At 44.6% G+C, this 127,431-nt stretch overlaps 6 protein-coding genes and 2 pseudogenes across 7 annotated transcripts; all 8 read left to right on the forward strand.

The window, feature by feature from the left end:
- The first annotated feature begins 958 nt into the window (after positions 1-958).
- Positions 959-6,007, forward strand: LOC112849565 (5-hydroxytryptamine receptor 3C-like). Its single transcript, XM_086676337.1, is given in 10 exon segments — positions 959-989; positions 1,832-1,998; positions 3,478-3,587; positions 4,012-4,181; positions 4,503-4,678; positions 4,838-5,133; positions 5,135-5,257; positions 5,350-5,504; positions 5,507-5,626; positions 5,743-6,007. Coding segments are annotated over 10 exon segments (1,551 nt in total). The 3' UTR covers positions 5,946-6,007.
- A 14,907-nt stretch (positions 6,008-20,914) lies between these two features.
- Positions 20,915-21,012, forward strand: LOC147577327 (U6 spliceosomal RNA; annotated as a pseudogene).
- A 7,231-nt stretch (positions 21,013-28,243) lies between these two features.
- On the forward strand, positions 28,244-35,423 carry LOC112849560 (5-hydroxytryptamine receptor 3E-like). Its single transcript, XM_025913218.2, has 8 exons — positions 28,244-28,310; positions 30,249-30,415; positions 33,054-33,163; positions 33,332-33,501; positions 33,826-33,986; positions 34,332-34,536; positions 34,708-34,923; positions 35,052-35,423. The coding sequence occupies exons 1-8, from the start codon at positions 28,244-28,246 to the stop codon at positions 35,279-35,281; spliced, it is 1,326 nt and encodes a 441-aa protein (XP_025769003.2). The 3' UTR covers positions 35,282-35,423.
- Positions 35,424-55,189: 19,766 nt separating this feature from the next.
- EIF2B5 (eukaryotic translation initiation factor 2B subunit epsilon) lies at positions 55,190-69,011 on the forward strand. The gene is made up of 17 exons (XM_086674858.1): positions 55,190-55,443; positions 56,446-56,570; positions 57,417-57,602; positions 57,696-57,873; positions 57,961-58,041; positions 58,319-58,396; positions 58,679-58,991; positions 60,243-60,388; positions 60,992-61,133; positions 61,255-61,356; positions 61,557-61,664; positions 62,090-62,180; positions 62,489-62,612; positions 63,118-63,243; positions 63,657-63,767; positions 63,943-68,034; positions 68,296-69,011. The coding sequence occupies exons 1-16, from the start codon at positions 55,249-55,251 to the stop codon at positions 64,000-64,002; spliced, it is 2,166 nt and encodes a 721-aa protein (XP_086530984.1). The 5' UTR covers positions 55,190-55,248; the 3' UTR covers positions 64,003-68,034; positions 68,296-69,011.
- On the forward strand, positions 60,757-60,835 carry LOC112850647 (U4 spliceosomal RNA; annotated as a pseudogene).
- Positions 69,012-69,660: 649 nt separating the features above from the next.
- On the forward strand, positions 69,661-86,166 carry DVL3 (dishevelled segment polarity protein 3). Of its 2 annotated transcripts, XM_086674859.1 has the most exons (16): positions 69,662-70,092; positions 75,353-75,422; positions 75,934-76,055; positions 76,177-76,286; positions 76,455-76,590; positions 76,772-76,865; positions 77,080-77,149; positions 77,764-77,903; positions 78,087-78,163; positions 78,279-78,346; positions 78,504-78,653; positions 79,470-79,601; positions 79,787-79,954; positions 82,944-83,159; positions 83,258-83,668; positions 84,524-86,166. In XM_086674859.1, the coding sequence occupies exons 1-16, from the start codon at positions 69,932-69,934 to the stop codon at positions 84,553-84,555; spliced, it is 2,157 nt and encodes a 718-aa protein (XP_086530985.1). In that variant the 5' UTR covers positions 69,662-69,931; the 3' UTR covers positions 84,556-86,166. The 2 variants fall into 2 exon arrangements, with proteins under 2 accessions (XP_086530986.1, XP_086530985.1); XM_086674860.1 differs by lacking the exon at positions 82,944-83,159 and having other exon boundaries at positions 69,661-70,092.
- A 1,180-nt stretch (positions 86,167-87,346) lies between these two features.
- On the forward strand, positions 87,347-96,456 carry AP2M1 (adaptor related protein complex 2 subunit mu 1). Its single transcript, XM_025913438.2, has 11 exons — positions 87,347-87,483; positions 89,505-89,621; positions 91,486-91,751; positions 92,451-92,533; positions 93,140-93,275; positions 93,365-93,506; positions 93,979-94,098; positions 94,201-94,336; positions 94,437-94,534; positions 95,073-95,184; positions 95,845-96,456. The coding sequence occupies exons 2-11, from the start codon at positions 89,548-89,550 to the stop codon at positions 95,977-95,979; spliced, it is 1,302 nt and encodes a 433-aa protein (XP_025769223.1). The 5' UTR covers positions 87,347-87,483; positions 89,505-89,547; the 3' UTR covers positions 95,980-96,456.
- A 2,056-nt stretch (positions 96,457-98,512) lies between these two features.
- Positions 98,513-106,030, forward strand: ABCF3 (ATP binding cassette subfamily F member 3). The gene is made up of 21 exons (XM_025913086.2): positions 98,513-98,702; positions 98,933-99,080; positions 99,240-99,319; positions 99,830-99,876; positions 100,059-100,156; positions 100,258-100,380; positions 100,545-100,811; positions 101,130-101,210; positions 101,300-101,359; positions 101,458-101,514; positions 101,628-101,650; positions 101,753-101,808; positions 101,935-102,135; positions 102,227-102,303; positions 103,380-103,424; positions 103,503-103,635; positions 104,170-104,258; positions 104,357-104,448; positions 104,636-104,768; positions 104,934-105,021; positions 105,111-106,030. Exons 1-21 carry the CDS (start codon positions 98,630-98,632, stop codon positions 105,267-105,269), a joined length of 2,130 nt encoding a protein of 709 aa, XP_025768871.1. The 5' UTR covers positions 98,513-98,629; the 3' UTR covers positions 105,270-106,030.
- Positions 106,031-127,431: the final 21,401 nt, after the last annotated feature.

The raw sequence follows: 127,431 nt of genomic DNA on the forward strand, positions 1-127,431 counted from the left end.
ATTACATGTTCTTGCCCCCCAAGATTAGCAGGTGTCTCTACCACACCCCTTCTATGTAGTCCATGCACTTTCCCTGAGGCACAAGTTAGTTCCAGGAGGACCTGATGAGACCTTTATCCATGGCCTTACCTGCCCGATCTCCCAAGTCCCCAATTTTTTCTGAAGGGTACTTGGAACTCAGATTTCAAACTCATCCTGCTAAACATGTGCTTTTCCCCTGGTTTAGGCCTTACTTCCCCTTGCCTGGGGCCCGGAAGGCATACTTACACAGGGGCAAAGCAGGACACTCTGCTGTGACCTCTCTGGCCACAGCCTCTCACCAGGGAGTGGTCACCTGTCATGCACACTATTCAAAACCAGGAACCAAGGTGTGGTCTGAGCTCCTTTAAGCTCAAGGGTTTGGGGGCTCCTGGTGAGTCCCCAGAGAAGAGTCCAGAAGAGGAGGATGGAAGGGGGGTGGCCTTCTGGGGGGGCATTCCTCCTCTGCCTCACTGTCAACCTTCTGCTTCCAGGTAAGATGGGGCAAGAACAGGACAAGATGGGAATGCTGTTCTGGGCAAAATCCAGAAATCCTCTCATTCTCCAGAACTAGGAGCATCTAAAATAACTGGGTTAAACATTTCCTTTCTCTGTAACATCTATGTTTTGACTTCCTTGGAAACAGATGAAAAACCCATTTCACTGATCAGTACACACAACCCCCCTTTCATTTGCCTGCCTAGGCATCTACTAAACTGTTTGTCCTTCCATTTACCACCTCTCCAATCCCACCCCTTTATAGTGTCTAACTTTTCCTTTCTACCAAGATATAGTAACTATGAACAGGGTGATATGGGTCCTGTTGGCAATAACATAGCTCCTTTCCCATCTCACTCAGGAAGATATTGCAGAGGAGGTGATGTGGAGGGGAAAGGGAAATGTTTTCGTCCTCTAGGATAAGTTTCTCCTTAGTTTGGCGATGTACCTTATGAGTCAGCTGATATGGGGAGGTAATGGATGAGGTACGAGAAAGAACTTGCTGGGCCGCAGTTACAGGAATAACCACAGTCATCTGGGGCTGGGATGTGGGTGAAGGGGGCCAACGGGCTTTTACATTTCATTGTACATCTCCACCAAGCACATGGTAGATGATCAATGAAATAGTCTCAAAATGGTGATAACGAAAATGGCTCCCACAGATCTTTGAGGAAGTCACTGAATTTGAGAAGGCACAGAGCACAGCACATAGTAGGTAGTTGATAAATTCACATTAGTGCAACATTAAGTTCCCACATATTTTACATCACACTTACGATGTACTCATGATTTACTGCTTTCTAAACTTTTCCTTCCAGGACATGGGGAAATGTAAAAGTGGGAAGAGGAAATTAAGAAACAAAATTTTAGGGAAATTTTGTTCAGTGACTATAAGAATGAATCATAACAGAGCTAGAAAGAAAAATGTATGGTCAGACAAAAGCCAAAACTTCAGGGTTGGGACTACAGAAGAAATAGGACTCCCCCCCCCCCCCCCCCCCCGCAGAGGTTGTTTGCATATGAATTTGAATAGGCTTTATATGGGAGCAAAGCACAGGAAGAAAGGGCTGAGCCCAGGTTCAGCTTACCACATCAACTTCCACCATTTGCCTACCAGACCAGCCCATCCTCTCCAGCCTGGCAGGAAGGAGTTGGCCTTCAGAAGTCTTGGCCCAGAAGGAGGGGCTCACGTGCCTCAACCCATGTCCACATTTTCTTTCTCTGCAGAGGTTCTCAGGCCTCAACCCTGGTACTCCTCTCGCTTAGGAAACATGAAAGCCCTATTCCCACCTCACGGGGCCTCTGCACTCTACAGGAAGGTCAAACACTTTCACCATCAATTGCTCAGGCTTTGACCAACATGGGGTGGACCCTGCTGTCTTCCAGACTATATTTAACCAGAAGGACTTCCGTCCAGTCATCAACTACAGCATCCCCACTCAGGTCAACATCTCCTTCACTTTGTCTGCCATCCTGGATGTGGTGAGTTCTACATTCTTTCCACAGGCTGCCAGTAGGGAACAAGGAGTCTTCACCCTGATAACCAAACCTTGCACTGGTCTAGTGGCGAGCAATCAGTCCTCAAATGCCCTACAGGTTAGATGTCCATCCTATGAGCTGGAGAGACACGAAGGAGAACACTACCATGATGTTTCTAAAGGGAACATTTGTCCTGAGTTCTGCCCCTGTAGGCAGATAAAAAAAACATATTTCCAGTGGGTCCCATGCTGGTTTTTTCCCCTACGTTTGCCATACAACCTACATTTTTTGGACCTACCTTTCTTTTGAGACCAGTGACTGAAAGCTGACACACAGGACCACGTAGGAAACAAAGGCAAGAAATAGACTGGGACCTGATCTCAAGGCATTAATCATCCTAAATGGGGACTTTTTTTGTCAGGATGCACAACTTCAGCTGCTGACATCATTTCTGTGGTTAAAGATGGTATGTAGGTCCAGTTTTGTTTTCTTTCCTTTTTTTTCTGGTCTTGTTTGCAAAAAGCACATTTGTTGACATTGGCAGTGCCAGAGCGAATAGACAAATCCAACCAAAATAGGGCCCATACTGATGACAAATGGCTTTTTGAGCTGCCAAAGAACTTTGAAAGACATCAATGGAAAATATAGGAAGAAGGGGGGGGTGCAGTTGGGAACCCCTAACTAAAATCCAGGGCCCAAAGGTATCCAGCACCCAGCTTAAGATTTCTCTTGAATGTGTGTGTGGGGGGAGGGGGTGGAGGGGGGAGGTGCGCTTGGGTGGTTCAGTCGTTAAGCATCTGCCTTAGGCTCAAGTCATGATCTCACAGTTTGGTTCATGAGCTCGAGCCCCACTCCAGGCTCTGCCCTCTCTCTCCCTCTGTCTATTCACCTAGTGGGATTCTCTCTCTCCACCCCCCCTCTGCCCCTCGCTCTCTCACGCTCTCTCTCAAAAATAAATTAAAAAAAACAAAGATTTCCCTTGAGTGGGAAGTGTAAGGCCAATAAGACTTTGTTAGCTAGAGAAGGGGGAACTTATCGCCAGGAAGAGAAGAGGAATCAGAGTTTAAAAGGAATGAAGTTTTTTAAAAAAGCTACATGCATAACAATGTGCAAAGTATGAGTTTATCTGTGTAAATAAAAATGAATGCTGGAATATGTATTAATTTATTTTCTGGAAAGATACCAAGAAGCTGTTAAAAAGGAGATTGAGATGGGGCTATGAACTGAGTTGGAGTGACTTGAGAAAGGAGAAGCTTGTTTTTTATATTATACTTTCTGGAATGGTTAAAGTTTTATCCTATGCCTGTAGTACATACATTTAGGAAAAAATACATACATATGTATATATATATATATATATATATATATATATATATATATATATGTGTGTGTGTGTGTATGTAAGGGAACAGAAGGGTAGATGCTGACATAAACTAGCTCCAGGTATCAGCCATAACCAACCTTCTGTGCTCTGTGCTCTAGATCTGGACTAACCCATTCATCAGCTGGGATCCAGAAAAATGTGGTGCTGTCAGTAAACTCACTGTGACAACTGAGAACCTGTGGCTCCCAGACATCTTCATCGTGGAATCGTGGGTACCAGGACTAAGGAATACCGGAGTGGAGATCCTTTTGCAAGGAGCAGGCCAGGGCAGTGTAGGGCAAACCCATTCAGTTGGGGCCACCAAAACTTATTTCAGAGAGGAGCACAATCACGGCTCACCAACTTCTCCCACAGAAATGAAAAAGTGGTGGGCAGGAAGGATGGCGGAGTGGCCACAATGAGCAACATTGGGAAGCCCCACCTTAAGAAAGACACTTAAGCTGGGGCACTTGGGTGGCTCAATCTGTTAAGCATTCCACTCTTGATTTCAGCTCAGGTAATGATCCCGGGGTCATGGGATCGAGCCCTACATTGGGCTCCATGCTGAGCATGGAACCTGCTTTAAAAAAAGAGAGAAACTTAAGCTGATGTGAAACCCAGAGCACCTGCCTCTCTCCCCTTCTGCCACTTAGCATGGATGTGGATCAGACCCCAGAAGGCCTCTCTGCATATGTGACTAATGACGGTCACATAGTGTATAACAAACCAATGCGGGTGACCAGCATCTGTAGCCTGGACATCTTCTACTTCTCCTTTGACCAGCAGAACTGCACACTCACCTTTAGCTCTTTCCTCTATACAGGTGAGTTGCAGTGGGGGTTCTGGGATGGGGTAAAATGAGATCAACCAATGGGACAACAAAACAGCACACACAGGCAAATTTATTCTTTCTAATGCCTAAAAAGGAGAGTGTGAGGGTGGTGGGGTGGGGGAGTTGAACTTAGGAGGAGATAAGACTTCTGAGAAAGCCCAAAATTGAAAAGAGGCAACTGAGGAGCAAGGAAGCTGTGTTATGGGGCAACCAGAAAGAGGTCGCTAAAGCAGTTTGCTAGTTCATCTCTCTGAGCCCTGCACAGAGCAGGTGCTAAACAGAGTGTTGAATGAATGTTTGTCTCCCCTGCAGTGGAAAACATGTTGCTGGGCATGGAAAAGGAGGTGTGGGAGATAGCGGACACGTCACGTGACATCGTCCACACACAAGGGGAATGGGAGCTCCTGGGCATCAACAAGGCCACCCCAGAGATGTCTGTGGGCTCCAGTCTTTTTGACCAGATCATGTTCTATGTAAGCCCAGAGACTGTGAGATGTCTGTCCCCCTTACCTCCCTCATCAGAACTTCCTAAGTCACAGAGCTTCTCACTTCTTGTCCTGTGACCAGAAAACCGCTGGGTGCCACAACCTTTAGTCCTTCCTCTCTCCCAAGTCCCCAAAATCAACCCCCCTTTCTGAGCCTGCTAGCACTGGCACAGGTTTTCTTTTGTGAAAGCTGCTTCTTCATCCAGCCCCAGAAAGAGCCCCTGCTGGGTTGAGAACATCAAGGAAGGAAGGGGCTGGAATCATCCCTATTTCCCCTCAGTCCTAGCTTCACCTGGTTCTCTGCTCTCTCCTCCCCACCCCCCCCAGGTGGCCATCAGGCACAGGCCCAGCCTCTACGTCATAAACCTTCTGGTACCCAGCAGCTTTCTGATTTCCATTGATGCCCTCAGCTTCTACCTGCCAGCAGAAAGCGAGAATCGTGCCCCATTCAAGATAACTTTTGCTGGGCTACAACGTCTTCCTGCTCATGATGAATAAACTACTTCCTGCTAGTGGCACCCCGCTCATCAGTATGCCCACCTCCTCACTGTTGGAAAGTAGGGGACAGGGAAAGGAGGCAGGGTAGACAGGTGCACTGGCTCGACCTGCCAAGGCAGCTAAGGCAGAAAGGAAAAAGCAGTCATCTCAGAAAGGGCTTTCTGTGTGAGACACAGAAAAGGGGGGATTGGTGGTTCTTCTGGGCCTCAATCACACATGTTCCTTACCCCTATCCCAGGTGTCTACTTTGCCCTGTGTCTGTCCCTGATGGTGGTCAGCCTGCTGGAGACCATCTTCATCACCTACCTGCTGCACATGGCCACCACCAGCCCCCACCCATGCCTCCGTGGCTCTACTCTCTGCTCTTCCTTTGCACCAGCCCAGGGAAGTGCTGCCCTGTTGCACTCTGGAATGAGAATACAGGTCCAGGCCTCATGTCCACTCACCTGCCTGGTAAGGAAAGTCTGTACTGCCCCTATTCTCTACACTGGGTGTAGAGTCCCCAGTCTCCCACTTCCCCAAACCTGTCTCCTTCCCACTTCATAGCTGAGTCTCTGTCTTCTCCACAGGACTGAAGGAGCCAGGACAGTTGGTAGGGAAGGAGCTGGGATCCAGAGAGGCAGAGCTGAATGGGGGCTCAGGATTGACAAGCACCCAGCTAGCTGACCTGTGGGTGCAGTTCAGCCACATGATGGACACCTTCCTCTTCCGCCTCTATCTGATCTTCTTGGCTTCCTCCATTATCACAGTCATCATTCTATGGAACACCTAGGAGCTGAATTCTAATGGTGCAAGAGCAACCCAGTGTTCAAGTTCTCTCAGCGTCAACTGACCATCCCAGACCCCATTCCTCTGCTCCAATTTGCATACACAGTCCCAAATATGCCAGAATCCCTGCTCCGGGGCTTAAATAGAACCTCTGCAGACTCTCTCAGAAATAGGACTATATTTCTAAAACATAATGAATTCAGAATATACATGTTTATGTTAGAAATATAATTTTCACTGGAAAAGGAATACTTTATAATAACTCATCGACTGGTATAGAAGAAAGGGGTTAAAACTCTTTTTAAATATAGGCTAACATAGTTACTTATTCTTTTAATAAATATTTATTGAGCACCTACCATGTGCTAGGCACTGTTTTGAGTGCTGAGGATACAGCAGTGAGCCAAACTGACAAAAATCTCTGCACTCACAGAGCTTACATTGAGGGTAGGTGGAGACTGACAATAAAGTAGATAAATATGCGAAACATGGAGTATGTGCTAAGTGCCAAGGGGGAAAATCAAATTAGGGAAGGAAGAATGGGAAATGGGGGAGGAGATTGAAAGTTTAGGTGGGTGGCCAGGGGAGGCTTCATGATAACTTCCTGCCTGGCTGGCTCCTATGCTGTTATTCCACAAAAGAACCAGGTGGGGCACAGGTGGTGCTATAAACAAATGTCCCTTAACAAATGGAGACTTGAGGATGACTCAAACAGAGCTCTGTCCTCCAAGGGCTTATGGCCCAGCTGGAGAAATAAAATGTATATGTGAAATAATTTCAATTAAATATAGAATGTGTTTTGAAAGTTTTGGTGAGTGCTATTAAAAAGAAAGTGCTGTAGGGGAGCCTGGGTGGCTCAGCCAGTTAAGCATCTGACTCTTGGTATCAACTCAAAAGTAATGACCTTGCAGTTCATGAGATCAAGCCCCACATCGGGCTCTGAGCTGACAGTGCAGAGTCTGCTTGGGATTCTCTCTCTCTCCCTCTCTCTGCCCCTCCCCTGCTTGCACACATGCTCTCTTTCTCTCTCAAAATAAATAAATAAATGAGATAAAGATTAAAAAAAAAGAAATAAAGAAACTGCTGTACAGTTCAGAGGAGAAAAGATTCTTCTAGCCGGAGCAATGGTTCTCGATCCTGTCTGCGCATTGGAATCATCTGAAGAGACTTTTAAATAATCCTAGCCCCCAGGGCTTATCCCAGACCAATGAAATCAGAACCTTTGGTGTGGACCCTGGATTTGGTATACTTGGAAGCTGCCCGTGAGATTCTAATGTGCAGCCAGCATTGAAACCACTGAGCTAGTGGAGGAGGCAGTGTTGACTTGGACTCTGAAGGATGACTAATATATGAACAGATGGAGGACTTGCTGGGTCTAATTACAATGCACCTCTGGAGTTACATTTGGGCAGAATCAAAGCAGGTTGGGCCTCAGGGGCCCAGGTGTTTGTGCAGCAGTAGTTGAACGGTGGGATCCAGGCAGAATCACGACACACTCGTTCTCATGGTACTCAGAAGGCTCAAGTGTCCAGAACAAACTCATAAAATCGTCTACCAGAAATAGCCCCACATTAGAATGCAAAATAGTTCAGGCATTTCAGAAAACAATTCAGCAGGTCCTCCAAGTATTGAACATAGAATTACCCTATAACCCAGCAATTCCACTCCTAGATACATGCCCAAGAGAAATGAAAACATATGTCCACACAAAAACTTGTATACAATGTTCATAGCAACATTATTCAAAATGGTTAAAACAACCCAAATGTCTATTAACGAACGAATAGATAAGTAAATTTTGTATATCCACACAATGGAATACTATTGTTATTTGGTTATAAAAAGGAATGAAACACTCAGACATGCTACAACATGGATAAACCTTGAAAACATTATGCTAAGTAAGAGAAAAGTCAGTCACAAAAGACCACATATTATATAATCCCACTTAAGTGAAATGTCCAGAATATGCTAATCTATAGAGACAAGAAATAGATTAGTGGTTGCCTAGGACTTGGTGGAGAAAGGGACAGGTGAACAAAGAATGACAATAATGGGTACAGTATTTCTTTGGGGGATGATAAAAATGTCCTAAGAGTAGACTGGTGATGACTGCCTAACTCCATAAATATACTAAAAAAACCATTGAACTGTACACTTTAAATAGGTGAATTTGATGGTATGTAAATTATATCTCAATAAAATTGCTAAACAATAACAAAAAACAAATAACCCCACCACAAAATTATCTGTGCCCATCACTTCTCTCCTGCTTACTCTCTCATTCCCCTGCTCCCTGCTGTCATCTCCCTGACTCTCTGACTCCTGACTCCATATGTTCAGTTTTCATCAATGTCTGTCCCTGATCCTCCTCCACCATCATATGACTCACCAGGGGCCCACGGACTGCAGCTCCCCACTCACCTGTCAGCTTTGCATGCTTCCTTGAGTTGGAAATCACCCACAACTTCAAGTCAGACACAGTTTCCACCATCTCTAACGATATGAAACATTTACCAGTCAGATAAACTCAGAGATCCTTGATAGGAGATGGGAAATGAGACATTATACCTAAGATAAATAGTTCCCAGAACCTCGGACTATTACCCATGGAGGATTCTTGCAATGAAGAATATAGCAGCCCTGATTCATTTTCTGCAATTAAAGATGAAAACACAAGGCTGGGTAGCTGATAACCCCTGTTGGTCACCTGGCAGGTGGAGCTCCTGTACATGGGGCATGCTATCAGGCTCAAATGAGAGCTTGTACCTCTATGGACCATCTAGTCATCTGGTCCCCAGAAGAGTAACATGGAATGAATGAAGTGAGTAAAGCATTCAATCATTCATTCATTCATTCATTTATTCAATCTTTACTAAGTGCTTATTTATGTAATAGATACTTTATCTAAGTTCTTGGGATAAACAAGTAAAACAGACAAGAGGAGGCTAATCTTCTAAAGTAACAAACTGATGATTTCATATACTGATAATTGCTCTGAAGAAAATAAAGAGTGTAACAGGACAGAGAGTGACACACAGATTAACAGGATGTTCCAGGAAGGCCTCTCTGAGAAAGTGACATCTGTGTTAGCTGAGAAATAGATGATCATATAATGATGAGATGTGTCCTGGGATTCATACTGATCTAGTCCTAAGGGGAGGTTGGGATGAAACATGATAGGCACAGCATTTATAGAAGTAAATCTGGGTAGCCAGGATCTTTGGATGAGCAAGGTGAGAAATTGGAAAGAGAGTCCCATATTGATTATTTTGATGCTATTGTATAGTGTTTAGGAATTGTAAGGGTAAACATTTACAATCCACTCAAAGGGTTTAGAACAGAATTTTTCAAATGGTTTTGATCACAGAAACTATTTCACTCACCCATGCATACTGCCTTCCTCAAAAAAAAGGGGGGTGATAATATAGAATTAAAAAAGAACAAAATTAGAAGCTGCATTAAAGTTATTGCTAGAATTACTTACTATATATGTACTATGAGTTTACCCATTTAATTATAAAACAATGCCCTGTAAACTTTAAAATAGGTTTTACAACATTTGTCTTGATATTATATTACAAGTTATTTAACAAACTACTAGTCTCTGAAAGAAGATCACCAATGCAATGTCACTACAAAGGCAGATTTGTATATGTCCATAGATACCTGAAACACAAAGTGAAATGACTTAATGCAAATGCATCACAACACCCTGAAAGGGGTAATGGAACAAACCAAGTGATGTTGAATAGACGAGGAAACAAAGCTAGCAGTTTATTAAAGAGCATGAATAGCAACTCGACCACCTCAGATCAATGCTGCTGATGTACTGATAACAAAAAGCCCTGCATCTTGAAAGAACTCCAACAGTCCGCATGTTTGCCTTCAGGAGGGAGCTTTGCCATCCTGCAGCGTGCAGGATCTCAGTAGAATGGCAAATCCGAATCTTGAAGATATCGAGCAATGTGAGATTTTTAGATTACAAATGCCTAATTTTTCTCAATCCTGAATTAGCAGATCCTTGGAGAAGGGCAAAGCTCAAAGGAAGACGCAAAGAAAAGAATTGGTGTCTGCCGGCCCTTCGGGAGGTCTATACCGCCCTCCAGTGGGGACCCTACCCAAACCTTGTCTGAGATCGTTGGTAACCTTAGGTATGCAAAAGAGCATAACATGCAGAGTGTACCTACATTATCCATATTTTCCCGACTAAAATTTGGACAAACGTGTAAGATGACTTAATGAATTGCCTTTATTAAAAAGGTTACACGAAAAGAAATATGAAATCTGCAAAAAAACAAAACAAAGCAAAAATAACAAAGAAGGCATATCAACATGCACCTGTGGTTTTCATCATTGACTTACTGTTGAAGTTGACAAGTAGATGAACTATTATTCCACCTGCCTTTGTTGAGCAAGCACTCTGCTTGTTTGAATATTAATGAGTCTGAAGTAAAATAGAGACATGGTGGCTTGTACAGTTTTCATGGAAGGGGGGTGATAATATAGAATTATCTATAATTTCCCTTATGTTCATCTGTTTTGCATCTTAAATTCCACATGAGTAAAGATACATATTTGTCTTTGTCTAATTTTGCTTTGCATAATACACTCTAGTTCCATCCACGTTGTTGCAAAAGGCAAGATTTCATTCTTTTTGATTGCCAAGTAATACTCCATTGTGTATATATACCACATCTTCTTTATCTATTCATCCATCGATGGACATTTGGGCTCTTTCCATACTTTGGCTATTGTTGATAGGGCTGCTATAAACATTGGGGTGCGTGTGCCCCTTCAAAACAACACACCTGCATCCTTTGGCTAAATACCTAGTAGTACAATCGCTGGATAGTCATTGGATAGTTCTATTTTAAGTTTTTTGAGGAACCTTCAGATTGTTTTCCAGAGTGGCTGCACCAGTTTGCATTCCCACCAGCAGTGCAAAAGTGTTCCTCTTTCTCTGCAACCTCGCCAACGTCAGTTGTTGCCTGAGTTGTTAATGTTAGCCATTCTGATGGGCATAAGGTGGTATCTCATTGTGGTTTTGATTTGTATTTCCCTGATGATGAGTGATGTGGAGCATTTTTTCATGTGTCTGTTAGCCATCTCTATGTCTTCTTTGGAAAAGTGTCTATTCATGTCTTTTAAGCACCCTACTCTTGATTTCAGTTCAGGTCATGATCTCACGGTTCGTAAGATCAAATCCTGTGTCGGTCTCCGCACTGACAGCGCAAAGCCTGCTTGGGATTCTCTCCCTCTCCCTTTCTCTCTGTCCCTCCCCTCCTCACACTCAGTCTCTCTCTGTCTCTCTCTCAAAATAAATAAAAAAACATTTTTTAAAAGTCTTTAAAAAATGATAGCCATCACTTACTGAGTACTTTCTATATGCAAAGTCTATCACATCCATTATCTTGTTTTATCCTCACAACACTTCTATAAGGTAGGTGTTAACATTATTCCCAGTTTTCAGATAAGGACGCCAAGGTAGAAGGAAGTTAGAATCCTTCCCCAGGGTCACACAGCAAGTAAATGATAGAACCATTTTGAACCCAATTATGTATAACTCTTAATCCTATGTTTTAACACATGTAGGTCATTGCCAAGGAATGCAGAAATAATAATTCTTGAATATGAAAAACTAAGCCTTAGACTCTGAATCCAGAATGATCTCTACCAAAGGATTTATCCCACCTCACTCTATTTGATAACTCTTAGTCTCTGGGTGTCAGTCTTCACTGTAGCCACCATTGGCCTTTGGGCTTTCCACAGCTGTTACGATTCCCTGGCCTCTTACTGGGACCCTTAGAAACTGGCTTGTTCACACACACACACACACACACACACACACACACACACACACAAATGAATGCATGCATAACTGGTGATATCTGAATAAGCTATACGGATTATACCATTTAAAGACAATTTTCAGGAAAAGGCAAAATCATGACTCTCGTATAAAAGGGAATACATATTGAAGAATGGATTGAACTCATATAATATGAGAGAAGCAGACAGGTGTTATAACTGGTTCAAAGGAAAAGTCAAGAAGCACAAATTTATACAGAGTAAAGATACTGAATTGCAAATAGAGGTAATTTTTCCACAGGAGGAGGGAAGTCCACTGGAACTCCATAGGACAAGACAGAGTTTGCATATTGATAATGTTGAATTTTACTTTACCTGAGCCCTATGTTCCCAGAAAACATCAATGGCTAAGAAATTTTCCCAATTCTTTGCTTTCTGAAATCCCTTCACCCTTTTTTGTTTCAGAAAAGAACCACCTTTCCCCAAATGATTCACTCACTGTCCATTCTCTCATGACTCCTGTAGGATTCACAGGTGCCTCCCTTGTTTACCTGTGACAAGACCAAACACAGGTAAACCAAACACAAGACCAAACACAAGACCAAAATCCCCTTTTGCCTGAATTCACTGGCAAGGCAAGACACAGATCTTCTAACTCCCGTCTCTTTGTCATATGAATGATTAACTGAGATTAGAGCTGTTTATCTCCAAAAACTGGATAGAAACAAAGGTAAACATTTCCTATTTAACTGACTGAGACTTCCCCTGATTGGGAAACAAGCCCAGTTGTAAATCATTCCACCTATAACCTGCTTACTTTTCCCTATAAAAAGTCTAGGGCAAAACCACCCTGCTTACATACGCTGATCTACGGATATGGGTGATCTCCCTACTGCAACAGCCTTAAGTAAAATCCGTCTTCTTAATTGTTTGGTTTTTGTCATTGACAATATTCACCAGTTACCTGCAATTTAAAGAGTTGACATATAGCACAGAGATAATGAAAGGATTGTTATACAAAAGCTGGGAACCATTACTATAGACAAGGCATAATTTCTCATTGAATTACCAATTTTTTTCTATAATTTCCACCCTTTTGATCAAAAATAATCTCAAAGGAAGATTATTTTTTATCACAAATAAGGCTGGTCTCTAACTTCACTAGTTACACAGGTGCAACAAGAGTGATAATTTGCCACTTAGGCCTTCTTAAACTTGCTTTGCTGAAAGTTTTCCCCCAAAACCTCAAATTTGACTTTTAAAAGCCTCTCGGGGCGCCTGGGTGGCGCAGTCGGTTAAGCGTCCGACTTCAGCCAGGTCACGATCTCGCGGTCCGTGAGTTCGAGCCCCGCGTCAGGCTCTGGGCTGATGGCTCAGAGCCTGGAGCCTGTTTCCGATTCTGTGTCTCCCTCTCTCTCTGCCCCTCCCCCGTTCATGCTCTGTCTCTCTCTGTCCCAAAAATAAATAAACGTTGAAAAAAAAAATTAAAAAAAAAAAAAGCCTCTCGATGGGTGCCTGGGTGGCTCAGCTGGTTAAGCATCTGACTCTTGATCTCAACTCAGGTCTTGATCTCAGCTTAGGTCTTGATCTCAGGGTCATGAGTTCACGCCCCACCGTGGGTTGTGTTGGGTGTGAAATAAGTAAATAAATAAATAAACCAAAACATAAAATAAAATAATTAAATAAAAGCCTCTTGAATCTAGGTACACCAAGAACTCAACACCAGATTTTAGCTACAGTACCCATTGGGTAAATTTGTCTCTTCTTAAATCTCCCCAAATATCCTAAGATTCCTGGGTCTGGCAAGAAAGTGACCTTACCCACCCAGAAGCTGGGAACCTTGTAAGCTAAGTACCAACCAATTTTCCTGGAAGGGTTTGTAAGCATTGGCTCCATAAAGTTAACCTAGCTCCTTAGATGTATCTGGTCATATTTGATTAAAGGAGTGTTATTCCCAAATATAACACTCCAGGCGAGGCCTTGGTTGCATAAGCAGTGTTTCCAATTATGTCCTGGTAAAAAGGAGGACAGATTCTTACTGAATCTATGCCAATAACTATATTGTTATGAAAATGTGATAATTATATTGTCATGAAATTAAGATTATTTAATAAGAGTTTACAAATTCTAGAGGGCTCAGGGAAGGAGAAAAAGCTATCATTCACAAATGTTTCATTTTGGTGTACAAAAGCAGAGTCTAAAAAAAAGCAGAGTTATAATTATTAAATTGCTATGAGTTATAGACAGCTTAAGAGTTTAGAGTTTAAGATAGTTTAAGATAAGTTTAGATAACTTAAATATCCACAAAATAGAACATTACAAAAATATCAACAATAGTTTAAACAAAAACAGTATATCATCCCTCAACAATTCATCAGTCCTATGTAACTAATTCTTGCTTCAGTGAATCTTGGACTAGTGGTGTCATGAACTCATTGGCTTCTCTAGAGTTCTAGAAATCCTGACTGAGTCCACTAGTATGGTTTCAAAATTGTTTAAGCAATGCCATCAGAAACCTGTACTCCAAAGTATATGGAATAGTCCTTTTCCATAGAATTCTGAAACATTCCTTTGTTGAATATAAAGTACACTGGCCTGTAGTTGATTGAAAAACTTTCAGGGAAGCATCAAAGAAAAAAAAATATCTGTATATGACAGAAGATTTAAATGGTTTTAGTTAGCTTACTAGTTTATTATTGATAATTTTCAAAACTGAAAGAGCTTATAAGAATTCATTATAAGAATTATGTAAAATGATAAGGAAATTTGGTTGTTTCTACAGTATGCAAAACAATAAAGTCAATCAAAAAAAAACCTTAGAAAAAACAATTATAAACATGATTAACTCTATTTTCAAAGAAGACAGTGAACATTCCATCTAATTTATAAAAATGGATGAACATGCTTTCAACAAAGAAAAAATAGTGAGACCTACCATATAATAATCCTAACTTTATATATCATGCATAGACCAAGCTTATTGTAAGAATATACCAAGAACATATCAAGGATGTCAAGTAAAGAGATTCAGTAAGTCTTCAGTAAGTCCTAAACATCTGTATATTAATTAAACTATCAGTGATCAGTGATCCCCAGTTGAAGCCCAGAAGATGCTAGATTCAAATTTAAGAAGTAAAAATGTGATGTCAATATTAAAAAGAAATAGTAACTGAAATTATGACCAAAGGCTCCAGCCACATGACCAAGAGATCTGCTGCCCTCTCCTGGAGGCCAATACCCCATGACTCAGTTCTGGCTCAAAGGAAAACGGACACATGCAAAACTACTAGACTTACTTTTGCTTTTTTCTTCCTTTCTTCCTCTTAAATAATGATCCTAAATTCACATAAAATTTCTAAAAATACTACAAAGAGTGCCCGTGTACCCTTCACCAGGATTCCTCAATCATGGATATTTCCAAACCATTGAGAAACAGTTGCAGAACTGATGACTCCTTAGCCCTGAATATTTCAGTGCATATTTCCTAAAAACTAGGACACTCTCCCATACAACCACAGTATAACCATCATAATCAGAAAATTAACATCAATCCAAGATTATCATCTAATCTATAAGCCCTATTTGAATTTTGCCTCTTGTTCCAATAATGTCTTATAAGGTGCAGTATTCAGCCCAGAAATAAACACTGCATTTAGCTTCAGTCTCCTTCAGTCTCCCTCAATCTAGAACAGTTTCTCAGTCTCTTTGTCTTTCATGATCTTGACATTTGTGAAAAGTACTGCCAGTTATTTTCTAGATTGCTCCTCAATTGTATTTGTCTAACATTTACTTACAATTTATGCATTTTTTGCAGGAATACCCCAGAAGTGATGCTGGGTTCTTCTCAGTGCATCAAGGGAAATACACAATGTCAATTTGTCCCTTTAGTGATGATATTAACTGTTAACTAGTAGTTAAACGAATCAGTTGACTAGTAGTTAATTAAATTAGTAGTTAATTAGTAACTAAAGATAATTATCAAGTATGGTATGTTTACTAATAAGTAATTAATAAGAGTTTTTCAGAAAGATGTTTTTAGACTATATAGTTATCCCATTCCTCACCATAGTGATTCTTGTACGAATTACTTACTCAAGGATCTTTACCAAATCGTTATTTTCTATTTCCATCATTTCTTCTACATTTATTCACTGGCACTCTAATGTAAAGTAGAGCTTTATCTTTTATTTTACTCATTTATATCAGTACATATTCATGGGGGTGCCTGGGTGGCTCAGTCTGTTGAGCATCCAACTCCGTTTTGGCTTAGGTCATGATCTCATGGTCATGGGATCTAGTCCTGCCACCAGCTCCGTGCTGGGTATGGAGCCTGCTTGGGATTCTCTCTCTCCTGCTCCGTCTGCCCCTCCTCCCCCAAAATAAAAATAAATAAAAACTTTAAAAATACATACTCATGGATCATGTTATTCAAAAAATTAAATCCACTATTATTGATATTTATTTTGATGCTCAATTGCTTGAACTTACTCTAGACCAACAAAGAAGAAAGCAGTAGTTGACAATATGGCAGTGACAGGAATGTAGGGGAAATGTCCACTTCATTTGTCAATGCCCTTCTGCCAAAGACCACCAGAAACATACGTGTAGTTAAACAAGTTGGCCTTACTGCTCATTGCGACAAGGGAGAACACAAACCATAGATAACCATGGGGTATGTCAGTACAAGAGTATTAGAAGAACCTGTTCTAGGATTTGGTCTTCCCTTTGGGTGATTTAGGGAGAGCATAAAGAAGGAAGGATTTGGGGGCACCTGGATGGCTCAGTCGGTTGAGCGGCTGACTTTGGCTCAGGTCATGATCTCACGGTCCATGGGTTCGAGCCCCGGGTTGGGCTCTGTGCTGACAGCTCAGAGCCTGGAGCCTGCTTCGGATTCTGCGTCTCCCTCTCTCTCTGACCCTCCCCCGTTCATGCTCTGTCTCTCTCTGTCTCAAAAATAAATAAACATTTAAAAAAATTTAAAAAAAGAAGGAAGGATTTGTTCAAAATTGAATGCTGTCAGAAATCAGGGGTATGATTGCATAAAAAGTAATAGTCATTCATTTAGCAAGAGGGGAAATATTTGGTATTTTGTGGTTTTACATAGTTATTTTTGTATGTGAATAGACAAAATTATGAAGTAGCCTTGTTTTGTCTCATTCTGTCACGGTCTCAGGATAATCACATCTGAGGTTGGTATTCTGTAAGATTGTTTACAAGTGAACAAATGGCCTGTGAGTGTCAGATCACTTCTGGACATCAGAGGCTGCTTATTTCTTTCTCACAATGTGAAGAGTGGGGAGTGGGTGATTGTGCAGTGTCACACTCCAGCATTGTATTGGATTACCACAGTTCTTAATACAGCTTTCTACAGCCATATGCATCACTAACTTTATACCTTCTCTAAGTGGCAAAAATGAACATGTTTATATTGCCTCTTTATAGCATATAAAATAAGAAGAGAGGATGAAATGGATGAAGGGGGTCAAAAGGCAAAAACTTCCAGTTATAAAATAAATAAATCATGGGGATGTAATGTACAGCATGGTCACTACAGTTAGTAGTGAGTTCCTAAGAGAGTAGATCTTAAAAGTTCCCAAGAGAGTAGATCTTAAAAGTTCCCATCACAAGAAAAAAATTTGTAACTATATTTGGTAACGTGTTTTGTTTTATTTTATTATTTTTTTAAAGTTTATTTAAAACTCGCTCAGCAGACTGAGTCACCCAGGCACCCCTGTATGGTGACATGTTAACTAGACTTATGATGGTGATGATTTTGCAATATATCAAATATCAAATCATTTTGTTGTGCACCTGCAACTAATATAATATGTCAATTATATCTCAATAAAAGCAAAACAAACAAACAAACAGAAACAAATATATGGCTTACCTTAACAAATCAGGAGAGGAACTTACGAAGGGGTTTCAAGAGCCTAACCAGTAGCAGTACTGCCCAAACAGAGAAAGTATAGCTTTGTGATGAAGATCACATTCTTTGGAGCCAGACTACCCGGGTTCACCTTGCACCTCTGGGCTTCCTACTGGCTATGTGACCATGGGCAAGTTTCTTAGCAACCCTGAGCCTCTGTTTCCTGGAAGAGGAAACAGTTGGAAGACTAACTAAACAGTGGAAGACTAACAGTTGCAGTTTCATAAGGCTGTTTTGTGGATTAAATTAAATAATTCTCATAAATGATATGGAACCATGCACTCAATAAATGTTAGATATTATTACAAAACAAAAATGAAGAAGCAAAAATATGTAAACTCAAAATTATGTTTAGTAATCAGTGCTTGAGTTTAGAAATGATCTAAACATCCAATAAATATCCACTATCTCAATTTAGTGTCAGTCCAAAGCTTTAGGTTACCTAACTACCTTACAAATCCTCTTCAAGCTGACATACTACAAAACACAGTTACTATTGAAATACAATTTTCAATAAACAAAATAATAAAATAATTACTGTCAGAATAATGAATCAATTTGGTTAAACACAAATCTATACTTTTCATAACCTTAAAAATTAAGTAGAAGTAATGCAACCTATTTGATGAGTAAATCTGCATGCATTTAGGAAGAACTTATCTAAATAGAATAAAAACATAAACTTATACTATACTTAAGATTGATAAATCAAAGGAAACATTGCTATTTTTATTTTTTTTTTTTAAGTTTATTTATTTTGAGAGAGAAAGAGATAGAGAGTGAGCAGGGGAGGGGCAGAGTAAGAGGAGAGAGAAAATCCCAAGCGGGTTCCACACTGTTAGCACAGAGCCTGATGCAAAGCTTGAACCCACAAAACGTGAGATCATGACCCTAGCCGAAACCCAGAGACTGCTTAACCAACTGAGCCACCCAGGGACCCTACATTGCTCTTTTTATTAAGCCAAAGTTACTAAATCAGTCTCATTTGCCAAAAAACTACCTAAATCACGTGAACTTGAATTCCTAACAATTCTGTGTCAGAATTTCTGTAAGAATACTCTTTAAGTATAGCACATTGAAAGTATTACCAATTCAACTCCCTGATTTTTTTAAGTAGGGAATATTCAGTTTATAATAAATGTTTATTTATTTCTACAAGCCAATCAGGAGAGAGATCCTTAAAGAAACCTTATAATCAATTTAGTAATGCCATCTGGAGGTAGAAAATATTTCACTTTCACACAATGAGAAAACCTTCTGAACTACAGATGTAACAACAGACAAACAAGTGCAAATAGAACTTCGAGTTTAAATTTTAAAATTTCATCCATAGGTTAAGAGTAGACACAAAATTACAAAACTTCATGGTCCATATAAAAGACCTGTTCTATCCACAGCAGATATAAATTCTTCATTGATTTGAACTCAAAATAGGCAAACACAGGGGCGCCTGGGTGGCTCAGTCGGTTGGGCGGCCAACTTCGGCTCAGGTCATGATCTCGCAGTCCGTGAGTTCGAGCCCCGTGTCGCGCTCTGTGCTGACAGCTCAGAGCCTGGAGCCTGTTTCGGATTCTGTGTCTCCCTCTCTCTGACCCTCCCCCATTCATGCTCTGTCTCTCTCTCTATCTCAAAAATAAATAAACGTTAAAAAAAATTTTTTAAAAAAATAGGCAAACACACAAACAGAAAAGATTAACAAACCAGTCTCTGACATTTTTCACCCAACAGGAACAAGATATCTATAAACCATTAATCCATTTACAGAAATCATCAAATGGTCAGACCATAAAACCAAATTTCCAATTGGGAATAATTTAGCAGCTAAAACAAATTGAAAACAAAATTAAAATTTGGAAAAACAGAGAGTCACAAAAATACTATTGACTCTTTGGATTTACTTCTGGAAGCCAAGAAAAGATGTGCCCAGATTTATGCCACCCGTGAGACTGATGAATGTTACCTGGCTCTGTAAGGTGAATCCCCTGGGCATCTTGGTGGAACTTCCAAAACTGATAAAAGATAACTTTGGAAAAAAGGAAAATCATGAATTTCATACAGATATAAAAATGAACATGTGCTAAGATTTTTATTTTCCTTATATGAGGGAACCAAGCGGATGTTATAACTAGTTCAAAGGAAAAATCAAAAGAACACAAATTTATATGGAATAAAGTGGTGGTGAGATGAGTTGTAAGGAGAGACAAAATTAATTTTTCCACAAGGAGGAAAGAAGTTAGTTGCATTTTTACCAGACAGGACAAAATTCACCTATGTTTCAGCAATCTACAACTTTCAAGAGTGATAAAATTGCTGAAAGTCAAGAAACACAGCTAGAATCAGAGAGCCCTGAAGGGTGTGCTATATGTGATGCATAATTTTCCATTAAAACACAAAACTTTTTCGGTGTGCTTGGGTGGCTCAGTTGGTTAAATGGCCGACTTCACCTCAGGTCATGATCTCGCGGTTCAAGAGGTTGAGCCCCATGTCGGGCTCTGCACTGACAGCTCAGAGCCTGAAACCTGCTTCGGATTCTGTGTCTCCTTCTCTCTCTGCCCCTTCCCCACTCATGCTCTGTCTCTCAAAAATAAATAAATAAATAAATAAATAAATAAATAAATAAATAACATTAAAAAAATTTTAAAAAACACAAAACTTTTTCAACAGCTAATCTTTATTGCTTACTTTGTGCCAGGAATTGTGCTAAATGCATCACAAGCTTATCTCATTTAATCATCACACTAACTTGGAGAGGTAGGTACTATTTTTTTTTTTAATTTTTTGATGTTTATTTTTGAGAGAGCGTGTGAGAAGAAGAAAAGGAGGAGAGAGAGGGAGACACAGAATCCAAAGCAGGCTCCAGGCTCTGAGCTGTCAGCCCAGAGCCCAATGTGGGGCTTGAACTCATGAACTGTGAGGTCATGACCTGAGCCAAAGTCAGACGCTTAGCCGACTGAGCCACGCAGGTGCCCCGAGGTAGGTACTATTATTAAGAATATTTTGTACTTGCTCTGCCGGCATATATATTAAAACCGGAGGGGCACCTGGGTGTCTCAGTTGGTTGAACATCTGACTTTGGCTCAAGTCATAATCTCACAGTTTGTGGGTTCGAACCCTGCGTCAGGCTCTGTGCTGACAACCTGGAGCCTGCTTCAGATTCTGTGTCTCCCTCTCTCTCTGCCCCTCCCCCTGCTCACACGCTCTCTCTCTCTCTCTCTCTCTCTCTCTCAAAAATGAATAAACATTAAAATTTTTTAAAAAAACTGGAATTATACAGAGAAGATTAGCCTGGCCCCTGAGCAAGAATATTTTGCAGACTGGGGGGCACCTATGTGGCTCACTCACTTATGTGTCCGACTCCTGATTTCAGCTCAGGTCTTGATCTCAGGATCTTGAGTTCAAGCCCTACACTGGTCTCCGGGTTGGAAATGAAGCCTACTTTTAAAAAAAAAAAATTTTTTTTTTTTTGAAAGAGAATATTTTGCAGATTAGGAAACTGAGGCTAGAGGGTTTAAGGAAAGACCTTGTAGCTTTTAATTGCTTATATCTCTTTGGCTAAGAGCCACTTAAAAAAAAAACACTTTATTGAGGTATTTTATATACCATAAAATTCACCTATTTCAAATGTACAATTCAGTGATTGTTAGTAAACTTCACCATAGTATAACCATTACTGTAAGTCCGCTTTAGAACATTTTCATCCAATAAAATGCCTCACATCCATTTACAGCTAATCCATGTTCCACACCCAGACCCAGAAAACCAATCTACTTTATGCATGTATAGATTTCCTAAACATTTCACATAAATGGAATGATACAGTATATAGTCTATTGTGTTTGGCTTCTTGAACTAAACACCGTGTTTTTGAGATTCATTCATGACGTAGCATGTGTCCATAGTTTATCTCCTTTGACTGTGAATAGTAGTTCATCATATGGATACCACATTTATCTATCCATTTACTGTTGATGTAAATTTAGGCTGTTTCCAAATTTTGGCTATTATGAATAATCTTTCTATGAACATCCATGTGCAAGTCTTTCTGTGGATATGCTTTAATCTCTCTTGGGCAACTGCCTAGGAATGGAATTGCTAGGTAGTCTAATAATTTTATCTTTAGCTTTTTGGGGAAATTTTAAACTGTTTTTCAAAGTAATTTTACCATTTTACATTCTCACTGTGTGTAAGGTTCTCAGCTTCTCCATGTCCTCACACACATTGGTTATATGCCTTATTTATTGTAACCATTCTAGAAGATACAAAATGCTTTCTCATTGTGGTCTCAATTTGCATTTCTCTGATGACTATGGATGTTGAGCATCTTTTTTTATTTTTTTAAGCTTATTTATTTATTTTGAAAGAGAGAGAAAGTGTGAGTCAGGGAGGGGGAGAGAAAGAGAATCCCAAGCAGGCTCTGCACTGACAGTGTGGAGCCCAATGCGGGGCTCAACCTACAAACCTTGAGATCATTACCTGAGCAGAAGTTGGACGCTTAACTGACTGAGCCACCCAGGAGCCCCTTATGTACTTATTAGTCAGAAGTCCTTTTAAAAGAATGTGATTTTCTTAAGGGTACTGGCCATGCTTGCTCATGCTCCTGCTGGTTCTCTTGCCTTTTCCCTCACCCTCCACTGTGAGATACTTATAGCATCTCACTTAATGTTAGAATCACACACACACACACACACACACACACACACAGGCACACACACATTATAGTAAACATATGAAAACTCACTCCTATCTCACATGTTATTTACATGAGAATGAAATCCTTGATCTAATTCTCTTGGGCAGATATGCTGTTGGAATTCAGAACTTCTCAGATTTTAGAATGAGAATACATTGCATATACCATATATTACATAATTCTTCCACAGGGGCTTGGGACAGCATTCATAATCAAACACATCTCTATTTTTGCAGAAAAAAATGTATGAATATTCACACTAAGAGGAATAAACATAGATCATAAACAGCTTCATATTAGTTCAGGTTATGTTGTGGTGCCAAATCAGTTCACCCCAAACTAACAAAAAAAAATTTATTTTATTTTCAGAACTTTCTGCATTCTAGAATTGTGGGTAAACACTTGGGGGCCTACTTATAACAACGTAAGAGTTCAATAGGCTACCAACAATGTTCATATTATTTGACATTTAACTAAATATTTATTAATTTTTATTTTTTCAATTTTCTTTTTATATTTTGGAGCCAATAACCTTTCCCCAAACCTCAACCATTTAATTTTTTTTTTTTCAACGTTTATTTATTTTTGGGACAGAGAGAGACAGAGCATGAACGGGAGAGGGGCAGAGAGAGAGAGGGAGACACAGAATCGGAAACAGGCTCCAGGCTCTGAGCCATCAGCCCAGAGCCCGACGCGGGGCTCGAACCCACGGACCGCGAGATCGTGACCTGGCTGAAGTCGGACGCTTAACCGACTGCGCCACCCAGGCGCCCCCAAACCTCAACCATTTAATAGGCTGCTCGGAATCTCTTGGACTCTGTGCACTGTGCCCCCAGTGCTTTACAGATAAAATACTCCTGTACATTAATGCAAACAAGAGAAGAAGGAACTCAGAAACAAGAACACAAACAAAAGAGTAGCATGAACTTGTAAGAACAGTAAAGGAAAGCTAATGGCCAGAATAAGTGAGTGCTTGAGAATAATGCCAAAATGAGGATGGAGAACATCTACTCAGTACCTATGAAATGCCCAGCACTGAACTAACTTTTTTCAAACGCCATCTCTTTAAATCACCATCCAAAACCTATAAAGTGGATATTATTATCCCCACTTTGGAGATGAGATCAAATACTCAGAAATTAAACTTCTCCCAGAATGAAATAGTTGGCGTGTGATGGAGCCAGGATTTGAATCCATGTCTTCCAATTCTAAAGTCAATACTCTTCCCACCATAATGTCCTGATATATTCAGAATAGAATACATATAAAGAGAAAGAGTCATCCTTGGGGAAGAGATTTTTATCTTTTCCATTAGGTAGGAAAATTAAGCCAATTGGAGATAAACATAAATGACCAAAAGAGTTGAATACCAACAAATGTAAGGAAGGAGAAGAGGCGCCTGGGTGGCTCAGTTGAGCATCTGACTCTTGACTTCAGCTTGTGTCATGATCTCACAGTCTGTAGGATTGAGCCCCAAGTTGGGCTCTGTGCTGATGGTGTGGAGCCTGCTTGGGATTCTCTCTCTCCCTCTCTGCCCTTCCCCTCCTCACACACACACACACTCTCTCTCTCTCTCTCTCTCTCTCTCTCTCTCTCTCTCTCCCTCATTCTCTCAAAATAATTAAATAAACATTTTTAAAAAATTTAAGACACAGAGCACCTGGGTGGCTCAGTCAGTTAAGCCTCTAACTTTGGCTCAGGTCATGATCTCGTAGTTTGTGGGTTCAAGCCCCACATCAGGATCTGTGCTGACATCTCAGAGCCTGAAGCCTACTTCAGATTCTGTGTCTCCTTCTCTCTCTGCTCCTCCCCTGCTTGTGCTCTGTCTCTTTCTGTCTCTCAAAAATAAATAAGCATTTAAAAAATATTTTTAAGGGGCGCCTGGGTGGCGCAGTCGGTTAAGCGTCCGACTTGAGCCAGGTCACGATCTCGCGCTCTGTGAGTTCGAGCCCCGCGCCGGGCTCTGGGCTGATGGCCCAGAGCCTGGAGCCTGTTTCCGATTCTGTGTCTCCCTCTCTCTCTGCCCCTCCCCCATTCATGCTCTGTCTCTCTCTGTCCCAAAAATAAATAAACGTTGAAAAAAAATTAAAAAAAAAAAAGAAATAAAAAAAATATTTTTAATAAAAAAAATTTAAGACACATTTAAAATTTAATTCTTACCTTTTTTTCCCCCAAATGAGATTTTTATCATTTGTCTTCTGACATCATTAGCAAGTAGACTGCAGACTGACATGTCTCTGAGCTGGCCAGCCACTATTCCCTCTATCTCAGAGTACAAAATGTAGCCAAAGACTTGAGGCCAGGAAGGAATTGAAACACTAAGCCTGTGTCACATACTGGTATTGAGTCTGAATTTACACCATCCATACATATGATGTAAGGTTTTTAAAAATTCAAACACACACACACACACACACACACACACACACACACACACAGTGACTAGACTTGGTTAAAATCTAAAGGCTATGGCAGAGGCAAATGACAATTTTCTTTGTAGGGAAAATTTGCGACCCAAGCACATGAAGCTCCCACTGAAGTAACCTCCTACTAAAGATGAGTTTCCAATCAAAAGAGTTAACAAATCATATAAGGAAATAAACCTCATGAGACAAAGTCAGCAAAATTGTTAGCATACCAAGAACTAGATGTAATAAAACAATCTGAAAGGAAACGTAAAATAAATATATTCTGTCAAAAGAAATTCAGAGAGCTCTAGTTGATATACATATTATACTGAGCAAGGAACAAACTGAACAAACCACCAAAGTGGTTAAGAAACTCAACTCTCAGCAATTACAGCTCAGTTTATAAAGCATAAATGCAGAAGTGCATTTTCTATTATGGATTGGTTACTAGAAACTTACATTCTCTTTTATTGCAAGTTTACTTTGTAGCTGATTAGCTATGAAGCTTCTTATTTTTTTTAAGTAAGCTCTATGCCCCAATGTGGGGCTTGAACTCACCACCCCAAGATCAAGAGTTCCATGCTCCACCAACTGAGCCATCCGGCACCCCATGGCTAAGAGGCTTTAAGGTCATGCTGACATGAAGAAATCTTAACTTTTGTTTAAGGTCAGAGTAAGCATCTGGGGGAAGCAGGACAGTTTCAGGTTTTGGTTGCATGATTGTGAGTTTTTGGTCTAGGAGTATATTCAAATTGTGGTCTCCATTTTGGTTTTGCTTTAGCAGTTCCAAATAATAAAAGATTAAAGAAATATCAGAAGCCACAATGAAGAACAGTATAAAGAAAGAAAAGAAAGGAAGGAAGGAAGGAAGGAAGGAAGGAAGGAAGGAAGGAAGGAAGGAAGGAAGGAAGGAAGGGGGGTGCCTGGGTAGCTCAGTTGGCTCAGATCATGATCTCGCAATTCGTGGGTTCAAGTCCCGCATTGGGATCTGTGCTGACATCTCAGAGCCTGGAGCCTGCCTCAGATTCTGTGTCTCCCTCTCTACCCCTCCCCCGCTCATGCTCTGTCTCTCAAAAATAAATAAAAATGTTTAAAAAAATTTTTTTAGGGGCGCCTGGGTGGCTCAGTCAGTTGAGTGTCCGACTTCGGCTCAGGTCATGATCTCACGGTCCGTGAGTTCGAGCCCCGCGTCGGGCTCTGTGCTGACAGCTCAGAGCCTGGAGCCTGTTTCAGATTCTGTGTCTCCCTCTCTCTCTGCCCCTCCCCCGCTCATGCTCTGTCTCTCTCTCTCTCTCTCTCTCTCTCTCTCTCTGTCAAAAATAAACATTAAGGGGCGCCTGGGTGGCGCAGTCAGTTAAGCGTCCGACTTCAGCCAGGTCACGATCTCGCGGTCCGTGAGTTCGAGCCCTGCATCAGACTCTGGGCTGACAGCTCGGAGCCTGGAGCCTGTTTCCGATTCTGTGTCTCCCTCCCTCTCTGCCCCTCCCCCGTTCATGCTCTGTCTCTCTCTGTCCCAAAAATAAACGTTGAAAAAAAAGAAATAAAAAATTAAAAAAAAATAAACATTAAAAAAAATTTTTTTTAAAAGAAAGAAAGGGAGGAAGGGAGGGAGGGAAGAAGGAAAGGGGAGAGAGAAAGGAAGGAAGGAAGAAGGAGGCAGGGAAAGAGAGAAAAGAACCAAATAGATTGGTTTCTTAAAAGAACCAGAAACAACTTACAGAAACAAAAAATATGTCACTGAAATTGAAAACTCAGTGGAAAATTAGAGGATAGTTTAAATACAATAGAGAAGGATGCCTGGGCGTCTCTCGGCTAAGTGTCCGACTTCAGCTCAGGTCATGATCTCTGGTTCATGAGTACAAGCCCACGTCCGGCTCTGTGCCAACAGCTCGGAGCCTGGGGCCTGCTTCGGATTCTGTGTCACCCCCTCTCTCTGCCCCTCCCCTGCTCATGCTCTCTTTCTCTCTCTCAAAAATAAATAAACATTTAAAAAAATAAAATTAAAAAACAAATACAATAGAGAAGGAAATCTGTTACCTGGAAAGTAGTGTGAAAGAATTACTAGGGACACAGATAAAGGGGTGCAAAATATGAAAGAGGGATATGTTAGGCAGAAAAATCATCCTCCAAGGATGGCCACATCCTAATCGCTAGCACCTGTGAATATGTTATACAGAAAAGGGGGAATTAAGGTCACAGATGGAATTAAATTGGCTAATTGGCTAACCCTGAGATAGGGAGCATGTCCTGGATTATCCAGGTGGGCCCACTGTAATCACAGGGGTTCTTTTTTTTTTATAATTATTTTTTTTTTTAACGTTTATTTATTTTTGAGACAGAGAGAGACAGAGCATGAACGGGTAGGGGCAGAGAGAGAGGGAGACACAGAATCGGAAGCAGGCTCCAGGCTCTGAGCCATCAGCCCAGAGCCCGACGCGGGGCTCGAACTCAGGGACCGGGAAGTCGTGACCTGAGCTGACGTGGGACGCTTAACCGACTTAGCTACCCGGGCGCCACTCACAGGGGTTCCTAAAAGTGGAAGAGGAGAGAAGAGCATGAGAAGCAGAGATGGTAGTGTGAGAAAGACTTGCCAATGTTGCTGGCTTCAAAGATGGAAAAATGGGACCATGAACCACGAAATGCAGGCAGCCTCTAAAACTGGAAAAGATAATGAATTTGCTCATAGAGACTCCAGAAGGGATGCAGCCCTAGCAAAACATTGATTTTAGCCCAGTGAGACTCATTTCAGACTTCTGGCCTACAGAACTGTAAAATAATAAGTTTGTGCTTCTTAAATTTTTAAAAAATGTCTTATTTATTTTTGAGAGAGAGACAGAATGCGAGCAAGGGAGGGGCAGAGAGCAGGGGAGACACAGAATCTAAAGCAGGTCCCAGGCTCTGAACTGTCAGCACAGAGCCTGACACGGGGCTTGAACCCACAAACCATGAGATCATGACCTGAGCCAAAGTGGGACGCTCAAACAACTGAGCCACTCAGGTGCCCCTGTAAATCTGTGATTTTTTAAAGCCAACTAAGTTTATGATTTGTTACAACAGCAGTAGGAAACTAATATGAGAGGTTAAGAAAGGAAACAATCCAACATAAGTCTAATAAGAGAAAAGGTAGAATATAATATTTTTAAATGGCTGAGAATTTTCCAGAATTGAAGAGATGACTCTTCAGACTGAGAGATCACACAAAGGTCTTAATGTAATACATATCAACTAATCCACAACCATACACATTGTAGTGAAATATATGAGAAAGTCTTAAGAGCAAATGGAACCTCCAGCATGGGCAAGAACAAGACAACCAGAACTCTCTTTCCAGGAAGGTAACAAATGTCAGTGGTCAACTAATGCCATCAGTATTCAAAATCAGACTCTAGGTGTGGCCTGTGCTCCTTTAATCTAGGGATTCCTCGGTGCTGGTACACTCCTGGAGGAGAATTTAGACAAAGAAGATGGAAGGAAGCTGGTTCCACAAAGAGAGATTCCTCTTATTCCTTGCTCTCAGTCTTCTACTTCAAGGTAAGAAAAGGGCAACAACAGGGAAAGAGGCAGAGACTCTCTCTAGTTGAACACCTAGAAACTTCTTTCAAATTTCCAACTCCCAGAGATGATCTAAAATGGGTATTATTATTTCATAACTTTGTTATAATAATGCCTGAATAGACTTTCCTTCTCTGGAAGACAGAAAATATCCTTCCAGGGGCACCTGGGTGGCTCAGTCAGTTAATGACTCTTGATTTTGGCTCAGGTCATGATCTCAAAGTTCATGAGTTCGAGCCCCGCATTGGGCTTTGTGCTGTCCGTGCAGAGCCTGCTTGCAATTCTCTCTCTCCCTCTTTCTCTGCCATCTTCTGCCCCCCCTTCCCCTCTCTCTCCCTCTTCTCTCTCTCTCAAAAATAAACTAAAAAAAATATATCTTTCCAGTGATGTATCATACAGGAACTATTTTTCTTCCCAGGACCCATCCCTAATTGTCTTCTCTTCTATTTAGACTTAATGTCTACCCATCTTTCTACACACAGGTATAATTCTTTTTCTCTGCAGCTATGAAACCCACTCCATTGTAGCAAAGTGCTCACTTTTAGCCATAACTTCCCCATCCACCTTCAGGATCCAAGTGCTTTAGGTTAGGTAAGATGCCAGAGGGTAGCAAATGGAGAGTGAAAATAGAGTATGCTTCTCTTTCAGGAAGTTAATATAGTATAGTGGAAAGAACATGGGATTTGGAGACAGACAGACCTGGGTTTGAATCTTGGTCCCTCACTTTGCACCTTATGCAACCTTGGGCAAATTGCTTGACTTCCCTGAGCTCCAGTTTCTTCATCTGTAAAATAGGGCATGCCTTGCAGAGTTGTGAGGATTCAATGAGAGAAAGTTAGTAGCATAGTGCCTGCCTGGCATATGATAGGTATCAATAAATGTCGTCTCTCCCCCTTAGGTTGTCATATAACTTCTGGATAAGAGAGCATAGGTAGGGCTAAACCAGAGTCAGCTTTAGATGTCAGTATAAGGAAGAGGAACAAATTGTACTAACTACTCAGTAGAGAACACTAGAGATGCTCCTCTGGCCACTCACTGGCCATGATCAACAAATGAATATTCATTGTTCATAGAATGATCCAAGGATTTGTCTGGACAGCACTGTGACTTTGGGAATGGATAAGGCTTGATGTCCTTAGCATACAACAATCTCTCTCATTCCAGGCTGTTGTTCCTCTAACAAATTGCTACAATTAGAGAGGGTAGAAAAAAGGGGAAGACAACACTTCAAAATCCTCAAACTGGAAAAGTGATAGAGGTTGAGCAGCAAAATAGGGAGAAGGAAGTTTGGGGCAGTGAAGGTGAAATTGGTGTGTTCTCTTTGGGGTCCTGGGAATGGAATCCTATCTGATGGCTATCACTGTCCCAGGGGCAGTTTGCATATAGATTTGGGCATGCTTTGCATGGAAACAGAAACATTAAAAGGGCAGCCAGAGCCCTAACTCAGCTTACCACATTAGCTTCCATCATTTGCCTTCCAGCCCAACCCATCCTCCCTGGCCTTGGAGGGAGGCACCCAGCATCTGGTGATCCTCTTGGTGATCCTCCTTTCCCAGTCTCCATCTCATCATTGGGGGAATATACTACAGCAGCATCAAACAAACCAGGGTTCAGAGCAAGTCCAGTTTTTGCCTCTTATATATTTGACCTCAGGGATTTAATTCCTCTTACTGGATCTCAGTTGACTCATTTATTACATAAGGACAAAAATAATTTCTCCTTGATAGGGGCTTGGGAGGATTAAGTGAGGGACTTACTCTGAAGGGCTTAGGGTATACCTGGCACATAATCAATGCTCAATAAATCTTAGCTATCGTTATTATCACAGACTACCCCCAAGATCCTATCATAGGGCCCTCTCACATAGGCAACAGGAGAGTTCTCTCCCTCTCCTCACACATTCTATGTCCTCTACAGGAAGGGGCAGTACTTTCATCATCAACTGCTCAGGGTTCGGCCAGCATGGAGGGTATCCCACTGTTCTGGATTCAGTGTTTGAGCGGAAGGCCTTCCGTCCAGTCACGAACTTCAGCATCCCCACCCTAGTCAACATCTCCTTTACTATGTCTGCCATCCTAGATGTGGTGAGTGCTGACCCCTAGCCCTTAATTTTTTCCCAACCTGGCAAGGGAACCCCAAAAGCTCTTGTCCACATTGCACCTTCCTCCATCACTGCTAAATGTCATTTACCCAGTGGGGATCTCAAAGAAGCTCTGTCTGGTTTAACAGGATGTGGTACAACAGCACATAGAAGAGAATTTCTTTTCTTTCTCACCCAGTGATTCTCTACCCTGGCCATATACCACTGTTCAGTCTCCACTCCCAGAGATTCCGATTGGATGGAACCTAGACTTCAGTAGTTTTAAGCTCCTCAAGTGATTCTAAGATACAGCCAGGATTGAGAAGCACTACTCTAATCCAGCCCTGTTGTGAATTCTCCCACACATGGGAGAATTAAGCTTTTCAATTAAGCTGTTTCAATTAAGCTTTTGTCCTTGACCTACATGTTGACCTTGATCACAGCACCACTTTTACATACATTGGGAGTTGGTAGACAAAAATGAGGAGTAGGAGGGGCACCTGGGTGGCTCAGTTGGTTAGGCTGCGGACTTTTGATTTTGGCTCAGGTCATGATCTCACGGTTTGTGGGTTCAAGGCTGGTGTCTGGTTCTGTACTATCAGTGCAGAGCCTTCTTGGAATCCTCTCTCTCCCACTTTCTCTGTCCCTCCCCACCCCCCCCCCACCCCCGCTCGCAGGCACTCACTCTTTTTCTATCTCCAAAATAAATAAACTTAAAAAAAAATGGGGAGTGGGAGGGATGGACAGACTTCTTACCCACATCATACTAGAAACCGGAAATTCTTTTGGCAGGATGAACATCTACAGCTCTTGTCATCATTCCTGTGGCTGGAAATGGTATGGCTAATACCCTTTATTCTCTCCCTTCATTTACATTCAGAAAGGATTTTAAACAAAGATATAATTATGACCTTTACGTATCTAACAACGTATCTTTGAAACACATGAGGGAGAAATGGAAAAATCTACAATCATGGTGAGAGGCTTCAATATACTGGTTTCAAAAATCAAGTAGAAAAAGAATAAAAAACATTGTGATTTTTAACAGCACAATTAGGAAACTTGATTTAATAAACATCAAACTTTGTACCAACGAAAATGCATAATCTTTTCTGATACAAATGCAATATTTTCCCACACTGACGAAGATCTCAACAAACTCAAAAAAGCAGAAATTATCTAGACCACAATCTGATCACGATACAAGAAAATGAAACTAACTGGGAAAAGACAGCCCTCCCCCCAGAAAGCCTTATTTCTTGGGAATTTAAAACTAAACTTCCCCCAAAAATTAAGCTTCCAAATACTTTGGGCTAAAGTAAAAATAAAACAATTAAATAGAAATTGCAAAATAATTAGAAACAAAGAGCCTACACATGAAAATCTATGAATATAGCCAAAGTATAACTCAGTGGAAATTTTGTATCTTAAGTGTATTAATAAGAAAACAAGAGGGGAAAAAATGAAAGTAAATGAATTAAGTTTCCAATTTGAAAAGCTTGGTTAAAGAGAAGGAGAGAGGAGGGGAATAATACTAATAATCACCTAATCTTGCTCTCAAAGTGCAGTTCCCAGATGGGCAGCACCAGTTGATTGCACCACCTGGAAACCTAGAAATGCACATAATCTTGGGTCCCACCCAGTGTAACCAACCATCCCAGCATACCCAAGACTGAGGAATTCTCAGGACATGGAATTTTCAATGCTAAAACCAGCAAAATGCTGGGCAAATCAGGATGAGTTAGTCACATCACCTATTGAATCAGAATCTATATAGTTCAATATGATCCCCAGATGTTTTATATGCAAAGCAAGACTTGGGAAGCACTGATCTAGTACAAAGTTTTATTTAATGTGCATAGAGCCTCCCTTCCATTCTGGCTGTGGTTCTACAAACTGCAGTTGCTGTTGAAAGTACACTGAGACTAGACAAGCCCACCCAGAATTGGACAATCCTTGAAAACGGTTCCCAAAGAAGGTTGCCAGACTTGGAAAAGAGGGTTTGGAAAGGTCATCCCAAAGACAAGAGAGGGTGGTACCTGGCACCTGCCAACAAAAGGAAGACCATGAAGTCTCTTGCTTCAAAGAACCCAAGAGCTTGTCCAAGGTCTCCTTGCAATAAAGACTGGTGAAAGGGGTCTGGGAGACAGTTGAAGGCATGCTAGATACTAATACATAATACCTATGAACATTACAGTTTCAAAATTCATTGATATGTTTTATTTCATTTGATACCTACTAATCCCCTTATTTTACACTAAGGAAATTCTAGCTCAGAGAGGCTAAGTTACTGATCTTTCAGCTCTAAATCTCATTCCTACTGAAGAAAAAATAGTGTTTCTCTAATCACCAGTAATTTCTCACAGAAATGGAAAAAGAGAGGAATCAAAGTTTATGAAGAAATGAACACAGAGAGCTTCAAGTCTATTTGTAATTCTTATTTCTTAAAAAAAGAAAGCCAAAGTAAATTTATCAAAATATTGACTCCACAAAGTTGAGTGATAGAAACCTGTTTATTATTTTATATACTTTTTTATGTGCTTGAAATATTTCATAACTTTTTTTAAGAAAAATCAAAGGACAGAAAAAAATAGCCTTAATTTCTATCAGGCTCTCTCACCTCTCCTCCACCTGGGCTCTAGGTCTGGGATAACCCATTTATCAGATGGAACCCAGAGGAGTGTGAGGGCATCACGAAGATCAGTGTGGCAACCAAGAACCTATGGCTCCCAGACATTTTCATCGTTGAGTTGTACGTATTAAGGGCTGGGAATAGCCAGAGGGAAGCCCCATTTTCTGGAATCAGTAGAATTTACAATCTGCCATTGGAGACACTAAAAGTGGTATTAGATGGATGAGAAATAACCAGAAAGGTAAAAGAAAAACAAAGCACCTGCATCCCACTTCATCTCTCTTACAGCATGAATGTGGATAAGACCCCAAAAGGCCTCACAGCATATGTGAGTAATGAAGGTCGCATCAGATATAAGAAACCCATGAAGGTGACCAGCATCTGTAACCTGGACATCTTCTACTTCCCTTTTGACCAGCAGAACTGCACCCTCACCTTTAGTTCATTCCTTTACACAGGTGAGTTGCTGTGGGGGCTCAGGGATGTGGGTGAATGAGAGCAACCGATTAAACAACAGAAAATAAAATATAAAGAAATTATGAATAAATGGTGACTAAGGTGTATGGGTAGAGCAAAAATTAGGGCTCTTATGGATGTTTAAATATTTTCCATAAAGGGAAAATCCAAGCCTGTCTTGTTGATTACCATTCCTAGCTCTTGCAAACTTTCTGCCATAATAGTAGGTACTCAAAAATACATGTTGAATGAAGATGAAAAAAGAGAATGTAGTTGAATCAACAGGAAACTGTATCCTTGGGAAATGATCTGGACCTCCCTTTCAGTGGAGAATATGTTGCTGGGCATGGAGAAAGAAGTGTGGGAAATAGCAGACACATCCCGGGATATCGTTCAAACCCATGGAGAGTGGGAGCTCCTAGGCATCAACAAGGCCACCCCAAAGATGTCCGTGGGCACCAGCCTATACGATCAGATCATGTTCTACGTGAGTTCAGAGGTCCTTGATTTTTCCTTTCTTTCTTGCTTCTACCCTTGCCTAGAATCTCCACCAAATGGGTATTTCTCAAGTTTCAGGGTTTCTCAGTTTTACTTCTGCCAGATTCAAACCTTTCCTCTTGGCTGCCCAGCCACATTCTTTTTCCTAAAGCTCACTGCTCTGGCCTAACTTGTCACTGGCAGTCTCTATACTTATTTATGATGCTGCATTCTACACAGCTATATATCTCAGGGTGATATCAGACCAAAAAGGAAGGCAGAGACATAAACAATCACTACTATTCCTGGCAGCTTCCAAATCCCTTATCCACTTCCCTTTCTTTCCTCCCCCAAGGTGGCCATCAGGCGCAGGCCCAGACTCTACATCATAAACCTTCTGGTGCCCAGTGGCTTTCTGGTTGCCATCGATGCCCTCAGCTTCTACCTGCCAGCAGAAAGTGGAAATCGTGCCCCATTCAAGATAACCCTTCTGCTGGGCTACAATGTCTTCCTGCTCATGATGAATGAGTTACTACCCACCAATGGCACCCCCCTCATCAGTATGGCATCTCCAGCCTTAGAGAAAATAAGGGTGGGGAGGATTGACTGAACTAGCTCAAGGGAGAGAGATATACTGGGAAAATGAGGCCCTAAGCCTGCCAGGGTGGGATTGGAAGAGAGAAGCCCTAGGTGGTGCCTCTGACCCACATGTAGGCCTACCTTCCCTGCAGGTGTCTACTTTGCCCTGTGTCTGTCCCTGATGGTGGTCAGCCTGCTGGAGACCATTTTCATCACCTACTTGCTGCACCTGGCTACCAGCCAGCCCCCACCCATGCCTCAGTGGCTCCATTCTCTGATCCTCTACTGCACCAGCCCAACAAAGTGCTGCCCCACTGCACTCCAGAAGAGAAATAAAGCCATGGGCCTCCCCCCTGCCCACCTGCCTGGTAAGGAGATTCAGCACTGCCCACATTTCCTCTTCCCACATAGCCATTTATCTGCTCCTATCTCCTTCCCTATTCCTTCCACCCCAGGTGAACTTCATGGCCTATGCTGAGTCTCTATCTCTCTGTAGGTGTGAAGGAGCCAGTGGAGTTAGTGGGGAAGATGCCAGGTTCCAGAGAGACAGAGTTAAATGGGTGTCCTGGGTCAACAAAGGCCCAGCAGGAAGATGAGACTCAGAAGCAGCACTTGGTCGACCTGTGGGTGCAGTTCAGCCACATGATGGACACCCTGCTCTTCCGCCTCTACCTGCTCTTCATGACCACCTCCGTGGTCACAGTCATCGTCCTCTGGAACACCTAGGCATGATATCTATTTGCTCCTGCAGATCCCACCCAGAGCTGCTTCTGGCTTCCAGAGACCAGCCAGGTCTTTGCCCTTTGTTGAGTATTGACTATCACAGCCCAAAGATGACCCATTCCCTGCTGCATTCCATGCATCTCAATCCAGCCCCACTGATCAGTCTCAACCCAACTCTAGACATTTTCCTCTTGTATCTGTATTCTGTTGGCTCCCCTTAGTCCTCTCATGAAGTTCTACGATCCCCTTATGTCTTCTGCATAGCAGTCCCACCTCCTCTGCTTCCTTACTTGTCCCAATAAATCATTCTTCAGAGACCTCTGGTTCTTTGTCATGTTTTGAGGTAGAAACTTAACTATTCAAAACTGATAGTTTCAAAATATCACCTGTGCATCCCTCTGCCTGTGACAGCATTTTGATCTCACAACGGACGATCCTCTTACCTTCAAGTCCAATGTGACAGTTGTCCTGTCTGGAAAGTTTTAATTTTCTTGGACATTTTTAAAGACATATGTCTTACTTGTAGACTCTTTTATTCATCTTTTTCATTATTGTACAGGAGCTCTGCAGAGATATTGCAGGTTAGGTTCCAGACTACCACAATGAAGCAAATGTCACAATAAAATGAGTCAATGAGTTTTTTGGTTTCCCAGTAGATATAAAAGTTATGTTTACACTATATTGTAGTCTATTGAGTGTGGAACAGCATTATATCTAAAAAACATGTACATACTTTAATTTAAAAATACTTTATTGCTGGTGCACCTGGGTGGTTCAGCCAGTTGAGCATTCAACTCTTGATTTTGGCTCAGGTCACGATCTCATGGTTAGTGGGTTCAAGCTCTGCATCAGGCTCTGTGCTGACAGCCCGGAGCCTGCTTGGGATTTCTCTCTCTCCCTCCCTCTCTGCCCCTCCCCTCACTCACACTCTCTCTCTCTCTCTCTTTCAAAACAGATAAATAAACATTTAAAAAATAAAAATACTTTATTACTAAAAAATGCTAACCATCCTCAGCTTTCAGCAAGTTGTAATCTTTTGGCTTTGGAGGGTCTTGCCTCCAAGTTGAGGGCTGCTGACTGCTCGGGGTGATGGTTGCTGAAGGCTGTGATAGATGCGGCAATTTCTTAAAGACAATAATGAAGTTTGCCACATCAATTGACTCTTCCTTTCACAACAATTTCTCGGTAGCACATGATACTGTTTGATAGCATTTAGCCCCCAGTGGAACTTCTTTCAAAATTGGAGTCAGTCCTCTCAAATCCTGAGTTTATGTAATATTCTAAATTCTTTGTTGTCATCTCCACAATCTTCACAGCATCTTCACCAGCAGTAGGTTCCATTTCAAGAAAACACTTTCTCTGCTCATTAGTAAGAAGCAACTCCTCATCAGTTGGTTATATCATGAGATCACAGCAATTTAGTCCCATCTTCAGGCTCCACTTCTAATTCTAGTTCTCTTGCTATTTCCACTACACCTGCAGTTACTTCCTCCACTGAAGTCTTGAACCCCACAATGTCAACCATAAGTGTTGGAATCAACCTCTTTCAAACTGTTGTTAGGAAGTAATGTATTTTGACCTCTTCCCATGAACCACAAATATTCTTAATGGCATCTAGAATGATGAATTCTTTCCAGAAGGTTTTCTATTTACTTTGCCCAGATCCATCAGAGCAATCATTTCCATAGCAGCTATAGCTTTATGAGATGTATCTCTTAAATAATATGGCTTGAAAGTCAAAGTTAGTCTTTGATCCATGGGCTGAAGAATGGATGTTGTGTTACCAGGCAAGAATACAATATCAATCTCATTAGAGCTCTTGGATGACCACATGTATTATCAATGAGCAGTAACATTTTGAAAGAAATACTGTTTTCTGAGCAGTAGGTCTCAAGGGTGGGCTTAAAACATTCAGTAAACCATAATAGATAAATAGATGTGCTGTCATCCAGGCTTTGTTTTTCCATTTACAGAGCACAAGTACAGTAAATTTAGCATAATTCTTAAAGGCCCTAGGATTTTTGGAATGGTAAATGAGCATTGGCCTCAACTTAAAGTCACCAGCTGCATTAGCCTCTAATAAGAGAGTCAGTCTATTCTTTGAAGCCAGGCATTGACTTTTCCTCTCTAGCCATGAGAGTCCTAGATAGCATCTTCTTCCAATATGATGTTGTTTCCTCTACCTTGAGAACATGCTGTTTAGTGTAGTCACCTTCATTAATTATCTTAGCTAGATCTTCTGGATAACTTACTGCAGCTTTTACATCAGTACTTGCTGCTTCACCTTATATGTTTATGTTATGGAGACGTCTTCTTTCCTTAAACATCATGAAGCAACCTCTGCCAGCCTCACGCTTTTCTGCTGCAGCCTCCTCACCTCTCTCAGGCTGCATAGAATTGAGGAGAGTTAGGGGCTTGCTCTGGATTAGGCTTTGGCTTAAAGGAATGCTGTGGCTGATTTGATCTTCTATCCAGACCACTAAACTTGCTCCATATCAGCAATAAGGCTGTTTTACTTTCTTATCATTCATGTATTCACTGGAGTAGCACTTTTAATTTCCTTTAAGCACTTTTCCTTTGCATTCACAATTTGAACAATTGGTGCAAAAGGCCCAGATTTTGGCAAGTCTCAGCTATTGACATGCCTTCCTCACTAAGCTGAATCATTTCTAGCTTTTGGTCTAAAGTGAGAGACGTGTGACTCTTCCTTTCACTTGAACACTTAGAAGCCATTGTAGGGTTATTAGCTGGCCTAATTTCAATATTGTCGTGTCTGACATAATAGGGAAGACTGAAGAAAGGGAGAAAGATGGGGGAATAGCCAGTTGGTGGAACACACACATTTATTAAGTTTGCCATCTTATATGGGCACAGTTTGTGGCACCCACAACATCAAAGATCACTAATTATAACATCAACATCAAAGATCACTAATCACAGATCACCATAAAAAATATAATAAAAAAGCTTGAAATACCAAATTACCAAAATGTGACACAGAGCCATGAAATGAGCAAATGCTGTTTGAAAATGGTGTTGATTTGGGGTGCCTGGGTGGCTCAGTTGGTTGAGTGTCCAAAATCAGCTCAGGTCATGATCTCATGGTCTGTGGGTTTGAGCCCTGCATAGGCTCTGTGCTGACAGCTCAGAGCCTGGAGCCTGCTTCTGATTCTGTCCCTCCCTCTCTCTCTGCCCCTCCCCACTTGCAGTCTCCCTCTCTCTCTCAAAAAATAAATAAACATTAAAATAATTTTTTTAATAAAAAAAAGAAAATAGTGTTGATAGACTTGCTTAATGCAGGGCTGCCACAAACCTTCAATTTTTTTTTCAATATATGAAGTTTATTGTCAAATTGGTTTCCATACAACACCCAGTGCTCATCCCAAAAGGTGCCCTCCTCAATACCCATCACCCACCCTCCCCACCCTCCCACCCCCCATCAACCCTCAGTTTGTTCTCAGTTTTTAAGAGTCTCTTATGCTTTGGCTCTCTCCCACTCTAACCTCCTTTTTTTTTTTTTCTTCCCCTCCCCCATGGGTTTCTGTTAAGTTTCTCAGGATCCACATAAGAGTGAACACATATGGTATCTGTCTTTCTCTGTATGGCTTATTTCACATAGCATCACACTCTCCAGTTCCATCCATGTTGCTACAAAGGGCCATATTTCATTCTTTCTCATTGCCACATAGTATGCCATTGTGTATATAAACCACAATTTCTTTATCCATTCATCAGTTGATGGACATTTAGGCTCTTTCCATAATTTGGCTATTGTTGAGAGTGCTGCTATAAACATTGGGGTACAAGTGCCCTTATGCATCAGCACTCCTGTATCCCTTGGGTAAATTCCTAGCAGTGCTATTGCTGGGTCATAGGGTAAGTCTATTTTTAATTTTTTGAGGAACCTCCACACTGTTTTCCAGAGTGGCTGCACCAATTTGCATTCCCACCAACAGTGCAAGAGGGTTTCCGTTTCTCCACATCCTCTCCAGCATCTATGTCTCCTGATTTGTTCATTTTAGCCACTCTGACTGGCGTGAGGTGATATCTGAGTGTGGTTTTGATTTGTATTTCCCTGATGAAGAGTGACGTTGAGCATCTTTTCATGTGCCTGTTGGCCATCTGGATGTCTTCTTTAGAGAAGTGTCTATTCATGTTTTCTGCCCATTTCTTCACTGGGTTATTTGTTTTTCGGGTGGGGAGTTTGGTGAGCTCTTTATAGATTTTGGATACTAGCCCTTTGTCCGATATGTCATTTGCAAATATCTTTTCCCATTCCATTGATTGCCTTTTAGTTTTGTTGGTTGTTTCCTTTGCTGTGCAGAAGCTTTTTATCTTCATAAGGTCCCAGTAGTTCATTTTTGCTTTTAATTCCCTTGCCTTTGGGGATGTGTCAAGTAAGAAATTGCTACGGCTGAGGTCAGAGAGGTCTTTTCCTGCTTTCTCCTCTAGGGTTTTGATGGTTTCCTGTCTCACATTCAGGTCCTTTATCCATTTTGAGTTTATTTTTGTGAATGGTGTGAGAAAGTGGTCTAGTTTCAATCTTCTGCATGTTGCTGTCCAGTTCTCCCAGCATCATTTGTTAAAGAGACTATCTTTTTTCCATTGGATATTCTTTCCTACTTTGTCAAAGATTAGTTGGCCATACGTTTGTGGGTCTAGTTCTGGGGTTTCTATTCTATTCCATTGGTCTATGTGTCTGTTTTTGTGCCAATACCATGCTGTCTTGATGATTACAGCTTTGTAGTAGAGGCTAAAGTCTGGGATTGTGATGCCTCCTGCTTTGGTCTTCTTCTTCAAAATTACTTTGGCTATTCGGGGCCTTTTACAAACCTTCAATTTGTAAAAACAAAATATCTGTGAAGTGTGATAAAGTGCAATAAAATGAGATATAACTGTAAATGAGTTCAGCAAGATTAGAGGATGCAAAATCAATATACAAGAAGCATTAATTTATATATATTTACAATAAACAACCTGAAATTAAAATTAGGAATCATAAAATATAAGACATTTAGGAATAAACTTAACAAAAGAAGTACAAGACTTGTATACTGGAAACTACAAAACACTGCTGAAAAAAATTAAAGAAGATGTAAATAAATGGAAACACATATCATGTTCTACATTTGGAAAACTTAATATTGTGAAGATGGCAATATTTACCAAATTAACCTATAGATTCAACACAGTCCCTATCAAAGTCCTAGCTGCCTTTTTTTTCAGAAATTGACTAGCTGATTCTAAAATTCATATGGATATGCAAGAGACTCAGAATCACCAAAACAGGGGAGCCCAAGTGGCTCAGTCGGTGAAGCGTCTGACTTCAGCTCAGGTCATGATCTCACAGTTTGTGAGTTCGAGCCCCGAACCGGGCTCTCTGCTGTCATCACAGAGCCTGCTTCAGACCCTCTGTCCCCCACTCTCTGCCCCTCCCTTGCTGTTTCTCTCTCTCTCTCTCTCTCCTTCTCAAAAATAAATTAATTAATTTAAAAAAATATACTTAAAGAATAACTCAAATAATCATGGAAGAGAGCACAGTTGGTAGTCCTACACTTCCTGATTTCAAAACTTATTACAAGCCACAATAATCAAGATAGTGTTTTGCTGACATAAGAATAGACATATAGATCAATGATATAGAATTGAGAGTTCATAAACATTTATGATTAATTCATTTTTTACAAAGGGACCAAGACAATTCAATATGGAAAAAGACTAACTTTTCCAGCAAATGGCAGTATGATAACGAGATTTCAATATGCAAAATAATGCCTTTGGATCCCCAAATCACACCATATGCAAAAATTAACTTCAAGTAGATCACACACCTCGATATAAAAGCTAAAACTCTTAGAAAAAAACATAGGAGTAAATCTTCATGATCTTGGGTTGGTTAATGGTTTCTTAGATACAATAATAAAAGCACAAATGATAAAAGGTAGATAAATTGGACTTGATCAGAATTTAAAACTTTTGTGCTTAAAGAAACCATCAAGAAAGTGGGAGAGGCAGGGCAACCGGGTACTCAGTGTGTTGAATGCCTGACTCTTGATTTCAGCTCAGGTCATGATCCCAGGGTCGTGGTATTGAGCCCTGCATTAGGCTCTTCCTTGAGCCCAGAGTCTGCTTAAGATCCTTTCTCTTTCTCCCTCTGACCCTCTCTTACCCCTCCACCCCCACCCTCCCTCACTCTCTAAAATAATTTTAAAAAGAAAAAAAAAGTGGGAGGGGTACCTGGCTGGCTCAGTCAGTGGAGCATGTGACTCAATCTCAGGGTGGTGGGTTTGAGCCCCACATCAGGGAAAGAGATTACTTAAAAATAAAATCTTAAGGGGTGCATGGGTGGCTCAGTTGGTTAAGTGTCCAACTTGGACTCAGGTCATGATCTCACGGTGTAAGAGTTCAAGCCCTGCGTCAGGCTCTGTGCTGATAGCTCAGAGCCTGGAGCCTACTTCAGATTCTGTGTGTGTCTCTCTCTCTTCCCCTCCCCTGCTCACGCTCTCTCTCTCTCTCAAAATTAAAATAAACATCAAAAAAATCTTTTCAAGTAAATAAAATCTTTTTTTAAAGTGGGGAAAAAACCCCACAGATGGGTGAAAAATATTTGAAGGTCATATATCTGACAAAGGACTTGTATCCAGAATACATAAAGAATTCTTAGAATTCAACAATAGGTAGATGATCAATTTTTTAAAATAGAGCAGAGAATGTGCATAAAAGATTTTATCAAAACAGATATATAAGTGGCCAATAAACACATGAAAAGATGCTCAGTGTCTGTTAGTCATTAGGAAAATACAAATCAAAATCACAATAACATATCACTTCATACTAAAAAGGATGGCTACAATTAAGACAATAACAAGTATTGGTGTGCTCACTTCAGCAGCACACATAATAATAATAACAAGTATTGGTGAGGACATGGAGAAATTGAAACCTTTGACTATGAAACTTTGAAACTGAATACTTTGTTGATGGGAATGTAAAATGGTGTAGCCTCTTTGGAAAATGGTTTGATGGATCCTCAAAATGTTAACCTAGAGTTACCATATGACCCAACAATTCTACTCCAAGGTAGGTGACCAAGATAAATAAAAACATATGTCCACACAAAGACCTGTACAGAAATGTTCATAGCAGCATTATTCACAATTGCTAAGAAAAGGAGACAAGTCCATCCACTGATGATGGATAAATAAAATGTGGTATCTACATGTGATGTAATATTATTTGGCCATAAAAAAAGAATGATACATACCAGAGCATGGATGAACCTTGAGGACAGTGAAATGCTAAATGAAATACACAAAAGGCCATATTGTGTCACACCATTTATATGAAATGTTCAAAATAGGCATATCCATAGAGAATCCATAGACATACAAAGTAGACAAGGAGCTGACTTAGGCTGATGGAGGAGGAGACAGCATTGGGTTGGGAGGAAAGGGGACTTACTACTGATGGGTATAAGATTTCTTTATGGGATGATGAAAGTGTACCAAAATTAGATTATGGTGATAGTTGCACATCTCTGTTAAATATACTAAAAACATTGAAATGTACACATCAGATGAGTGAACTATATGGTATGTAATTAGAAAGCTGCTAAGTAAATTAAATTGAGTGACATTCTACAAAATAACTGACCAGTACTTACCAAAAGTTAAAGTCTTGAAAGACAAGGACACACTGAAGAATTGTCACAGATTGGAGGAGACTAAGGGGAAGTGAAAACAAATGCAATTCAATGGGGGATCTTGGTAGAATCCTAGAACAGAAAAAAATGATATTGAAGAGCAAAATTGTTGAAATTCTAATAAACTCTGTAGCTTACTTAATAGTATTGTACCAGTTCCTGGCTTTCATAATTGTACTACGGTCATGTAAATTGTTAACATTGGGGGAAAAATATTAGGAAACTCTATACTATTTTGCAATTTTTCTGTAAATCTAAAATTATTTCAAAGTGAATATTTTTTTTCAAGTTTCATTTATTTATTTTGAGAGAGAGAGAGACAGCACAAGTCAGGGAAGGGCAGAGAGAGAGGAAGAGAATCCAAAGCACACCCTGCACCACCAGCACAGAGCCCCATATGGGGCTCGAACTCATGAAACTGTGAGATCATGTTAGTTGAAACCAAGAGTCAGATGCTTAACCAAATGAGCCACCCAGGTGCCCCTAAAAAGACTCAGGCTGTCTTCTCTCCATATATGCCTTTTTTTTTTAACATTTCTTTTAATTTTTTTAAATTTTAAGTAGGTTGCACACCCAAGTTGGGGCTTGAACTCACAACCCTGAGATCAAGAGTCCCAGGCTTTACCCACTGAGCCAGCCCGGTGTCCCCATGAATATTTTTTTTTAAGAGAGAAATTTGGGAGACATTTCAATAAATTCCAATATATAAACTTTCTTTTGGCCCTATGAAACAATAAACTATTAAAAGAAAAGGCACCTTATGAGATAATTAGGGAAACTTGAGCACTGAGTAGATATTTAATATCAAAAAATTATTGTTATTTTTCAGTAGAATAGTGACATTATGGCTATTTTTGTTAAACAGTCCTTTTTTTAGAGATAAGTGCTGGAATATTTACAGATGAAATGATAAAATGTCTAGCATTTGCTTTAAAATAATCCAAAGGGAGGGGCGCCTGGGTGGCTCAGTCAGTTAAGCATCCGACTTCGGCTCAGGTCATGATCTCACGGTTTGTGAGTTCGAGCCCCACGTCAGGCTCTGGGCTGACAGCTCGGAGCCTGGAGCCTGCTTCAGATTCTGTGTCTCCTTCTCTCTCTGCCCCTTCCCCACTTGTGCTCTGTCTCTCTCTATCAAAAATAAATAAACGTAAAAAAAAAATTTTGTTTAAATAATCCAAAGGGAAAGAGAGAAATGGCTGGGGGTGGGGGGCAGAGGTGAAATACAGATGGAGTAAGATTTGAGTTAATCATGTCACATGGTGATGGGTACACGAGGATTCATCACACTACTTTCTCTAGTTTTGTATATGTTTAAACTTTTCATTCTAAAATGTTTTTAAAACTGTTTCTTAGGGCACCTGGGTGGCTCAGTCAGTTAAATGTCGATTCTTGATTCTGGCTCAGGTCATGATCTCCTGGTTGGTGAGTTCAACCCTGACATCAGGCTCTGCACTGCCAGTTCGGAGCCTGCTTGGAATTCTCTCTCCCCTTCTCTCTCTGCCTCACCTGTATGTTCTCTCTCTCTCTCTCTCTCTCTCAAAATAAATAAAATGAGCTTTAAAAAAAAAACCTGCTTGGGGCGCCTGGGTGGCGCAGTCGGTTAAGCGTCCGACTTCAGCTCAGGTCACGATCTCGCGGTCCGTGAGTTCGAGCCCGGCGTCGGGCTCTGGGCTGATGGCTCAGAGCCTGGAGCCTGTTTCCGATTCTGTGTCTCCCTCTCTCTCTGCCCCTCCCCCGTTCATGCTCTGTCTCTCTCTGTCTCAAAAATAAATAAACGTTAAAAAAAAAAAAAAAAAAAAAAAAAAACCTGCTTGTTTCTTTCCTTTTTGTTATAAATCCTAATCTCTTCTCAGGCAGATGCAGGCTTCAAACCAACTATGATGATGTCATGTATTCAGAAAGATAAGGAAGAAAAGCACATTACTGGCTCTCAAAATATTATCTACAATTAAATTAGTATTATGACACAAAGTTTGAGGCATTATTTCTGTTTTAGGGTTATGGACTCAGGGAACCAATCTATAGGGTTGACAAATATACAAGTATAGTCTATAAATGAAATAAACATTATCATATGTACAAATATATATTTATATGATCATATGTGAGATGATATATATTTGTATGTATAACTATCTTCAGAGGTGTTTTTAATTTCCAAATGCATGGAGTTTTCTTAATTATCTTCATGTTATTGATTTCTAAACTCCACTGTGGTTAGAAAACATGCTTTGTCAATGCATGTCAAACTTTAATGTGCACATGGAATGCTCTGGGGATCTTGTCAAAATGCAGGTTCTGACCCAGGAGGTCTGGAGAGGGGCCTGAGCTTTTACTTTTTTTTTTTTTTCTAAGTAGGTTCCACATTCAACGTGGGGCTCAAACTCACAACCCTGAGATCAAGAGTCACATGCTCTACTGATTGAGCTGGCCAGGCACCCCTGAGCTTATACATTTCTAACAGGCTTTCACATGATTCTGCTGTTGCTCTATGGACCATACTTTTCATGGAAAGGGTCTGTGTAACACCAATTCCCTAATATCTATTGAGATTTTCTTAATTAAAAAAAATTTTTTAATGTTTATTTTATTTTTGAGAGACAGAGACAGAATGTGGGCAGGGTAGGGGCAGAGAGAGGGAGACATAGAATCTGAAGCAGGCTCCAGGCTCTGAGCTGTCAGCACAGAGCCCATCGTGGGGCTCAAACTAATGAAGTGTGAGATCATCACCTGAGCCGAAGTTGGAGTTTTAACGGACCAAGACACCCAGGAGTCCAATTCCCTGATATCTATTGAGATTTTATTTATGTATAGTTAATGCTCACAAACATTCCACAGGCATCTAGAACTAATGTGTATAATCTGCTTATTGAATGGTGTCCTGTAAATATCTATTAAATCAAATGGTTACTTGTGATATTCAAGTCTTCTGTATCCTTATTCATGTATTTCTTTGATCTACCAAACACTGAGAGAAATATATTTTTTTTTTATTTTTTTTTTCAACGTTTTTATTTATTTTTGGGACAGAGAGAGACAGAGCATGAACGGGGGAGGGGCAGAGAGAGAGGGAGACACAGAATCTGAAACAGGCTCCAGGCTCCGAGCCATCAGCCCAGAGCCTGATGCGGGGCTCGAACTCACGAACCGCGAGATCGTGACCTGGCTGAAGTCGGACGCTTAACCGACTGCGCCACCCAGGCGCCCCTTGAGAAATATATTTAAAATCTTCCTACGATGATGGATTTGTCAATTGTTTCTCATAGTTTCGTTAATTTTTACTTCATATGCTCTGAAGTTTCATTTTTAGGTGCACAGAATTTGAAATATTTTCTCTTCCTGGCGAATTAAAGCTTTATCATTATAAAGTGACCATTTCAATTTCTAGCAAAACTTCCTAACAGATTTGTTTTGAACAGTATTTGCCTTGTGCACCTTTTTCCATCTTTTTACTTTCAGCTATTCTGAGTCCTTATGTTTAGGTGTGTTATTTGTAAACAGATATTGCTGAATTTTAGTTTTTGACCCAGTTTTTACATGAATAATAAGAAAGATCTTAGAATGTTTTAACTCTAGTCATCTCCTTTCTGACTTATATTTACAAGTAATTTAGCACATTCTTTTCTTAACTCCCCAATTCAGACATTAATATTATTTTATATCACCAATATTTATTTAGATTAACTCACACATTTACAGTTTTACAGGGTTTTGTTTTGTTTTGTTTTGTTTTGTTACTAGATCTTTCACTGTGCATCTCAAACCTTTGTTCTGGAATCTTCTGCTTTGAGGTATATCTTTTAACTGTGCTATTCAATATGCAGTTCAAAATGTTGGAAATAATCATTATCTGCACTGTCTAATAAACCAGCCACTAGCCACATGTGGTTATGGAGCACTTGAAATGTGGCAATGTGACTCATTACTGAATTTTTTTGTTTTATAATTTTAATTTAAATAGCCATATGTGGCTAGTGGCTACTGCACTGGACAGTAGAACTTTAGAAGTGCCATTAATAAAGGACTTTTGATGATTAAGTGCATGTTTTTGTTGATCTGAAAATGTATTTCACCCTTGTTCTTGAAAGATAATTTCTCTGGGAAGAGAATTCTAGGCTGACGATATTTTCTCTTAACACTTTAAAGATGTTATGCTATTATTATTTTCTGGCTTCCATTTTTTAAAATAATTTTTTAATGTTTATTTACTTTTGAGAGAGAGAGACAGAGACAGAGTGCAAGAGGGGGAGGGGGAGAGAGAGAGGGAGATGAAAAATCCAAAGCAGGCTCCAGGCTCCAGGCTCTGGGCTGTCAGCCAGAGCTGACATGGGTCTCATGGGGCTCGAACTCACAAACTGTGTGATCATGAGCTCAGCAAAAGTCAGATGCTCAACCAACTGAGCCACCCAGGCGCCCCTGGCTTGCATTTTTGCTCTAGTGAAGTCAATCTAATTTTTATTCCCCTTTATTTTTTTTAAATATTTATTCATTTTTGGGAGAGCACAAGCGGAGGAGAAGCAGAGAGAAGGGGACTGAGGATCAGAAGCAGTCTTTGCCCCAACAGGCTGACAGCAGCAAGCCCAATATGGGGCTCAAACTCACAAACTTCGAGATCATGACCCGAGTTGAAGTTGGACGCTGAACAGGTGCCCCTGTTCCCCTTTAGGTAATATATATTTCTCTGGCTGCCTTTAATTTTTTTCCTTTGGTGTTTTGCAGTTCTGCCACCTGTAAGCACCACAGTGTTGTTAATATCCTCTGGCCCCCCAGACTCAGGATCCCCTTCTTGTCCAGGTATTGGGAAAGCTCTGGTTATTTCTCCAGGTAGACTCTTTAGGAGGGAGTTACCAACAAAATTCTTGGCACCTACTGACCTGCCTCTATGGTAACCAAACATTCCAGTTTGCCAAGGACTGAGAGTTTCCTTGAGTCCAGGATGCAGGACTTTCAGTGCTAAAACTGGCATAGTCCTGGATGACAAGGACAGTTGGTCACCCTACCTACTTTCTCTCTTTTATACCACAGCTCTGCCCCTCCTCACGCACACATGTCCCCTTGTGGGAGGCTGGATAAAGAGCAGGTCAAGTATAGTGTCCCTCTGTTCCTATAATCCCTGCTCCATCAGGATTCAAGACTCTGATGTTCAAGCTGATACGTTTGCCATACTTTTTTTTTCTCTTGGCAATGCTGTCTCAGGAACCTTATTGACTCTCAGAGAGATGGCTCTCTCCCCAGCCACAAAGCTCAAGCTGTTTTCAAGAAAACTGGTCACAGAGTAGCCCAGGTGCTGGGCTCAAAGTACATTGTGGATATGGCTGGGCTCCTTCTTTACAATTTTGGAACACTCTGTCAAAAGGTACCTAAGTACGTCTACAATAATTGCAGAATAGGTTCGTGCACAACACAGCAATGACCTCCAGAGGGTGGTGGTGCCCAACTCCCCAAGCCACCCTCCAGCACCTTATTAAGGCCCAGCCCAAGCAGAGTATTATGTGTGTTAGTGACTGTTTTCCCTTTTTTCTCCCTTCTCTTCTCTTAAGTTTTTTTAAAAAAATTTTTAGTGTTTATTTGAGAGAGAGAGAGAGAGAGAGAGAGAGAGAACAGGCGGGGGAGGGGCAGAGAGAGAGGGAGACACGGAATCCAAAGCAGGCTCCAGGCTCAGAGCTGTCAGCACAGCTGACCCAGATCCCGACTCAGGGCTTGAACCCATGAACTGTGAGATCATGACCTGAGCTGATGTCGGATGCTTAACCAACTGAGCCACCCAAGCACCCCTTCCCTTAAGTTTTTGAGTAAAGTTTCTTTTGAATAATCCCAGCATGTTTTGCCTGAGCTATAGAAAGTTTAGAGGATATTTCTTCCTCAGCTCATCCTGGAAGACAAAAACGATTGTTATACCTACAGAAACTAGTTTTATCACTGGAGATAATAGTGAAGATTCCAGAAAAAAAAAGAAAGAAAGAAAAGAAAAGAAAAGAAAAGAAAAGAAAAGAAAAGAAAAGAAAACAGAATGGGAGAGAACTCAGAACTTTACGTATTCTTTCATTTTCTAGCAAGCTAGGACATGAACAGTAAACATTTCAGCTATCCTATAACATATTTAGAACGCTTTCAGAACAACTCCAGATCCAAAAGTAACTAGAAAATAAACAACAACACTTGTGGCAGTGAACAATCAGCTCGGATTACTAAACCACAAGTGAGCCCAGATGAGAAGCACAAAAGGCTCTAAGATTTCCTGTCAAAATGCTCTAATCCACCAGCTGATGCATGCAATCCCCAAGTCCTCTTTAGCACTGCCTAGAAATGGCCTGCTCTTGTGCATGTATCAAGGGTACCCTGCAGGGGACAGATCCTACCATTATTTTGACATCTTTATAGTAGAACCTGAAGACAAAAAAAAAAAAAAAAAAAAAGTGCCATTTAAAAGTTAAAAGAAAACACAGGAGAAAAACCTCTTGACACTGGATTTTGGCAACGATTTCTTAGATATGACACCAAAAGTACACGTAACAAAAGAAAAATAGTTAAGTTGGACGTCATCAAAAGTAAAAACTTTTGTGCATCCAAGGACATTATCAACAGAGTAAAGAGGCAACCCGTGGAATTGGAGAAAATATTTGCAAATGATATTATCAGATAAGAGATTGCTATCCAGAACATATAAAGAACTCCTACAACTTAAAAAAAAAAAAACTATTTAAAAATGGGCAAAGGACTTATATAGACATTTCTCAAAAGATACACAAATGGCCAATAATTATGCACGTGAAAAGATACTTAATATCACTAGTTATTAGAGAGATGAAAATCAAAACCACAGCGAGGGGTACCTGGGTGGCTCAGTCGGTTGAGGGTCTGACTTCAGCTCAGGTCAAGATCTCACGGGCTCATGGGTTTAAGCCCTGAGTCAGGATCAGGGTCAGCTGTGCTGATAGCTTGGCGCCTGGAGCCTACTTCGGATTCTGTATCTCCCTCTCTCTCTCTCTCTACTCCTCCCCCGCTCATGCTCTGTCTCTCTCTGTCTCTCAAAAATAAATAAAAACTTTTTAAAAATGAAAAAAAAACCACAATGAGATACCACTTCATACTTATTATAATGATGATTATAAAATAAAGCTTTATAAAAAAATAACAAGTGTTGGTAAGAATGTGGAGAAATTAGAACGCTTGTGCACTGTTGGTGAGAATGCAAAGTGGTACAGCTGCTGTGGAAAACAGGAAGGCGGTTCTTCAAAAAAATTAAACATAGAATTATCATATTATACAGAAATTTCACTTCTGGATACATACCCGAAAAAAAGTGAAAGCAAGGACTCAAACAGATATTTATACACCCATATTCATAGGAGCATTATTCACAATAGCGAAAACAGGGAATGAACCCAAGTGTCTATTAAGTGTCAAGATGAATGGATAAACAAATATGGTGTATACATAAAATGGAATGTTATTCAGCCTTAAAAAGGAAGGAAATTCTGACATATGGTACAACAGGCATGAGCCTTGAAGATATTATGCTAACTGGGGTGCCTGGATGACTCAGTCGGTTAAGCGTCCGATTTCAACTCAGGTCATGATCCCACAGTTCAGTTCGGTCCGTGGGTTCGAGCCCCGCTTGGGCTCTGTGCTGACAGCTTCAAGATTTTGTCTCCCCCTCTCCCTGCCCCTCCCCCACTTGCGCTCTGTCTCTCTCAAAAATAAACTTTAAAAAAAAATCTTTAAAAAGAAGATATTACGCTAAGTGAAATAAACTAGTCACAAAAGAACAAATATTGCATGATTCCACTTACATAGGTATCTAGGGTAGTCAATGCTTAGAGACAAATTGTAGAATGGTGATTGTCAGAGCTAAGGGAGAAAGAAATGAAGAGTTATTGTTTAATGAGGACAGAGCTTTAGTTCTGCAACATGAGAAGAGTTCTATGGATGGATGGTGGTGATAGTAGCACAACAACATGTATGTCTTTAACACTACTGAACTGTGCACTTAAAAATGGGTAAGATGTCAGGGCACCTGGGTGGCTCAGTCAGTTAAGCGTCTGACTTTGACTCAGGTCATGATCTCAGAGGTTTGTGAGTTCCAGCCCCATATTGGGCTCTGTGCCGGCAGCCCGAAGCCTGGAGCCTACTTCAGATTCTGTGTCTCCCCCTCTCTCTGCCCCTCTCATGCTCACACTCTGTCTCTCAATAACAAATAAACATTTTTTTAAAAAAAATTTTAAAGAAATGGTTGGGCAAATTATGGTATATTCATACTACAGAATATTATGGAATCATTGAAAATAGCTAGGTTTGTCTACATTCTACAGTATATTAAATAAAAATTAAGTTGCAGACAAAAATGTATCATTATCATTAGCAAATATTCAAATTGCATTGACAGTGTGTCACACAGGGTTCTAAGGGCCTTTCATATTTTTATTGAAATATAATTAGCATACAGTGTTATATTAGTTTCAAGGTACAATATGATTCAACAATTCTATACATTACTCAGTGCTCACCACAATAGGTATAGGGCTTTTTTTTTTTTCTAAGTTTATTTATTTATTTTGGGAGAGAGGGAGAGAGAGCAGGGGAGGGGCACAGAGAAAGGAAGAGAGAGAATCCCTAGCAGGCTTCGCACTGTCAGTGCAGAGCCCAATGTGAGGTTAGAACCACAAATGGCAAGATCATGACCTGAGCTGAAACCAAAAGTTGGATGCTTAACTGACTGAGCCACCCAGATGCCCTGGTGGGGAACTTTTTATATGTTATCTCATTTAATCCTCACAACAATCTTATGAGGTAAATACTATTATTGTCCCATTTCAAAGATGAAGAAGTCCAGGCATAGAGAAAATGAGTAATCTGCCCAAGGGTAAACAGCTAGTAAATGACTGGAGCCTGTAATGGAACCCAGATTCTCTGACCTTGGAGTACCATCATATAGCATACTGTCTCTAAACATAATTCTATGCTTGGGTATGTGCGAATATACGTATATCATGTATGTATGAATATATGTATATGGTATGTTTGTGGGTGTCTGTGTCTGTGTGTTTAATCATATAATATATCTCTAGACCTAGACATATAAACTTAGGGGAGAAATGGAAAGATTACCTACCGAATTATTAATAATGGTTATAATTCTCAAGGTTGGGTAGGATGACAGAAATAGGGGAAAGGATTTTCACTAATTTTGCTTGTGTGTATGTGTGATTATGTACTTGTGGATTTTAGGATCTTTCCAGTAAGCTTTTTTTCAACTTTTTTTTACTGCAGTAAAATATATATATAACATAAAATTTACTATTTTAACCATTTTTAACTGTACATTTCAGTGGCATTAAGTACATTCACATTGTTGTGCAACCATCACCACCCTCCATCCACAGAACTCTTCGTGTTATAAAACTGAAACTCTGTACACATTAAACAACAACTCCCCGTTTCCTCCTCTTGGCCAGCCCATGGCAACCACAGTATTACTATCTGTCTATATGAATATTGTACCTCCTATAAATGGAATCATACAGTATTTGTCTTTTTGTTACTGGTTTATTTCACTTAGCATAATTCCTCAAGGTTCATCTATGCTATAGCTTATGTCAAAATAGCCTTCCTTTTTCAGGCTGAATAATATTGTTATACATATATATCACATTTTGCTTATCCATTTATTCCTCAATGGACACTTGGGTTGCTTCCATGTTTTAGCTATTGTGAATAATGCTTCTATGAATATAGGTGTACGAACATCTGAGTCCCGGCTTTCACTTTTTGGGGATATTTATCTGGAAGTAGAATTGCTGGATCATATGGTGATTCTATGTTTAATCTTTTTGAAGAACCACTGTCCTGTTTTTCCACAGTGGCTGTACTGGTTTACATTCTCACCAACAGGGTACAAAGATTCCAATTTCTCCACTTCCTCACTAACACTTGTTATTTTCTGTGTTTTATTTTAATATTTTTTAAGTTTATTTATTTTGAGAGAGACAGAGCGCAAGTGTGGGGGAAGGGCAGAGAGAGAGAGACAGGGAAAGAGAGAAAATCCCAAGCAGGCTCCACACCACCAGTGCAGAGCCTGACACGGGGCTCAAACCCACAAAACTGTGAGATCACACCCGGAGCCGAACCAAGAACTAGATGCCCAACCGACTGAGCCACCCATGCACTCCTGTTTTGTTTTTTTGATAGTAGCCATCCCAGTGGATGTGAGGTGATATTTCATTGTACTTTTGACCTGTAATTCCCTATTGTTTAGTGATATTGAGCATATTTTCATGTCCTTTATTGGCCATTTGTAGATCTTTTTTTGAGAAATGTTTATTCAAGAAATTTGACCCATTTTTGTTTGGATTTTTGTTGTTGTTGTTGTTGTTGTTGTTGTTGTTGTTGTTGTTACTGAGTCGAGTAAATTTTGAAACATACATCCTCCCTGAGCCCCTCCATTAAAAACCTTATACCCAGCTATCTGTATACAGAATTTCATGACTCTAGACTTTTCACTCACCACTTTCCTGGATCACAAGAGTCATTTAAAAGTTTCTAAAATTGTGGGTGCGTAGGTGGCTCAGTCCATTAAATGTCTGTCTCTTGATTTCGGCTCAGGTCATGATCTCACTATTTATGGGATCAAGCCCCCAGCTGGGCTCTGCACTGACAGCTCAGAGCCAGCTTGGGATTCTTTCTCTTCCTCTCTCTCTGCTGCTCCCCCACTCGCTTGCATGCGCACACTCTCTCAAAATAAATAAATATTTTTTTTTCCTAAAATTGGACCTACTTTCCATATGCTTCACTACCACCACCACTGCTCCAACACCTGCACATCACTAATCCAATTTAATCAGCCTTTTTTTTTTCTCTTTCTGCCCATGGATTTGTAGGACAGTAGAATAGCATCCTTTACAGTGCACATATATTTAAGTGAAAACTTCTACTGAGATGCCTTCTCCCTTTCCTTCTCCAGCCTAAATTTTCCCAAATCCTTAAGAAATGGTTTTTGCTCAGCACTATCATTAACCAGTATGGGGAAGAAATGAAAGACTCCGTGGTCCTAGGAGGGGAGAGCAGGAGTACCTCTAGTCAAACCACAATGACCACGTGGAAACAACAAATCTAAGCCTTCTGAACCCCAAATGGCAACGTACAAGGCCAGCAATGGTGAGAACAAGGTTTGCAGAAACTTTGCCGGATAAGCGGATCATGGATTTCGCACAGTTCTGTGTAGAAAGGGCGCTGAGCCTTGCTGGAAAACTAGTCTTCCAAATAACCGCCAAGCAGCGCTGCCTGGCTTCCCCCGCGTCCCCAAGGTCTGACTCCTCCGCAGGACTGGTTTTCTCCCTGCAGCCACCGCCTTTCCCCCCAATCATGCTCTGCCTCTCGAGCCTAGGGCTTTGCTTAGTTCCTTCCGCCTCAAAGGTTTAACTCCAGTCCCACTCAACCTTAGATCGACCTCAACTCCGCTCTAAGACACAGTAGGGTTTCAAGAAATGCTGATAGGCCGAATGAATGAAGAAATGAAGAAATCATAAAATAGGAACTTTTATCCTCACGTAACCTGGCAGAAAGATGTGGAACTCTGAAGTCAGACAGATCGGGTTCCAATACCAGTTCTTCCACTTAGTTAGTAGCTGCTGGGTGAAGTTCGCTCCTCTGAGTGTTCAAAAAACGTTTGTTGAGCGAATGAATAAGATGTGTGAAAAATTAAATGAGATAATGCTTGTATCGTCCGCTGGCCACCATCAAGGCTCCACAGAACTACTACTCTCCCTACTATATACCATGTTCTGTATTTATTTAGGTGGACTGTGAGTTCCCTGAGGAAGGAGATGTTTGACTGGGTTCCGAACTCCCCAAGGTGCTGGGTCATATTTAAGTGACTAGAACGTAGATGGAGGACTGCAATTTTTTAAATGCTCCGGCCGAGGAAGATTACATATCCCGAATGGATCAAGCAGAGACCCCAAGTCGCATCATCCCTCGAGAAATCTCAGCCAGTTCGTGTATAAAAGGCCTACCATACCTGCAATTCGAGTCTGTGCGCCTTAGGACTCCACCCCACCCCGCGCCTCCATCCCGCTGAGCCCAAAGGCGGCCCACGACTTGCTCCTCCCAGGGGCCGGCGCCTAGGGAACACGCCTGCGCACTGCTCTCTCCTTGTCTCCTCCCTCCTTCCTTTCGTTGGTCCTTCGCGTTTCGAGCGCTGGGTCCTTTTTGTCCCCTACTCCGAGCGGTGTCAGCTTCCGTGCGGAAGCGGTGGCCGTGAGGGAAGAAGATGGCGGCGACTGTGGTGGCGTCGCCTGGTGCGGTGGCTAGTCGGGCCAACAAGCGCAGCGGCCCTGGGCCGGGAAGCGGCAGCGGCGCGGGAGCCAAAGGGTCGGAGGAGGAACCGCCGCCGCCCCTACAAGCAGTTCTGGTGGCAGATAGCTTCAATCGCCGCTTCTTCCCCATCTCTAAGGACCAGCCTCGGGTGAGCACCGCGCGCGGAAGCAGCCAAAGGGCCCGAAGGTGGCCGGGCTACAGCAGGTTATCCTTTAGGCTGCGTAGTGGGGAGTGCTCTGGAAGATGGGCACTCATGCTGACCACCTCAGGTTTGAAAGGCTTGTATAGGGCTCAATGTAGAAGTAGTGCTTGTGAGAAGTCTTCACACGGGGATTCGATGCCCCAGGAGGAGGCTGTGCTGCCTTTAACCGTGCAATGGAAAAAGAGATCCTTAGGTGAATGGGAACAGCACTTCCTTTTGCCTGCAAAAAGGGGGGTCATATGCCTGAAAAAAGAGCAGACCGGTAACAGTCTGATCCCATAGTAAGAGCTGTCTTGAATCCCGGAGGGTGTCCTTTTTTTCTTTCCAGGTTTTAATGACAGACGGTGCCATCTGTCAAAAGGAAGACAGAACTGGTTTAGTGGACGGTTGCCAGCAGACCCCGTATTGTCTAGATACTGGGGAATTGGACTGAGCTAGTCTTAGGGATTGCAGGGTCACTCAGCAGTCCCTAGTTCAAAGACAGCTGCATTCGGATAAAAAAAAATCCTAACTTCCCACACCTCCCAAAAAGCCTAATGGCTGTTCATTTTGGACAAATGATTGGGATGGCCAGAAAGAGATCTGGAAGGAAATTTTATGGAGGAAAGGGCCTTATCACTGCTTACGTTTCTGGAGATAAGATTGATTTTTAGTATTATCCTTTGCCAGAGTGGCCTGTTGTCCTGTAGCAGCTGTGTGTCTGTTGCTAGGCAAGCAGATTCCATGCTTGCTGTTACATTCTCATCCTAGGTTCTCATGCTTAGAGCATGCCATGAACATCAAAGGTAGGGGCCTGATTTCTTTTAACTTTAGAAGATAAAGTAAAATGATAGCGTTTGGGAACACTGGTAGGGGAGTGAAAATTGTGGTTAAGTGGAGGAAAGAATAGTGCCCAGCGGACCTTTCTGGATTCAAAAATTAAGACTTTTTTCATCTCCTGCCCTTCAGGTCCTCTTGCCCCTGGCCAATGTGGCACTAATTGACTACACTCTGGAATTTCTGACCGCCACAGGTGTACAGGAAACCTTTGTTTTTTGTTGCTGGAAGGCTGCTCAAATCAAGGAACATTTACTGTAAGACTCTGCAACTTTTCTTTCCATATTTCACCATTTTTTCCAGTTTCCTTAGGATGGTTGTAACTAAGTAAGGAGAAATTGTGAGGGGAAAAAATGTGTCTGTTTAGATTCCATCATAAGGACTAAGGGCATTCTCTTCACCTATCAGGAGGTGAGCAGCTGAAGTTGTGACAAAGATTAAAGAATAACATTTGGATTTTTTCTAAATCTCATTTATAAAGTTTGATCTTGTTGATTTTGCTTTTATTTAAAGGCTCCAATATGGAAGTCATGACAGAAACATCTTTGTTTTGCCACTGAGCTTCTAAATATTGAGCTCTTCCTCATCTTTGTATTCACAGTGCCTAGCTTAGTACAAAGCATGTAGTAAATAAACACTTAACCAAATGTTTGGTGAAATCTTCTTGAAAAAGAGTGAATCTTAGGATTTATGGAAGTTTACGGCATAAAGACTAGGATATTAGCGTGGTGTCCTTTAGACAGCTCCTAAATTTGGTTTGGACTTTGCAAGGAGAGAAGTGGCATGGAAAGTGTGTTCCCAGGATACTTTGTATACTCTTAAGTCTCAGCAGGATTTTGAATTCAGATCCATGTTTGGGGACAGGTGTCAGGGTATGGAGAGGAAATAACTATGTTTCTCTAACCCATAAAACAAGACTGGTGACACAGGATGCTGAAACCATTCATTATAGTTCATAAATCTCTTTGAAGTAGAGGATGCTGGCAGGAACCCAGAAAAGCTGTAGAGAAGGTGTGTGAATGTTGAATGGGGGAGAAAAATAGGGAAGCTCTACGCAATCTTTATGCTTGATTTGCTCGTTCCCCTCATCCGCCTTCCTTTAGGAAATCCAAGTGGTGCCGCCCTACATCCCTCAACGTGGTTCGAATAATTACATCAGAATTATATCGATCACTGGGGGATGTTCTCCGTGATGTTGATGCCAAGGCCTTGGTGCGCTCTGACTTCCTTCTGGTGTATGGGGATGTCATCTCAAACATCAATATTACCAAAGCCCTGGAAGAACACAGGTCAGGATGGGAAGATGGTAAGGACAAAGGGTTTGGAACCAGCAGAGCCCAAAGACTGCTATTTTGCTGCTCTCTCCTTCCTGTCCTTTATAGATTGAGGCGGAAGCTAGAAAAAAATGTATCTGTGATGACAATGATCTTCAAAGAGTCATCCCCTAGCCACCCAACTCGTTGCCATGAGGACAATGTGGTAGTGGCTGTGGATAGTGCCACAAACCGGGTTCTCCATTTCCAGAAGACCCAAGGTCTTCGACGGTTTTCTTTTCCTCTGGTATGTGGGTATCTGGGGTCCTTGAGATGGGAAAGTGACAGGCTTTAGCAGGAGACACGTTGAAGTGCTTGTAACTTCTCCCTACAGAGTTTGTTCCAGGGCAGTGGAGATGGTGTAGAGATTCGCTATGATTTACTGGACTGTCACATCAGCATCTGCTCTCCTCAGGTGAGCTTTTTCAGGGCCAGAGCTGCATATCCAAAGAGTAAAACTCTGAGGTATGTTATTGCTCCTTTAGAAGGCCAGGGTATATTTCTTCTCCCTTTTTCTCTTATCAGTTCCACAGTAAACGGGTGCTTCATCTTGACCCCAGGATCCCATTGGGAGCCTTTTTGGGATTCTGGCCCTTGTCCAACTGTCATAGGGTCTGATAGGTCTCTAGAGGCTTATCTTTGCTTCCAGAGAATAGCACTTACCATGGTGCCACCCAACATCCCCCCCACAGGTGGCTCAACTCTTTACAGACAACTTTGACTACCAAACTCGAGATGACTTTGTGCGAGGCCTGTTAGTGAATGAGGAGGTAAGAAAAGGTTCCCATGCCTCTTTAGAAGAGGGCTGTGATTTTATCCCATGCTGATAATTTTTGGTCCTCTTTTGTGTTTTATTGAGCCTTAGGAGTAAGAAAAAGAACTAGGGGGTGAGGCGGGGGGGAGAGGGAAACAATATACAAAGAAACATCTTGACCATTTGGCTAGGACATTGAAAGGCAGAGGGGAACTTAAAGTTAGAAAAGAATTGTACCTGGTTGTGTTCTTCCTCTCTTACTTACTTAGGTGACCGCCCTTTCCTTGTCCCCTTTCAGATCCTAGGGAACCAGATCCACATGCACGTGACAACTAGGGAATATGGCGCCCGGGTCTCCAACCTACACATGTATGCGGCTGTCTGTGCTGATGTCATCCGCCGATGGGTCTACCCACTCACGCCAGAGGCAAACTTCACTGACAGCACAACCCAGAACTGCACTCATTCCCGGCATAACATTTACCGAGGGCCTGAAGTCAGCCTAGGCCATGGCAGCGTCCTGGAGGAAAATGTGCTTCTGGGCTCTGGCACTGTCATTGGCAGCAATTGCTCTATTACCAACAGTGTCATTGGCCCTGGCTGCCACATTGGTGAGCACAGGTGGGGAAATCAAACTGGTCACCCTAGGAACAGGAATGTGGGGAGCCCCATGTCTTCAGAGAAAGAGAGGGATCATTCCTGAGAAGGAGGAACTAGTGTGGCTACCTTAGTAAAGGACAGAATAGGGATGTGAAATTTGTGGCCTTTAATTTGTGGCCTGTGAGCCTCTTACTGGGTGACCCTTCACATTCCAGAGTACCTTATTCACATTCAGGACCAAGTGGATAATTAACATGCAATAATAACATCTGTTTGGTGCACTGCAGTTTTACAAAGGGGTTTTGCGTGCATTGTTTCATTTATCCTCACAAAAACCTTGTGAAGTGAGTATTATTTATTCTCAGTTTATAGCCAAGCAAACAGGCTCAAAGAGGTTTATCTCCCTCAGGGTTATAACCTAATGAGAGGCAGTGCTAGGACTTGAATGTGAGTATTCTAAGTACAGCATTCTTTTTACTCTACCATTACTACCTGGTTGCTTCTTGGTAAGTCACTTTGGTTATAGGAATGTGTTGCTTTTAATGGAACTGGCCCTTTAAAAGAACAACAATAAAATTCGAATTCTAAAATGTACAAGAAGAGGAGCAGGCATCTGGCTGGCTTAGTCGACAGAGTACGGGACTCTTGATCTCGGGGTTGTGAGTTCAAGCCCTGCATTGGGTGTAGAGATTACTTAAAATCTTTTTTTTTTTTTTAATTTTTTTTATTATTATGTTTATTTATTTTGAGAGAGAGACACACACACAGAATCCGAAGCAAGGCTCCAGGCTCTGAGCTGTCAGCACAGAGCCCGATGTGGGGCTCGAACCCATGAGTGGGAGATCATGACCTGACTCCAAGTCGGATGCTCAACCGACTGAGCCACCGAGGCGCCCCTTAAAATCTTTTTTAAAAATTGAAATGTACAAGAAGAGATGGAAAAATTGAGTTCTACTTCTAGACATGGATATGATTCTAACAAGGATCTTGAGTTCAAAGGGGTCCCCAGAGATCTTGAAGGTTCTCAGGTACTTAAGTGCAGTATATAGTCTGTGATTGTTGCAAACCTAGTGGAGGATGGTCGTGGTAAACACTTCTATTCTCAAGCTGGAGCTTAGAAGGGGAGAGGGTGTTTCTGGTGAATTAGGGATGCAGTATCAGAGCTGGGTGGGAGTTGTGCTGCTATCAGTCAGCCCTGTCCTCTAGGAATGGCCCTGGTCTGGAGCCCTGAGTGACCAGGAATGCTTCTTGTCCTGAGCCAGGTGATAACGTGGTGCTGGACCAGGCCTACCTGTGGCAGGGTGTCCGAGTGGCTGCTGGAGCACAGATCCATCAATCTCTGGTCTGTGACAATGCTGAAGTCAAGGAACAAGTTACACTGAAGCCACGCTGTGTCCTTACTTCCCAGGTAAGACCATCTCCATACTGCACACAAGCCCCAAACTGGTTGGTGGTCATGTTGAGCCAGAGGGGCCTTACGTCCACCCATGTTCCAGCCTGAATTGAGAGTCCCAATCCAGTGGATTCTTTTTTTTTTTCTTTTTTTTTTTTTTGAGAGAGAGCACGTGTGCTTGCACACACACAAGTAGGGGACGGACAGAGAGAGAGGGAGAGAGAATCCCAAGCAGGCTCCACACTGTCAGCGTAGAGCTGGATGCAGGACTCGATCCCATGTGAGATCATGACCCAAGCCGAAATCAAGAGTTGGAGGCTTAACTGACTGAACCACCAGGCAGCCCCCCTTGTTTTTAATGCTTATTTATTTATTCTGAGAGAAGCTTTGTGCAGTGGCAGTATCGTAGCCAATGAGGTTTATCTGAGGCACGATTATTGCTAATTGAAAACTATTCTGAGAGAGAGCGCGAGCACACGGGGCAGAGACGGGGAGAGAGAGCAAATCCAGTGGATTCATTTATCTTCTACTTAGTAAAAATAGTTGCTCATTGTCAGGATGTACCTTTTCCCAACACACTAATGGATCTGTGCCACCTACTCTTTTTTGGTCCCCTAGGTGGTAGTGGGCCCAGACATCACGCTGCCTGAGGGCTCGGTGATCTCTTTGCACCCTCCAGATGCAGAGGAAGATGAGGATGATGGCCAGTTCAGTGACGATTCTGGGGCTAACCAAGAAAAGGAGAAAGTGAAGCTGAAAGGTGTGAGGCTTAGCAGGTGTGGGGCATCTGTGTGTCTCTTTGCCCTGTGGGAAAACCAGTATTTCCTCCTAGAGTGATTGTGTTTCTCATGTGCCTTCACTAAAGATCAATGCTTTTCCAGGTTACAATCCAGCAGAAGTCGGAGTTGCTGGCCAGGGCTACCTCTGGAAAGCTGCAGACATGAACGTGGAAGAGGAAGAAGAACTACGGCAGAATCTATGGGGTGAGCTAGGCCTTATTCCTGTCACCACCCCCCCCCCATACACACACACACACTCCTAAGTCGGAATATTTTGAAGGAGAGCGAATACTTCAGAATCAGACCACTTGTTTATTACTTTATTCACTCAGACAGGGTAGATAGATTACTCTGTGTCAATGGCTCTTTCCTTTTCTTGTTTCTCACCCTTAATGGGTTCTCAGGACTCACAATCAATGTGGAAGAAGAGAGTGAAACTGAGAGTGAGCAGAGTATGGATGCTGAGGAGCTAGACAGCCGAACGGGCTCCCCACAGATGGATGACTTCAAAGGTGAGTGGCCAGGGGAGCAGTGTCCTGGGACAAACGAGGAAAACTTCCAGTTCATTCTTCGTCTGGATCGACTAGCCAGAGACTTGTGTTTCTCCCAGAAGGGGTTTGGTATAAAATCAGTCCCATAGCGTACTGGGGTGGGCTCAGTCGGTTAAGCATCCAACTCTTAATTTCGGCTCAGATCGTGATCTCACAGTTTATGAGTTCAAGCCCCACATTGGGCACTGCGCTAACAGTGCAGAGCCTGCTTGGGATTCTCTCTCTCCCTCTCTTTCTGTCCCTCCCCCGCTCATGCTCTCTCTCTCTCTCTCTCTCTCTCTCAAAATAAATAAATATTTAAAATAAATAAATGATAAGGTCAGGAGTAGAGAACTTAAAGCATTCTGGAGTGATGTTGGCTCATGAACTTTTTCGTTTGATTTTAGTATTCCAGAATGAAGTCCTGGGAACACTACAGCGGGGCAAGGAGGAGAACATTTCTTGTGACAATCTAGTCCTAGAGATCAACTCTCTCAAGTAAGAGCAACCCTTCCCTCTGCTCCTGTCTGCTGGGTAATCCCAGGCAGGTAGAGGTTCTCTCCTGTTTCTTTCCCAGATAGGAACTGATTCCCTCAATGTCCCAAGTGAGCAAGGCTAGTAGAGAATTAGGATGATTCAAGGAGAATGTTAGGTTCTGGCCTCAGCATAGACTTCCCTCTTCCAAAGTCTTCCCCTTGCATGTTGTTCCATCTGACTTCTCCCCCAGTGTCCTGTCAAAGTCATGGTCCTACAAGCAAGCTGAAAGGGCCAGTGAAGGCCCTGGTGTCACCCCAGTCTTCCCACAGATACGCCTACAACATAAGTCTAAAGGAGGTGATGCAAGTATTGAGCCACGTGGTCCTGGAGTTCCCCTTCCAACAGATGGATTCCCTGCTGGACCCAAACCGTTACTGCGCCCTGCTGCTTCCCGTGAGTAAAGATGGGCTGGAGACAAGAGATTGGGTGGTGGCAGATCATCGTTCTTGCTGTGTTTCACTTTAAAGGAAATAGGGAGTAGAAGGTCTTACTGTGGGATATGTGTTACTTGTGGTTCCTTTCTCCTTGCCTCTGGGTATAGATTGGGTACAAGAGCAGCCCAAAGATATATCCAGAATAGTCCTAGACTTTTATACTCTCTGACTGAAATGATTTAGCACAGAATGAGATCAACCTTTAGGCCGGCAATAGGTATGTTGAGGCAGCCTGTAGCATCTGACCCCCTTTTACCTTCTCTGGGAAATCTTTTCTTTTTCACCAACCCTGACTGCCAGCAACTCCCAAGTCCCTGTGACATGATTCCTCAGGCCTGTATCATCTCCCGCTTGTTTTCCCATATCCTGATAGTCGTCTATTATCGATATTGACTTTCTTTGCTATCTAGATGTAGGTGCATGCTCAGGAATATATTGCAGTTCCCTTCTCCTTTCTTCCATAGCTTCTCAAAGCCTGGAGTCCTGTTTTTAGGAACTACATAAAGCGTGCAGCTGATCATTTGGAAGCATTGGCAGCCATTGAGGACTTCTTCCTGGAGCATGAAGCTCTTAGTACTTCCCTGGCCAAGGTGAATACCTCAAGCCCCCTAGTCCTGCATTTGCTTTGAAACAGACCTTGGCTGCCTTCATGGAAACACAAAACAGGCTGACATGAATCCAGTATGGGGTTTGATTAATAGCACCATCTACCCCTATTATCATGCTGTTTGCTAGGATGTACAGCTTGGAGCCAGGCTAGTAAGGCAACCATTTGGTGATTATCCCAGGAACCAAACAAAAGTTCCAGGAGTTAAACCTATCCCAGTAGCAGAGTGAACAGCTCATTCTTGTCTATTTTTAAAGCAACTGCTTGGTGTTTAAAAGGAAGCTGATAGTTTGGTGGAAAGAGGTGTTAAGATCTCGCTTCCTCTTTCTCTGTTATCTATTATATCTTGCTGGATTCTTTGAGGTCCCTGAGATCTCCTCTGCTGGCCTTCTGCAGGTGCTGATGGCTTTCTACCAGCTAGAGATCCTGGCTGAGGAAACAATCCTGAGCTGGTTCAGCCAAAGGGATATGACTGATAAGGGGCAGCAATTGCGCAAGAACCAACAGGTGAGTCAGGCTGCCCTCCTGTGACCACAATGGTTGTCTGGTCCCTGGCTCTTCGTCATAGATTCCAGGGTGGTTGGTCCCTGGGACTCTGGCTGCTCAAGCTGTTTATCTGCTTAGGAGAACCGAAGGGTTATATTCCCCTTCCTCAATAGCTTTCCACTCTGCTTCCTTACAGCTGCAGAGGTTCATCCAGTGGCTAAAAGAGGCAGAAGAGGAATCATCTGAAGATGACTGAAGTCACACCGCCTGCTCCTACGGGTGTGTTGATAGCCCTCCCGGCTTCTGGACCAGAGCAAATGAGAGGCTAGTTGCAGAAGGATGAGTGATCACCATCCAAGCTGAGACTTAAAGGAGCAGAGGCTGGAACTACAGTATTCTTCCCACCGCCAGTAACCATGTGCCTCCCATCCTGACTGGGGAGTTGGGAAAAGGGAAGTTGGGCTGGAACAAAGCTCTGCCTAAAGAGGAGCAAGGCAAGCCCTGCAGTTAGAGGAAGCCCAGAGGAATAGTTTTGTGCTCTGGCTTTCCCTCAGGGAACAGCAGAGAGCAACTGGCCCTTTCTGCTGCTTGTATTTGTTAATATTAAAAAAAAAGAGAGAGAGAGAGGGGGATGTATTTGGTTTCTCTCCAACTCTGACTGATCAGCTCTTAAAATAGGTGACCAAAGAGTTCTGAACCTGGCAGCTTTTCCTTAACACCTGGGAGAGAGGGAGAGGAAGGGTGTTACTGCCACTAGGTGGTACTGTGGTGCCTTGCTAATTGACCATTGCCTTGGCTCAAGGGCAGTGAAAGGCCTAGATTCTTTTCCAGCCTCTGTGGACCAATTTGTGGTCCTGGAGTAGTATTCCTGAGCCTATTGCCATAGAGAGTCCTAATGCAAACACTTTCCTGCCAGAGGGTGATGATCCAAACATATGTAAAGTCCATTGACCAACTGCCATGCTTTGTGCAATAGATCCAGTACAATTATCAGGGAAACTGGGATATTCAGCATCTTAAAGATGAGGAAGTTTGCTTAAGGTCTCAAGACTCTTGAGGAGCAAAGCTAAGGGCTTGAATCTCATAATCTAGAATTCTTTATGTTTCAGCATATTCAGTGTCTCAGTGAAGGGAAATTGCCTCCAGAGGCAAATATAACCCCAAGCCAGCAATGAGTATCCTAAGAACAGAGAAATATCCTATGAAATGGCTTACTGTATGGTAAGCATTTTGCTAAATACTTTTCATGTGTTTAAACTTCATAGTAGACAATAGGTCATATCCCCATTTTCAGATGAAGAACCTAAATTTCAGAGAGGTCCCATAACTGGTCATTGATAAAGCTGGAGTTTGCCATTTTGCTCTTTTGTCCCCTTTAACTTCGACTATGAGACATGCTCTTCTGTCTCATCTTTTTAAGCTCTTTTTTGCTGTCCTAAAACCTTTACCCTATTGACACTTAAACTGTGGCAAATGTTACTGGTAACCAGTGATCCTCCTGGACATCACAGAAAATGGTTGCCATTATTCATTTTAGTTGGGTTAAAAGGAGTAAGCTGCGGAAAAGAATACTGAATTGTATTCAAGGGTGTGAATGGGCAGTACCGAGTATTTCTAAAGAGTAAAAAAACAGGATTTGGCTTAATTTACTTTTCTTGTTCAGTAAATCTCAGTTTCTGCTTTTTCATATGTAGGAACTAGTGCCTAGAGAGCATATGAAGGTTATGGCATGGACTACTAGGAGCTGTTAAATACAAATAACTTTAGGGCATCTCTGATTTGTACCTAATGGGTAGCAGAGATTAGAGGTGGCCTATAGAACTTTTTAGAAGGAAGAGATTCCTTCCAGAAGAGTAATTAGGGAAGGATTAGAGGATTGTGACACTTGAGTGGCCTAAAAGTAGGAAAGGGTAGAAGGGGATATTAAAAACAAAGCAAAGGATTTCCATTTAAATGTGGTATACTAAACACATGGGGTTTTGGTTTGTTTTGTTTTTTGTTTTACTTTTTCAAAAACCCCATTCAAATGCCAGTAATGAAATTCTTCAAAAAAGGCACATGACTCAATAAGGAAAACCAGAGGTGATCGCAATGAATAAGAGACATTAACATTTTGGAAAATGAAAAATAAATCAGAGAGTGAAAGTTGATTTAACAGAGCAGAATGAGATGGGTTCTCTCTGCTGAGGTGGTTATTAACAAGAAGCAAACCCAATGTGCCCTTTTGAACCCAGAAGAGGTTCAGCAAAGGGGATAAGGATTGGGGCTGAGAATGGGGTGGGTGCAGGAGAATCAAAGATCTGTATAAGAAAAGGCCCCCCAGGTTTCTACCTCATCTGCTTTAGCCAGGTAATTACCCCAACTGTCCTGCAAGAAATGGGAGATTTAGTCTGAAGAAATGGAGAGGAAATTATAAAAGAAATATTTATGAAGTTTTCTTAAACCCAAAAGGCAGGACTTTTCAGACTAACAGCTCATGAGTGCCCAGTAGAATGAATGAAATAGCCCCATGAAATTTCAGAACTTTAAGGAAAAGATATTAGAGCCTCTGGACTCAAGAGCAGACATGGGGATGGGGGTGAGGGGCTAGATTGGAAATGAGGGATTAAGTGAAAGTGTTATGAGTGGTAGGGCTCTGAATATCAGCACACACCAGGCAAAAACAAGCTGAATAAGTGCAGGGGAAAAAAAGCCTTTCAATGCTTATACTTTTTGTTTTCTCAAAACCAAAAACCATCTTTACCCTATTTGATCATCGTACAGTGAATCCTGTTAGTTAAAAAGCCCTGTACCTCGACAGAGCTTCCAATCAACTTTTTAGTATTTCACTCTTAAATGTGAATAGACTGCCAATGGTTATCAAACATTTGAGGAAACTTTGAACATGAAAGGCAGAGACCAAAACAAAATTGAAACCAAGGAAACCATGACAAAGTAGGGAGTTATTTGAAAACCTTAGGGAGGGGGGAGAGCTATAATTATTCTCAAAAAATATTGTGTCTGAAGAAAGTACTATGAAAAGGGAGAACTAGGTAACAAAAATTTTTTTCAAACAAGTTTTTAGAAATTAAGTAAATTGTTTCCTACTGAGAATTGGAGGACTAGAGAACTGAATAGGATGGAGATGTCATCCATCCTTATGTAGTTGAATTTTGAGTTGTGACATTTTACCTATCCGATTGGATAGGGGAAAGGTTGGAAATAATGTTAAGAAAATCTTGCAAAAAGATGCAGTCATTCAAAAATAAAAGGGAATGGTTGATAAAGGAAGAATCTAGAAGGTCCAACATCTAACAAGTTGTAAAAAGTATGGGGAAAATAGTAGTGATGTTACTAAGTAAGGAAATATTGTTGAATTTCTCGATGGAAAGGACTCACTAAGTGCCTAGCACAGTGAATAAGCACCAAGATATATCGCCATGAAATTTCAGAACCTCAGGAATAAAGGGAACTTCTAAAAACTTACAGAAAGAGTAAAAACAAGTCATGTGCAAAGCCTTAGGGAAAAATAGAGATCTAACTGCTTAATAGCAACACTGGAAGCTGGAAGACAATGTAGTGATACCTTCAAAATTCTGAAGGAAAATTACTTTCAACTCAATCATGTTTTCAGATTTGCAAGTTCTCAAAAGGGGTTTTATTTCCCATACTCTCAAAGTAAGCCACCAAAGGGTGTGCTTTACCCAAAGCAAAGGAGTAAAAAGTATCCAGGAAATGGGGATCCAACACAGAGGAGAGGTAATTCAGAACATGACGCAGAGAAGTCCCAGGGTGAGAGCTGTGCATAGGCTGAGACAGCCAACAGTGCTGACCAGAGCAAGAGAGCGGAAGGTTCCTAGTGAGAAAATGGTTGGATAATCTAATATATTTGACTATGTAAACAATATGTATTGAGAAACTTAGATTATGTAGTAAGACTTAATGGTAGATATATAAAAAAGCAAATGAAAAAGGAAGGCTATGATTAATGCCAGCAGAAACAAAAAGTTGTGAAGGAAGCATTTACTCAGTGAAAATGTCAATACTAAAATCTATACTGATTTAACCAAAAAGGATAATTTTACTATTTTAAGAGGCTAGGGGGAAGGTGGAAGAAAAATCCATCAATGAAAATTGGAAGTAATATGCAATATCTAGAATGTATAGATCAAGAAATAGTATAAACTTTAAAAGTATACTGGGGTAGGGAGGAAAATGGGACAGAGAAATGCTGTTAAGAGCTTAACATGCACATATATTCAATTTAAAAAAAAAGGGTATGAAGTGAAAATGCACAAGATATGTGCAGGTACGGGGCGCCTGGGTGGCGCAGTCGGTTAAGCGTCCGACTTCAGCCAGGTCACGATCTCGCGGTCTGTGAGTTCGAGCCCCGCGTCAGGCTCTGGGCTGATGGCTCGGAGCCTGGAGCCTGTTTCCGATTCTGTGTCTCCCTCTCTCTCTGCCCCTCCCCGTTCATGCTCTGTCTCTCTCTGTCCCAAAAATAAATAAAAAACGTTGAAAAAAAAATTTAAAAAAAAAAAAAAAAAAAAAAAAAAAAAGATATGTGCAGGTACTAGCAATTAGGTTGATTTGCTGAAGTAAAAAATATAGCCAGCATATTATGAAACAAAAAGCTGTAGAGGTTGGCAGTTTAGATTATGGAGAGTTTTGAATACAGTGCTAAGAATATTTGGAAGGCACTGGGGGAATGTCGAGAGGTTCCTGAGCAGAAGAGTTGTGTGGAAGAGGTACTTACTCTGAAAATGCTAATTAGACAAGGATACAAAATGGAGTGGGAGGAGCCCACACTTGTTACTGTGGCCTTAAAAGACCTATGTGGTCTAGTCCCAGCCTATGTTTCCAGCCTCATCTACCACTATCACTAAAGTCACAATGGCCTCCTTGTTCCTCAAATTGGGAGAGAGTTATTTGTGCCTTGAGTCTTTATATTTGGCCATGCCCTCTGCTTGGAATGCTTTCCCCCCACACCAGACCCTCTTCTAGCTGCTGCTGCTTCCATTCTGTCTTAGCTCAAAGGGAAGAGGCCTTCCCTAACCACCCATAATTCTCTTCTCCCTTTTACTATCACATTACTCCATTTTATCTTTTTCATAGCATTTGTCACTCTGAAGTTATTTATTACAAGCTTGTGTGCTTCTTTTCAGATCAGTGAAAGTCCTGAGAGTAGTCTTACCTGTCTTGTTTTGCTTTACCCCCTACAGTATGCCTTGCACCTAAATGGACACTTTATTGAATGAATTAAAAACTAAGGGGTGAGAAAATCTATTAGGGACCGATTACACCTAGTTCTGGTTTCTTACTGTCCCAGTCATGCACTCATTTTCATTATTGCACTCGTTCTGCATCAATCCATTTATTAAGCCACTGCTTTGCACCTAGGTATTGTATTGAAGTTATAAGAAGAAATCAGAACTCGATCCCATTCTGTCCTCAAGGAACTGTTTGACAGACTCAGTGACAGCAGCTATGCTTTTCAAAAGACCCTAAAGGGCCATGTGGAGGTCACTTTCCTCCATTGATACCTAGTCAGAATCACACACACACACACACACACACACACACACACACACACCCCCAACTCTGGGGACCAAAGTGACCCCTGTGTTACACCCGTCCCAGGCTGCTGAGGAACAGCCGATAGATCCCCCCTGGGTCCAGAGCCGGGGCCTTGGTGAGTCCGGGAACGTAGCCACCCTGGTGAGATCTACCCTTCCTTTCTGGGGGCCTAGGCGACCGCCGCCAATCTCCCCGCGGGCCTGGGACCTGAGCGCCTGAGGCGAAGCTTGCAGCTCGGCGGGTAGGCTGGGTGTCCGCAGGGCCATCTGCGGTGAGGCCAGCGCGGCTCGGCGGCGGACGGGGGCGGGGCTCGTGCTGGGGCGGGGCAGCGCCCGGGTCGGGGGAGGGGAGCGGGCCCAGCCGCAGCCCAGAACCCGGAGGGCCGCGGCCACCGGAAGAGTCGTAGTCGCCAGCCGAGCCGGGAGAGTGGGGAGCGGAAGCGGCGGCCGCGGCAGCGGCAGGCGGCGCTGGGACCCGGGAGCGGCCGGAGAACAAGGGAGCTGGCGCCGCGGCCGGCTGCCGAGCGAGGCTGAACCGCTGGGCCGCGCCGAGCGCCGTCGCCGCCCGAAAGGCCCGGCCCGGCCGCCGGAGCAGGCCGCGCGCGGGCCCCGGGGCCCGAGGCCGGAGCCATGGGCGAGACCAAGATCATCTACCACCTGGACGGGCAGGAGACGCCGTACCTGGTGAAGCTGCCCCTGCCCGCCGAGCGCGTCACCTTGGCGGACTTTAAGGGCGTTCTGCAGCGACCCAGTTATAAGTTCTTCTTCAAGTCTATGGACGACGATTTCGGGTGAGGATGGCCCCCGCCTCACCTCTGGGGGACCCGGGCCCCTCCGGCTTCTCGCGGCCCATCCAGCCAGTTTGGACTCCCCTTGCTACACTGGCTTCTAGCCCTACTAAGGATTCTAGGGGCGACTTGGCCATTTGGGCCGCCTCTTTCAGCTGGAGTTCCAGCCTCTTTAGGGATTCTCCTTTTGCCTCTTATGGGGGACCTAGGCCCCCCTAGTTTAGGAGGACGACCAACTCCCCAAGAGCAACCGGAGTTCCGAGCCTCCTCACCTCCTCAGAGACCAGCGGCCCACTTACACACACACCCCCCTCCACCCGATTCCAGAGCCAGAGTCCCTAACCTTCCTCCTGCCATGGGAGCCACCTTTTAGCATAGACTTAGGATGTTTGGCACTCGGCCTTCTCCTTCTCCATCTTTTCAGCTCCACGACTCAGAGCCATATTTGGAGTAGTGCTTCCAGGGGCTTTGCTGGGGACTTTGAACTGGAGGGAGGGGGAGTTGGGGGGGCTCAGGGACTAAGGCTGCAAGCTAAGGTCAGCAAACCTAATGTTTATTTAGCTGTCTCCCCTACCTTGTGGGGTGTTCGGGATGTTATCAGAGAATCAGAGTGCCTGACCCCTGAGAAGTCCCCACTAGCCTAGGTACTGATTTCCCTTCAGAACTGGGGCCTTTTTCCTCCCGATGGTGGCCAAGGGGGAGACCTTGGAAAGGGCCTCAGAGCCTGGATGGGAGGGCCAGAAAGAGTCTTTTAGTGTTCTTCATCTTCCCCTCTCTGGCGGGGTCTTCTCCACCCAGCTGCAGGGCTTTGGACAGGCTGAGTTTGGAAGCAGCGACTTTCCCTTTAAGAGGGGATGGAATGTTGGAGCCGGAAGGTTCTGTAGCAGCTGGCCTGGGAGGGGGAGCCTGGCCCATCCCCTCACAACCCCCCCCCCCCCCCATAACTCCCAGGGGACTGGGGGAAGGGGAGGCCCCCAGGCTTGCCTGCCCCACACTAACTGGGCACTGGGCCTGGAGGCCTGTAGGGAAGGCCTTCCCGGGGCCCTCTAGGCCTAAAGGCTGTCTCTCCTGCCCTAGCCTGAGGCCTGCACTGCTCTTTGGAGCTGAGGCCCCAGAGCTGAGTGAGGGGAGATGTTCTCTTCCCCGGTGTTGATATTTCTGGCTTCTCTTCCAAGACCCCTGCCCTCCTGGCCCTGGAAAGCAAGCATCTTCTCTCTCTTCTGCCTAGCATGTTTTGCTGTCACCTTTCCCCATGGAACTCAGGGTTTGATGAGCCCATGAGATCCTATGTGTGAGAACGCTTTGTGCAGTGGGAAGTGCTATGCAGCTTCTGACCAGTCCTGTTTCTGTTGTTGTTCCTACCCTGGGGTGAGGTACTTGTAGTGTAGTAATCATTGTCTGGCTTTAGTCCAGGGACAGACACTCCTGATTGGAAGATTCTGAAGAGGGATCGATCTGCAAGGGGTGAGAGTGAGGGGGCAGATGCTTTGGTCTGGTAAGAGAAAAACAAAGCTGGAAGAGACCAAGATGCTGCCACAGGGTATGGGATAGGGGAAATCAGTTAGAGTCCAGTGTGCTGGGGTCATTTGCCTTAAGGGACTAGGGTAGGCCTGTGTCTCCACTCCCAACTCACCCCTGAACCCACTGGGCTTAGCTCCCACCTCCTAAACCTAGACCTCTCTGGGCTGCCTCCCACTCCTCCCGGGCTGCTATCAAGCCAGGCCTAACTACAATCATAGTTACATCTGCTCACTGTTGACTTAATACTATTCTTTAAATCCACTGTCAGCCCACTCACTCCTTCTTAGCTTGACCCAGTCAGTAATATGAAATCACAGGTCTGATTTTCTATTTGTATTTCTTTCTAAAATATGTTAAAAAAAAATACTTAACTATTGCATTAAATATTCATCAGGTACACCTGAAGTGATCTTGCATACATTAGTTGTACTTGAACCATCGTTTGCAAAATGTTATAGTAGACTGTTTTAACAGAGTTGAGAACAAAGCTAAAGGAGGAGATTGGTTTTGTTTTTATCCCCAGAAGGATTAATGAGCAGGAGACGTGGTAGGGCTGTCTTGTCACAGGACTAGTAGCTAAGAAGTATATATTTATTTCATGTATTTCACAAATTCTTTTTATGGTACTTTGGTATACATGCACTGATCTAAATGCTTTTCAAATCTTTATTTACTCAATCATCTTAACAGCCCTATGAAATAAGTAGTAATATCCTCAGTTTTTACATGAAAAAACTAGAGCACAGAAAACTTAAGTAATTTACCCAAGGTCACATAGCTGGTAAGTGGCAGAGCTTGATTTTACATCAGGAATCTGGCTCCAAAGTCTAAGACCTTAATCACACAATTGTAGGTATTATTATCACTGTTTAACAGACACATCCTCTCCAAAGGAGATGCTGAGCCTTGGCAAACTGTAGAGATGATAGGGTTGCCACTTATCCTAGCCCCATGAGACCAGGGTCGGGCAGAGGCCAGCAACCTCTGCTGACAGATGGAGAGTGGGTCAGAGGAGGAAGGCTGCTCTCCAGGCTCAGCCTCTAAGGTTCTGGCTTATAAGGCCTGAGGACTCCCCAACTCCCATCTGGTCTCCAGAAGTATTTGTCAAGCTAGGGTAGGCCCAACCCTCTTAAATTACTTGGATAATGGAGGAAGAATAAACATTTTCACCACTGAGGGAGATGGTGGATGAATATTAGAGTGGCCTTGAGCTGTAGGTAGGAGCAACATGGGAAGTTGGGCCACTATGTTCCTGCCCACTCCATGTCACACACTGCCTTGCCTCTGCACTTGGTACTGAGAGCACACTCCTCTTGTCTTCCCGGGGCCAAATTTTCCCATCCTCTGGGTTTAGCTTTTAAAGTTATGACACTTTATCCTGTTTACCCTTATACCAATCCAGCTCCTAGCCAGGACATGACACCAAAGACAGCTACTCAACAGACATCTGTCCAACGAACACATCTGCTGCTCTTGTGGTTCTGACTACTTCCCACTTGCCATATACTTGTGTGAATTGTCCGTTGGGCCATAACCTCCAAGGACAAGGCAGGCTCTTAGTCTGATGCTTCTTGAGGTTTTATACAATGGCCAGCATAGGATTTAAAACCTGCTGGGCTCTTAGCAAAGGCTTTTTAATTGAATGGACAAAAGTGAGCAGATTTGTTTGGTCCCTGCCCTTAGAAATTTACACATAGTTGGAAAGAAAGAATAGACCCTGCTAAAAATTGACACGGTTAGTAATTAGCTTTTATTGTAATCCTAGACCATGCCAGGCGTTTACAAATCCCACTTACCAGGACAAGACAAAGGCTTGGAAAAGTTAAGAAACTTCTCTGAGATAGGAGGGCTAATAAGTGGCAGAATTAGAACCCAGATTTGTCCAACTCTGCTTGGAGTGTGTGTGTGTGTGTGTGTGTGTGTGTGTGTGTGTGTGTGTGTGTGTGTGGCATGGAACTCTGAACCATTCATCTCCGTGGTGTGAGGGGGAGGCTTGTCTGAGGTCCCCCAAGGCTGCTGCTGAAGATCAGCTGATCCTTGTGAGTCAGCAGAGCCTTGGCGACCTGTCGGTGACCCCTAGAAAGAGAGGAAACATCTGTAGCGTGGAGCTGTGTGGTGGGGCCTGCTGGGGGAGTGAGTGGTGGGGACTCAGCAGCAGTTTCCCACTACAGGGAGACCCTCTCCAGAGCAGGTCATAGTCTCTGCCATTTGGCCCACATACCCCATTTTCCTGTGAGTCCCAGTTCCCCTTGTGGGCTGCAAGTTTAGGGTACCCTATGGCCAGACTGGCTGGTGAGTCTGAGCTACTTCCATGTCCCTTCTTTTCAGCATGTTCTGTCTCTAGGCTTTCTGGCATCATGGGCCTGACTTGTGATGCTTTCTTGGGGTCTTTGTGGGGTTGGAAATGGTGTAGGAGCCAGAGCTGGATGGGAGGGAGAAGGGCAGGCTCAGTCTTCAAACTTGGCTGTGAGTCCAAGAATGTGAGCATCACAAGGAGCCAGGCATGTTCCCAGCTCTAGGCAGAAGCTGCTCCAAGAACAAGGAAGGACTAGGCTTCCCAGCCTCCTTCCTTGCTATCTTCCCTCTCTGCTCACATGTCTTCCTCTTGCCATTGATGGCATCTTTCCAACTCTGTACTCCTAGGGTGTTTGACACAGTCTGGGGGTCCCCAAACTGTAGTCATAGTCTGACTTCTCACCTTGATGCACCCCTCAAGCCAGACTACATGCCTGTATACACATCCCACCCCTGCCATGCCCCACATCCCTGTCTCCCCAACCCTTACCCACCACAGATCCACATCACCTCTCACTGTACAGGAAAGAATGCGAAGTACCGTGGGAAGAGCATGGGTTTTAGAGTCAGGCAAGCTTGGGGTTGAATTTTAGTTCTGACGTCTTTCTGCTCTGTGGCCCTGGGCAAGTTACTGAATGTTTCTCCATTTCTTTACTCAAAAAGAGGATATTGTCCACACAATGAAGGTGATGTGAAGATTATACATTCTAACTATAGGGAGATAAGATGGTGTAATAGGTAAGAATAAAGTCTAAAGAGTCAGGCTGACCAGGATTCAAATTCCAGCTCTTCTTGGTGATGTGACTGTAAGTGAATTTCTGAACCTACTAAGTCTTAATTTCCCCATCTGTATCTATCTCAGCATTGCAGTGAGTATTAAATGAAATGAAATAAGCAAAGTGCTTAGCTTAGTGCTTGGCCCATGATACATGCCCAGTAAATGAGAGCAATTTGTTGCTATTACCATAGTGGCAGTGGAGGATGTTCAGTAAATACCTTTTTCCCTTCTCTTTCCTAATTTCCTTAAACTCCTCATCCACACCTTCCAGAAGAATGTCAGGATTCCCAACTAAGAAGGGAAAGAGAAATAAGGGTGTACTTTTTCCTAGCTTAGGGTCAGAGGGAAAGAATAGGTCTAGCCCAAAAGAGCTATGTTGGGGCTAGGTAAAGCCCTTTCGAGATTTTAGGGAATGGCCACACTAGGGGGGACAGCAATTTGTCAGGTGTAATTTGCAATCACCTGATGACTGAGAGGACACTCTAGGGCAGCAGCTGGCCTGGGCAGGGCTGTCCTTGGGTGACCCCCACTTCTGCTCCCATTTGAAAGGCTTAGGCTGGTGGTTTGATTCCCAGGTTAGGGTGGAGGACCCCCTGAGTTAGGATTGTGAGGACACTTCCATTTCCACCCCAGAAAGCTCATTCTGACACCCCCACCCTTTCCCTGCAGAGTGGTGAAGGAGGAAATCTCTGACGACAATGCCAAGCTGCCCTGCTTCAATGGCCGCGTGGTGTCCTGGGTAAGGAGCTCTCCTCAGCAACCCCTCCTCCTATATTCCTATGGTGGGCTGGACAGAGGAAAAGCATTGCTAAGATTGTAGCTGGTGGTTTTATGCTTCAATATCTGAATCTTCCTTGAGTTTTCTACCTGAACTGTTTCTCCCCTCAGATTATGTAGCCTTGGTGAAAGGTTAGTTGGCCGGGGGTAAGGGGAAATGTGGGACATTGTAGGACAATGTCTCCTATGCCTTTTGAAGCACTTTGCCTCAGATTCCAGCCAACCTCTCTTTTGGACCACTGACCCTTGTTCCCTGCCCCCGTGCCACTTCCAACAACCCATGCCTCCCATCCCCCCATCAGTGCTGGCAGCACTGAGTCCATTCCTTCCCTCAGCTGACCTTGCACAGTCCTGTCTCTTCTTCCTCCCTGTCCCCTGCTTCATTCTCCCCAAGTCTGCATGCCCTTCGAGAAGCCATCTGCTATTTCCCTGGCGCCCCTGTACCTACTACCCACCCATTCTTTCCCCATCAGTTGGTGTCTGCTGAGGGTTCACACCCAGAGCCTGCTCCCTTCTGTGCTGACAACCCATCGGAACTGCCACCACCCATGGAACGCACAGGAGGCATTGGGGACTCCCGGCCCCCATCCTTCCAGTAAGTGTGACCTCAGAGTGGAGAGGGCCCTTGGGGAAGGGCCGCATCAGCTCAGCCCAGGGCTGGGGGAGGGAGCCCCCAGCCCTGCCCCCTCTCCCACCAAGTCTTCTCTTCCCTGCAGCCCTCATGCTGGTGGAGGCAGCCAGGAGAACTTGGACAATGACACAGAGACAGACTCCTTGGTGTCAGCCCAGCGTGAGCGGCCACGCAGGAGGGACGGCCCAGAACACAGTGCGTCTTCCCTAAACAGACGCCTTCTCCACTCCTCCATTCAGCTGCCCTCAGCCCTGTTCTGAGCTCTGGATATGCCTAGCCCCGGTGCAGCCCCTAGCCCCTCCCTGTGTCTGTCCTTCCCTCCTGCATTGACACTGTGAACCCAGCTGCCTCTATTCCCTACAGCAACCCGGCTAAATGGAACTGCAAAGGGGGAGCGGCGGCGAGAGCCAGGGGGTTACGATAGCTCATCCACCCTTATGAGCAGCGAGTTAGAGACCACCAGCTTCTTTGATTCGGATGAGGATGACTCCACCAGCAGGTGGGGCTTTGGTTTCATTGGTACTATGGGGCAGGTGACCGCCCCTCCAAGAGCCCTGACCCCTAAGGATGCTGGGACCCTGGGAGGGCTGTGGGCTTTGCGTGGGGGACTTGGGCCCTGCAGTGCCTCTTGTGGGGCAGGGCTGGGCCAGCCTGGTGGGGAACGACTGTGGGCCCCCCAGGTTCAGCAGCTCCACAGAGCAGAGCAGCGCCTCACGCCTGATGAGAAGACATAAGCGGCGGCGGAGGAAGCAGAAGGTTTCGCGGATTGAGCGGGTATGGGGCCTGAGATGCCAGGGATGGGTGGGGGCAGACTGAGCCCTGTCCAGGCATTTCCAGGGTGTGTGCTTCCTTAGACCCCCTCCTATTGGGCCAGGCTTAGAGGCTTAGAGGGGAGGGGGTACTGAAGGCTCCCCTTGAGGAAGAGCTAGGTGGGAACAGTGAGTTCTTGGGACCCCTACCTGCTGCTCAAGGCCTCTATCTATTCCAGTCCTCGTCCTTCAGCAGCATCACGGACTCCACCATGTCACTCAACATCATCACAGTCACTCTCAACATGGGTGAGTCTGGTGAAACAACTCTTGAACATTTATATACCAGACACAGGGCAAACTTGAGGTCAGAGAGGCATAAGATACATTCCCTGCCCCCGAGGAGCTCTCTCATAAACATAAACTGGTACATAAACTGATCGTTTCAGTATCTCATGATCAGGGCCGTGACAGAGATCAGCACAGAGAGTTGTAGAAGCAGAGAATGGCAAGGAAGGCTTCCTGGAGGAAGTGATTTCTAATTCTTATCCCCCTTCCCATTTTTCAGCCATTGCTTGTTGCTCTCTGATGTCTGTCATAGGCACTCTCTTTAGGAAATAACTGGCTATAGTTATTCCCAACCTTGGAATTTAAGCCTGAGTTTGAATCCTGCCACGTAATGGCTTAGAAAAGTCATTGAAGCTCTCTGAACCTCAGTTGCCTGTTTTGTAAAATGGGACTAAGAGTCCCTGTGGCAGAACTAACAAGGATTAAATGGAAATATTCTTGACCATCCTGAACACAGGACCTGATTCAGGTTCAATGAATGTTAGTTCCCATCCCTTTCCACCCTTTACTAATAAAGGGCTTGGAATTTAGGTAGGAACCTTGTTCCCCTCTTAAGGTCTTATTACTCTCTATAGAAAAGTACAACTTTTTGGGCATCTCCATTGTGGGCCAAAGCAACGAGCGTGGTGATGGAGGCATCTACATCGGCTCTATCATGAAGGGTGGGGCTGTGGCTGCAGATGGACGCATCGAGCCAGGAGATATGCTGTTACAGGTACCACTGCCCACCCGGCGTGGCGGTGTGGGTGGGGAGAAGGGAGATATTCCTACCCTCTGTACCCTGCTCATTTAGAGGCCACTTCTTGGTAGGGGGAAGACCTCCTGATCCACCAAGCTCTGCTTCCCTACCCACCTCCCCAACCCAGCTGCTTATCCCACTCCTGGCCCTCTCTCCCAGGTAAACGAGATCAACTTTGAGAACATGAGTAATGACGACGCAGTCCGGGTACTGCGGGAGATTGTGCACAAACCGGGGTACGGATGGGATGGGATGTTGGGAAGGAGGGGGCAGGCATTTCTGATTCTCAAGCAAGGGGGTTGGTCTGGCCTCCACACATCCTGCCCTCACTAGGGTCATCCTTGCTTTCAGGCCAATCACCCTGACTGTAGCCAAGTGCTGGGACCCAAGTCCACGTGGTTGCTTCACACTGCCCAGGAGTAAGTGGATGGGGGACTCAGCCCTAAAGCCGGTGCTTGGCATACATGAGCCCCCTGTCTCTCCTTCCTTCTGTGTTGCCTTGAGCCCTCATACCTACCCTGTTGGGCCTGGCAGTGGACAGGGTAGGTGGCCCCTGACCTCTCATCCTCCCTGCAGGTGAGCCCATCCGGCCCATTGACCCTGCCGCCTGGGTCTCCCACACTGCAGCCATGACCGGCACCTTCCCTGCCTATGGCATGAGCCCCTCCCTGAGCACCATCACCTCCACCAGCTCTTCCATCACCAGCTCCATCCCTGATACAGAACGTGAGTGTCCAGCCCTGCCCCCTAGGCCCAGCCAGATGGGGCAAGGTGGGAGGGACTGATGAAGGCCCACGTGGAAACTCTTGCTTAAAAGTGAGAGGGAGGGGCGCCTGGGTGGCGCTGTCGGTTAAGCGTCCGACTTCAGCCAGGTCACGATCTCGCGGTCCGTGAGTTCGAGCCCTGCGTCAGGCTCTGGGTTGATGGCTCAGAGCCTGGAGCCTGTTTCCGATTCTGTGTCTCCCTCTCTCTCTGCCCCTCCCCCGTTCATGCTCTGTCTCTCTCTGTCCCCAAAATAAATAAAAACGTTGAAAAAAAAATGAAAAAAAAAAAGTGAGAGGGAGCTGGGAGTTCATCCTAGCTACCTCACACTGCAGCTTCCTTCAGTGGACACCTAACCCTCACTAAACAGTGTTGGCTTCTGGACCTGTATTGAGCATCCAGTGAGCCTGTTTCCTCTAGTAAAACAGGACTAATGATACATAGTCTACCAGGTTCCTGGGGGTTTAATGAGAGAATATAAGTGAAGCCTCAACCACAATATGTGGCATGAAGTAAGCACTCAATAAATGACTGCTGTTTTCATTATAATACACATATTCTATGCTAAGCATCTTCATTTATATTATTTCTCTCTTCAGATATACTCTTCGAAATAGATATTAAAGTCCCTATTTTTACAGAGGAAACTGAGTGTCCTAGAAATCAGTAATGTGCCCAACATTGGTCCACAATTATTAGATGGTAGAGCTGCGATGCAAATTCTTCTCTACCTAACTCTATAACCCCTTTCTGCCTCACCATTCTGCCTCCCACCCCTAGGCCTAGACGACTTCCACCTATCCATCCACAGTGACATGGCCGCCATCGTAAAAGCCATGGCCTCCCCTGAATCTGGGCTGGAGGTCCGTGACCGCATGTGGCTCAAGATTACCATCCCCAACGCTTTCATCGGTGAGAGGGCCCCATGGTGGGATGAAGGCCGGGGTGGGGAGTGATGGTGCAGGGCAGGCTGGGGGCTAAAGTGGCCCTCGGGCCACTCCTTTGAGCTAGAACCAGCCCCAGCCTCATGGCTCTTGAGAGGTCAGATGAGCCCAAGTCAGGTGGGCCTCCCCATCAAGTGGCTGCCTTGCCTCCAGGCTCAGATGTGGTGGATTGGCTGTACCACAACGTGGAAGGCTTCACTGACCGGCGAGAGGCCCGCAAATATGCCAGCAACCTGCTGAAAGCCGGCTTCATCCGCCACACTGTCAACAAGATCACCTTCTCCGAGCAGTGCTACTACATCTTCGGTGACCTCTGTGGCAGTATGTGCCTCCCCCACCTCCTTGCTCTGTCTCCTGGCTGGGAGTGGGGAGGTGCCCAGGGATGTGGCAGCAGACTCCAGGGAACCCACACAAAGCGTGAGCAGGCAGCTGAGCTGGGGGCCCAACTCAAGGCCTGACACAGGCCTCCCTCTCTAGTAGAAGCAGAGCCAAGTCAGGCCTTTTCACCTTCTCTGCGTCCCCTCTTGGGGCTGGCATTTTCTAAGTGCCTGATGTGTTTCTGGCACCATGCTGGTTGTTTCTAAGCAGCATATCACTCTCAGTCCTCACAACCTCCACCTCCTCACCCTTGGGTGAGGTGGATCACTATCCCTATTTTAGCTGAGGAAACCGAGACTTAGAGATGTTAGATAGTCCACCCATTCTCACAGCCAGAAGCAGAGTTAGGCCTTGGGGATCCAGGTCTTTCTGGCTCCAGAGTCCTCATTTTTACCACCATCTGGGGCTACCTAGGTGTGTGGTATTGCAGAAACATTGTCTTAGCAAAGTCAAACGCAGATCCTCCTGTTGGCCCCCGATCAGCCTCTAAGCATCAAGCAGGTTCCACCAGGGCAAGACCTAGGGCTGCCTTGAGGCCCACATCCCCAGCCTCTTCATACCCTTGAGGCTAGGCTGGACCTTAGGACAAAACTGGAAAAGCTGTCAGGGCCAGCTTGTAGAGGACTCTGCAAGCTGCATTGAGCAGTTTGGACTTGATCCTGAGAGAGTGCAAAGCCAGTGAGGGTTTTTAAGGAGGAGAGGTCTCAGGGAAACCCCCCCCCCCCCCACTTCTCCTCCTGAGCACATAGACACACCTTGGGAAGGAAGGGGAGTTCTCAAAACAGGACATTTCAGGACTTGGAGCATTCCCAGCAGCCACCTCTGCCTCAGGGAGCCTTTTGTCAGCCAAGGGTGCTTGCTGGCTGGAGTCCAAAAGCTAACCTTTGTGTGTTGTTTTTTATTTTTGTTTTTTTTAAGTTTATTTCTTTTGGGAGAGAGTGAGAGAGAACAAGTAGGGGAAGGGCAGAGAGAGAGGGAGAGAGAAAATCCCAAGCAGGCTCCGCACTATCAGCGCGGAGCCCGATGTGGGGCTCAAACCCACAAACTGCAAGATCATGACCTGAGCTGAAGCCGAGAGTCAGATGTTTAACTGACTGAGACACCCAGGTGCCCCCAAAAGCTAACTTTTAAAATGCTTCAGATTAGGTTCTAGGATTAGAAAGGCTGTTGCTGCAGAGCACAAGTCTGTGGTGGATGCATAGGGTTTTAGAGTTGGATAGCTCTGAGTTCAAATCCTAACTCCGCCCTGACTATGTAGACATGAGTAAGTGACACTGCCTCTCATTGTCTCAATTCCTTGATCTGTAATTTGGAGGTAATAGTAGAACCTATTTTAGAGCTGTTTTGAGGTTAAGACAATGTGTATAATGCTTTTAGCACCATGTTTGTCCCACTGTAAGTGCTCTTAAAAAAAGTTCTCCATTTTTCATATATTTAATTGATTCTAAGGTGAACATTTTTTTCACATTGCAATATCTCTAAAGTTGGGGTACACCTTAATATTAATGGCTTCTTAGACTCAATTCTATATGGTTATTATCACCATCATTAGCAGAAGTGAGGCCTAGCCCCAAACGTCTAGGGACACCTAAAGCTTCTCAAGACAGCTGTGGTTTTTGCTCAAGAGATGTTGTTCTATCCCTGGGCCTCCTGGGTCTTCTTTCTACCCATGGGCCAAGGCCCCCAGAGGCCGAGTTCAGGGATATGCTAACAGAGGTCTTTTTCTTCTCACTGGCCAAGGTCTCCTCAGCTGGGAATGTGGCAGACTCAAAGGAAAGAGTTGGTGACCTGGGTAGCCAGCCCCAGGAGTCCACAGTTAACTCCCCTCAGGACAACAACCTGGAGGCTGAAATAGTCACCAGCTCTTGGGGCATGAGCCAAGGCAGGCCCTTGCTTCTCACCAACCCCCACCCCCAGCCCCGTGCTAGCTGCAGGCCTTAACAGGTCGATGGCTTAGCTGGTAGACTCCACAGACTGCCTCAGCCCCCTCAGATTCCCCTCTCCTGACCAGGTCACATTAATACATTGAGATGAGTGCTGTGAAGAATGAGGCCTCCCTGGGGATAGAGTGGAGGGCACAGAGGAGGCACCTAAGTTGTTCTCTTTCTGAGCCCTTCCCACCTTCTCCAGCAGCACCAGAAAATTTATCTGGGCCAAGGGCTTTTGTATAGGGAGAATCTGAAAGGCCTATGTTCTTTCTGGCCTATAATGGGTACTTTTTTTTAGTCCTAGGTGAAAGGAGAGGGCAAAATTTCACCTAAATTTCCCCAAACTGTTCCCTACTCCTTACTAATGACTCATCTGGAAAGGTAAGAAGAAAGGAAGCAACTCTTAGCTTCTGCTCTGGCTACAATTTGGATTGACCTCAGGCCAGTCATTTAACCTCCCTGGACTTCACTTTCCTCATCTGGAAAAAATGTGATAACATTTGCATGAGGTGAAGTGCTTTGTATTGTGCCTAATGAATCGCAGGTATGCAATACCTGTCTGGTATTTCAGCTTCCCACATTCCCCTACCTTTACCATCTAAGTGAACAAAGGAGAAAATTACCAATTAAAAGTTATGCTCCTTGTGGCCCACTAAGGAAGGAGGAGAAACTGTCAAACGCTTGGAAGGGGGCCTCCCTGAGACTGGGAGTTGAGCGTAAGGATTTGGCACTGAGCATCTGAAGTGGTGACTCAGGGCCCTCCTGAGGAGGGTTTTCCTTGGGGCTGTGTCCATAGGGTCTCCCTCTCCACCATCTAGGTGGGTGGCAGAGGGGGTGTGAAGAAGTGAGAGATCTCTGACCTATGCCTCCTCTCATTTGGGGGACAAACTACCACTGCTGTTGGTGTCATCGCAAATGTACCCACCCTACCTAGACTGGGGGACCTTTCTCTCCTGACCTAGGGGCATGACCCAGCTCATCTGGCCCTCCCCTCCCCTCTGCAGACATGGCCAACCTGTCCCTCCATGATCACGATGGCTCCAGCGGCGCCTCTGACCAGGACACGCTGGCCCCTTTGCCACACCCAGGGGCAGCCCCTTGGCCCATGGCTTTCCCTTACCAGTACCCGCCGCCCCCGCACCCCTACAACCCTCACCCAGGCTTCCCAGAGCTGGGGTACAGCTATGGTGGGGGCAGCGCCAGCAGTCAGCACAGTGAAGGTAAGGCATGGGGCTTGGGGGTGGGGGGTGCACAGATGAGCCCCAAGCTTCTGCAAGATCTGAGCATCCCCCATCCTGTCCCTGCCTGTCCCCTACAGGCAGCCGGAGCAGTGGCTCCAACCGTAGCGGCAGTGACCGACGGAAGGAGAAGGACCCGAAGGCGGGGGACTCAAAGTCTGGCGGCAGCGGCAGCGAGTCGGACCACACAACCCGCAGCAGCCTGCGGGGGCCGCGGGAGCGGGCGCCCAGCGAGCGCTCAGGTCCTGCCGCCAGCGAGCATAGCCACCGCAGCCACCACTCAATGGCCAGCAGCCTGCGCAGTCACCACACGCACCCGAGCTACGGCCCCCCTGGCGTGCCCCCTCTCTACGGTCCCCCCATGCTGATGATGCCCCCTCCGCCCGCTGCCATGGGGCCCCCAGGAGCCCCTCCGGGTCGCGACCTGGCCTCCGTGCCCCCCGAACTGACAGCCAGCAGACAGTCCTTCCGCATGGCCATGGGAAACCCCAGTGAGTTCTTTGTGGATGTGATGTGAACAGGACCCCTCCCCCACGTCCATCCCACTCCCACCCCTGGGCGGTTGCGTCCCTCTCTCCATCCGTCCGTCTTTTTTACTTTGTCTGGTACCTGAAAGGGAAATAAATTGAACTAAATTCAGGCGCGCTAACTGCTCGCTGGGCGCAGCGAGGGCGGGGTGCACCCACCGATCGCCACTGCGGCCCCTAACCTGCCATCAGCCCCAGCTTGTCCCTCTGCTCGACTAACTGCTGCCTAGGACTTGCCAGGATCCTTCGTGTCACTGGGACCTGACTTGCTGGTGCTGCTCCTTATTCCCCACAAACACTTCAGGAGTTACCCCAGTGGTGCCCTTGAGGCCCTGCTCACCCCCTTCTCCCCGCCTTTTCCCCCCGCAGCAACCTTGCACTGTTCAGTCAGCTACATCAGCCCTCTATTAACTGCATCTCCTCAAGCATGTGTGCCAATCTCTTGACTTTCCCCCCACAATACTGACACCAAAAAATATTTGCTCCATTTTTTCCTCTTCCTAACTGCCCACCCCACCCCCATCGCTGCCCCAGTCCTGCACCCTAGAGCTATAGTCACTTATAATAACCATCCACACGATCCCTGCCTTTGCTGGCCTTCACTAGAGGCCCAAAGGACCCCCTTAGTTGCCTGAGCTGCTAGTGGCTTTCAGGAAACATATCTGTTCTACCCCTACATCCACACCCCCATGCCTGCCCTGTGTGCTGGTTCCTTCCGACCCCTAACCCTACTAACCAGCAGGCTCATCTCACCTCTGGGCCTGAAACATTTCTTTTCTTTCTTTTTTCTTCCCTCAATTTTTCCTGGGCCTGGAGCAGCCAAGAATTTCGGGCTGTTTGACTTTCTGTGAGCCCCCATCAAGGGGAGGCCCAGCCTCCGAGGAGACCCGGAACCCTGCTTCAGCAGCCCCTCAGGGCTTCCCAAGGATGTTCAGCCCCCAAACCCACACTTCAACATGTTGAGTCACTAGGCTTTGTTGGAGGGTTCCAGCCTCTCACCCATGTATGAGAGACTGTTCCCCTTTCCACAGAGTGCCCATCCCACTCTCCCTTTCTCACTCTCTCACTCTCTCTCTCGCCCTCTCTCCTTCTCTCTCACACGCACACATACATACGCAAACACATACACATACACGTGTCTATGCCAGTTCACTTAAGCCTCAGGGCTGGTCCCTGCTCAGAGGGCTGGACCTTCTCTCTGAAGTTGTGGGGCTGGTCCCCTGACTTCCCTCTCCCCAAACCATCCACACATGTCCCCATCATCTTCCTACCTGGATAAAGCCCATAAGCTGGATCTCAGGTCAGGCTCAGCAGAGGACTCCGTAAGCAACTGACAGGCTGTTCTCACCCCACTTCCTACCCCAACACCCTTATTTCACAATAACCATGATACCCCAGAGAAAGGTTGGGCAGGGGGTCTTCTGGGACCTCTAAAATGCCGGGTTTTATTTTTTACCTTATTCTACAGTTTAAACAAATCATGATCTCTTTAAGCCTCTTCTATAAATTCTCCTGGCTCACCTAAGCTTCCATACTTTTAGGACTGAGGTGTCAAGAGTACAACTAAGTCTTAAGCTCCAGGCTTTGGGGCAAACCAGGGTAGGGACATTTTAACAAATACTTCTGGAGTTTTTGGTGCATAAGGGCTGTGCTGGAAGTGTGACTCAGTCTTGCCTGCCTTCCAGGAGCCCAGGCCACAGCTTTCTGTAGCCACCACTATAGGGCTGCCTCCTATACTTCTTTAACTTTTCTGACTCTGCCATGTTCAACTCCCTTGAGAATTCCTCCAGTATTGCTCATGCCTTCAATGTTGGTGCTCCTTGTGTTCTTTGGTTCACTTCTCTTTCCTCTGTATTTACTCGCCAAATGGTGTCACCTATACTGATGTCCTCAATTGCCATTGATATGCTGGTGATTCTAAAACATGTATCTTCAGCCCCAACTTCCCTCCAAATTTTGGATCTGTATCATCACCCACTGGACATCACCATGGACATATCCATATGGACTCAACTCATTCCCCCATCAAGTGTGTTCCTCCTGAATTCCAATCCTGGTTATCTTCATCACACTGTATGTAGGCTAACCAGCTAGGAACAGTTATGGGCTTAAATTCTTCCCCCTATCTTTCTAGTCAGCATATCATATCCATTACACCCCAGCAATCTTTCTTGAATATGGTCCTTCCTCTCCCCTCTGCCTCTACTCTAATTCACAGGAGCATGGGATTTGGAGTCAGATTGTTCTGGGTTTGAATCCCAGCTCTACTACTTTTTGGTTTCATGATAAGAGAGTTATTTAATCTCTCTGAGCCTCAATTCCCTCATGTAAAATGACGATAATAATACCTACCTCACAGGGTTGTTGTGAGGATTTAAATTAGATATTGTACGAAAAGTGCCTAGCACAGTGCCTGGCACATAGTAGAATAGGTGCTCAATAAATGGTAGCTATTATTATTATTATTATTATTATTATTATTATTATTATTATTTACTCTAAATTGGTAGGGCATGTATTGAAGATAGAGCTTTTGGAAAGGTAGCAGTGAAGCCTTGAGTGCTGGTTCAAGAGTTAGAAATGCCCATATTTGATCATTTAAGAGGTTCAGACTGTGACCACGGTTTGAGGGAGGCTAGATCTTCATCCTGCCACATCCTGACTTCTAGCAGGACAATGCTAGGGATAATAGGGTTTTCAACCAGGTTTGCCCTTTTTTGCCCTTCTTCCCATAATAGGCTCAGCTACAGGGAAGGCAGCAGGGTATCTCTCCCTGTTGAGAAGAGCTAACAGATTTTATTTAGGTCCTGCGAAAGCCAAGAAGGCCTTTCATGTTTGAGGGTTGGCTCTGTCTCTTCTTCTCAGCTTGGATGTGAGGATTAACTCTTCAGAGAGGGCATTTCAAATTCCATGTCCAATTAAATTAAACTTGCCAACGTTTTTTTAAGCAACATATATGTCAGTCACTAGAAAGCACACAGGTCCTGGCCTTGAGGGGTCACATAGGTGTGCATAGCTGGGATAGAACAAACATTCTTGAAAAGCTTTGGCTAGTTTCTTACAAGTATTTGCCTCCTCGCTCCCTACCCTTTTCCTTGGGTCTTGATCCCTGGGAAAAGGCTCAAGTCTAGTACAAATATTTGATGAAAGAATCTTGGGAGAATCAGAGGTGGTGTTAGAAAGCAGTGAATTCAGACAAATACTTCTGCCAAGTCGTGTGTGTGTGTGTGTGTGTGTGTGTGTGTGTGTGTGTGTGTGTGTGTGTGAATTGAACACAGCCAGTCCTCGGACTCCGGAGACAGAAAAGGCCTACAGCAATCTGAGGCTTAACAGATGGGCTTCAACAAATGGCATTAATCCTCAGAGGCTCTCCATAAACACTGAACTAGGAACAGGAGGGATTCCAGACTACAATTCCCAGAATGCTCAGTGGGGAAAATGAAGGGAGTGGAGCAGCGTATGATGGGATGTGTATTTCGTGTAGGGCTGAATAAGGCCTCTCCTATCCCTCCCCAAGGCACTCCTACCCCGCCGAAGGCAGTCGGTCGTTGTAGTTTTGTTAAACCTAGGAAGCTTAAAATTGTAAGCAAAAAGGAGGAGAGGTTTGACGGGATTTGTAGTCGGCACGGTCTTCCGACGCGCAAGCGCAACTGTGGTTGGGGCGGGGCCGGGGCACTGCAGTGAAAGCCGAGGCAGCGGGCAGGCGAGCAGGGGGCGGGCGGACATCTTGGGATCTGGAGAGTGGCCGGGCAGGCTGAGAAGGGGGCCGCGGACACCAGGTGAGCTGGGGATCTGGCCAAGGGTAAGGGAGGATGCCTACCCCGCTGCCCAGCTTTGCCCTTCCCTGCACTACGCTACGCGGAAAGCTGCCCACACCCGGGAGTGGCCTCAGCCTTCAGATCGGGAGGGAGCTGACGGCTGGGCGGGGGCGCCTGGGGCGCGGTTGCAGGACAGGCTGGGAGCGGCGCCCTCCACCTGACCCGTCCGGAGCCTCCCGTGAGAGGGATACTTACTGGAATCCTTCCAGAGCCGGGACTCCGCGCGGCGACCCCCTCCCCGGGATCGTGACAACCTCCCTGCCCCTTGGCGCCTCCTCTCAACGCAAGGACAATTCCCCCATCTCCTAGGACTGTGACACCCCCTTGTGGGCTTCTTCTGGGACTGTGACAAGTCTCCCACCCTGCGGCACCCCCTCCCCCCAGTTGAGTGACACCCCGCGGCTCTTTTTTCTCAGACCTGTGACAGCCCCCGCACCCCCGTGGAGCCATATTTTTTTCCGCGATGTCTTCCTCCCCAGGGCGAAAAACCCATCAGCCCGTCATGCCACTGCACTTGAACTCCAAAGCAGGTTCTGTCGCCCCAGCTTTCCTTTATTCACTACTGTCAGTCTCTCACTGCTGTTTTTCTTCTTCAGAGCCTTGACCTTTGCCACACTGGAAACTTCTTCCCCCAGATGCCCCCACCATCCCTTTTGCTGCTCCAGGCTCACCTGAGTAGACTGCCTGGCTGTTTCTGCCAGTCTTTCCCCTTAACTCATTATTCCATTCCTGTCCTGGGCCCCACCTCGGCTGCCCTGGTGCTCTGAGGTCCCTACCACTGTGTGAACTTGCGTCTTTGCCCAAGGCTCTAAACTCCATTTTGCATTTCTTCTCCCAGCCTCTTTGGACTGAGGGATGGAATGTGTCCACCACCACCTTGAGAGACCTCTCACTGAGTTTGGGAGACCCTGGTGGCCGCAGTAATCCGCTTTATTTTCCAGTCTAGAAACTCTGCTAAACTCCCTCCACCCTGTGAAAATTAATACCAGAGCTAATTCAGGAAATCTAGAACTAAATTAACCCTTTTTCTCCTTGCAAACAGTCTAAATTAGTTTGACCCAAATAATTTGGATAATTCATATATTCTGCCCCTTGCTTATAGGTACTCAGGCCAGAAATCAGTTATGTCATGGGGTCTGGAATCATAGAATTTCAGCCAGATCGATCTCATTGTTTTATGAACCTATGTTCCCACCCCCTTATTTTTATTGCATTTGGGAGCTGAGAGGGAGCCTCCCTTTTTAAAAGGGAGATAGTTAAAAATAACTAATAAGCAGCTTGGGTCATTAAAGTGTAGTCTGCCAGGGCTGGGGCCTTTCTCTCTGCTCTTTTGCCTGCTTATCTGACTGCCTGGGATTGGTTGGAACCACACTCCTGGGTCCATGTCAGGGCCTAAGGCCTCCCTTTCTCTCCTCCCCACACCCTGCACACCCTTTCCTGGAATGTTTAGATTTCTGTGAATTAGAGAGCCACAGGTCAGGCCCTACTGCCTTCTCAGAAGGGTAGTGGAGCCTGAGAGACCCGGTCTTCCTAAAGCTGTGCCTGAGGGCCCCAGGCCTGAACCAAGTGGAGGTAATTCCTACCGCCATTCCTGCAGCCGCAGGCAGGCCTTCACGGTGACTCACCGGCTACAGTCTGAGTGAGAGTCTGCACAGGAAGGGGCCAAAAAGGATCCTTGCTGAGTTCAGCACTGTGAAGAGGGGGAGGGGGCTGCTTTCTGGGCTCAGCCCCAGAAAAGGGAGGGTCAAAATGGCCTTAGAATCCTGGGCCCAAGTCCTTCTCCATTTCTTTCTCCTTTCCAGTGTGAGATAAACAGGAACTGGAGCCTGGCTAAGGGGAGGGGCATGCCTGGGAGGACTGCAGGGTCACTTCTGGAGGGTTGAGTCAGGAAAAAAAGCCGAGCCAGTGACCTGCACAGCCCCAACTGGGGATGTTGGCAGAGGTTCTGAGGCCTTCCCTTACCCTGCCTCCGCCTGTCCTAGGTCTGTTCTCAGAGCGATGGGCCTTGGAGACTGAGCTGCCGCCATGATAGGAGGCTTATTCATCTATAATCACAAGGGGGAGGTGCTAATCTCCCGGGTCTACCGAGATGACATCGGGTGAGTCCCCTGGCTGAGCCAGCTGTGCCCCCACCCCTTATCCTTCCTCCCCAGCATGCAGGACCAGGTCTGTTGCTACCAGAGACTTGACTTGGGCCACCCCCTTCCCTTGCTGCATCCTAGAAGCTCAGCTAATACAACCTGGTTCCCATTAGGTCTGGTGGTATTGGCCTGATAGCCAGTTACTGCCTGATAGGCAGGACCTGTGGAATAGTGTGGCCCCTGCAGTGTTAGGAACTTTTGCCCTTCCTGCCTTCTCCTTTCCTTAGTGACAGACCTAGTTGCTCAAGATGTGTACTTTTGCCCTGGCAGATTGATTTCTCCTTTGAGGAGGAGGGAGATATTTCTCCAGGGGATGGAGTTAGTGGCCAGGCTAGAGGTACTAGGCCATCTAAGTCTTGCTCTCAAAAGCCATTCTCTTGTTGAGAGCCTTCACTGGATTCTCTTGAAAGCCTCTCCAGGCTGCCAAATCCTCTCCCACTCCCTTTCTCAGGAGGAGGCAGGCTGCTGACTCAGCCATTTTCAGTTCCTCTGGGCTACCCCTGGAAGAGAGGTTGTGAGCAAGCCTGGAGCACTCTCTGGGTCACTGAGGGAAAGGCAGGGAGGCCATGTGGCCCTTTCTGGCCTATCAGAGTAGATGTGGAATAGCTTCTTGTTCTGGGTCCCTCAGACCTTAACGAGGAAGCGCAGCCTGCCTTCTCATTCTGCCTCACCCTGCACGCCACTGTTCTTTCCTGAGTGAGGGCACTTGTCCTAGCCTCAGCAACTCTAATGAGATTAGGCTTCTCTGGTTCCCGCTGCCCTGTTTTTCTTCCTCTAAGAGCTTAGGATAGAGAGTTACAGAATGGGCCTGCTGCAGCGCCTTAGCTCCTTGCCTCCCAGCTCCCTGGCTAGTGGGCTGGCCTGGCCTTTGTGGCTGTTTGTCCACTGACTGGTGGTGGGGCATGAGCTAGAGTTGTGGCGATGCCTGGCTTGCCTGAACCTGGCTGGCTGTACCCATAGGCACCCCCCTCCTGCCGTGGATGGACCTGCTTAAGCTAGGGCACATACTGTCTTGCATGCCTTGCTATGCTCTCCACCCCTTGCCTGTTGCTTGTCTGCTTCCACCTCATGGTGTGTGCTGCCCACCCCTAGTGTGTTGTGTGTCTAATCCTCTCTCTCGTTGCTGTCACTCTCCTTTTCTTGCTGGCGTCATTTCTCTCATCCCATCTCATTGGCTGCCGTAGCAATAGGTAAGCAGCCTATCAAGCTGCCGCCCAGGCACAGGTGGGTGGGGGGCCCTGCCCCCCATCATTGTTTTCTTCATCTGTTTTCATTCCCCAAACATGCCCTGGAATTGGATCCTGGACAGGAATGAATGGCCCAGCTCCATGGCCCCTCGGTCCTTTCTCCTGGGTAGATCAGAGCCTTCTCTGAAGTCATGCTGACTTTGTCTAACCGGTGGAATCACAAGTGGGAAGACTGGGAAAGAAGCAGAGTCTCTCTTTCATTTGGGCCTGGAGCTTACTGAGAAGCTAGAGAGGTTGCAGCTGGGAAATTGGGGCCAAGCTTGGGAGTTAGGAGCATACCTCCTTAAGCCTGATGGATCTCACTTTATTAACTCTACATCTGTCCTCCTGTCATTGCCACTTGACTTCCCTCTCTTCCTCAGACACTAGCCCAGCTCTGACCCTACCCTTGTGCCTCCGCTGGGAGTCACAGGGAACTGCCCCAGTGGTTTAGGCAGTTGGCTTCAGAGTATATGCCAGACTTAAGCAGTGAAGGGGGGGGTAGGGAGGGGGGAGTTGTTAGCAGCTGTGGTTGATCCCTGTGGAGTCAGGTTTGCCTGGGCGCTGAGCAGCCCCTGTGTACCCTTTTCCCTCAGGAGGAACGCAGTGGATGCCTTTCGGGTCAATGTTATCCACGCCCGGCAGCAGGTGCGCAGCCCTGTCACCAACATCGCTCGCACCAGTTTCTTCCATGTTAAGCGGTCCAACATCTGGTTGGCAGCTGTCACCAAGCAGAATGTCAATGCTGCCATGGTCTTCGAATTCCTCTATAAGATGTGTGACGTAATGGCTGCCTACTTTGGCAAGATCAGCGAGGAGAACATCAAGAACAATTTTGTGCTCATATATGAGCTACTGGATGGTGAGGCTGGCAGGGCGGTGGGCCTAGGGTGGGGCTGAACCTGATGGGGCCTGGCCTGGAGGTAGGAGCAGGTGTGAGGTTCCCTCCAGTGCCTTCTGAACTTTTCTGACTATTTGGTCTTTTGAGCCCTGAAGGCCAGCAAGTAGAGGTGGGAGAGGGGGCAGAGGACCAAAACATCTTTCAGGGGGATAAGAACCTAACTGTGGGGCTTGGTAGCTGGGCCTCCTGCAGTTAAGCACATTTCCCTTTCACCTTTGTGGTTTGGGCCTTAGTTCCCTGACTGTCCTTCCAGCTTTCTATCTCAATAGCTGCCTCAGAGCCTGGAGGAGGGTGAGCTACTACCAGCTTCTAGGGTTACATTATCTCTCTTCCTCTGTAGGGTATGATTTAAGGGAACAGAGTCTTTCCACCTTCCCAATGTCTGTCTGTTTTCTAAGGACTCAGCACTTCCTGATCTCTCATTCACTGGCTATAAGAGTCTTCTGCTGATTTTCTCTGTGAAAAAAACTGACATTTAATTATGTTTTCTTATGAAGCACAAATCCCGGAGTAAATGCTACAAAGCAAGAGGACAGTGCTGTAGATGATCTCACACTCTTCTGGAGCTGTCTTGGCCAGCTATGTCCAGGCCAGGGGAGGGATTAGACTAAAGAAACCTTCAGCTTTTTCCAGGGGCTGATGGATCCCTTCCTTTTGCAGAGATCCTGGACTTTGGCTATCCACAGAATTCAGAGACAGGAGCACTGAAAACCTTCATCACTCAGCAGGGTATCAAGAGCCAGGTACTCAGTTGTACAGCCACAGCCAGGGTGGGGCCCATCCTCCTTAAGCCCCCTGAGCTCTGTCCCGGCTGACTCAAGCACCACCTCTGACAGGAAGTGCTGGCCTGAGCCCTCTGCCATGATTGCAGGCCTGTTTTGCTGTGTGTGGCCCTCCACCCCAGGAGCAGCCAACTCAGCATCTCTGTTTCTAGGAATATAGTTCAAGCAGTTTCCTTCTGCACTGAGGGAAGGGAGGGTGTGGGCTGCTCTGGAGGCCTGGTGTTCCTCAGGAGGAGAGAGTGTGGGCCCTCCTCTAGGATCCAGGCCTTATAGCTGCCTTCTCCTTCTTTTCTGCCTGCCTCTTCCCGTCTGTGCTCCCCTACTGCTTCCTGTGGGCATCACATTGGCCCTTTGGCCTCCAGCATCAGGTAAGCTGTTCCCTTAGCTTCCATCTTTACAGCTTTGTTCCAGTTTTCTTCAGGCCCTGCAGCATGGAGCTTATGGGGAAGATGAGTTACAGGGTGGGGACCAGAAGGCAGGGGGAATGAGGGTAGAGTGGGGGTAGAAACAGGATGATTGAAGGTAGAGAGGAATGAAGTCATTATGTTGTCTCTGTCCCCCGCATAGACAAAAGAAGAGCAGTCCCAGATCACCAGCCAGGTGACCGGGCAGATTGGCTGGCGGCGGGAGGGCATCAAGTATCGCCGGAATGAGCTCTTCTTGGATGTGCTAGAGAGTGTGAACCTTCTCATGTCCCCACAGGGTGAGAGCCCTCTCGAGATGAATCTGGAGGGGCAGGACCAGGGCAGGATCCTCATCCTGACTCAGATGTTCCCATTTATCTATCACCAGGGCAGGTGCTGAGTGCCCATGTGTCAGGCCGGGTGGTGATGAAGAGCTACCTGAGTGGCATGCCCGAGTGCAAGTTTGGGATGAATGACAAGATTGTTATTGAGAAACAGGGCAAAGGCACAGCTGATGAAACAAGTAAAAGGTGCCTGGGGCAGGGTTGCTGGTGGGAGAGGGTGGACCTCGAAGGGCTGAGCAGGGTCTGGTGAATCACAGATTCCTTTCTAGATACCATTTTTCCAAGCTCTTGACATCTGTGCTTAAGAGAGATGAAGGGATTGTACTCATCGTACTTAAAGAGTAGTCCCCTTTGTTTGATTCCCCAGGACTAAGATTTTTCTATAACATACTGATGGCTTCTGGCCAGTGTGCCTAAAACCTCTGGGTCCCAAGCAGCGGAGTTCTCCAGAATGGTGAATTTGCAAAGCTCCCACTCATCCCTAAATTGGCAGCAGGGACCCCTGAGTCAAAAAGCTATATTCTGGTAGCTTTCCACAGTCTGTAGTGCAAGCTTCACTCAGGATGTGGCAGCCTTTGGGGGTGGGATAGATTCCCAGCCCAACTCTCTCTTGCCACTCTTCTGTACCAACGAAGAGACCTTCTGCCCCTGCTCACAGTGGGAAGCAATCAATTGCCATCGATGACTGTACCTTCCACCAGTGTGTGCGACTCAGCAAGTTTGACTCTGAACGCAGCATTAGCTTCATCCCACCAGATGGAGAGTTTGAGCTCATGAGGTACCATTGGGGTGTGAGGAGGCAGGGAATGCTGCTGGCAGAGAGTGGGGAGAGGGAGGAGGACAGGCTCTGCTGTGCCAACCTTACTCCCCGCCCCTAAAGGTATCGCACCACCAAGGACATCATCCTTCCTTTCCGGGTGATCCCGCTAGTGCGGGAAGTGGGACGCACCAAGCTGGAGGTCAAGGTGGTTATCAAGTCCAATTTCAAGCCTTCATTACTGGCTCAGAAGATTGAGGTGAGAACAAGGGACTTGGGGAGGAGGAAACACTGTCTCCAGATAAAGGCAGCTGATGTCGGGGCTTGACAGAGCTCTCTGACAGGTATATCACTTCTAGGTGAGGATCCCAACCCCACTGAACACAAGCGGGGTACAGGTGATCTGCATGAAGGGGAAGGCCAAATACAAGGCCAGCGAGAACGCCATCGTGTGGAAGTGAGTCTCCTTCACAAGGTCACTGCAGGGCTTAAGATGCTTTGGTGTACTCCCTTAAGTCTTACCTTCATCCTCTTGAGTGTGAGTGTGGTGTGTGTGTGTATGTGTGTGTGTGTATGTGTGTGTGTGTTGCAAGGATGGGGGGTGCCTGTCTGCTTCTCCAGGAGCCTCTGCTTATGCTGTCATCCATATACCTCTGTGTGAGTATGCACATGCCTGCACTTGGGTGCATGCGTGCATTTAGTTATCAAAATGCCTCAACATTTCCCTATTTGCCCTTGTAACATCTCTGTGAAATAGCAAGGGATAGCATGCTTGTGTATTTAGGCTGAAATTGCAGCCCACAGTGCTAAAGGAATAGCAGACCCAAGATTCCATAGCAAGTGATTGCCAGGGCCCTTACCACATTTCCTGTCCTAGCACTTCCCACAAGTTCCTCTGTTCCATTCCCCCCACCCCTCCAGAAAGGGCACCGTCCACCTTGAAACTCCTCCAAGCTATCAGGGGCACTTGCTGCTCATTGCCCCTCTGTTCCTAGGATCAAGCGTATGGCAGGCATGAAGGAATCACAGATCAGCGCAGAGATTGAGCTTCTGCCCACCAATGACAAGAAGAAATGGGCTCGACCTCCCATTTCCATGAACTTTGAGGTATGGCAAGGGGGGGGGGGGCCTAGAGCCACTGCAGAAGGTATGCTAATAAAGATCTTAGGATCGTCCAGGTCACCTTCTGCACCTTGTGACCTACAGATGAGACCCAGAGAGGGGAAAGTGACTTTTATAATTCAAAGACCCATTTCCTCCCCCTTCAGGCCTCTTACTAGAAATTACTATTCACACTGACAAAAAAAATCTGTGACTTGTAAAGTTTGTCATAAAACAGTTTTTTGGAAAAATTTAGATTGTTTGACTACCAGATAAGACCCAAAGTTTATTTACACACAGGAGACTGGGCTGGCATTGCTTTGCACATGTTAGACATATAATTTTCTCCACCTTATTTTTTAAGCCCATAATATTGAGCGTGGGTCTTTGGTTGCTGCCTCCTGCTGATTAAAGGAATTGATTCGAGTTACCACAGGCAGGGCCTGATTTCCAACCCAAGTGATTGTTAGTTACACTTGGATATGCTTTCTTCTTTAGTAACCTTTTAAGATCCTTCTTAAGCTTCCCCTAGCTTCTTTCAGGACTCCGATCATTCAAACACCTGTAGTAGAGAGAGATGAAGTAGGGCAGAGCTACAGAACTTCCCAGAGGAGAGCAGCTGTGAGAGGAAGACCAAATTCCTAACTGGAGCTATCCCTTGCCCAGGTGCCATTCGCCCCCTCTGGCCTCAAGGTGCGTTACTTGAAGGTGTTTGAACCGAAGCTGAACTACAGCGACCATGATGTCATCAAATGGGTGCGCTACATTGGCCGCAGTGGCATTTATGAGACCCGCTGCTAGCTGCCTAGTAGCAGCTAGCCTGCCTCCCCACCCACCTTCTTCCACAGGTCTGGGTGCCCCCGGGCCACCACACGTCAGCGTCTCCTCCCTCCTGCTTTGCTGCCTTCCCTTTGCACCAGCCCCTGAGTCTAGGTCTGGACCAACCACATCGTGAGCGGGACTGGTGGAGCAGTCCCTGGGCTCCCTGGGCAGGGTGGTTTATGGGGCTCCTACTCCACCATCCATCTGTGTGCCCTGGCCCAATGCCAGGCTCTGTGTTCTGTGACCAAAGCCAGGTGGGCTCCCTCTCCTCCCCTCCCCTGTGGCCACATCTCTCTGGAGTGGGAGGGTTGGCTGCCCCTCACCTCGGAGCTCCCCCAAAGGCCAGTAATGGATTCCCAGCCCTCAGTCCCTACTCTGCTTTGGGATAGTGTGAGCTTCATTTTGTACACGTGTGACTTTGTCCAGTTATAAACCCAATAAACTCTGTAGAGCCGAGATGCTAAGTGTTGGTGGTGCCGGAGCTACACGGGGAGGGGAACTGATGGGATTGCTCTTCCCAAATCTTAACACCGCATACTGTGAGTTGAGTAGAATTTTATATTCTGAGCTCTCTTAAGGTTCTGGGCCCCCTTGAGGTGATCCAAGCCCTTATTCTGACTGGTGTCAGTCCCAGGCCTCCTTTCTCAGAACACAACCTCAAGGGCAAGCAGCTCTACCTGGTCCTAGTTCCCTGAGGGTAGAGATTCTTTCCCTAGTTGACCTCCAGCTTTAGACAGGTATTTTCCAATTAGCAGAGATTAAGCAAGGTTTACATTTGTTTTTTCCCACCATCTTGAGAAACTGACCTCAGTTCTGTCCTTTTCGCAATTACCCAGGCTTCCCAAACAGTGGTGAGTGGCTGGTAAAAGGGATTCTCCTCCTTGCTAACTTCCCCTCTGCAGAGAATCTTGTGATAAGCTAGTCCTTAAGAGGAGTATTCCATACCCTGCTGGTGTATTGGGGCAGATAAAAGAGCAAACCTGCCCTCACCAGTTTTCCCTTGTTTGGTTTCAGCCATTTTAAATCTATTAGAGAAAACTTCAAATATAAAGAGAAGTAACAAGATATATGTAATGAACGCTCATTCAACTTAAGTTATCAACTCATGGCCAGTTTTTTGTTTTTTTTTTTTTAATTTTTTTTTTTCAACATTTATTTATTTCTGAGACAGAGAGAGAGACAGAGCATGAACCGGGGAGGGGCAGAGAGAGAGGGAGACACAGAATCGGAAGCAGGCTCCAGGCTCCGAGCCATCAGACCAGAGCCCGACGCGGGACTCGAACTCACGGACCGCAAGATCGTGACCTGGCTGAAGTCGGACGCTTAACCGACTGTGCCACCCAGGCGCCCCGGCCAGTTTCTTATCTACATGATCTGTGTTCAAAATCCAAGAGTCCTGTGGTTTTTTTTTTGTTTTTTTTTTTTTTTTTTTTTTTTTTTGCAACTTGCATCAGGATCTAAACAAGGTCCGTTGTGGTCAGTGAATGCTTTTTAAATCATATAAACCACAGGTTCCCTGTCAGCTCTTGCAGTGTTGTTGAAGAAAGCATAGTTTGTAGTCCCCCCCCCCCCCCCCAAAATTCCTCTTTCCCTCTATTGCCTATAAAATGGTTGTTAGCTCTAGGAGCTTAACTTTTAAACTTCAAATAGCAGGACTGATCCTTCGCAATGGCAAAGGATGGTGGATCTTAGGTGAAAATTTTAGAGCCAGGTTGGAAGAATATTCACATTAAATGTAAAGCAGCATCATTTGAGGAAAATAGTCTTAACTTCTGAGGAAATCAGTGAGAGGAAGTAGCTTTTTACAGTCATTTACTGAGCTTCCTGATGCAGAGCAGTACGCTTTGGGTGTAGGTAGGGAATAAATACCATTGAATTTGCACAGCCTTTTGTCGATCTGGTTTTCTTGCCCTTTGGTGGAGAGAGAGCTTGTGCCCTGTGGTGAGGTTAGGACCGAGTGAAAATAATTCGCGTAGTACTGCTGAGCTGTCAGGTGAGAGAACGGAGTGCTGGTCCTGGGCGGGCTGGCCACCGGGCTGATACCAGAAGCCCGCAGGACCTGGGGACCGGAACAAAACCTGTGGGCTGTACATTACTGTGCAGGGACTTCTGAAAGCTCGGGGACGAGTGAGTCAGCAAACCTCTCGGTGGGCTCCAAAATGGACCCGGCTGGGCGCGCTGCGGTAGACGCGCCTCAGGGGAACGCAGAGACTCGGGCGAGGCCCGCGTACATTATCAACCCCTCGTCTGTCAGAAGGTTCCCTCCCACTGGACCATCGGTGTCTCGAGTCCAGATAAACCGCGAGCTTCCCTGCACCCTACCCCGCCGCCTCCCGTAGCTCCACCTCCCAGAAGGCAGCGAGAACCGCACATGTGGCTAGTTTTTCAGTGGAAACGGCGTTGCGCAAGCGCAGAGAGAGCAGTTCCAGCGTAGACTCTGAGCGGCGCTTGCGCACGGTTCCTCCATCCCAGATCACCTAGTCCACCGGATTCCGAGTGCTCTGCGCTTTTCTTACGTCACTACTAGGCATGCGCTTTGGGAGGAGGGGTGAGCTTTTGGGAGACCGGCCGGAGGCGGGTCTTGGCTGAGGTCTAACGGCGCCTGCGCGGACGGGAGCCCTACTGGAACATGGCGACTTGCGCTGAAATCCTGCGGAGCGAGTTCCCTGAAATTGACGGACAGGTCTTCGACTACGTGACGGGTGAGCGGAACCGAATCAACGCGCTGGGGAATCGGAAATGGAAGTCATTAGGGGAAAGACTAAGGGCGGGTAGTGCCGGGGACCGCTGCTAGGCCTCACCTCTATGTGACCTCTTGTCCCGAGAGCCGGTTAGGTCTGGAGCCCGGACTGGGGCCGTGGTTCGGGGGCTAAAACTGCTTGTATGTCTACCGTACCCGCTCTCTTCCTCGACCTGCCACGCCCGGCCTAAGGCGTCTTGCACAGCGGCAGCGCGGACTTCGAGTCTGTGGATGACCTGGTGGAAGCAGTGGGGGAACTGTTGCAGGAAGTGTCCGGGGACAGCAAGGATGACGCGGGCATCAGGGCTGTGTGCCAGCGCATGTACAACACTCTGCGCCTGTAAGTGCCAGGGCGGGGGAATCTTGGGGCAGGATGGGGGGTGGGGGCGTGATAGGAGGGCGGACGGCGAGGAGACGAGATGTAAGGGAAGAAAGGTCTGATGGTCGTAGAGCTTTTTATTCAGCTCCTAATTCTGCGCTTTCTGTTTCTACCGTCAAGGGCTGAGCCACAGACCCAGGGAAACAGCCAGGTGCTACTAGACGCCCCCATCCAGTTGTCAAAGATAACAGAAAACTACGGTGAGAGTGAGGGAAGATTGAACTAGCTGCCCTCTGCCCTTGTCTCAGCCTTCACCCCCTACCCAGCCCGCTGTCCCCTAGAGCCCAGGACTCCTGGTACCCCTTTTCCACAGGAAAAGGTTGTAGAAGCTAGTTAATGTCTTTACTGAGGGCAAAAGAGGCCATTGATGAAGGGAGTAGGATTGGGCAGGTCTCCAAACTCTTAGGTAGGGTAGGAAGAATATGGGCCTTGTAACTAGACAGACTTGGGTTTACTTCCCAATTTTGTGACTTTTCTAACCAGTTGCATGACCTTTTAGGAGTTGCTTATCTGCCTCAGTCTCTCTATTGTCAATCTGGAAGGTGTCTTTTGGTTTTGTTTTGTTGAAAAGTGGGGGGATGACAGCTGTTTCTGGGATTGTAAGGCTTTTCTTTAAATGTCTATGTCTGTGTCTCATTCATATTAATTACTCAAAATGTTAGTTTCCCTTCCCTCAGGGAGAAGGTGACTGCTTTTCTTATCGCTTACAGACTGTGGCACCAAACTTCCAGGACTGCTAAAGAGGGAACAGTCCTCGGTGAGGAGGGGGAAGAAAGGGTGGGGGCTGAGGGTGAGCGAGGGTGAGCATTGACTGTCTTTAAATACTGGAGTATCTTTTTGGGGAATTTCTGATAAAGTCTTTCCCTGAGAGCAGGGTAACTTAAGATGTTGTTTCTGAGGCTACAACCTAGCCTGAAGTGGTTGTGTTTGGACCTTCAGACAGTGAATGCAAAGAAGCTAGAGAAGGCTGAGGCTCGACTGAAGGCAAAGCAGGAGAAGCGCTCAGAGAAGGACACACTCAAGACCAGCAGCCCTCTGTGAGTTTAGTAAGAAGGGCTGAGAAGAGAATAGAGCAGTCTCTATTGGGATGGAAGGGTGGCTGGGAGTGCTAAAAGCCATCCATTTCTTCCTTTGAAAGAGTCTTGGAGGAGGCATCAGCCAGCCAGGCAGGCAGCAGAAAGGAGAGTCGGTTGGAATCATCTGGCAAGAACAAATCCTATGACGTTCGAATTGAGAACTTTGATGTGTCTTTTGGCGATAGGTGAGGGAGTGGCAGTGGGGGGTGACGTTTTTTCTTTTTCTAATTAAAGGAGAATTTGGACAGATGGAATGGGGCTTAAAATAACACTAGGTTTGTGTTGTTAAACTTGCTGCATACCTGTTTCTAGAGCAGCACCCTTTGTTTTCTTCCTGCTACCCCTGCAGGGTACTGTTGGCTGGAGCAGATGTGAACCTGGCATGGGGCCGCCGCTATGGACTGGTGGGCCGAAATGGGCTGGGGAAGACAACACTCCTGAAGATGTTGGCCACTCGGAGCCTGCGGGTTCCAGCCCACATTTCCCTGCTGCACGTGGAGCAGGAGGTTGCTGGAGATGACACCCCTGCCCTTCAGAGTGTGCTAGAGAGTGACACCGTGAGAGAGGACCTTCTGCGGAGGGAGCGGGAGCTCAGCACCCAGATTGCCACTGGCAGGTAAAGGCTCCAGAATAGGTAATAACCAGCAGCCACAGTTTTTCACAGAGTGCCTGTCATACTACCACAATCCATAACTTGCATGCCCATCCTAGTAAGCAGCAGAGCTTAGAACTTGGCTCTGTGGGGGCTGTAAAGCCCCGTTCCTTCCACAGTGCCCACTGCCCTCACTGTCTTGAGCAGGTTCTTCCTGTCCTCTGTTCCTGTCCTGGCAACAAGGCAGTCGGTGACCTGCTTTTCAGCTACATAGGGTGCAGGACCTTCCCCCAAGACTACCTGCATTCAGGCTGAGTGCTCTTCCTCCCATTCCCACTCCAGGGCTGAGGGCTCAGAAGCTGCACAGTTGGCAGAAATATATGCCAAACTGGAGGAGATTGAGGCCGACAAGGCACCTGCCAGGTATTTAAAATTCCCCTTCCCTCCTTCAGATTTTACCTTTCCATTTCGTTACCTGTTCCAACGGGGTTCTTTAATTTCCTCACTTCTAGGGCATCAGTCATTCTTGCTGGGCTTGGCTTTACCCCTAAAATGCAGCAGCAGCCCACCCGGTGAGTGGCCCTTGCCATCCTTGGTTACGAACACTGTTGGCTCTGTCTCTACCTGTCCTGGTGAACACCTACAGCTGATGTGATCTGTGTTTCTTTAGGGAGTTCTCAGGTGGTTGGAGGATGAGACTGGCCCTGGCCCGGGCCCTGTTTGCTAGGTGAGTCTCCTGGGCCTGAAGGGGCCCATGGATACTGTGGAGGATTGGCCTTGGTTCATGGGAGGTCATGAACTGCTGACCTAAAACCTCAAGGCTTGCATTCTTTTCTATAGGCCAGATCTTCTGCTGTTGGATGGTGAGTTTAAAATGGGCACCCTGACTTTGGGGTGAGGAAGGATGGCAGCATCCAAGTTCTCTAGCCCTTCAATCCCAAATGTGTCCTCCCCAACTTTTCCAGAACCCACAAACATGCTGGATGTAAGGGCCATCCTGTGGCTGGAGAATTACCTGCAAGTGAGTGGCTATAGGTGCTGGAGTAGGTCTAAGGAAGGTCTGCCTCTAAGACACTGGTGGGGAGGTGGGGGGTGCTGGAAGTTGATTTCCCTCCCAAACTGGGCCTGCCATCCTGTGACCCCTCAGACATGGCCCTCTACAATCCTGGTTGTCTCCCATGACCGCAACTTCCTGAATGCCATAGCCACAGACATCATCCACCTGCATAGCCAGCGGCTAGATGGCTACCGGGGAGACTTTGAGACCTTCATCAAGAGCAAGCAAGAGCGGCTGCTCAACCAGCAGCGTGAATATGAGGCACAACAGCAGTATCGCCAGCATATCCAGGTATGGGGGCAGACAGGGCTAGGGGCCCATGGGTATTAGAGTTTTCAGGGATGAGGGAGCCTGACCAGTGTCTGCACTCATCCACCCACAGGTTTTCATTGACCGATTTCGCTACAACGCCAACAGAGCTTCTCAAGTGCAGAGTAAACTCAAGATGCTGGAGAAGCTGTGAGTACGGTGCCCTCGATTAGGCCCTGACTCTTATTCCCTTAATTTTTTCCCTCATTTTGCAGGGTACCCCTTGCCTTCCCATTCTAGGTCTCCCCTTTTCTAGAAACCAACTTTAATCTCCTCTCCAACAGGAAAGCAGAGAATTTTACACTGCTGTTGTAAATTAGTGTTGTCCCCACAGTCCTAGGCAACCACTAATTTCTTTTCTGTCTCTAATATATTTGCTTATTCTGGATATTTTATATAAATGAAATCCTGTAACAGGCGACATTTTGTGTCTGGCTTATTTCACTTAACGTAATGTTTTTGAGGTTCATTCGTGTTGTAGCATGTATCAGTATTGCCTGCCTTTTAATGGCTAGGTAATATTTCATTATAAGGATATACAGCATTTTGTTCATTGATTCATCAGTTGAGGGGTATTGGAAGTGTTTCTGTTTTTTGGCTCTTATGAATAACAGTGCTCTAAACATTTGTGTACAAGTTTTCGTATGGACATATGTTTTCTATTCTCTTGGGTATATGCCTCGGAGTAGAATTGCTGGGTTACAAGATAATTCTATGTTTAACTTTTTGAGGAACTGCCAAGCTGTTTTCTAAAGCAGCTGTACCATTTTATATTTCTACCAGCAATGTATGAGGGTTCCAATTTCTCCACATCCTTGCCAACACTTATTATCTGTCTTTTTAATTTTGGCCATCGTAGTGGGTGTGAGCGACAGCTCACTGTGGTTTTGACTTGGATTTCTTTAATGACTAACAACGTTGAACATTGGGGGGTTAATCTAATAGCAACCTTTCTAGAAGTGCCGGTGGTGGAAGGAAGTCTAAAATCAAAGGCTTAGGTTTTTGTGACATGAAATATTTATCACAATGTATTAACTGGAAGGCCAAAAATCTCCTGAAAGGGATATTGTGAACTGGAAGAAGGTACTCTAAAATAAGAATGGGGTCTGGATGGTAGAATTACGAGTTTTTTCTAGGTTTTTCCTGAACATCTATTATTTGTGTAGTAAGAACAAAGTCATTTTTTTAAGCCATAAATTTAGTTTGCCTGCCCCCTCTCTCCTCAGACCGGAGCTCAAACCTGTGGACAAGGAGTTGGAGGTGGTGATGAAGTGAGTGCTGGGCCAAGGGGCTGGTGGGGAGCTCTTGTTTCTGGCCACCTCTGTGTTCCTCACCACCACCTCCTGCAGGTTCCCTGATGGGTTTGAGAAGTTCTCACCACCAGTTCTACAACTAGATGAGGTGGATTTCTACTATGATCCTAAGCATGTCGTCTTCAGCCGTCTATCCGTCTCTGCTGATCTCGAGTCCCGCATTTGTGTGGTATGGTTGCTGTTTCTCTGTTCTGTGAGCTGGGACTCTGCCACCCCTTCACGTGGTGTGGATTGGCCCAGATCATCTGGCTGCAAAGGGAAGTGGTATACAGGAGCAGGGATTGGCCTGGGCCAAGGGCTTTGCTATACTTCCTTGCAGAGATAGGAAGCCTGGTTGTGGTATTTTATGAATACTTAGAACAAGACTTTATCTTACTAGTCTTAGCTCTGAGTTTTCTCAAACCATGGAACATGGAAGAGAGATCAGATTTCAGGTCTTGACTCTGCCTGTTGCTAGCTTGGTTACGAAGTGGTGATAACACCTACGTCACTCAGTTATTGGCAGGATTAAATCCCCTGCACTTAGTAGGTATTCAGGTGTCAGTTCCCTTTATATCTTTACTAGCTCTTTCATCTTTCTGTAGAGTTCCTTAATATTTTTTTCGTTGTTGAAGGAGTCATTGGTCAGAACCAGTTCTCATCTCCTTCCCTTCAGTGTCTCACACATGTCCACTCTTGAACATTCTCGGGGTTCTTTTTACAGGTTGGGGAGAATGGTGCTGGTAAGTCTACCATGCTGAAGCTGCTTATGGGGGACCTGGCCCCTGTCCGGGGCATCAGACATGCTCACAGGTAAAGCCCCCAATTCCAAACTGCTCATATACTGTAGCTACACTCGTTTATGGTCATTGCCTTCCATCCCCTCTTTCCACCTTTGTTTCTGCCTGTAGGAATCTGAAGATTGGCTATTTCAGCCAGCACCACGTGGAGCAGCTGGACCTGAATGTCAGTGCCGTGGAACTGCTGGCACGCAAGTTTCCCGGTACCTTAGGGATTTGAGTCCGGAAAGGAGGTGACCCCTACGGCTAGGCCCATCTTGGGGTGGGGTAATGAGCAGTGAGCCCCGAGTTTAAGTATAAGGACATGGGCATTTGGAGGTAGGGCTGAGGGGAGGGCAAAGAGAGAAAGTTGGGTCAAGAATCCACTTGATGGGGTGAGGCCTGTTCCAGGGCGGCCTGAGGAGGAGTATCGTCACCAGCTGGGCCGGTATGGCATCTCTGGAGAACTGGCCGTGCGCCCTGTTGCCAGCTTGTCTGGGGGCCAGAAGAGTCGGGTAGCCTTTGCTCAGATGACCATGCCCTGGTGAGCTCTTGCCTTCCCCTCTACACCCTACCCCTCTACCCCTCTACCCCTCTACCCCTCTACCCCTCTAGCCAAGTAGAAAATGTTTCTCTTGCCTTCGTATCAGAGGGTTCATTTTTCTCCCAACCCCAATAACTACCCACCTTCCTGGGTACTGCCTTCTAGCCCCAACTTCTACATTCTGGATGAACCCACAAACCACCTGGATATGGAGACGATTGAGGCTCTGGGCCGTGCTCTCAACAATTTCAGGGTGAGTGTGCCTTCATGCTGCCTGCTCCTCCCCAAGTGTCATCACCCCTTAGGGCCCCCCTGAGTGCCTCCTGGTCTCCTCTCTTTCAGGGCGGTGTGATATTGGTATCCCACGATGAGCGCTTCATCCGGTTGGTGTGCCGGGAGTTGTGGGTGTGCGAAGGCGGCGGCGTCACCCGGGTCGAGGGGGGGTTTGACCAGTACCGCGCCCTTCTCCAGGAACAGTTCCGCCGTGAGGGCTTCCTTTAGGGTCACCAGGCCGAGGACTGTGCCCAGGATATGGACTGGTCTCTCAGACCCCTGGGCCGCGATATAGGCAACCATCTCCAGGCCACGGACTTCCCCAACTTTGGGGACAGCCTTATTTCCAAATCTCCTTTTAACTGGAGCATCCTCTGCATAACCCAGGGAGCCCCGTCTAAGTGTCTGTGAGGACTGGTCTTCAAGGGAAGCGGTGGGGGTGCCCTCTGGTTATAGATCCCCCCCAACTGCCCCAGCTCTGACTGGGCCCCAAGTGGCTGCTGTGTAAATTAAATGTCCCCCTGCATCTCCCTGGCTTCATCTCTGCTGCTCATTGGCAGGGCTGCAGCACTTGCCCAGTGTTAAGGGGCGTGGGCTCTGAGGTTTAGGCTTTTCCTGTAACACTTATATCAGTCACATGGCCAGGTCCATGGCAGCACCAGTCTTGCTCTGGAAGGAGGTGTCATTAAAGCCACTGGGGCTCAGAGATCACCTGCCTTACTTTGGGTGGCCTGAGCTGGTGGAATGAAGGGCAATGTATTACATCACTGGGGTATACTATTCCCTATAGCCTGGGCTCAGCTGCAGCAGAAGGGGGCTTGGTTTGTGCTGCCTCAGTCCCACTGCTTGGAGGAGTGAACTGATTCTGTAACCTGGCCTCCAGCATGGTTTGTCAACTGCTTATGCCTGTGGTCTCTGACTTAGGCTCACCTTGCTTCTCTGATCCTCGGCTGGAGCTGAAGAGAAACCGAGAAACTATCTTTGTCCCATTTTGCTTGGGTGGCTTCATGTTCTTTATTTTCCTTCGAACTATGTAGGGGGGGGCCTGGGAAGTAGGGAATTGAGAATGGGGTCGAATGGGAAGAAACAGCACTTTGTTTTTAAATCAAGGAATCTCAGGAGAGCAGTTGTTTAACAGAGTAGTAGCTCTTATAAATATTGTTTCTTGAGGACTCCACTTCTATATGTAATTGTTAGAAGACACTAAAATAGGAACCTTGCCTTCCTCAAAGACAACAGAAAAACCAGAATCAACAGAAGGAACTTGCTGGCTTCATGGGAAATTGTAGTCACAGGGGTCAACCTAAGATTTGTAGCCCCCTGAGGCTGTTGTGGTATGTAGGTAGCTGGGGGAAAGAGCCTCTTTTGGAGGAAAGGAGAATGAAATCAAGAAGGGTCTGTTCACTACACAGCAGGTGCTGGTAGACTGAGGAAGCTGGCCAAAGGGCCACTAGTCAGCCAGCCTCCTCAGCCTCCCTCCCTCTTAGAAGTCCAGAGGTGTTCCAGCCACTTCTGTGTACCATTGAAGTCACGAGGGTCTTCTCATGGTCCCCACCACACTCCTCACCCTCAGGCCTGCAGGTGTGCCAGTTTGGGGGCCGTGTGGTGTAGTTTCTGTGCCAGGCTCTCAGCCCCTTCACCCCTTACTAATTTGTGAATCCCTGTAGGAGTCCTCAATTTCTCAGTTGGTGAGAATGCAACTGAAGGGTTCTGTGACACAGAGTCTGCTTCTTTGGATGTGGCTTTGTGTACAAAGAGCAAAGGCATTGGAGTAGGGCCTGAAATCAAGTCCCAGCTCCATCCCCAGTAGTAGAAGGGGCCACTAGTATTAGCTGGGTAATCACAGCACATCACAACCTTTTTGAACACCTTCCTACGTGGTTTCTTTATAGGGTTGTGAGGTTTAGATGGCAAGCACATAACATATAAGCCCTCAGAAAGCAATTCTTGGGTGAGCGGTCTATGATTTAAAGACTATTATTATTATTTGAGGAAAGAGGAAATTTTTCTCTTGAGTGGCTCCAGAGGTGGACCATTTGGGGCTCAAAGGAAAGAAAACTTTTAAATAGGCTGCTTTCTGGGAGTGAGTTCCCAGAGACTGTTCAGCCCTGCCAGGCTACGGAGAAGGTCTCTGAGGGGGAAGCCAGCACTAGATGGCCTCCAGACTGGCTTCCAGTTTATGATTCCATGAAAGAAATGTGAATGAAGAGCTTTTATATATGACAATATAAGTCTATTGCTGCAGGACTTGAGAAAGACGGCATGAATGAATTGCAGGAGGTGAGAAAGATCCCAGGATAAGTGTGTATGGTGAATTTCTGGAAGTTAGGGGAGGTGAGTTGGCAGGAGATGGTGGTCTTCAGGGATGGAAAATGGCAGCAAAATCAGCCATCTCCACTCCACAGGGCAAAGGGGAAAGTGACCCAAAAGACTGCCCTTGATCACTCCAGCCGGCCCAATACAGCAGTCTGCCCTTCCATGCTGTGGAGACCCTATCTAACCCCAGCCATTGGAAAGCTGGTCCTTCCCACAGCTACTGATGCTGGAGCTGCCCTGACGACATCAGGCCTTTAAAGCAGTCCAGAGCCAGCCGGGTTGAAAGACCTCAGTCTGCAAGGTCTTCTTTGAAATGCTGGCCTCCCCGCTTCTGCTGGCCTTACCATACTCACCAGTGCCTTCCCAGACAACCTGGTTGGTCGCCGGTGGACAAGGGTGCAGTGGGTCTCTGCACCAATCTACACGACCCTCAAAGATGCCAGCCACAGAATCGTTTATTCCAATGTGATATTGCTGTCTTGAGATTTGTTAGACCTAGACATTTTACTGAGCTTTCCAGGTAAATGTTAGCACAGAATAGGAGAGAAGGTACCATTTACCCTGCCTGGCCATGCCCCAGCCTGATGTGTCATTTGGGTACAGAATATCTTACTAGGAACTGTTCCCCAGGCCTGGGTCTGGTCCATCCACAGATGCAAACCAAACAACACCCCTGCCAGCATCAGAGCACTGTCACTGCATCATCGGGAGCCCGCAGACTGGATAACTGAAGGGCTGGGAGGGTTTTTCAAACCTGGGGTGATGGACTCTGCTTCAACCCCGCCCTCTTCCAAGTGGGCTTCATTGGCACTGTGTGCTTCCCCCATTATAAGCTGTATGCCGATAAGATCGTAGTTCTGGTTTGCCTTGATACCCTTGAAGGCCAGGCCACGGCTTGCTCATCTTTGCATCTCCTGTGCCTGTCACAGGTTTGCTTCCTTGGAAAGCAGCTTGAGATCAGTTGAGCAGAGGGAGAAGCCAAGCAGTGATGCAGGCCCAGGAAAGGCTCAGCCAAGCCCACATTCTGGAGCTGGGATAGCCCTGCAGAGTTGGTCTAAGCTGAGGCAATGGGTTCAGCCTTTATTCTGCTGAGTGATTAGTCTTTAGGTGCCAGCTGCTACCAGAACGAGGCGTGACCTTCGGAAAGGTTTTCTTCAGCTGAGGCAATCCTCCTCAGGGGCTGACAAGTGAGGGCTTTCTGCGGTCAATACGCAGCAGCTGGGGCAAGTTCTTCTCTCCTAAAGGGGGATCTGGGTAGCCCATCACAGCATCCACTACAGTGCCTCCCAGTTAATAGGTGCTCAGTTAAAAATGCTTGTTAAGTGACTATTTGGGGAAAATTGAGAAAAAGTAGAGAATGATGGAGGAGAGAGCAGAGGCAAGAAGACCAACAGGGAGGCCATGACCCAAATCCAGCCCTAAGGACATGGAGTCGAGATGATGGAGGCAGAGGTGAGACCAGGGAGGGTGGTATGCTGACGTAGCAAGGGGTTTGGAGCTCTGCCCAAATGAGGGAGGGCTCCTTTTTCTGGGCCTGAGTCTTGAAATAAGTGAAATGAAATGAGAACTTTGAGACACTAAGAGGTTAAAGAGATTTGTTTTTAAACCTTCCCTTGTTCCTCCTTTCAACACAATGCTAAGGAAGTAACAGTTAATATTTATTGGGGTCTTATGTAACAGGCACCGTTGTAAGTGCTACACCTGCACTAAATCAGTCCTCGAAACCCTATGAACTGGCACAGTTGTTATCCCCGTTTTACGGATAAGGAAACAGTTGACCGTGGGTGTCTGGGCTGGGATTCAGGCCAGGCTGGCTCTATATCTCTAACTGCTACAGTGCTGCCACTTAGCTCTACTGTGTGACATACTGAATAGTCAGGTTCTTAATTCCAATGCTTAAAACTCACTAGTTGCATGGAGCGGGGGAGGGGGAAAGTTTGAAAAGCTCCTCTCCAGAGGCCAAGCCGATGAGTAGGTGTACCTGGCACAGTGGCTGATGTGCTAGGTGCTCAATGAATCGTTAAGAAATCCCAAAACACAGTTTAGTGGAAAGTCATGCACTGGGGTTAGTCCAGCTCTTCCACCGGTGGCATCTTGGATAAGTCGACCTCTCCTGGGTAAATTATCCTTAAGTGGGCTTACTGCACTTTGTCCTGCCTGCTTCTTTGGGTAGTTGGAAGGATTAATTGAAACAAGGTCTTGTGCACGCTTGGATGGCTCAGTCAGTTAAGGTTCTGACTCTTGATTTCAGCTCAGGTCATGATCTCACAGTTTGTGAGTTTAAGCCCCTCCTTGGGCCCTGTGCTGACAGTGTAGAGCCTACTTGGGATTCTGTCTCCCTCTCTCTGCCCCTCCCCCATTCGTTTTCTCTCTCTGTCTCTCTGTCTCTCTGTCTCTCTCTCTCTCTCTCTCTCAAAAAAAAGAAACAAGGTCTTGTGCAAACTGAATATTTTTATAAACTGTAAAGTGCTATGGATCAGCCTGTGGGAGAACTGATGCGGCAAGCACCCTAGAGCCTCCTCTGGAGACAGTCTCACAAATGCTCAGGGCATCATCAAGATGTCACCCAAGAAGGGCCACCCCACAGCCCTCATCTGCTGAGCTGCACATCAGAAAGCACGGGTGCAGGAATGCCTAGCCCCTGCTGAGTTACATGGGGTTGGGCAGAAATCACCATGTAATTTAAGCCCATTATAATACGTATACGTCATGCCCTGTCGGTAATTCTAGGTTTCTGTTTTATGTTGAATAAATGGGTGGTTTGGAAGTGATTTCTGATTTACTGTATGTAGAGAGGCCTTTGAAACTCTAAATTACAGTACGTAAATATTTGTCAACCGACACTATAGCATTTTAACACTGAGGAATGCTTCATGAATGTTCTCTTTTGGTCTTATCCTCTCACCAACCTTGTGTTAAATGTCTCCTGCTGAGTTATTCCCATTTTACAGAGCAGGAGCTTGAAGCAGATGTTAAGGGTCTTGCTTAGGTTCAGATACCTCTTTTTGTGCAGAGAGAGGGCAAGAACGAAAGTATGTGGTTCATCTCTCCAGATCAGCTGTTCTTAGCTTTGTTCCACAACAGTTTATACAGAGGGTGACATTCTCCTGAGCATGCCCAGGGTCAGGAGCCCTTCTGTCCTTTTAGGAAAGTATTTGAACCTGGAAGGAGGGTTAGTGCCTGTGGGTCTGATTTGTTTTAACTTGTGTATTAGGGTGTGAGCTCTGGAATCAGAACTGCATTTGAGTCTGGATTCTATTATTGAATGGCTATGTCACCTTGGCAAATGATGCCTCTCAGTGCCTCAGTTTCCTGATCTATAAAATGGGAACAATAATGGTCCTTACATTGTAGGTTTATTGTATTAGATAATACAACCAAAATTCTCATCATGGGCCCACTAGTTCCATAAATGTTAGCCATTATGATAACTAGTGTTTGTTGTGACCTTCACTGCTTTACTGATTTTAGTGAGGTAATATTTATGATGCTCTGGAGCTGAAGACCACTGTATTTAGTCATGGTGCCTCAACCAAAATGACAGGTACCCACACTTCCAACTTTGTGTCCTTGGACCTAGAAGGGACCCCCTCTTGGATTCTTCTCTCACTGCAAAGACTTATCCTTTAGATTCTTACACACACACGCGTGCTTCTCTTGTTCTTTATGGATGTTCTATATTCAATCTATTCCATCACTCAATACTTTGTTCGAAGTTGGGGATTCTCCATCAGTAGAGGAGTCTAGGTTTTTCTTGAGTACTAGTGACCTTTGAGTATAGTCATTCTCAACCTTCTTACCCCCAAAGATTTTTTCGTCTTCCTCTTCCATGAACACTACAGTCAGAACAAAAGTATGGCACACCCAGAACTTGGAAGTAGAGTTATCTTAGAATAAGACTAGTAAGAACTAGTGAACAATGGGTGAGATGAAGTCATTCAAGAAATTGTACATTGTGGTTTGGTGTCAGGGTTGGGGGTACTTTTTTTTTTTAGTTTATTTTGAGAGAGAGAGTGGGAGGTGGGCAAAGAGAGGGAGAGAGAGAGGAGGAGGGAGAATCCCAAGCAGACTCTGGCTGACAGCATGCAGTGCAACAACAGGGCTTGATCCCAGGACCCTGGGATCATGATCTGATCCAAAATAGAGTCGGACACTTAACCGACTAAGCCACCCAGGTGCCCTAGGTTGGAGGTACATTTAAGAGCCATCAGGTAAATGAGGCACAATTAGCTAAGGAAGAATAAGTGACTGGAACAATATATGAAATGTGATTGGAATCAAGAATGCCAGGATCCTGCAATGGAGAAGAGAGAATATGAGAGACCAAGCATTGTCACTGGGTCCCCAGACCTGCTGGCAGGTGGCAGACTCTATCTGGCAACTTGACTGGATGCCCCAGTCCATCACAGCTTGACACCACAGGCCCCAGAGCCTCATCCACTAATTCCCCCATCCCATTCGACCTTCCTCTGGATTCCTTGGCTTGTGACTTGGCTTCTGTGACCTTTCTCACCTGGAGAGCATATACTGACTGGAAAGTTGGATTTTCAGGCCTCTTGTCAGCTGCATTTCTAATGACATAATAAACTGACCTCTGGTTTATATGTCAGTCTCTTCTGAGTTTCAATACTGTGGCTTTATCTAACAATAATAATATGCTAAACACGATGTACCAAATATCATTCTAAGCATTTTACATGAATTGACTAATTTAGATGTATTTTTTTAAATTTTTTTTTAATGTTTATTTATTTCTGAGGCAGAGAGAGACAGAGCACGAGTGGGGGAGGGTCAGAGAGAGAGGGAGACGCAGAATCAGAAGCAGGCTCCAGGCTCTGAGCTGTCAGCACAGAGCCTGACGCAGGGCTCGAACTCACAAACCGTGAGATCATGACCTGAGCCGAAGTCGGTCGCTCAACCGACTGAGCCACCCAGGTGCCCCTGAATTGACTAATTTAATCCTCACAACAAACCAGTGAGGTATGGATTATCTTTATAAGTGAGAAAGTGGAGGGGCGCCTCAGTGGCTCAGTTGGTTAAGCGTCCAACTTCAGCTCATCGTGATCTCGTGGTCCTTGAGTTTGAGCCCTGCATCGGGTTCTGTGCTGATAGCTCAGACCCTGGAGTCTGCTTCAGATTCTATGTCTCCCTCTCTCTCTGCTCCTCCCTAACTCACACTTTGTCTCTGTCTCTGAAAATGAAAACCTTAAAAAAAAATTTGTTTTCAATTAGTGAGAAAATGGAGGCCCAGAAAAAATCTAAACTAAAGACACCTTGCTTGGGGTTAGCCACTCGTGAGACTCTGAGCTGGGCTTGCACTGAGGTCGTGGTGAGCCCAAAGCTCCAGCTTGCCCACTCTAGCACAGCAAGGTGCCTCGACCACATTAGCACTGAGTACCTGAGGTGATGAGGAGCATCTCTGTGCTGTGGTGACCTCAGTAAGTCCTGGGACCCTAGGTGGGCCACCCACATCTGAGCAGCCTGCCAGCCCACACGGGCCATGCTGCCATGTGTTAAAAGATTGTATGAAACAAATCTAATTTGTTAATTATTTTCCCGTTAAAATTTGATCAAAATATAATATGGTACTAGTCATAGTTTCTGATCAGCCTTAAATAATCACAATTGCCAACCCAAGTTATTTGATTCCAGCACAAGAAAAGAAACACTGTTTTTTTTTTTTTTTTAATTTTTTTTTCAACGTTTTTTATTTATTTTGGGACAGAGAGAGACAGAGCATGAACGGGGGAGGGGCAGAGAGAGAGGGAGACACAGAATCGGAAACAGGCTCCAGGCTCTGAGCCATCAGCCCAGAGCCTGACGCGGGGCTCGAACTCACGGAGTGCGAGATCGTGACCTGGCTGAAGTTGGACGCTTAACCGACTACGCCACCCAGGCGCCCCAACACTGTTTATTTTTTTAACGTTTATTCATTTTTGAGAGACAGACAGAGCATGAGTGGGGGAGGGGCAGAGAGAGAAGGAGACACAGAATCCGAAGCAGGCTCCAGGCTCTGAGCTGTCAGCACAGAGCCCGATGCAGGGCTCAGACTCACAAACCGTGAGATCATGACCTGAGCTGAAGTCGGACGCCCAACCCAGGTGCCCCCTGAATGATCAGCTTCCAAACGACTAGAGACAGGACATAGACTGATCCAAACTGCCTGAAGAAGGGATGTATCAACCCACAGTGCCCATCCCAGCACCACCCGGAAGGGTGGCCTGGAGACTGCTCCAAATCCCAGAGCTCCTACTAGGAGACCCTTTCCTGTGGAAATGAACAGGTGGAGCCATCTGAGGCCGGTGCCATCAAAGTTCTGATTACAGTACCACCCCCCCCTTGTTTTGCTACCGTATTCATGAAGTGACCCCTTGAGTGTCTCACTCACCTAAGCTGGCATATTAGGGAAGATGTAGCCAAAACTGCTGCCTGGCCCCACCACTCATCAGCTCAGTGCCTCAGGCCAAGTTCTCTAACCTCTCGCAGTACAATTCTCTGGAGGAGATGGGAGGATAATTTGCATAAGATCATTACAAATATCAGGGCCACAGCCCGCCTCAGTTGGAAGAGCATGCAAATTAAAACAAAAACAAAATAAAACACGTGGGGTGCCTGTGTGGCTCAGTTAAGCAGCTGACTCTTGATTTCGGCTCAGGTTATGATCTCATGGGTTCATGGGTTCAAGCCCTGCATTGGGCTCTGAGCTGACAATGCGGAGCCTGCTTGGGATTCTCTCTCTCCCTCTTTTTCTGCCCCTTCCGTGCTTGCTCTTTCTCTCTCAAAATGAATAAATAAACTAAAAAAAATTTTTTTAACGTTAGAAAAACGATCACTGAAAAGATTAAGAGAATTAACACCCCTGGGCTGGGAAGAACACCTAAGAAGGGTGAGTTCTGTTCAATGAGGAGCCCTAGAAAACAGAACTATAAGGCTTTGCTAAATGAAGTGGGAACATTGCAGTTGGAGTGTCACTGGGAAGGGAGGGCAAGAGAAGATACGCATGTGTCCTGAGTTCGATCCTGTTACCTCCTGAGGACCAGTGCCCTTCACAAAGGGGGCGAGGTGGGGAGGGGGAGAACGTCTAAGAAAAATGAAGGTTCATTCTTTGTTTTTTAAACATTTTTTAGATTTGTTTTTGAGAGAGAGCATGAGCGGGGGATGGGCTGAGAGCTCATGCCCTGAGCCAGAAGTCGGACCTTAAACGACTGAGCCACCCAGGCACCCCCAAGGGTCAATTCTTTGAAGTTATTTGCATTTCTGAGACGCAAAACCCTCAGTTATCTCAATCTTTTGTAAGTGATTTCTGCTGTTGTTGCTTGTATTTTTGCTTTTTGAAATCAAGCAAGAGCCCGGATCAATGCAGTGTGGAACAAAAAATAATAATGATGGAGGAGTTCCGAGCCAGGCATGGTCATAGGAATGAAAACATAAGGGCCCAACTGCTGGGAACTTGCAGGAAACTTAGAAAGGGCTTTAAGCAATAGACACACTGCTTTCCCTGCATTTTCAGGCTTCTTTGGACTCTGTAATGTGAATGTCACTTTTTTCTTTTCACGTTAACATGGGCCTATTTAAGTTTATAGGCACTTTAATGATAAAGTGTCTCAAGTTTGACCAAAAACATGAGCCATGAGCGTATTACAGGAAAAATAACTATTATATTGCTAAGAGTAAGTTTGTCCTATGCTTCTCATTCTTACGGTTTAGGCTAAGCCAGAGATAGACATTTAGGCAGCACAAGTTCTATTCATCTGTAAGGTTCTAGAGGCTTGACTGACCACAGAGTGACCTCCACTCGCGTATCTGCAGTGGCCTCTGTTCCTCCCCTTGTGGATCTCTACCCAGAGTTGCTCCAGTATCCTCACAACTGAGTGCCTGGTTCCCCAGAGCAAGCCACCCGAGGGAGAAAGCAAGGAGGAAGCCACGATGACTTTTATGACCCACAGGTCACCCACCATCACTTTCAGCACATTCTATTTCTTAGAAGCACCTCACTCACACTCAAGGGTAGGGGATTAGGCTCCACTTTTTTGAAGGGAGGAGTGTCAAAGAATCTGTGGACTTGTTTTCAAACCACTACAATTGACATTGTGGTTTTAAGGTTTAGGCTTGTGCAAACTGTGTTATCTTTTCAACTCTAAGACTTGGTGAGGACCAAGTGTTTAGCCTATAAGGTCTAGAAACAGACTCTTCAGGGGCAAATTCATGAAGGGGATGCTGCTTAGCAGAGACTCATTAGAGACACCCACTGCTTTCCCAGGTAACAGCCTAACTACATCAGTGTTTTCCAAAAAAACAGAATCATTAGGATATATATAAATATACATATATATATATATACACATATATATACAAATATATTGTATACACATATACACATATATACACATATTGTATACACATATATATATATACACATATATATATACACATATGTATATTTTTTCTTATATATATATCCTAATGATTCTGTTTTTCTGGAAAACACTGATGTAGTTAGGCTGATAAATATATATATATTTATCTGAAAGAATTGATTTACATGATTGCGGGAACTGGATAGTCTGGAATCTGTAGATGGGCCAGCAAGCTGGAAACTCAGGGAGGAACTAACACTGCAGTCTTGAGGCAGAATTTCTTTTCTGAGAAACCTCAGTTTTTTGTTTGCAAGACTTTTCAGCTGATGGGATGAGGCGCACCAGGTGATGGTTAACCACATCTAGAAAACACCTTCACAGCCACACCCAGATTCGTGTTTGATTAAATAACCAGGTACTCTAGCCCAGCCAAGTTGACACAGGAGGCTAACCGAAACCAATCCCTGTTTGACTTCCCCCCGTTGCAGAGTGGGCTCACCCCAGCCAAGCTTCTGTATTCCTCCGAAGTGCTCCCCTTCTTCAATATCAGCTCATGCTTCCCAATGGCCAGTCCCTGCCTTTTGTATTATAAATACAACAAATGCGGGGCGTTTGAAAGCAGAGGGGGAAATTACTCACAATGCCTTCATTTGTACCTTGCCAGATTTTTCTTCATGAACACACTATATATAATTGCATTTTTACAGTCATGGTAGCCTTGCTATTTTGTATTTGTCTTTAAACTTAACATTATCTCTATATCAAAAACTCTTTTTCTTTTTTGTAATTGCTATTACAGTTTTCATAATTAAAATTTTTAACGGCGGAGCACCTGCGTGGCTCAATCTGTTTCGGCTCAGGTCAAGATCTCAGATTCGTGGGTTTGAGCCCCGCATTGGGCTCTGAGCTGGCAGTGTGGAGCCTACTTGGGATGCTCGCTCTCCCTCTCTCTCTGCCCCTCCCTCTCTCTCCCTCTCAAAAATAATTGAACAATCATTTTTTAAATAAAATAAAATAAAAACTTTAATGGCTATGAAATAGTCTACCGAGCAGATGTATCATAGCTTATTTAAAATTTCTTTGTTGGATATTTGAGTTGCTTCTAAGTTTTCACTATTATGGATAAATGCTACAATAAACATCTGTGTGCACATTGTCTCTCTGAGTGTTTAATTGGTAGTATAGGGATTAAAGTATTTACACCAAAGAGCTATAATGATTGAATGAGGTAATGTGTATAAAGCACTTGATATAGAGCTTTGCATACATTAGGTACAAAATAAATGGAGGTTACTATTACTATCAGAACCTGATTCATACTGATTTGGACAAGACTTTCTTTTGTGTACAAAGACTTTCAAGAGAGGGAAAAGAAGCAAGGAAATCTTACAGAATCTGAAAGGATGTATCAAGGCTGTAGTCATTTGTTAAAGAACCTCTATAATTTTCTGCCCTCAATATTGTCACTCACACTTTGTTTTAACTTTCCTGAACTTTTTTTCTTATTATATACAGTAGCTTTCTTTTTCTACGTATCTGAGAATTCTTGTTTAGCAAAATTATTAGGCTAGGAATTTTAATATCAGCTCTTAATCTCTGTCATGGCAATGTATTCCCTAAAGTCTATTGAGCATTGGAGATTTTAAGCTTCTGAGACAGTGGAGATATAGACAAATTTTGTGCAGCAAAATGCATTGAGCTGCATAGAAAAGGTAAAATTAGGGGTGCCTGGGTGGCTCAGTCAGTTGAGCATCCAACTCTTGATTTCAGCTCAGGTCATGATCTCGAGGTTTGTGAGATCGAGTCCCGGGCTGATAGTGTAGAGCCTGCTTGAGATTCTCTCCCCCACCCCCTTCTCTACCCCTCCCCAGCTCCTGCGAGTGTGTTTTCTCTCTCTATCTCTCTCTGTCTCAATCAATAAACTTAAAAAAAAAAAAAAAGGTAAAGCCACCCACACTCAGAGAACAGGTGAACTTGTAGAACATACTACACAGTAGAGAGTGTCAGAAAAATAAACAGAGATTAGGGTAATTCACAATAAAGGAAGAATGGAGGCAGCATAATCTGTCTCAAGATAACTTTATCTATCATCTATCTATTTTTTTTCAAGTTTAAACATCTGTCTTTGAGAGAGGGAGAGAGAGCGTGCACATGCAGAGCAGAAGAGGGGCAGAGAGAGGGAGAGTGAATCCCAAGCAGGCTCCTTGCTATCAGCACAGAGCCCAACATGGGACTCGAACTCACGGATCATGAGATCATGACCTGAGCCGAAATCAAGAGTTGGATGCTTGCCAACTGAGCCACCCAGCCCCCCCCCCCCATTTACTTACAAAAACGCCTTCCTCCTTAAATAATCTCCCAGTTCTCCTTCTGGATTCAGAGGGCACTTGGCATCCAACCCATTGGAATGAAGAATGTGTTCTCTGCCTTGAGAGGAGCATCTGTTGTGTCAAAGTGGCAGGACAAGGAATTGATCTAGGAATCCCTCCTTGGGCCAGTGTTGAGTCAGGTATACAATAGCAATCTTAGAAAATGTTTGTGGAAAGGAATATTCTTATCTCCATAGCTACACATCACTGGCCTTCCTGGCCTGCACCCCAGCAGGCCCGTAGGGATATTTGTATGATTTGGTGATGTACGTGGTTCTTTCAGTTGGAACAGCTGGTGCAGCAACTTTGGGAGAAAGAATATGGCAGAGCACTTGGACATCCCGATCACCCAGGTTGCTAGTGAGATACTAGTTGTGTATGTCAAGGCTTGATCTTGAACTTAAAAAAAAAAATGATGCTACATATTCTCTTTAATTTTGCAGTAGATATTTTAAACTATTATGAGAAATCGCAAATATATACAAGATTAGAGACACAGAATAACGAGCCCCATGTTCATGTTAACCAGCTTCAATAATTATCATTCATGGTTCAAATTAGTTCATCTTGTTTCATCTCTACCCCTTTGTTTTGCCTGCCCTGTGAATCCTGCTCCCTTCCCCTAATTTGCCATGCTTTGTCCTCACCCCATGACAATGCTTACAGTGTGTTGCATATTCTTACCCGGAGGAATGTAATGTCTGATTGCCATTTTGTGATAGCTTTGATATTTACCACAGGATAAGTTTCAGTTTTTTGTTTCTCTTCATTTTCTTTGCAGTTTATAAAAGGGTTTCTAACAGAATTAGTAGTGTAAAGTGTCAAGTTACTCATACAGCCATTTTTCAGTAATCACGATTATACTACGGAATCAACATATCATAGAGATGCAATTTTCTTGCAAGAAGTGAAGTTCTTTTTTTACTAAATTTTTTATTTTAATTCCAGTGTAGTGAGCATACAGTGTTATATTAGTTTCAGGTGTACAGATAGTGATTCCACAATTCTCTGGGCTCATCATAAGTGGTCTCTCTCTCTCTTTTTTTTTCTTCCGATAAGTGCACTCTTGAATCCCCTTCACCTATTTCACCCAACCCCTCCCCCAACCTCCCCTCTGGTAACCATCAGTTTGTTCTCTATAGTTACAAGTTTGTTCAAAAAAAGAGAGTCTGTCTCTTCATTTGTCTCTCTTTTTTTCTTCTGCTCATCTGCTTTGTTTCTTAAATTCCACATACGGGTGAAATCATATGGTATTTTTGTTTCTCTCATTGACTTATCTCACTTAGCATTATACTCTCTGGCTCCATCCATGTTGTTGCAAATGGCAAGATTTCCTTCTTTTTATGGCTGAATAATATTCCATTGCTGTGTGTCATCTAGCAATGGACACTTGGGCTGCTTCCATAATTTGGCTGTTGTAAATAATGCTGCATAAACATGCAATTTTCTTGCAGGAAATACAATTCTAACCTGTTAAAAAATATGTTTATCTTTCAGAGATGTTTTAGGTTCACAGCAAAATTGAGGGGAAGGTACACAGATTTCCCATATACCACATGCCTCTACACATGCATAGCCTCCCCTATTTTTAATATCCCCTATGGGAGTGGTACATCGTTACAATTTATGAACCTACATTGACATGTCACTATCACCCAAAGTCCATAGTTTACATTAGGGCTCACTCTTAGAGTTGTATATTCGATGGGTTTGGCAAACATATAATGACACATATCCACCGTTATAGTATCATACAGACTAGTTTCATTGCTGTAAATGTGCTCGTGCACTTTTAAAAATTAAAAAAAAACTCCTCTTCTTTCCTTCCCTTCCCTTCTTGAACAATTCAGTCCTGAAGCCATCAAGTGAGGGAGAGCAATGTAGTTGTTCACACTAGGATGAGGTCTACCTCAATGAGCCTGAGCAGGGTGTCAGAACCTGAACAGGCTGAGGAGGGCATCTTTGGAAGAAGATGGCCCAGTGTGAAGCATCAGAGCCCGAGTGAGGTGAGGACATCCATGCATATCAGAGACCCAACAGGGTAAAGATGGTGTACTTGCAGCAGGGAAGGCAGGAGTGCAGCCTGGTGTGGAGAGCAGAGCCCAAGCAGGGCAAGGAGGGAAAGACCAGGACAGGGTGTTGGGCAAGGTTGGAGTGGGGAGGGCTTCTGGGTGTGGAAGAGGGAGGCGGCAATAGGGGGGTTGAAAGTATGAATAAATAATTAGGGAAAATGAGGCAAGGTTCTCACAGTTGGAAAAGGAGATGACAATACAGGAAGAGAGAAAACTTGGGGCACCTGGGTGGCTCAGTCGGTTAAGCGTCAGACTCTTGAGATCAGCTCGGGTGGTGATCTCATGGTCCTGGAATCGAGCCCTGCATGGAGATCTGCGCTGAGTATGGAGCCTGCTTGGGATTCTCTCCCTTTCTCTCTGTCCTTCCCCCTCTTGCCCTCTCTCTCTCTCTCTCTCAAAATAAAGAAACATTTAAAAAAAAAAAAGATAAGAGGGACGCATGTGTGGCTCCACTGGTTAAGCCTCTGAGTAGTCTCAAGTCATGATCTCATGGTTTGTGAGTCCAAGTCTCCCATCGGGCTCTCTGCTGTCAGCACAGAGGCGCTTTGAATCATCTGTCCTCCACTCTCTCTGCCCCTCCCCCACTTATGCTCTCTCTCTCTCTCTCTCTCTCTCTCTCTCTAAAAATAAATAAACCTCAAAAAAAGAAGAAGAAAAAGGAAACTAGAACCAACATTGTGATGCTGGGTGAAAGTTGGAGATAATGGTGTAAATTCATGGTTTTCAATACAAAGAAGCATGGAAAAGGGCGCCTGGGTGACTCAGTTAAGCATCTGACTTCAGCTCAGGTCATGATATCACGGTTTGTGGGTTCAAGCCCCCCATCAGGCTTTGTGCTGACAGCCCGGAGCCTGGAGCCTGCTTCAGATTCTGTGTCTCCCTCTCTCTGCCCCTCCCATGCACATGCTCTCTCTCTCAAGAATAAATAAACATTAAAAAAAAGAGAGACATGGAAATAAATACAGATGTAAGTGAATATATAGCTCTGTCCCAGCTCTGGCTATTGAGAGGGCCTTGGAGAAGTGACAGCCCCACCCCAATTGCAATGAGCACATCCAGTGTCCAAATCTTGGCTTCTAAATACATTCTTCACTGTAAAGTGCCAGAGTTCCCTAGTGAAAAAGCTGGTTCCTGGGCTGAGGGAGAAAAGATACAAGATGAGTCTAGAACTCTTGTACTAGAAAGCAAAGACGATGAAGGAATAATTGGGACATGTAAGAAGGACACAAGTCAGCTTGACGTGCTCCCACTGGGCAAATTAGGGATGGTTTCAGCATCAGTGTAAATAATGATAGTAAGAAATTATAACCCCTGTGTAAAATAGGAATACATACTGATATGTATAAATACATGAATACATTAAAAGTTTGGTGAGGAATGAGATACATGTTTTTAAAATACTTCCACACCAAACATTTATTTATTATAAAGAGAAAAGCAGTTGCTTTACAGGAGAGAAGCCTAGCAGACACTACCTTAAACAAGTAAAGTCAATATCATCAGTAATGTAAAATCAAAATCTTATGCCACCTAATAGGATGCAATCAGAAGAACACATGCATGAGGAAGCATCAGACAAATCCAAATTGAGGGACCTTTTACAGAATAAATATGCTGTACGTTTCAAAATGTCAGCGTCACGCTGGTCAAGGAAAGAAAGACTGAGGAACTGTTCCAGAGAGAATAGACTACAGAGATTTGACAAAATGCAACACATGATCTGAATTGGATCTTCTTCTTCCCCTTCCCTTTCCTCCTCCTCCTCCTCCTCCTCCTCCTCCTCCTCCTCCTCCTCTTCTTATTATTATTATAAAGGACGTTATTGGGACACTAGACAGAACTGGATTGGAGTTAGAGGATCAGATGGTAGAAATGTATTGAGTTTATTCCCTTAATTTGATGGTTGTGCTGTGGTTATGTAGAATGTCTTTGTAGAAAATACACATTAAATCAGGGGGAGGAGGAAGATCTTTGTTCTGTACTTCACATTTTCTGTATACTTGAGATTGTTTCAAATTTCAAAAATATGTTTAAAATATAAAAGTAATACATGAATGTTGGAACAAGTTGAAGAATGCAATGGTATATTCAAAGTTAATACCCCCCCTCACTTCCAATTTTAGTCCTGTCTTCTGTAAAGAAACCATTGTTGGGGCGCCTGGGTGGCGCAGTCGGTTAAGCGTCCGACTTCAGCCAGGTCACGATCTCGCGGTCCGGGAGTTCGAGCCCCGCGTCGGGCTCTGGGCTGATGGCTCAGAGCCTGGAGCCTGTTTCCGATTCTGTGTCTCCCTCTCTCTCTGCCCCTCCCCCGTTCATGCTCTGTCTCTCTCTGTCCCAAAAATAAAATAAATAAACGTTGAAAAAAAAATTTTTTTTAAAAAAAAAGAAACCATTGTTACCAGTTTCTTAGACAATCTTTCCAAAATTCATCTATAATCTCATGAACATGTAAACCTATAAATGTATATGTATGGAAAGACTTTCTCTCATTGTGCCAGCTATTAACTTTCTCCTTAATGTCCTTCGCTAAACAGAAATCCTTAATTTTTGTAACATTTTATTTTGAAATAATTTCAGACTTGGAGAAGCATTGCAAAATGTTACAAAGAATTCTGCTCTTCCCCTCAGCCAGATTCCCCAAATGTTGCCATGTTGCCACATTTGCTTTATCATTCTGTGTATATTTGTGTGTAAGTGTGTGTATAATTTTTTCCTAAATAGTATGAGACTAAGTTGTGAACATGAGGTTCCTTTATTTCTCAATATCCCAATATGTTGTTTTTTTAAAACAAAGACTTTCCTTATGTAACCACAGTACCATCCTCAAACTCAGGAAATAAACATTGATATATCAGGAAATATTGATATATATCATTATCTATAGAGTTTATCCAAAATTTGCCAGTTGTACCATCAATTTCCTTTATAGAAAAAGAAAAAAAAATTTTTTTGATCCAGGATTACACATTGCGTTTAATTGTCCTGTCTCTTTAGCCTTCTTTGATCTGGAACAATGCTTCAGTCTTTATCTTTCATGACCTTGACATTTTGGAAAAGTACAGGACAATTATCTTGTAGAAAAGTCCCTCAATGTGAGTTAGTCTGGTGTTTCCTTATGATTAGATTCAGGCTATGATTTTTGGCAGGAATATCATAGGACTGAGGCTGTACCTTCTCAGTGTATCTTATCAGGAGGCATGTGATGTCAATTTGTCCCATTACTGGTGATGTTAATTTTGATTACTTGGTTACGGTGGTGTCTGGAGGTTGCTATGCTGTAAACTGCATTTTTCTCTTTGTAATTCATAAGTATTTTGTGGAGACGAAACACTTAATTTTTATGTAACCAAAATTAACAGTTTCTGTGTGTCAGTTATACTCAAACAAGTAGCAATAAATAATAAACAAACAAATAAATAAAACAAGCAAGCAAGCAAAATCATCAATGTTTTGCAAAAATGATTTATTCTTTTAAAAGGTTCGAGTTCTGGGGCTCCTGGGTGGCTCAGTTGGTTATGTGTCCGACTTCAGCTTGGGTCATGATCTTGCAGCTCATAAATTTGAACCCCGCATCGGGCTCTCTGCTGTCAGTGCAGAGCCTGCTTCAGACCCTCTGTCCCTCTCTCTCTCTGTCCCTCTCCCACTTGAGCTCTCTCTGTCTCTCTCAAAAATAAACATTAAAGGATTTGAGTTCTTGCCCACTACCCCTAGGTGACAGAGATTTTCTACAACATTATTTTTCTAATAATTGTATCATTTTGTTTTTCTTATTTAAGTTTAATCCATCTAGAATTCACTCTTGTATGTGTTGCTATATAGGAACATGGTTTTCATCTTTTTCCATGTAGTGAGACAGTTTTTCTAGTATTATCTACTAAACAACCGATCCTTTCTTCAGTAATGTTGGTGCCACGTTTATTGCATATTGTGTTCTTATTTATATTATATACACGGGCCAGTTTCTCTATTGGCCTATTTGTTCTTGAAACAGTACCATTCTGTTTTAATTACTGTGGTTTTGTAACCTGGTAGAGTAAGCCCTACTCTTTATCTTCATATATATATATATAGACTTACTAGTTTGGAAAATTTATTTCTCTGTATGAATAGTGGAGTAAGTTTACAATGTTTCAGAAAATCCTCATGGATTTCAATTAGGATTGCATTGAATGTATAGATTAACTGGGGGAAAACTAACATTGTTAGTTATTAAGCCATTCCGTCCAAGACAGTGGAATATCTTTCCAGTTATTTTCACAGCTATTCTCTGTCCTTTGAGTTTTATTTATTTTTTTAATGTTTATTTACTTTTTGAGAGAGAGAGAGAGAGAGAGAGGAAGGGCCAGAGAGAGAGGGAGACACAGAATCCGAAACAGGCTCCAGGCTCCAAGCTGTCAGCACAGAGCCCGACACGGGGCTCGAACTCATGAATGGCGAGATCATGACCTGAGCCAAAGTCAGACACTTAACCGACTGAGCCACCCAGGCGTCCCCTCTGTCCTTTGAGTTTTAAAGTTTTCTTCACAGAGGTCTCAGATAGTCTTGGTTAAGTAAATTCCTAGACACTTTATAGTTTTTGCCATTATTGTGAAAGACATCTTTTTTGCTATGTTTTTTAGTTGGCTATAGCTGATGTAGAGATGGGTTACTGATTTTTGTAGATTGATCTTATATCTGGGCCTTTTGCTGAATTTTCTCACCAGTTGCAATAGTTTGTTGATTCTGTTGGGGAGGAAAATTTTTCATTCTACCCTTCTAGATTCTTTGGATGGTCTAATAATTAAACTGACATAAGACAAATTAATAGGAGGAAAACAAATTTAATTTCATACATATGGAAGGTCCATAAGAATATGAGACCCAAAGGCAGTTAGGCAGTTGAGGCTTACATGCCATCCTGAGCTAAAGAATGGGATAGGGGTCTGGGGCTCCAAGGGGAGGAGGGTAATTCATAGGAAGATAAGATGAGCAGGGGCACCTTGTTGGCTCAGTCAGTTGAGCATCTGACTCTTGACCTTGGCTCAGGTCATGATCTCATGGTTCATGGGATTGAGCCCCAGGTCCAGCTCTCCACTGACAATAGGGACCCTGCTTGGGATTCTCTCTCTGCCACTCCCCCATACTCTCTCTCTCTCTCTCTCTCCTTCTCTCTCTCTCTCTAAATAAACTTTTTTTTTTTTTTTTAAAGAAGAGCCAATGTTTGATAATCAGATTTTGCCCTGCCGTGTAGGTAAGTCTTTCTGACAAAAAGTTCTCTCTGGTAATAGCTCTCTCTCTGGGCCAAGCCCCCTACCCAAATTCTTTTAGGCAGTCAAGGGAGAGGTCAAAGTTTTTATCGAGTCTGCTGGGTCTTGATTGCCTTCTGTTCAAAATAATCCACATGTCAAAGTGGCACCTTTTGGGGATGGCATATTCTGTTCCCCTTCAGTTCTATTTCTTTTTTGATATAGATAATTATATCACCAACAAGTAATATATATACATATATATATATATGTATATATATGTATATATATATATACATATATATGTATATATACATATATACATATATATATACATATATATATATATATATATATATATATATATATCCATCTGTATTTGTATTAAGCTAAACAATTTCCTACTTAGATGATGTCTCCATCTAATCCATTACCACATGGGTCATTCTAGCTTGCTCCTCTCTCTTGTCTATAACCTCCCACTGCAATAGTAAGAAACCTGATTCCCACTATCCACCACCCATTGACTTAATTGGTCAAAACCAGTATACATGTATGCTACTTTCAAATTTGATAACATTTCTCTAAGGCAAACAACTTTATCAACTAGAGTATGGTACTTATGGATCATTCATTTACCTTTAGTCTTAGGCTACTCATTTTCATTTCCAAAGTAACTTAGGTTAGCACCATTCCCCTGCTCCCCTCCTCCAGTGAGGGTGTTTCATGCATTTGTAATACAATTAGATCCTTTGTCACATTCTTCATTTCATCCTGGGATCCCCCAATCTCCTAAATGACTTTTAAAGTTTGCATACATTAAGGTTCACTGTGCTGTAAAATCTATGGGTTTTGGCAGATGCAGAGTGTCATGTATCTACTATCACAGTATCATACAAAATAATTTCAAGGTCCAGGGCCACCTGGCTGGCTCAGTTGGTGGAGCATGCAACTCTTGATCTCAGGGTTGTGAGTTCGAGCCCTATGTTGGGTGTAGAGATTAATTAAAAATAAAATCTTCAAAATAACTTCTCTGTTCCCACCTCCAAAAAGAAAAAAAAAACCTCTGCATTTCACCTATTCAACCCTCACTGCACCCTCCACCCCCCCCCCACCACAAACCCTGTCAGTCACTAATATATCAACTCTGTAGTTTTGCCTATGCAAAAATATCCTACAAATGCAATCATATACTCTGTAGCCTTTCAGACTGTCTTCTTTCACTTAGCAATATGCATTTAAAATTAGTCTCTGTCTTTGTGTTGCTTAATAGCTCATTCCTTTTTATTGCTGAATGGTATTACATTGTATGATGTATCACAGTTTGTTCATCTGTTCACCTATTGAAAGGACATCTTGGTTGCTTTTGGGTTTTGGTGATTATGAATAAAGGTGCTATAAACATTTCTGTGCTGGTTTTTGTGTGGACATTAGTTTTTAGATTAGCTGAGTAAATACCTAAAAGTGTGATTGCTGGACTGTGGGGTAAAACTATGTCTAGCTTTGTAAGAAAACTGCCAACTTGTCTTCCAAAGTGGCTATACCATTTTACATTCTTGCCAACAATGACAGTTCCTCTTGCTTTACATTCCTATCAGCAATTGGAATTCAGTGTTGTTTTTTTTTGTTGTTGTTCATTTTGTTTGTTTTAGTATTGTTGACACACAATGTAATGTTAGTTTCAGATATACAACTTAGTGATTGACAAGTTTATACATTGTGCTATGTTCACCACAAGTGTAGCTACTATCTGTCCATTATATCATTATCACACTATTACAATATCATCCAGTGTATTCCTTATGCTATGCCTTTTATTCCAGTGACTTACTCATTCCATAAATGGAAGCCTGTATCTCCCTCTCCCCTTCACCCATTTTGCCCAGCCCCCTGCCCCACTCACCTCTGACAACTATCAGTTTGTTCTCAGTATTTATAGATCCGATTCTGGTTTTTGTTGTTTTATTCGTGTGTGTGTGTGTGTGTGTGTGTGTGTGTGTGTGTGTGTGTGTTAGATTCCACTTATGAATAGAAACATACAGTTTCTGTCT

The sequence above is a fragment of the Puma concolor genome, chromosome C2, assembly GCF_028749965.1.
Source record: "Puma concolor isolate L17-30 chromosome C2, mPumCon1.1.hap2, whole genome shotgun sequence".
Classification (NCBI taxonomy): Eukaryota; Metazoa; Chordata; class Mammalia; order Carnivora; family Felidae; genus Puma; species Puma concolor.

Excerpts from the sequence above, each read along its gene's own strand:
- EIF2B5 (XM_086674858.1), top strand. The coding sequence starts at position 55,249 with ATGGCGGCGACTGTGGTGGCGTCGCCTGGTGCGGTGGCTAGTCGGGCC. Across the intron at positions 58,992-60,242 it reads TGGCCCTGGCTGCCACATTG|GTGATAACGTGGTGCTGGAC; the intron begins GTGAGCACAGGT and ends GTCCTGAGCCAG. Across the intron at positions 62,181-62,488 it reads CTAGAGATCAACTCTCTCAA|ATACGCCTACAACATAAGTC; the intron begins GTAAGAGCAACC and ends GTCTTCCCACAG.
- LOC112849560 (XM_025913218.2), top strand. The coding sequence starts at position 28,244 with ATGGAAGGAAGCTGGTTCCACAAAGAGAGATTCCTCTTATTCCTTGCT. Across the intron at positions 33,164-33,331 it reads GACATTTTCATCGTTGAGTT|CATGAATGTGGATAAGACCC; the intron begins GTACGTATTAAG and ends TCTCTCTTACAG. Across the intron at positions 33,987-34,331 it reads ACGATCAGATCATGTTCTAC|GTGGCCATCAGGCGCAGGCC; the intron begins GTGAGTTCAGAG and ends TCCTCCCCCAAG.
- AP2M1 (XM_025913438.2), top strand. The coding sequence starts at position 89,548 with ATGATAGGAGGCTTATTCATCTATAATCACAAGGGGGAGGTGCTAATC. Across the intron at positions 89,622-91,485 it reads GTCTACCGAGATGACATCGG|GAGGAACGCAGTGGATGCCT; the intron begins GTGAGTCCCCTG and ends CTTTTCCCTCAG. Across the intron at positions 91,752-92,450 it reads CATATATGAGCTACTGGATG|AGATCCTGGACTTTGGCTAT; the intron begins GTGAGGCTGGCA and ends TTCCTTTTGCAG.
- DVL3 (XM_086674859.1), top strand. The coding sequence starts at position 69,932 with ATGGGCGAGACCAAGATCATCTACCACCTGGACGGGCAGGAGACGCCG. Across the intron at positions 77,904-78,086 it reads CAGGAGATATGCTGTTACAG|GTAAACGAGATCAACTTTGA; the intron begins GTACCACTGCCC and ends CCTCTCTCCCAG. Across the intron at positions 79,955-82,943 it reads CTTCGGTGACCTCTGTGGCA|ACATGGCCAACCTGTCCCTC; the intron begins GTATGTGCCTCC and ends TCCCCTCTGCAG.
- ABCF3 (XM_025913086.2), top strand. The coding sequence starts at position 98,630 with ATGGCGACTTGCGCTGAAATCCTGCGGAGCGAGTTCCCTGAAATTGAC. Across the intron at positions 102,304-103,379 it reads CTCAAGATGCTGGAGAAGCT|ACCGGAGCTCAAACCTGTGG; the intron begins GTGAGTACGGTG and ends CTCTCTCCTCAG. Across the intron at positions 104,259-104,356 it reads GGCATCAGACATGCTCACAG|GAATCTGAAGATTGGCTATT; the intron begins GTAAAGCCCCCA and ends TTCTGCCTGTAG.